The sequence below is a fragment of the Lissotriton vulgaris genome, chromosome 8 (genome assembly GCF_964263255.1).
Source record: "Lissotriton vulgaris chromosome 8, aLisVul1.2, whole genome shotgun sequence".
Lineage (NCBI taxonomy): Eukaryota > Metazoa > Chordata > Amphibia > Caudata > Salamandridae > Lissotriton > Lissotriton vulgaris.
In genome coordinates, this window is record NC_141696.1 from 424,931,461 (window position 1) to 425,075,639 (window position 144,179).

The window sequence follows — 144,179 nt, forward strand, 5'->3', positions numbered from 1 at the left end:
CCACCACGTGTCCCTGGCCCTTCCGAGCCTGCGAGGCTCCGCCCCCTTGTTCTCGAGCCCGTTGGCTCCACCGGTTGGCGCCCTTTTCCCCAGAGCCGGCGAAGCTCCCATGATGGCCCCATCCTTGCTCTACAGATGCCCAGCACTTCGTGGGCAGCTGCCCCGTTTAGGTTTAGTGTGGGCTACCTGCAGCCTCTCCGGACATCGAGACTTTGGGCGTCCTAGCCCCCGAAGGCCAGTTGGCCTGTTGAAAGTACTCACTAAATGTTAACTGTGCTCCTGGAGAGTTATTCTGTGTTTCCTTCCTACAGGTCCGTCTGTGGTGGTATGTACCTTGCCATTCCCTCCCTCCTGTATAACCTTGCCTCATGTATGTCGATACTGGTTAGAGTGAGTTCTGCTGCTAGTTCCATGAAGCTCCTGGTTGTTAGGTGTTCTAGTACTGGTTCTAGGAAGCTCCCAGTTGATGTGTGTTCTAATGCCAGTTCCATCATGTGCATACTCCTGGCAGTGGTCCCTTGGCCCTGCCCGGTACCTACTCCCTTGTAAACCCTGCCCGTGCCTCTGGCACCTTGTACAGTTTGTGTTCCTATGTGTCCTTTTTAATACAAAGACTATGCTCAGATATACCTTGTGTGGAGTTCCTTTTGTGGGGGGGGGCGGGAGGTTGTTGCTGGGGGTGCGTGCGCAAATGCTTCACACATGTCCTCCGAGATAGGCCTGACTGCCCACGCCGCGTTACCTAGAGGGTGAGCAGGGGTCGACTTTACATAGGAGTGGCGGTCTCTGACTGGCTGTGGCGCAAGCCCTGGCCGGCCGGGGGTCCCATTTCCTACACTGGTGGCAGCGGTGGGATCCGGACTTGTGTTTGCGCAGTACCACAACGATAACTGGCCTCCCTACAAAACTCTGCATTGTAAATGGTCGCAAAGAAAGGAGATTATTGTTTTTAAGAGGTTACTTAAATGTCCGTTCTGTGAAAAATGTATTCTGGTACACTATGAGTTAGGTGGCCCTAGCTCGGGAGGGTAGATCAACTCCCTAGTGCAATGTGTTTTTCTGGATTCACCAGAAGGGTGGGATCCAGTGGTGGCAGCGTAATTGTGTTCAATGTGTATGGTCCCTGTCCCTTCCCTGGAGTAATGATACCTGCGCCACATGGGGTCAAGTCAGGTTGCTAAAAATGTCTGTTCTGTGGAAATGTTTAATGATTAATAGAAATACTTGTTCGGTGGAAAGTTTTAAAGGTTACTTAAATGTCTGTTCTGTGGAAAAAGTGTGCGTGTACACTGTTAGTTAGGTGCCCCTAGCTTGGGAGGGTAAATCATCTCCCTAGTACAATATGGTTTTCTGGATTCACCAGAAGGGTGGGATCCAGTGGTGACTGCGTAGTTGTGTTCAAATGTGTATGGTCCTTGTCCCTTCCCTAGAGTAATGGTACCTGTGCCACAAGGCTCAGGTTGAGGAATCAGGGGCGGTAGAAAACTGTCTTACCAGTCTAGGGGACGGTGTGTGGATGAATGTTGAGGTGTGCTGAGTAATGGAGTGTAAGTTCTCTGGGATGGGGAGCTTGCTGAATCAACGATAATCCTGTCCTTCCTTACCCCGCTGAATGTGTTTTATGTGTCAGGTGTCCCCCCTTTCCCTGCTAAATGTGTTTTGACGCATCCTGTGTTCCGTACACCACTGAATGTGTTTTAGGCGTCAGGTGTCGCCCTGGCTGAATTTATGTTGAGTTGTATCCCGGACAAGGAAGACCTGCTGGCGCTGCCGCGGCTTGCCTTGGGGAGAGCTGAACACTGAGACCTGCTGGCGCTGCCGCGGCTCATCTTGTTGAATTTATGTTAAGTTGTATCCCGGACAAGGAAGACCTGCTGGCGCTGCCGCGGCTTGCCTTGGGGAGAGCTGAACACTGAGACCTGCTGGCGCTGCCGCGGCTCATCTTGTTAAATTTATGTTAAGTTGTATCCCGGTCAAGGAAGACCTGCTGGCGCTGCCGCGGCTTGCCTTGGGGAGAGCTAAACACTGAGACCTGCTGGCGCTGCCGCGGCTCATCTTGTTGAATTTATGTTAAGTTGTATCCCGGACAAGGAAGACCTGCTGGCGCTGCCGCGGCTTGCCTTGGGGAGAGCTGAACACTGAGACCTGCTGGCGCTGCCGCGGCTCATCTTGTTGTATTTATGTTAAGTTGTATCCCGGTCAAGGAAGACCTGCTGGCTCGGCCGCTGCTTGCCTTAGGGGAGAGCTGAACACTTAGTTCCCAGGTGGAAGACCAGTGGAGGGAGGAAGTTCCAAGACTGGTAGGAGAGTGTGTTCTGAGGGTGTTCTCCTGGGAGAGCGCGGAACCTCAGAAGTAGAGGTAGGGTGGGGCATTCTTGCCCGTGACCTCTGGCAAGCCTGAGGGTGCGGACCCTAGGTGGAAGGAACAGTGGTAGTCGTGGCTACCCTGAGAAAGGGAGTGGCGAATGGCTATTGTGGGCCAGGGGTTACCACCCCCCACTTCGGATTAGCAGGGACCACTGGTATCTGGGTGGTTTAGGGCCTGGTCCTAGTCATGGACAACTAAGGAGTACCAGGTGGGTAGCCTGGTTGGGCCTATGTCTTCATTATTTTCTTTATTTATTTATTTATTTTTTATTACTTTTAGTCTGTGTATGTCTATTGGTCCATGTGGCGTAGAACTGGAGGGTGTTCCGGCAGTGCGGGCCCGCGTCCAGGTTTTTATCGCCCTACAGCAGGGAAGTCCATCACGGTAGTGATTGGTCTACCCTGCGTTTGGGCTGGGAGGGGCATGTGTTGGACTTGGCCCTTCTGGCCGGTCCACCCCTGAAGTTTTGTACTTGTTATATGTGACCTGGGAATGGAGATCCCCCCCTTCTGAGTGTGTGTGTGGTGAGAGAGACCTGCCTCCCATAGGAATGCATGGGGAATGTATGTGGCTCTGGTAGTTCCTGATGGGTGGGGCGTGCCGGGTCGAGTCTGATATGTGTGCACTTGTGAGGTTGAATGCTACAAGATGATGTATGCGGCATGTGTGTGACTAGAAGGGAAGTGCCACTTCTAGACCTTGGTGCGTGTGTGCAGTAGGTGTGTTGGCGCATGATTGGCTGAAGCCGGCTGGGCCTCCCCCCACCAGGCTTGCTCCACCCCCCTGGGGTGCGTCCAGTGTCCCTAGCCTGGCCAGTCACAAGAAATTCCTTATAACCAGTTCTAGCTGGTTCTCTCCCTGCCTGCCCCTTTGGAGACAAAGGAAGCTCATGTATAAAAGGAGGGTGGGCCCTCTTCTCTCCCTCTTCTTCTTCCTGCTTGGAACCCTGCCAGGGGCGTGCTGCTGCTTGGGCTCAGGGAAGGGCTTGCCTCCCTGAGCCCTGCACTGCTCCTGAACTACTGACTTCCTGGACTCCCTATGGACTCTGCTTTCTATGCTTCTAGCGCTCGGGAGCACTTTCCTGCTGTCCTAGCGCCTGGGGACGCTTCATTCATGCTTCTAGCGCTTGGGAGCGCTTTCCTGCTGCCCTGGCGCCTTGGGGCGCTGCATCCCGGCTTCTAGCATGTTCTAGCGCTGGGAGAGCTATCTTCCACCCGCCGGTGCTCACCCGGCCTTTGCCCCGTTCGTGTGAGGGGCCCGAGCCCCCAGCGAGTGCCTACCTCGCTTGCCCCCGCCCTCGCTGTATTTATCGAGGGAGCCCACTCCTCGTTAATCCCCCCGGTGTTTACCGCCGCAGCCCGGGACCCCTCGTGAGGCCCGCCCCCGGGCCGCGCTCTGATTGGCTGTCGGCCCGGGCTGGGCTGATGACGTTTCCCCGGGCCGCGCTCTGATTGGCCGGCGGCCCGGGGAGCTGTGGAGGCGGAGGAGAGAGAGCCGAGCAATGCAGGGGGCAGCGGGAGCCGACTCCGCGCCCCTGCGTCCACCCAGCAGAAGTGCCGCTCCCCCCCCCCGGGGCCCCCAGGAGCGAGAGGGAGCCCCTGACCGGTGAGTGCTGCAGGAGGGGAGGCGGGGCGTCGGAGCACAAGGTCGGTGCTCGCCCCTCCCCTCCAGCGCGAGCACACATGTGCCTAGAGGCCCGCGGGCCCCCCAGTGATGCCGGGTCCCCCGAGGGGGACCCCACCTGCCCGCAACTTCGCCCCTGAGCCCCGCGACGCTCCGAAACGGCCCCTAGGGCCCCCATTGATGCCGGGTCCCCCGAGGGGGATCCCGCCTGGCCATTCCATAGCCCCTGAGCCCCGAGAGGCTCCATCTATATTTTAGCCCCTGAGCCCCGAGAGGCTCCATCTGTACCCTAGCCGGCTCCACCGTGTCCTCGCCCCATGAGCCCCGAGAGGCTCCACCACGTGTCCCTGGCCCTTCCGAGCCTGCGAGGCTCCGCCCCCTTGTTCTCGAGCCCGAGTGGCTCCACCGGTTGGCGCCCTTTTCCCCAGAGCCGACGAAGCTCCCATGATGGCCCCATCCTTGCTCTACAGATGCCCAGCACTTCGTGGGCAGCTGCCCCGTTTAGGTTTAGTGTGGGCTACCTGCAGCCTCTCCGGACATCGAGACTTTGGGCGTCCTAGCCCCCGAAGGCCAGTTGGCCTGTTGAAAGTACTCACTAAATGTTAACTGTGCTCCTGGAGAGTTATTCTGTGTTTCCTTCCTACAGGTGCGTCTGTGGTGTTATGTACCTTGCCATTCCCTCCCTCCTGTATAACCTTGCCTCATGTATGTCGATACTGGTTAGAGTGAGTTCTGCTGCTAGTTCCATGAAGCTCCTGGTTGTTAGGTGTTCTAGTACTGGTTCTAGGAAGCTCCCAGTTGATGTGTGTTCTAATGCCAGTTCCATCATGTGCATACTCCTGGCAGTGGTCCCTTGGCCCTGCCCGGTACCTACTCCCTTGTAAACCCTGCCCGTGCCTCTAGCACCTTGTACAGTGTGTGTTCCTATGTGTCCTTTTTAATACAAAGACTATGCTCAGATATACCTTGTGTGGAGTTCCTTTTGTGGGGGGGCCCGGGAGGTTGTTGCTGGGGGTGCGTGCGCAAATGCTTCACACATGTCCTCCGAGATAGGCCTGACTGCCCACGCCGCGTTACCTAGAGGGTGAGCAGGGGTCGACTTTACATAGGAGTGGCGGTCTCTGACTGGCTGTGGCGCAAGCCCTGGCCGGCCGGGGGTCCCATTTCCTACAATTTCTAAGATACATTGATGACATTTTCATATTATGGTCTGGATCATGCATTGCACTACTGGAATTCTTACAATTGTTAAACACCATCAACGATCGCATTCAATTCACTTGGACATTCGATCAAAAAACCATCAAATTTTTGGACGTCAAAGTTCTACTGATCGATAACAAGTTTCAAACTTCTCTGTACCGAAAAACTACGGATCGCAACAGCACCCTACACTATTCTAGTTTTCACCGACCCAGCCTAAAACACAATTTACCTCTGTCTCAACTCATGAGAGTAAAAAGAATTATATCGGATCCTTCAGACAGCACCTTACAAATTGAATCTATGTGTCAGAGATTCCAAGACCGGAGTTTTCCTGAGAACATTCTAAACATTGCCAAGATGAAATGTAACAACATGAACAGAGAGGAATTGCTCTCTACCAAAACTAAAACTGACAACAAACGCATGATCGTGGTTTCTAAATATTCCACATTAAGCACTAAATATCGCAAAATCATCTTAAAACACTGGCAACTCCTCAGCAGAGAATCAGACTTTCAAGGTCTGTTTGAACAACCTCCTATTTTCTCTTATACTCGTGGACCTAACCTCAAAGAAATACTAAGTCACCCCAAACACCTCAAACCTCATAACACATATAAAGGATTACAACCGTGCTACAACTGTAGCAATTGTAACAATATAAACAAGGGTAACACATTAAACCATCCAATGAAAGGGAATCCTATCAAATTGAAGGTGAACGCCACGTGCAATACCAACAATGTGATTTATTTGCTTAAATGCCCTTGTGGCCTCTGCGACGTAGGACACACTGAACGCAAAATTCAGACAAGAATTCTGGAACATAAAAGCAACATCAGAACCAGCAACATGAAATCCACCGTTGCACCACATTTCACTGAAAATAGACACACTGTTGCACAACTTAAGTTTACTGTACTTGAAAACGTACAACCTACAACCACCATGAACATGAAGGATAAAGTGCTCCAAAGAGAGAACTTTTGAATTAGATACCTGTGCACGATGCAGCCCACTGGGCTCAATGATAGAATGGAATTTCTTTGCTACCTATGAACCGTACCATCAACATTACAATCGTTCTTTTTATTTTTTGATTTGGTATGGCTTACTGAATTATCCTATATGTACTTCATATCTCTTTCACCCGCTCTGCATATTTACCACACATTTTCTATCTCTGTTCTATATCTTCCACTGTTGACTTTTTCACCCCTTCAAGATGTCCGCCACACTTTCACATCCGCAGTCCGCTTTCTATATTTATTAACCTGCTATGTTACTCGCACACTTGCTTTTCATATTACCCAGAACGCTAGCCGCATGGCACCCGAATGGCAGTTTGACTGTCCCACTTGAATGCTTGAAGTAGGCACTAACTCTGCAATATCGCTCCTATTCACCCTTAGTGGACCATGTTTCTACTCGTTACCTTACTGACACTACTTCGTATACTCTTTGGGCTTTTCGACTTAGACTATTCTTAGGCTTAATGTCAGTACCGCGTTTTCCACGCACATGCACTTACAATTTTCACTTATACTCGTTTTTTAACACATTCCGTTTTGTAATTTAATGCAATTTGTATCATTCCGTTTGACTCAACTTTGAAGCACATGGCACATAATGATGATGATTATCCACTGTGTTTTTTGAAATTATGATTGATTCAGTATTAAGTTCATGATATACTAAATGGGGATATATTTTCGATTTATCAGACCATTCATTTGTTTTTGATTTTAGATTTTCCCTGACGAAGGGCTCACTGGACAGCCCGAAATGCATAGGGATTTACAATTCAAGCATTTTGGACATTGTTTGTTACATTTAATCTACTATCCATGAATGAACTTTTGAAACCATTAATGAGATTAAATCAATAATGGACTAACCTTTTGATTTGGATTAAATTTATTATACCCTTGGTGGGGTATTTTGAACGCTGTGCGTAGGGGGACAATTCCAACTCTGGATTTGCAATTTTGATACTTCTCCCACACGCTCCAAGGTTCAGAGAGCGAAGCCCCAGCAACACGCGACAACTTTGCCATATCTTCAACTTTTGTTGGTGCGTGTCTAACCCTTCATTCTAGTATTTTAATGTATCTACCTGCACCAGTAGATGACTACCAGGTCGGTTTTTACTAACATGAGCAGTATTCTAATGGACTCAGTGTTAGAAGTGGGCGGGGACGGAAGGGCACGGCGTGCCCCTACTTCTAAAAATTATGCTAGTCCGTTCCCCTACTTCTGGGTTTTGAAAGGGCGTACCGGGACTGTAGGAATAGCCACTTTAAAATGACACCTTTTGTTTGTTTGAGTGGTTCAACGTGAATATTGACGAAGGTCGGGCGCGTGCTGCAACGTGAATATTGACAAGGGCCTCTGCACTGCACCCGACCTCCTCCCCTTCCCTGTTGTGTCTCGGGGCCTACAAAGTGAGACTGAAAGGGCCATCAGTGTAGCATAGCGCTAAAGCGGCTACCTCTGATGGCCCTGCTGCTGCCGTGAGACCGTGATTCACACCTCATTTGTGAGGACACTGCCTGCCTGCCCGCCCCCCTGTGACCTGTGACAAAGGATTCTTTGGTGTCAAGCAGACTGACGGACGCCACCTGGGGGACTTTGTGACTTGCTGTAAATCTGCTCTTTCAATGTGTAGTGCCCTACTCGGAAGCCAGTGCAGTTGGCGGCACCACCCATGCCAGGCTCACTGCGGGCATTTAAAATTCCTGGAGAGCACTATATGTAAAACAGTGCACTGGTGCCATTATATATAGAAGCGTGTACTGAAATCAATATTATGTATAGCGGTGCACGGGAGAGAACTGCATATAAACAAGGCACAGGAGTGAGTGTTCATAAATCCGTTCACTGGAGAGCACTATATGTAAAACAGTGCACTGGTGTCATTATATATAGAACCGTGTACTGAAGACACTATTATGTATAGCGGTGCACGGGAGAGAACTGCATATAAACAAGGCACAGAAGTGAGTGTTTTTACATCAGTTCAACGGAGATCGTTATATGTAAAGCAGTGCACCGGTATTATTATATATAGAACTGTGATTGGTGCAATGGAGAGCACTGTATATAAACAGGGCTCAGGAGCGAGTACCTACAAATCTGCTCACCAGAGGACGTCATATGTTCAGCAGTGTACTGGGATGATTATATATAAAAGCAGTGTAGGAGAGGTACTGTATGTAAAGTGGTGTGCTGCCTGATTATATGTACATTACTATTTTAGGGCCCGTCCTTCTGTTTATCTTTGACGTTTTGCACTAGCATCGCACTGCCTTTTCTTGATCCAGATGTATCTATTACTTATTTCGTGGTTCATTATATCGTAATATATACTGTATATATTTCTACTTGTCATGTAAAGCGCTCTGATACTCGCAAGAGTCTTGTTCGTGCTATATAAAACCTTCAAAATAAATCAAATAAATACATGTCAATAGGCCCAATTTGAACGGGAGACGCCCAACCTTTAAAGCCAAAACCAGCTTTATTTCTGCAGCCTGCGGCTTCTGCAGAAGTCAATGGGGGAAATTAATTATTCCGTTTATTTTAAACAAATATCCCTCTTTACTCTTCTAAAAGGTTGGCATTTTGCTTCACCGAAGGGCATCTATCCCGATCTGCCACTGCTCTCTGTGCTGCTGGTAGGGGCCAGACACTGCTGTCCCTGCCTATCTCAATCCAGACATGCAGTTTAACCTATAATTACAGTACAGAGGCTCTTCTGATGCCCTTCAAGTCTTTTTCATGCCCTCGCCCTATGTGCCCCATGGGCAGTTTGCAGTCTATGGATGAAATGCCAGGAAGTGAGGGTGGTGAGGGATGGCTGGATCTGGGTATACTAGAAGCAGGGTAGTAAGAAATACCAGGGAGTGAGGGGGAGCTAGGGGAGGGCAGGATGTGGGTATGCTAGAAGCAGTGTAATGAGTGATGCCAGGAAGTGAGGGGGGTCCAGGGGAGGGCAGGATGTGGGTATGCTAGAAGCAGGGTAATGAGTGATGTCAGGAAGTGAGGGGGAGCGAGGGGAGTCCAGGATGTGGGTATGCTAGAAACAGGGTAATGAGCGTTGCCAAGAAGTGAGGGTGGCGAGGGAGGGCTTGGTCTGGGTATGCTAGAAGCAGGGTAATGATATGCTAGGAAGTGAGGGGTGGCGAGGGGAGTGCTGGGTGTAGGTATGCTAGAAGCAGGGTAATTCCAGAGAGCATGGGAGGCGTGGAAGGGTTCAATGTGGGGACGCTAGAAGCAGGGTAAGGAGCGATGTGAGGGTGAACAATTGGGTATACTAGAAGCAAGGTAATGGGTGATACCAGGAAGTTTGGGTGGGGAGGGTGGGCTGGAGTTGGGTACTCTAAATGTAGGGTAATGAGCGATGCCGGGAGGTAAGGTTGAGGGGGATTGCATGATCTGGGTATGCTAGAAGTTGGGTAATGAGGGATGCCAGGATACAGAGGGATGAAGAAAGGGCTGAATCTGGGTATGAAGAAGCTGTGAAATGAGTGGTGCTAGGAAGTAAGGGTGGAAAGAGGAGAAATGAACCATGTAAGCTAGAAGCTGGGGGAAATGGATGATTCTAGGAAGTGGGGGTTCAGAAGGGAGGTCGAGATCCAACTATGGCTAGACCTAGGGTAATGAACGATCCCGGGCAGTAAGGGTGGCGAGAGGAGGGCCGGACGTGGGTGTTCTAGAGTAGGGCAATAATAAGCAGTGCAAGGAGGTAGAGGGCGAGGGAAGGGCTGAACCTGTCTATGCTAGAAGCAGGGTAATGATGTCTAAAAAGTAAGGGTAGTGAGGGGATGGTTGGATCTGGGTATGCTAGAAGTAAGGTAAGTTGGAATACCTTTAAGTAAGGTTAGCAAATAGGGTTTAACTCTAGTAATGCTATAAGCAAGGTAACTAGCAATGCCAGGAAGTAGCGATGGCACCGGAAGGGCTGAATCACTCCTAGAACTAAGGTAAAGAGCAATGCCAGGAAGTAAGGGTGGTCAGAGGAAGGCTGAACCTGGGTATCCTCCAAGTTTTGTAGTGAGTGATTTCAGAAACTAATCAGGACGAGATGAAGGCTAGATCTAAGTTTGGTAGAAGCATGGCAAAAAACTAGAACATGAAGTAAAGGCGGTAAGGGTAGAGCTGAAGCTGGGTATGCTAGAAGCAAGGTAATGAGTACCAGGAAGTAAGGGTGGTGATGGGAGGGCTGTATTTGGGTATGCTAGATGAGCAGTGCTAGAAAGTGAGGAGGGTGAGGGGGGAGCTGGCTCCTGACATCCAAAAAGTAAAGTAATTACCGTTGCCTTAAATAGGGGTGGCAACAGAATGGTTTGATCCTGGGGTGCTAGAAGTAGGGTAAAGGACAATGCCAGGAAGTAAGGTGACAGGAGGGATATACCCTGTATGCAAGGAGTTGGGTAGTTAGTGAAGCCAGAACCTAGGGGTGACGAGATGAGGGTTGGATCTAAGTATGGTAGAAGCATACTAACGACTATGCCAGGGGCTAAGGGTGCAAGGGTAGGGGTGAACCTGGCTATGCCAGAAGCAGGATTTTGTTCAATGCCAGGAAGTGAGAGTGGGAGAAAGCAAAGCTGGATCTGGGTATGTTAGAAGCGGAGTAATGTGCGATGGCAGGAATTAAAATTGGGGAGGGCTAGATCTGGGTTTGCTGGAATCGGGGTTAAGAGTGAGGCCAAGATGTAGGTTGGCAAGAGGAGGGCTCAACCCTGCTGTGCCAGAAGTACGGTAATGAGCGATGCCAGGAAGTAATGGTGGCAAAGAGAGGACAGAACATGGGTATGTAAAAAGCACGGTATTGATCGATGCCAGAATGACGGTGGGAAGGGGAGGCTCGATCTGGGGATGATACACAGGACCCTTGAGGCCAGTCCACCTCACCCATTGGTGCCTCCATTTTGCATTGCAAACTCACCAGGGATTTGCAATGCAGGAAGTGCCAATGAAAGAAACTGCATGGCTCGGAGACAAATGGCTTATGATTCCACTTATAAGCGTATATGGAATATTCTGTGATTGGAAACATGTCCCACATTGTAAATGAATTAAATATAAACAACTTATATATTAAACCTCAAATGAACAGGTTTATCGATTGTTTGAATTAAATAACGTTATAAGCTGTAACTGGTCAGTGAAATGCCAAATGCACTAAAAATTGGTATGTTTTGCTATTTTTAGCCACACCTCCGACTCCGCCCACTAATCCAATCCTCTGCTTATTCCCGCCCCCTGAGTCTCCGCCCACAGTTCCCCTACTTTTTTGTCCCCACTTCGACCACTGAATGGACTGGCCGATAAACAGTAGGAAAGTCACCTAAAGCAGGTATTTCTCCCTCTTATCAGACAGCACCTATTCAAAACAAGCATTTACAGTGCAATAGGTCTCGTAGTATTAAAGTTTGAGTTATTGGCATTGTGTATGACAATGCCGTTGCATAAAATTTTTAGCAAACTTTGATTTGGTGAGCAGTGACAGTGTGTGCAAGAGTATGCTGTTCTTGAAAGCAGTGTGGTAGAGAGTGCAGGAATTTGGGTGATGTGAGCAATGTGGATGAGGTGAGATTACAGGAGTGAGTGTAACTCGACAAAACACACACATACATCTACTTGTACGGGATCCCTCACATACGCGTCCAGGCACCCCCTCCGGCACCCAAACGTAAACTGCCCAACACTTATGCAGACCACACGTTAGGTAAAGCGTAGGTGTACACCCAACCCCCATCTCAAAACGGGTCACCCCAATACAGTCACCATACTTTTTACATTTACGCGAGTTTGAGCTATTGGCATTGTAAATGACAATGCCTTTTAGTTATGAATTAGTTTTTTAACCAAAAATAAAAAGCATTGTCATTTAAGTCAAGTCAAGTCAAGTCAAAGATTTATATAGCGCGCTACATACCCGGAGGGTCTCAAGGCGCTTGAAGAAGGGTGGGGAATTACTTGTCGAATATCCAAGTTTTAAGTTGCTTTCTGAATGCTAGGTGGTTCTGAGTGAGACGAAGGTGAGTGGGGAGTGAGTTCCAGGTTTTAGCTGCGAGGTAGGAGAAGGATCTACCTCCCATGGTGGTTTTATTGATGCGAGGTACGGTAGCAAGCGCTAGGTTGGAGGAACGTAGTTGGCGGGAGGGGGTGTAGAAGGAAAGTCGTGTGTTGAGGCATTCGGGTCCAAGTTAGTAAAGTGCTTTGTGTGCGTGGGTTAGGAGGCGGAAAGTAATCCTCTTATTGACGGGGAGCCAGTGGAGGTTTTTCAGGTGATTAGAGATGTGGTCTTTACGTGGGATGTCTAGTATGAGTCTGGCTGATGCGTTCTGGATGCGTTGGAGTTTTTTCTGGAGTTTTGCAGTGATACCTGCGAATAGGGTGTTTCCGTAGTCCAAGCGGCTGGTGACCAGTGCATGGGTGACCGTTTTTCTAGTTTCAGTGGGGATCCAGCGAAATGTTTTTTTGAGCATGCGAAGAATGTTGAAGCAAGATGATGAAACGGCGTTGACTTGTCTGTTCATAGAGAGTGAGGAGTCCAGGAGAACGCCCAGGTTCCGTGCGTGGTCCGTCGGGATGGGTGCTTTTCCAAGGGCCTCTGGCCACCAAGAGTCATCCCAGGAGGAGGGGGAGGTACCTAAGATAAGGACTTCTGTTTTGTCTGAGTTAAGTTTCAGACGGCTGAGCTTCATCCACTCGGCTACATCTTTCATTCCTTCATGAAGGTTGGTTTTGGCGGTGTTAGGGTCTTTGGTGAGTGATAGGATCAGTTGAGAGTCATCAGCGTAGGAGATGATGTTGAGGTTGTGTTGGCGTGCGATGGCCGCGAGGGGGCTCATGTATACGTTGAAGAGGGTGGGACTGAGTGAGGACCCTTGTGGTACGCCGCAGATGACTTCAGTGGCCTCTGAGTGGAATGGTGGAAGGCGGACTCTCTGGGTTCTTCCGGTGAGGAACGAGGTGATCCATTCCAGTGCTATTCCTTGGATTCCGATGTTTCTGAGGTGCTGTAGAAGGGTGCTATGGCAGACTGTGTTGAAGGCTGCGGAGAGGTCGAGGAGGATGAGGGCGACTGTGTCTCCATTGTCCAGTAGAGTTCGAATGTCGTCTGTTGCTGCGATGAGTGCGGTCTCAGTGCTGTGTTTGGCTCGGAAGCCGGACTGTGAGGAGTCGAGGGATTTGTTGGTTTCGAGGAAGGCGGCGAGCTGGTTGTTGACAGCTTTCTCGATGACTTTGGCCGGGAATGGGAGGAGCGAGATGGGGCGGTAGTTTTTGAGTTCGGTGGGGTCAGCTGTGGGTTTTTTCAGAAGGGCGCTGAGTTCGGCGTGTTTCCAGCTTTCTGGGAAGGTGCCGGATTTGAGGGAGCAGTTGATGACGTCTCGAAGGTGTGGTGCTATGATGGAGTCTGCTTTGTTGAAGATGTGGTGAGGGCAAGGGTCTGAGGGGGATCCTGAATGGATGGAGTTCATCAGGCGAATGGTGTCCTCAGTGGAGATTGGGTTCCAGTCGTTAAGGAGGTTCAAGGGGGGTGAAGGTCCTGCAGAAGGTTGGGTGGGTTGGTCTCCGGGTCGGTTGTCGAAGCTGTTGTGGATGTCTGCGATTTTGTTGTGGAAGAACGAAGCTAGGGAGTCGCAGAGGGCTTGAGAGGGGGTGATGTTGTTGGAGTTGGCTGAGGGGTTGGTAAATTCTTTGACGATGTTGAATAATTCCTTGCTGTTGTGGGCGTGTTGTCTAGTCGGTCTTTGAATGCGGCTTTCTTGGCAGATCGGATAAGTTGGTGGTGTATGCGGGTGGCGTTTTTGAAGGCGTCTCTGGTGTTGGGGTTTGGGTCTTTTTTCCAGGCCTTCTCAAGGGAGAGACACAGTTTCTTTGATTTCTTAAGATCATCGTTGAACCAGGAGGCGTTTTTGCTGCCTAGTTTGATTTGACGTTTTTTCATCGGTGCTAGGATGTCGGCGCTGTTGGATAGCCATTGGGTGAGGTTAATTGCTGCTTGGTCGGGGTTTGAGGAGTGGGCAGGGGGGTTTTGAAGAAGCGATGAGGAGATCTGGTCGATGGTGATTTTGTTCCAGTTTCTTCGCAGAGTGGGTTGAGGATGGTTGTGAGTTGTGGTCTTATTGTAGGTGAAGTGTACGCAGCTGTGGTCCGTCCAATGGAGAATAGTGGTGTGACTGAAGGAGACATGTTTGCTGGAGGTGAAGATAGGGTCGAGTGTGTGACCTGCGATGTGGGTGGGCGTAGTGACAAGTTGTTTGAGTCCTAGGTTGGTGAGATTGTCCAGAAGGGAGGTGGCGTTGGTGTCATTGCTCTTTTCCAGGTGAAAGTTGAGGTCTCCCAGTAGAATGTATTCCTCGGAGGGGAGGGTGTGTGGGGTGATAAAGTCAGTGATAGCGTCGCTGAATTGTCCGCGGGGACCTGGAGGTCGGTAGAGGAGTGTGCCTCTGAGTGTGGTCTTGGGGTCGGTGTGGATCTGGAAGTGAAGGTGTTCGGCGCTGGCAAGGTTGACGTCTGAGCTGGTTGAGATGCGGATGGAGTTCTTATGGACGATGGCGATGCGTCCTCCTGTTTGGTCGGTGCAGTCTTTACGTATGATCTTGTAGCCTTCCGGGATGGCAATGGTGATGTCTGGGGCTGATGAGGCGTTCATCCATGTTTCTGTTAGGAAGGCGACGTCCGGAGAGATGGTGTCTAGTAGATTCCAAAGGTCGATGGCGTGTCTGTGGACCGAGCGGGTGTTGAGCAGGATGCATTTTAGGTGGTTGGTGTCAGATCTCTGTTGTGCGCTCGTGGATGAGGAGTTTATCTTGATGCCGTCGAACTTGCAGGAGTAGCATGTGAAGGGTCCATGGGTGTGTCCAGGAGCGGCTTGGGCGCAGTTTGGGAGTCGGCCGGGGTTAAGGGCTAGGAGGGTGGAAGCATCGAATGTAATGCGGGAGGGCTGGGCATTGCATGGACCAGGGGGTCTGGCGCTGGGCGCGGTCCAGGCGCGGACGGGCGTAGACGGGCTTACCTTTGGCGCACCTTTGGCGCGGCCGCAGCGCGTGGACGCTGCACGTTGGGATATCTGGCATTTAAATGATAGTGGAGGGGGGGGAGCGTGGGAGGGTCAGCAGCTGGGAGGCGGTAGCGGGGAGGAGGGGCGTGCCTGGGAACAACACAGAACAAAATGGAGGTCAAAGGGGAGGCGAGGCAGGGGCAGCAAATCGCCTGTGGCACCGAGAGTGCAATCTAACTTCTTGCAGGCTAGTAAAAATAAACACAAAGTCGCGTACACAAAGCACAGTGCACAATGCAGGGCGGCCGGCGCTCCAATTCAATGCGCTATGATTACAGATCAATTACAATGCAGAGCCTTCGTAATGTAGCCAGAAAAACTGCACGGTTCCCCATTTTGTAGATTAGGCGGATTGAGATTATTTTATTTCTCTTTTTACACCTCCCTCCTCATCTTTTACTGTTCTTCTGAGCCTGCTAAACAGAGGATAAATCGTCCTGTGCCAAACTCCACCTGCCTCGCCACTCCCACTTTCAGAGACGGCAGCCGTGGGGCTTTGGAAGACTTGGTCGCGAATTATGGTTATTTATAATTGAGCTGTGCTGAAGGCCAAATATCATCATGGGCACGAGTACTTTGTGCAGCAACTGTTGGGAGGGTGGACATTTTATTTCTATTTCTTCAACTGTCTCTCCTTGTTCCAGACCCCTTTGTGAGATGCAAACATGTTTGCAATCGTATTTTTCTGGTGGATTACAAATCTGTGCTGCATACTTGATTTTATTTTCCTATTGTATGCATTGATTTAACTGGACTTGAACTGCGGAGGAATGCAGTTAACAACTTTGCTGTATGCGCCCTGGGAAAATATCAGCCATTTATGGTTCGTGCTCGGCGATGCTCTCTTGTGTTTATTATTTCATACGATCAATTGCGTTGCGTTGACAGGTTTGTTGGCTTTGAACTCTGGTGTCGCTGTACTGAAATGCATTTTCTGATTTTGGCATTGGTTTCTTCTCGCTGCTTCCTGTGTAATTTTATGGATCAAAGGCGTTCATGCTGAGCTTGTGTTACAGGGTTTGAAGACTGAGAAAAACACTCCCTTTTCCAAGACAATGTTGAATAGGGTTTAAGGCTGTATCTCTCTGGCATCAGCAGGTGATGCAAGGAGGTGCACCCAGGATTGCATGGGAACTAGAAATGTGTGCTGAAAGCGGCATTTACTTGACGACTTGTACTTTTTAAATATCTAATACATTCAAGAGATACGAGAAGGCTGAAAATGCAAGTGCGTTCTCAGCAAGAACTATTTAGAACGTATTTATTTCTGTGCACTGTCTTCGGGGAGTTGGGGGACGGCGGGGGCAGTGTGCAGTTCTTGGAGGAAGGGTGTGTGTTATTTGCGCTGCAGCGGCCACGAGGTTAATGTGTAGCCCTAATCAACATAAGCACCAGCAAAGCGGCTTCTACCATCAGTGATGGCAAACTAGTGCACTTCAGGCTTGCTTGCGGGATCAAATAAACACGATCTCAGGCAAAATGCGTTGCTCAAAACCTGTCCGCAGGCTGAATAAACAAACATCAGAGTAGACAAAGTTCTGTGCGCCATGATTCCCCAGTAATAAGCACAGGCTCGGCACCACGCTCCAGGCCGGACCTCCCGCGAGCCCAGCTCCGTGCCAGGAAATTAAACCACACATACGTCCCTCGAAATGTTCCATAACCTGGTTCTTTATCAAAAGCGGGCACATGCACCGGCTTCCTGTAAGAAAAATGACCTATAGAACGCTTGTGGGAATATACTGCCTGTAACTGATAGTAATAAATGTAAAAGAACAGCATTTTACAAACATGTATATAAAAATCACTTCCTCTGTTCGTGTATAATTGCTACGATACTACAAGGCTGCTATTAAAATGCCCCCGGAATCCCGCCGCGGCCGCCCCGGAAGTCAGGCACGGTCGCCTGTGACGGGGGCGGGGCCACGTCCATACCGGAAGAGGAGGCAGGCGGAGTCAATGCGTCTCGCGGCCCGGGTCTCCTGTGAGCGGTGTAGAGCCCCGGGGCCGCGCCAGCAGGAGGTTGGGCACCGCGTGCCGAGAGCAGAGTCCCCGAAATTGGCCAGGTAAGTTTCAAAAGGCTGGGGGGGCTTGGTGCACTTGTGTGTGTATGCTCGTGTGTGTATGTATGCTCGTGTGTGTATGTATGTGTAAGACAGTGACGGCGGGGGAGGGGGGGCCTCGTGCACTTGTGTGTGTGTGCGCGCGTGTGTATGTGTGAGGGGGGGGTGTCTCTGTATGTATGTATGTGCGTGCGTGCATGGGCGCTTGTGTGTGTGTGTCTGTGTGTATGCGCATGCGTGTGTGGTGCATGAGCTTCCCAGGAGATAGCGCCTGGCCACAGCGCGCGTTCCAGTTTCAAATCGCCTCAAAGGCGATGCGCGCGGCCGGCACTGTCTCCTGGGAAGCACAGTCGGCAACAAAAGATCTCTGGCGAGACACAGCGCTGACACGCTGTGTTCGCTACGAGACCTAACAACGAATATAAGCAGACTACACTTCAAAATGTGTCCTAGAGCTGCCACTGACGATCCAAGACTGTTGAAGTAAACAAATGCAGCAACGCCCAGATTAAAATAAATACGGACGACTTTATATAATGTTCGGCCCCTCCCAGTGTGACCTTTGAATAAACCCGGTGTAATTGCCTGTCAGAGAGGGCGGCTCCCTGCAGCAGTAGGGGCGCGGCGATGAGTCACTGCTCAGAGGGAGGAGCCAAGGTGAGCTGTTCTGTTGGCCCCGCCGCTGGGGGCGGAGCATGAGGGCGCGGCGCTCTCACCATTCTCATCTGTCGCCCCTCTCGCTAACGGACACAAGTCTCATTGATAATGGAGGAGGCCGGTACGCCGCCGCTGTCCGTGCTGGGCGTGAGCTTGGCCGTGGCCTCCAGCCTGGTGAATGGGACCCCCTTCGTCTTGCAGAAGCGGGGGATGTTGCGGGCTCGCCTGCGAGGTAGACTGCCCCACTTCCGCCTGTCCCTCAGCTCAGCGTCCCTCTCACACATCAGCACCGAGGCTGGCACGGAATCTCCTTATTGGTGTGACGCGAAACCGCTTCTCGTGCCTGCCCCTGCTAGGGCTCGCGGAAAAAGTGCCACCTTCACCAAACCTGGGCCTTCATTACTTTGACGCCTATCAAGGCAGAGCACTTCTATCGGAAGGGCACTGCTAGCAGAGTTTGAGAAACTTGTGAGTACCGACCGTATTCGCAAGTTTCCCAAACTGCTAGCAGGGCACTTCCAATAGAAGTGAATGTAATAATGGGTTTCTAGTTCTTCTGTTCGTGTACTCTCCATTTGGCAGTAAATAACGCACACATCATTATAAGTTCAATATCTATTCCACCCCCCCAAACAATATTTGTTCTGGCATGATCTATATTAAATATTTTTTTCTCGCACACAACAATGGGGAGAGGCACAAAACACATCACTACTCTAGCCTCCCCAGATACAACTGTAAACACACCAAGGGGAGAAGTGTGTGTGGATCTCTAGATTAGAGGTAACAGGTGCTCAGTGGAAAAATACTGCCCTCACTCACAAAATTGTGACATGCTTCATCATCGGGCTTGCTTCAGTACACCCCTATATTAAATAATCACATGGTAGTACTTACTAGTAAATGTTTTTCTTAGCTATTTTAACAGGCTGGTAAATAAAGTTCTTTGTACAAATAACTTATTTTAGTAAAAACAATCATGCATTGCTTTTAAGGAATCGCAAATTTGCGATTCTTTAAAAGCAATCGCATTTTTGGAAATCGCTAAAAATAGCGAATTTCGCAAAAATGCATGATGCATCCCAAATACTTATTTAGGAATCGCAAACGGACGAATTTACCGATTCGCACCGTTTGCCCTTCCTAAATAGGTTGATGCATGTGGCCGAAGGAGTCTTAGAAAACTATGAAGTTTACCTGTTTTAGAGGTGGGCGAAATTAACAAAGATAGGGTTTGGTTCTAAGAACAGGTGCACGAGCCGTGCCGTTAAAATAATTGGCATCTAAATCACGCATCATGGGATATGGTAGTCTCTTAAAAGTAAATAAGAAAATATTTCTTTAATGTGCAGAAATATTTAACCTTAATGCACCAGATTATTTTTGAACAACGCACTCTGAACTCATGTATTGGAAGGCACACTCGTACGTAATAACAAAGTAAATGGACTCTAAAAGAAAATATTTGCCTAGGATCACACAATCTATTCATAGCCGGCCATGATTAGTCCTAGGTTTTCTGGTTTCGTTATGCAAATCCCCCACTACATAGCTACCTCTTTTTCTCTTTTTTTTTTATTCTAAAGATGTATGCTTTATACCAAACGTTTATGCTTTGTTTTTAATTGTTGGTGCATTATGGTAGAGCGTGGGTGACAGGCAGAAGCCACGTTAAAACTCAGCTCGTTTTGGGTTCGAGGGTCCAAGAGGACCTCGAATTGAGCCAGACCATGGCCTATGGCTCGAGGTTTGAATGGCTCGTCGACCTCTACCAGTTTTTAAGTTTAAAGCTTTATTGAGAAGAATAAATATAAAACGAACAGGTTTACATTAACGTTCTGGTTATCTGTTAATGAAGACCATCTAAAACAAAGGCTTTTGTGAGAAATATTCGAATCCAAATGTCTGTAAACCAAAGAACCATATATAAATGAAATAACAATCTACGGAAGTTTAAATAAGGAATGAAATATTCAGCCAAGGTATGAGGAGGAGATGAGAAAAAAGAAGGGAATAATGAACTCGTTTACTTGAATAATGTAATTAGTGCATATTGGAAATGTCATCTTATTGATGTAAACATATTGTATGGGCATATTTGATTTAACACATTTATTGGGAGAACATACTATCAAAAGGAATCAACTTAATGTTACCCACTTTCATCTTTGAATATTGTTTTTCGGATTCACTGCTTGTTGAAAACAATAAAAATGATTACCGAACCAGACCCTGAAGACACTCGCCACGTCATCATGCATGCAACCTTTTTTATCAAAAAGTCCCAATGCTGGCCAGCGAATTGACCGCACTATTTCTTTTTATGTTTCTTTTCACAGGTGCTTCCTATTTAACTGACATTGTTTGGTGGGCAGGCACGGTTGCAAGTGAGTATCTTTACTGAATGTGTGTGCTTGTTGCTCTGTTAAGATTTTAAAATGCCGCATTACAGGGTGGGAAAGCATCACTGTGTAAGTAAATAAATCTTTTTGGTTGAAATGCTTTATTGGGGACAAGAAGTTTAGTCTGTGTAATATGCAATTATAAGGTGAAAAGGCGCCTGGACACCATTAGCAGCAATATCACGCACATTGAATGTGGATCTTAGTTGTGCTGCCTCAAAAGAACCTTAAATTGCTTTACTACTCTACCTCAGGAACATGCCCATGCTATGCTTGTACTGGGTGCTATGCATTTCTATTGTACCCTGTGTGTGTTGTTACAGGAATATTCCCTGCATGTTAAACAGATAGGTACTTAGCACTGCACGCTGAACTGCTTGTGAAAGTGGTGTCCTTAGTTATTGTTTTGCCCCGTTATCCCACTAATTTAGCATGACGTGCAGAGGCCTAGGCCTGCACCTGGTAAAGCGAGGTCCTGAATCAGTTTTGTGACTTTGAAAAGAACAGAGAGAATCTCCTCATGGACGATAAAGAACCAAAGTCCTCACCCGAGATGAGATACATCAAGCGGTGGTGGCAGCATATCTAGATTTGGGAATCAGTATTGTGACTAAGAGTGTGAGTAAGACTGTTTGGTGAGAGTCTGGATACTGGAACTAGTGAGATCCATTTCGGATGCTCTGTGTTTCTCATGGCACGAGATGGAGGGTGAAATCAGCTTCCCCTGGCAGTGGAAGTGTATGTACTGCAGTCCTGTGCCTGGAGCTTGGCGACCCAGAACCAAAAGTGAAGAAAGATGGCTCCCATTAGAAATTCAGTGAGGACCTTGTTAGCAAAGGGCTTCTGATTAGTTCTTACTGAACAATGCCTTTTGGTAGATGATAGGGATGAGGAGCGGGACTGTAGTTTCTGTTGTTCAAGGTGAGGGAGCTTCTAGACATTGCCTGTTCTTCTGTCTGTCACTGATTACCACCTTGAGAAGCTGGTGACAGCCAGGTGTAGAGATCTAACACTTGATTATGCCCTTGTTTAGGATACTTCAGCTTGGAGCCAGTATCCATACTAACTGCTGTAAGAGCAATCACTTTGCACAAAGGCTGTGTTTAAGCAACAGCCAGAAAATAACATTGGAAAGAGAACCACCTCATGCTAGTACTGAAACCCTAGACAGTGGATCCACATCTCCGGTCTGGAAAATGTCTATACAATTTGAAACCAAACCACCCCACTTTGGTCCAATTCTATGTTTGTCTTGACCAAGGAGGAGAGAAGTACTATACAGAGAACTGGAACAGCTGTGTGACCAGGCTGGTGTTTGTATAACAACCAGTCACCCAGAGGTGAGGGGGCATCATACCAAATCTGCACCTTCTGCTGGAGGAGCTTAGGGTCTTCCTAGAAGTTTGCCTGATGAGAAAGAGGGGAGTGTGCCTAGACCTGCTGGAGAAGAGACTGTCCAGGAGGTGAATCCCACTGTGAGTAATAGTCAGAAAGACGGAGACACTGTATGGGACACTGTATGGGAGTGAAGCTAGGAGAGACCAGTGTGTGGAAGGGGTTCCCTATCTCTGAAATCCATTTGGGTGTCATCCGCATCAAGCCTTCTGCAAAAAAATGAAGTATCAAATGAAATCTGGAACCCTCAATGGCTGAGAGACTGGTGATGTAGGAATTGGAGCTGAACCTTGATGCACAAGTATCTCGCCTGCAACTGGCCTAGGGAAGCCGCAACTGCTGAAGATGAGAGCTGCAGCTCTGAAGCGCTGCACTAATACTGTAGACGTCTTCAAGTTACCACCGACTTGTTGGCCCCAGATGCACGGTAGGAGCTGTACCCCTTCATGCATCTTTCCCATACTCATTAGTATTGCAACTCCAAGATACTGTAGCCACAAGCCTTGAGTACTGTTAGAGAATGAGAAACTGAATGGCAGGCTGAGATCTGCGGTAAGGGTGGGTCTGTTGACACCACTAATCACGCACTGTTCACTAGATGCTTCCGCACTTCACTTTGATTAATTAATTTATTCACAGTATTCCATGTTTTTAAACTTCTTATATTTAGTTTTGTTCAATGTTCAATCTATTATCAAATGTTGAAATTATATCTTTCATCACATGTATTCTTATAGATGCAAACGTAATTTACATAGAATCAATTATGGTTTGATGCAAAAGATTGACATTTCTCGTGATTACAAAGACTTTATGAAGCCCAATGCATTTCGGCACCTGATTAGTGCCTTCATCAGGGTAAAACCTAAAAAAATCACAAATAAAATAATATAAATATCCAAATCTGTTCAACCACATGGGAGCTGGTGTGTGTGCTATTATTCATGTTTTCATACCTGAATAGACTGGCATATATATCAGTGATAATCTCTTGTGTACCTCAAATGCAGTTGTATATCTGTGAACACAAAATATAAAAAAACGACATCACAACTGTCTAGTTGCATAATGAATCACATGTTCTCTATGTCTTTAGTAAAAACGTAATCTCAGCCTACCTTATTCTGGCTCAAACGAAAAGACGCTGTAAGTGCAAAATATGTGTTTGTTAAACAAACATATTTACGAGAATATGTTTAAATCGTAACAAGTCTTTAGAAGAAGGTCATACCTTGTTGCGTTTGTTATCTCGGTGTCCTGTAACGATACCAAAATAAATATATCACCTTGCTGCTATCTGCCAGCTTTGGTCAAATGATTGCTTGCCTAGTGCGAGTTGTGCATACCTTATGTTTTCGTTCGTCTTTCAATGTATAATCCCCGTTGCGCTCCAGGCAACGCCGGTTTTAGCTGCACTTACGCTAGCAAACAATCTTTAAACACTCGTGTTGGTGTTTAACGATAATATTAAACAATGGACAGAGTCGAGCGAGTGCACTGTTGTGCAGACGCCATGTTAGAATGGTAAAAGATGTAAACACTGACTCCTTGGTGTTAGCCCTTGCTGTGAGTGATGTACATTGTTTTAGTGGTAATCGGTTTTATGATACGAAGGTGGTCACGCTCGGTTAAATATAAACGCTGAAATAATGTTCGCAATGAAATTGTAATCACTCGTGCTGGTGTTGACCGCTAAACTGATATAAACAACGGACTTAGTCCCTCTGGTGGACTGATATACCGGCACCATATTTGAACGGTAAAAAAAGGGGACATAGACTAATAATTGGTGATACAGCTTATAAGTCATATGTATTACTGGCGATTGATGTCATAGTATGATAATAGTCGCTCACGAAACAACTATGGTAGATGCTGCGCGATGTGAATCATGAGTGTTATTATAATTTTGGTCAGTTGCGTGATCCAATAGTTGTCACGCACGTTTTATCTAAAGCTGACTAACTGTATGGATAGTTAAGGAAATGAGGTTAATAGCTCAATTCACTATTGGGTGTTAAAGTATTATAAAGCACCACCATTGTTGAATGCCAATGGTTATATTTTGTCATCGTAATTTATGAATCCCGAACGTTCCTGTGCTCCACAATCATTAGCACTGAATGTTCCTGAAAAACTATGTTCGAGCTGTATGATTCTAACTAAAGAGATAGATCTAATGGTAATGTGACCTGCTGTTATGAAACATAAAAATATAAGAAGCATAGTATCATAATTACATAACCATATACTGTGTCCGATTGACATTAGATTCAATGTACTAATATATAAGATCACGTGCTAAGGTGATAGTCAATGCCAAATCTCTACAAAAAACACGATAAATCATATTTATCATTAAGTCCCGTTGGAGATATCGTGTTTAGGTACTTAATCCAAAAGAGTTCCCGTTGTAACAGTCTCTGGTGATTGTCAATGCCTGGTTTGATCGGTACTAGTTCAATAACAAAGTAACGTAGTTGAGAAATGGTATGTTTTGCTTCAGATGTTTTGCGCACAGCTAAATGGGTGTGGATTTCAAAGAAAATATCTACTTCTCCAAGGGATGTGATACTTCAGAAATCTACTTGTCCTGTAAAAAAATCATGTGTCCCTTTTTGGTGCCTTCCAGGTAAGGTGAGAAAGATGGCAGTTTTCTCATTATATTAAGTCTCTGGGTATATGTACTATGATTATGTTATGGCTCCTCTTACATTAGAGTTTGGATTCTAGCAAGGCCCTGATTTTGCTGCCTTTTTGCAAATGTTCATACAGTGATAGAAGTGGGTGGTAAGAGGTAGTTTTAAGGTTTGCATGCCATGTGATTGTAGTCACATCCACAAACCTATATGTTCAAGGGTATTCACCACCTCTTGTCCAATCTTTTTCCACACTAGAAAAGGTTGGACAAGTACCTTTTCCAGTGTGGGGGAAAGGAGTGTAGGAAACAATAATTTCTAGTCACTTAGCAGATTTTCACATGAGCAAATACTGGTGTGTATGTTTGGTTGTGCGAAAATGGAGTTCACAAAAGGTTACTAGTAGAACTGTTTCCAGGCCTACTTCTTTAAACTCATGTGCTTTCCTGAAAGTTATAAATCTGTACCTGTGCGGGGACATCTACCTGCAGTGTACTTTTGCGACTCTCTTTTAAGAATCAGATCCGCATTTTATGTTAGTGTTGCCCATAATGGTTGTACACTGATTCTCCATTGTTAATCTTTGTTTTAAAAATTGGCATGCGTCAAACATGTTTTACTAAATAATGCCTCGGAGAAATGATACAAGATTTGCACAATAGCTTTGCCAAACTTTTTTTTTTCAAGTTGCACATTTTGTTTGTAAATCAAAGGTTCGCTTAACTCCCTTTCATGCTTCTGCATGTATTTGCAAATAACCAGGGAGCTTTACAAATAGCCTCAAATTGTTACATGTTGTAAAAGTATACTTAGTGGAACCATTATCATAATGCTAACTGAGCTCAAAGCATTTTGTTAGAGCACTCCCCCTAACAAAGGGTTTGCATTAATCAACCATATGTACAAGTTTGCACATTTTATTCATATGGACATAAACCTTACCTTAGTGGCAAGTAATCCTGTTTCATGTATCCGCATTGTCATAATTTGAACGTGCATCCAAAGGGTTTGTGCTGCAGAGAGTTTGGCATACTTGTCTACTGGATAAAATATACATGTAAACTTTTTGTTTGTTATTCTTGACCCCAAATAATATGACTTGGTCATCTATGGGTCTCTGACCATCACCATGGGGCTCTGGTGATGGGCAGTTGATATACAGTATGGTATGAGGCAACTGATTTTACATTTTAAACGCTATTCTAGCCCTGAAGAAGTTGAGGCATATTGGCCTGTACAAAACTTGTTGACTAGAAGCGAGTTTGTGCATTTGAGAAAATTAAGAACAAACTATGTACGTTTAAAGAAAGAGAATCTATGTGTGTTTCTCAATAGTGCTCATAGTTAATGTAATTGATTTGAGATTGCAATTGAATTGCAAATTGATTAAATTTCTTAACTCCTTTGAACAGGCCCTGAAAACTGACTCCAAAATATCTAGCTAGAATCTGGTAATCATGTCTCCTCATAAGTTAAGCAAGTGATTTTTAACAGACCAGGTCCGCTGAAATGGTTGGGATTCCACTGATGTAAATAGACTGGGATTCAGCAACAATTAGAGAATGATTAATCAACAGTGTTTTAATATATTATCAGCAACATACTGATGTTATGTTTTAAAAATTGGCAAACTTTATTGAATGGTTTATATGTGCTTTTATGGTGTAATATTGTTAAGGTTTTAACTAACTAAACAATCTACTTACTTTTGACTTTGATTTGAGATTGTGTTTTTCCTTTGCGTGCTAGGTGCTCAGTATTTTTGAAAGCCATTGGACTCTTGCTGCGTGTCAACCGTAAGCATGTTGGTGCATGCGTTCACACATTTAAAAAAAAAATACTACAGGCTTTGAATGTTGCTTTGTGTTATAAGGTCTTTCCTCCTATTCCTTCTGTCCACCCTGTCTTCCTTTCTTGTTCAGCCTGGCTATACTTAGAATGTTCACAATGTCATAGAATGTGCTGTGGCTGCTGTGTGACAGTTAACTCTAGGTTGAGCTAAATGAAACAGCTCCTGGTGGGGTGTACTTAAAGAGATACTTACAGGCCTACTTACCATCCTGGCTACAACATCATACTTCTGTAACTTCAATAAAGCTAGTCGCGGCTGGTGACATTTGAAATAGGCGGGGCGTAAAATTGGCGGTGGCTGGACAATAATAACAGACAGCCTCATAATAATAAAATAATAAAATAAATGTAAACAAAAACTTACCTTGGCTTGGCTTCCCGCTCTGGCTCTCGACTCGAGTCCTGTCTCGAGGGCCGAGACTGCAGACTCCCGCACGCCATCCTGGATTTTTTTGAATGCCTCGTCGTCACTGAAGGCTGCAGGCAGCCTCCCTCCCCTCCATGGCAGCCGGCGCTGATTGGTTCGGCCGGCTGCCCTAAACACGTCATTCCTCTTGGCCTGCATGCTGCAGAACGGAGAGTGGGCGGAGGCTTGGGGGAGCGGCTTGCCCACTGTTGCTAATACTGTCTGTTTGGACAGCCTCTCAGGCTGTCCAAACAGTCCGTATTCACAACAGTGGGCAAGCCACTCCCCCAAGCCACTCCCCCCTGCCCTGAGGCTCGAGCTCGAGGAAGTTTGCTGACTGATTTCTCGCCGTGCGAGAAGGGCAGGCAGAAACAAATGGTAGTTATAAATAAATAACTACCATTTGTTTCTGCCTTCTTCTCGCACGGCGAGAAAACAGGGGGGGCGGCGCCCAAACGCCCCCACGGTAAAACCGCCACTGAATAAAGCTTCTTGGAACTTACCACCTTCTGGACTTCCTTATCTTTGTAACATTGGCGACGATTTGGACTACAAACCCTGCGTGGATTCATATTCAAAGGACTTACTTCTCAAGAAATTCTTCTACAGCAATTTATATACTTTCTGCAACTACATCAAAGAACCCAAGCTTGAACCATCTTTGTGTAACCTTCTGGCAGCCCCAGCCCCACCTGTGACAAATGACACCGTCAGCCTCAACTCGGGCATGCCAGTCCTTTTTTCAAGCTTGGTGAGTCTTCTTTTATGTTACTTCTCTGCCTTAGATTCACTTCACTATTCACCAAATGATTGCTGACTGTAGTGTATCTCCTTTTCATCAAGTGCCCCTGCCATACAGTATCCGGTCTCTTCAGATGTACTCATTACAGAGTTTGTCGGCCTGATCACCCTTCTGCATTTTTCTGTGTAGTTTATACTAAGAGTCACTGACTTTCAAATACTTACAGAAACTTTCTTCCACATTCTGTCTAAGTTATGTGGCACTTTGATGAACATTTTTACCAAGGGCAGTGTTTCTACTCTTTTATTCAAGAACAGTCTTCACCTAAGAGATATTTATTGTGAACTGTGGCTGCATTTCGTTTTGGGCTAATTTAATTGGTTGCCCACATCCATATTAACAATGTTTCCTCATTCAAAAGGAGCAGCTTTATGCGGTGTATTCCTTCGTGTGTTTGGGCAAGTAATGACTGTACTTTATTTTCACAATTTATCACATTTTTTAATTTTTTTATTTTATTTTATTTATTATGAAAAAGCACGTCACAAAGTACAAATAATCGCTCGCCTACAACCCATCTCGGGCAGGCAGTAGGTCTCCGTGCAACAACAATGACATATACAATGACACATTAATATCATAGAGTCCAATTCAAAAGCTCGCCGGAGGTCAGCTGAGGCAGGCCCTCCTCTGTAGGCTTGTACCATCTGCAAAGTAGCGTGCATTGTGAATAAATGGACAAAGCAGTACATTTTGTAACTTTTCTCCCAACCAATCCCCTACCCTGAAAACACCCCCCTCCCCTTAACTGGTCCCCCATTTGTGCTCTCCGAGTAAGCTCTCAGGCGTCACGATCGCCTGTTGTAGCTAGTGCGGCATACCGCTCTCCATCAATCCGGAGTGCCTCCCCCCTGTTCTCACACCTTTAGGGATGGGGTATCTCCTACCGCCTATAGAGCGTTAGTTGTGCGGGGGAACACCCCGGTCAGGTGAATCAGGTGGCACTTGCATGGCACTCCCTCGTTCCTCCCCCTCTCCCTCCTCCGAGACATCCCCGTCCGGCTAGTAGGACAAGTAGGTCCGGTACAACCCCCAGAAGTTCTTGGGGCGACTTCTGGGCGGAAGGAGCTCACTGTATGTTTCCGCCTGCGTGTTACACTACATCATGTCGCTAGCCTAACGCTTGAGTGTAGGTAATGGCCCCCTCATCCGACTACCCGCTTCGCAAGGAGCATTCCCATGCTCACCAGTTTCCTAACTGAGACGGGAATCAATTTCGTGTATCCCATTAGAGCAAGGGCTGGGTCCATTGCCAGGTCCAACTCCACTATAGTGCTCATTTCAGCAAATACGCCGGTCCAATACCTCTGGACCCCCGGGCAGCTCCAGGCTAAGTGCAGGAAGTCCGCAACCTGGGCCTGGCACCTCTCGCAGTATGGGGTGTCGCGAAGACCGTACCTGTGGAGCCGTTCCGGTGTATGGTATACCCTTTGCAAAGATTTAAAGTGGACCAAACGGTGCCTCCCGTTCAGGGAAATGCGCCTGGAGGCCGCACAGCAGTAGGCCCACATGCCGTCATCGACGTGGGTGCCCAGGTCAGTCTGCCAGGCTAAGCGCGCCCTCGTGTAGAGCAGGGCCGTGTGCTCGTGTCCTATCCTGTATAGCCTAGTAATCAGCTTCTTCAGGGATTCGGTGTCAATGACAAACACCAGTTCCGGGACTGCGGGGGGTTCCTCCATGTCCGGGCCCAGCAGTTCTAATAGGGCGCTACGAACCCGATGGTACTGAAAGCGTTGAAGCAATGTGGAGCTCTCCCTCCGATGCGAGATCTGTGCCCACGTCTTCACCTTTCCATGCACAAATAGGTCCCCCAAAGTGCGTGCACCCAGTTCGTGGAGGGCCCTATGGACACCCGGTTCCGCCAAGGTTGGTAGCCAAAGCGCCCATTGTATAGGCATGTTGGGAGCGTACATCAGCTCTTTGTTTTGCCTCTGCAAGATAGAATGCCATGCGTGATTGGTGGACAGTAGGGAGTCCAGCACGCCAACCCTGCGGTCTTTGGGGCCACAAATGGTAGCAGGAAGCGGAGTAGGGTCTGCGAACAGCCGTTCCAGGATCACGTGCGGAATGTCTTGGTTGCCATGAATCCAAGTGTGAAGGTGGGAGGCTTGCGCTGACCTGTAATAGCGTTCCGGGGCAGCTAATCCCCCCTGCTCATATGGTAATTGCAGTACCTTCCATTGCACCCTAGGTTGTTTCCCGGCCCACGCCAATCTCACCAGGAGTTTGTTTAGGGTTGCGAAGAAGGCTTTCGAGAGGACAATCGGAAGATTATTGAATAGGAATAGAAACCTCGGGAGAATAACCATTTTCATCAAGGCCACCCTTCCCATCAGAGACAGCGGGAGCTTAATCCAGAGCTCAACGTCATCCACGAGTTTGCTGTATGCAACCCCGTAGTTTTCCCTCAGCATGACGTCTGGGTCCGTGTGAAGCATAATGCCCAGATATCTTATCGGCTCGGTGGACCATTGGAGCGGGTAGTCCATCTCGAAGGGGTCAGTGATTGGGGTCAGTGGGAAGGCAACTGATTTCGCCCAGTTAACCTTCAGTCCGGAGAGTGCGCCGAACCTCACAACTTCCCTCAGTACCGACGCAAGATTATTGGCCGGGTCCCTGACATACAGCAGGGTGTCGTCCGCATATGTGGAAATACCAATCTTGTAGGTAGTGTAGTTGATGGCTTCATACGAGTGGTATTCCCAAATCGCACACGCCAGTGGCTCCGCCACCAGGGCGTAGAGTAGCGGGGAAAGGGGGCACCCCTGTCTCGTGCCTCTGCTGATGGAGATCGGCTCCGAGACTGCATCACCCAATCTGACTCTAGCCGTGGGCTGGTGATAAAGGGCGCCCAGCAGTTGGAGGAAGAGCTCTCCCAGCCCCAGCTTCTGCAGTACCTTGCGCATGAAGGGCCACTCCACGGAGTCAAAGGCCTTCTCCATGTCAAGAAAGACCGCAATGGCTTTGGTGTCATGCCTAGTGTGCTGCATGGCTCCCATGACCGTGCGAATATTGTAAGTGAGGTTCCTAGCCGGGATGAACCCAGCCTGCTCCGGGGCTACCAACTCAGGAGCCACCAGTGCCAGCCTGGTCGCCAGCACTTTTGCGTAGAGTTTAGCGTCCACATTAAGAAGGGACAATGGGCGGTATGAACCTGGTAGGTCGCTGGGCTTACCAGGTTTAAGTATAGTGACAATGAGTGCCTCCCGCATAGAGAGTGGCATAGCGCCGTACTCACAAATTTCGTCAAAGAGGGTGGAGAGGTGGGGGAGCAACTTATCTTTGTACGCCTTGTAAAAGGCCACCGTCAGACCATCTATCCCGGGGGCACTGTCCGCTCTCATGGTGTCTAACGCATCGGATATCTCCTCGCAGTGAATAGGGGACATCAGGAATTCCCTCTGCCAATTCTCAAGGAATGGCATCCTGATATAGCTGAGGTAGTTGTCAATTTGATCCTCCACCCCCGAGATTTTAGTGGTGTATAGCTCCTCATAGAATCTCCTGAATTCCGCCAGAATGTCTGCCTCCTCCGTAAGTGTCTCCCCTCCTGAGTTTCGCATTTCCGCGATTGTCTGTTTGCGCCTGGTGCCTTTCATAAACCTGGCAAGCAGTGCATCCGGGCGGTCACCCTCCCCATATGTGCGTGCTGTCGCATATTTTCCTAAATGTCGTACCTCCCTGTCCGCCTCCTCGTGAAACTCTTTCAAAAGTTCTTGCAGGGTCTCGTCCCCAGGCAGGTTCGGGTCAAGTAACTGGCAGCGTTCATAGTCTGCTATCTGCCCCTCCAGAAATTTCAGCCTGTTCCTAATTGCCTTCAGGACCCCGGAGTGCTTCGCCATGACCACCCCCCGCACGTACACCTTAAATGTCTCCCAAATCGTCCCGAAGCTGTCCACTGAGCCCAGATTGGTGATAAAGAAATTGTCTATGTCCTCTCCCAGATCAGCCCTGAATGCCTCATCCAGCAACGAGTAAGGTGGGAAACGCCACGTGAACGGCGGGATTCTCTGCTGGGGAGTATGCAGCTCCAACAGCACCGGGGAGTGGTCCGACAGTGTGCGGGGAAGCACACTGCAGCCCCTGACCATGGAGAACAGGGTATGTGAGGCCAGCCAGTAGTCAATCCTGGTGTGGATGTTGTGGTACGCTGAGTAGTGCGTGTACCCCCCCTTGGCGCTATGTCTTTCTCTCCATACATCTACCAGACCCAGCCTCAACATTTCTGCCTGCATGTGCTGCGCCGCCGCCGCCGCCGGACGCCTGGCGGGGCCCGCAGACCTATCTAGATCAGGGCTAAAAGTGAAATTGAAGTCCCCACCCCAAATCATATTACCAGCGGACCATTCAGTACAATGTTCCGCAACTGTTGCATAGAAGTCAGGGGAGTCATAGTTCGGGCCATAGACATTCATGACCAGTAGGTTGTGGCCCTTGCCTGTGCACTTGCTCAACACAAATCTCCCCTCCGGGTCCGCCTTCACCAGGGCAAGGGATAGCTTAGTTTTCGGGTTGACCCAGGTGAGGACCCTTCTAGCGTGTGTGGTGAAGCCTGCGTAAGTGGAGTGTCCCTGGAGCCCCCTGTGCGTTAGCATCTTGCTGGTGTTGGGCAGGTGAGTTTCCTGCAGCAGCGCCAAGTCTATGTGGTGTCTTTGTAGGTAGTGCAGCACCTTGCGGAGTTTCCGGTAATCATTTAATCCCCTCACATTCCAGGTAATAGCCCTGAGGGACTCCGAGTCACATAGTAAGTCTGCCTGTGTCGTGTTAGCCATTAACAGTGAAAGAGGACATCAATTGTAATGTAGTGACGAGGGCCACCCCCCTCCGGGAGCGGCAGCCGCCCACCCACCCTGCAGAACATAACATTTTAGAGCACATGTCGGACCTTCCCCCAAACATCCCCGAACTCAGAACCCCCGTTACCCCCCTCCGCCCACAATCAACCAACCCCAACCTGGTGTGACCGAGATCCCTGCATTCACCCCCCCCACCCGTCTTCAAACTTCCCCAAGCAGTCTCAAGAAGAGCCGCAAGCACTATAAGCGCCAGGGCAGAGGTAGCACACTCAATGTCCTTATCGACCACAGTCCGGTCGTTCCTTCTGCGCAATATCAATAGGCCGCCCCTACGCCAGCGCCCCCAATTGCTAGTGCGGCTTTAAGTGATAAGAGCAGTATCGTACCCGCCTTAACGGGCTTCCCCCCCCCCCCCCCCCCCCCCCCCGGATCGAACTGTCCCTTCCATGTGGCAGGGCCCCAGCAAAACCACCCCGGATCAGACTAACAGTGTCATGGAGAGCGCCGCCCTCCACCATAACCCGTGTGGCTTGTGCAGATCTCACCCGCAATCTCATGTCCAGAAGTCCGCTCACTGCAGTGGTGCGCCCCGAGTGGGCTCCCCCCGGTCCAACAGACGAGGATTGTCGCAGGGGCTAGATTATCTGAGCCTCCAGAAGGTACCACTGCGCCCCCTCTCCTCACTAGTCCTGCTCATCCAGGTCTTCATTGCCAGTATGCTCCTCCGCAGGCGCCGTCCGGTCCCCTCGGTGCTCCTTGATCCATTGCTTCAGGGATTTTTGCAGTTCCTTGGGGTCAGTAAAAAAGTGCGAGTGGCCCTGCCTGTTGATGCGCAGCCGCGCCGGGTACAACATGGCGTAGTCCAAGCCCAGGTCTCTGAGTTGCTGCTTGTAGGGGACGAATCGCCGTCTCTCCTCCTGTACCTTGGAGGTGAAATCAGGGTATAACAAAATGTTCATTCCCTCGTACTGCAAATTCCCCTTCTCTCTAGCGGCACGGAGGGCAGCGTCTCTGTCCCTGTAGTTGAGGAGTTTCGCTATTATCGGCCTAGGATTCGCACCCGGAGGAGGCCTTGGTCCCAGGGTGCGGTGGGCTTGTTCCACTATAAACATGGGGGAGAAGGTGTCGTCCCCCAATAAAGTTTTAAGTAGTTTCTCAACAAATAGTTCCATTTTCCCCGTTTGGGTCGACCCCGCCACACCCGTGACGCGTATGTTAGACCGCCTGGAGCGAGCTTCTAAATCTTCCGATTTGTATCACCTGGAGCAGCCTCCCAAACTGCTTGCGATCAGCGTCTCATGTTGTCTGTGCCTCCTCCGCCTCAGTCAACCTGCGCTCTGCCATGTCCAGCCTCTCCGCATGCTTATCCACCCTCTCCGTCATTCGGTCCATCCGGTACGCCAGGGCGTCAATCTTGGTGCCAATGGCCGACATGCCCTCCTGTAGGCCTTTCTCCATCGTGTTGAGCATACCTTTAATTTCTGCGCACAGTGCGGTGCTCGGGTCTGCAGCCGCTCCCGGGGACTGGGCCGCCGGAGGCTCTGGCGCCTTCTGTCTCCTCTGATCAAACGAGAGTTTCGTTTGCGTCCTGTCGCCCTTGCCCATCGCTGCAGTGGATGGAGAGGCCAGTGTCCACAGGCCTTATAATGCCGATGGTCCCCCCAATGGGACGATGTGGGATCCCTCCCCGTGCGCAGCCCGATACCGGGGGCCGTCCGCCTAGTTCCCTGTCGCATTCAGGCCTGCGTGCCCATCGCTGCCACAGGCCAAGGTAGGCGCCCGCCTCTTTCTCTCCCCCACAGAGTGCCTCGGTACCAGGACGCCCCCAGTCAGATTAAGGGTGCAGGGCTCGTGTTGGGGGTCCTCTGTCCCAAAGCCGCCCGCCACTCCTCAAGGCTCCCTCCGAGCGGTCGGGCTGCCGGGCAGTTCTCTCCGGCAGAGTGTAATGGCGCCCGTGACAACGCAGGGCTCCGCCGGCGCCACGTGTGCACTCCCGGTGGGTCCTCTATGCCGCCGTCACTCGCTTGAGTCCTCCGAGCTCTTCAGGGTGTGCAGCTGTCACAGCAGGGGTCCGCAGTGTGGTCGCGGTGTGCTGAAGGGGTCGCGGCTACTGCCGGTCACGGTGCACGCTCCTTAGCGGGGCGTCCTCACCCAGGGGCCGCACGTCGGGTGACGCAACTCGGCCTCGCGTCCCAGGACAGAGCGGGGATCCCGGCCTGGTCTGCAACTCTCCGGTCGGTGGTGTCGCCGGGGGGACCCGTACACGCAACTCTTCCAAAGTCGCGTCGGAGGTCTGCGGGGGGTAGGGGAGGCAGCCCCCGCCGGAATTCCACGATGTTCGCCGCTTTTAGAGGATAATTAACGAATAATCGGCAGCGCTAGCGCAGAGCTCCGCACTTAAGCGTCCACCATGAACGCCAGCTAGCTCCGCCCCCCCCCACATTTTTCTCTGTATTACCCTCTGAGGAAACTAACGGCAGCGCTTCACTCAAATTTCAAATTCAAGCATGCGCACCTCACCTGCTTCGGTGTCTCGTGCAAGCACCGTGCCTCTGTTTCGTCCTCCTCTCTTCATGAAGCCGATTTCTTTTCAGCTGCTTATTCATGCCTCTGTGCGCCGGGAGCCACCCGGTACTACGACGCATGTAACGTTCCTCCATTTTGCGTTTACCTGACATCTGTTAACCACGTTTGCATTACATTCTCAACCACGTCCTACATCGGTGTTGCTGCTGCATCGTGTGTAAATCATTTTTTGGGAACTTCACCCTGGGATTTTGAAGGTGCTTTTGTCATCTTCCATTGCAGTCAGTCAGAATATCTTTATTCGACTTATTAAAGTCATACAAAGAGAAAAAAAGAAACATTAGAACAACACGTTAAAAAGTATACATTATATCAATACACGTTTAAAATACTATTTACACTTGGATAAAAAGGTATATATATATATAAAAACCATGCCTATACTGTAATTTCATACAATTAATAAACTTTTAGGGCGAAGATTGACCAGCGACTTTCGCCCTAGCTGCCGCGACCAAAAAATTTGCAAGACCAAATGCAATACATGGATTAGCCATAAGCTGTAGATAGAGCAACGCGGGTCTCACCTGTGTGAACCCAGCGTTTTTTAGCAATGGAAGTAAGTGCTTCTTTCTCTGCTCGTGATATAAACTACAGAACATAATGAAATGCATGGTGTCCTGCACAGAGAAGTTGTCGCAGCTGCAAGGGGCGGCTAGTTCTGGCTTCTGCCATCCCTTAAAAGAACCTAGGTGAAAATGAATGAGATTAAACCTTAGCTTGGTTAATAAAAACCTGTGATAGGGAATAGTTACAAAACGTAGGTATGGGGCCAATTGAAAATCGCTCAGCAGTAGGTAGTGAGCCCTAACTGCAGGCTTCTGAAGCTCAACTGCCTCACGACTTGCTTCCTTCTTTTCTAAAAAGGCTTTTTTAGTTTGAGCTATATCGCTGGTCGTGATTTTCTCCGGGGAACAATAAAGTTCTGGGCGACCCAGATCTGAAAATGATTTACGTAGATAGGCCAGCCAGGGAATTTTACTCTGGTTGTCCAAGGATAGGACATCCCTCAGAATTTTGTGGTTCAGAGGTAAATCGGCGTTTAGCCATATTTTCAGCCACAAAATCAAGGGTGCGGCGCTCAATAGGTCCGATACATATGGCAAACCAACCTCCTTATGGATAGAATAGGTAGGGGTTGATTGGGGGACAGAGAGAAGGGATCTTATGAATCTGTTTTCTGCTCTCTGAATGGGGTCAAGATTTACATAACCCCACAGAGGGGATCCATAAGATGCGATGGCAACAGGCTTACTTTTATATAGCTTCAACAGCGCTTCCATGGGTCTGGCACCCAATTTCCCGGCAAAACCCACTATAGCGGAGGAAGATCTAGTTACTGCCAACCTCTTTGCTTTGATCTGTGGACCCCAAGTGCATTTTTGATCGAACAGCACTCCCAGATATGGAAATGTGGTTACCTCGGACACGGCGGTCCCCCTGCAAAAAAAAGATTTGTGTCTTCTCTTTGCGCCCTCTGTTCCCATAACCATGGTATGGGATTTAGAGGCGTTAACCTTTAGGTCCAGATTTTCCATAAAGGAGCCAAAGGCGTCAAGGAGAATCTGCAGGCCAACACCCGTGCGGGCTATCAGCACGGCATCATCCGCGTACAGGAGTGCCGGAATATGGGTGTCTCCTGCGCGTGGAACATCTGTGCCCCTACCTCTCAAATGTGCCCCAAGGCCGTTAATGTAAATGGTGAAAAGCGTAGGGGCCAGAATACAGCCTTGGCGTACTCCTTTGAGGGATTTAAATGAGGAAGTACACCTACCGTTGTTGGACACTCTAACAGCGGCGAACAGCTCCTGGTGTAGCGAGGCCATGTACATGACTAGGGCTTCGTCAATTCCCATATCCAACAGGATTGGCCATAGTTTGGACCTGTTGACGAGGTCGAAGGCCGACGAAAGATCCATAAAGGCCAGAAAAACTGAGCCCTCCTTAGCCATTGTATACTTAGAGATGAGCAAATACAAATTAATGCATTGCTCAATCGTGCCTTTGCACTCTCTAAAGCCATATTGTAAGTCACACAGCCCGCCACAACCCTCAACGTTCTCCCTCAATCTCACTAGAAGAACTTTCCCCAGAATCTTTACAGTAGAGTCCAACAAAGATATGGGCCTATAAAAAGCTGGATCGTCCCTCTGGCCTTTGTTTTTATAAATGGGGACAATAATAGAGCTGGCCCATGAGGCGGGTGCTGTGCTGGAGTTAACTGCATTAAACACGTTAGATAACACTCTTGACCACATTTTGGGAGAGAACATAAAGAAGTCGGCCGGGACTCCGTCCGGGCCCGGGGCCTTATGTTTGGTTGTATCCATAAGTGCATTTTCTACTTCTTGGGGATTAAAAACAATAGGGTTAACCATCCCATAAGAAGGTAAATGTCTATTATTGTCCTCAACGGCTGCATTGTCCCCATACACGTTTTTAAAGAAGGATAGCCATTTTTCTTCAGTGATCACGCAGTCCATCGGTAAGTTATCATCTTCCATAAAGAGAGGATGCTTGATGATTGCCCAGAATCTTCTGCTGTCCTTAAGCACCGAGGCTGCGAGGAGTTCCTCCCATGTTTCGCGCTTAATGGCGTCTTTACGGCTCTTTACTGCTGACTTGTAGATTTTTCTCAGCCTCACAATCTCCTCTTTTGGTCTTGGCGCAATTTTAAGAGCCGCCAGCAGGTCTCTATGTGCCTTCGAACATGCAGCGTCGAACCAACGCTTATGAACTTGGGTTACTGGAAGAGGTTTAGCTTTAAGCTCTCTCGAGACCTGTGCACAGATTTCCTCAAAAGCAGAGACCAATAAATTCCCTTGGGTGTCGGAGTTCTGACATAGCTCGGTCTGCTTTTTGATTTTGGGGAAACATTTTTTATAGAAGTCTTCCGGGATTACCTTTGCCCATTTTATTCTTCTATCTTGGTCTGTAGGCCTCAAAAAGGAGGCTTGGTTTACGGAGGATGGAGCAATGCCCATTTTACAGCCCCACGCCACTTCGAGGAGCACTGGATTGTGGTCGCTGAAATGAGTTTCCACCGTCCTATATGCTATGATGAGGGGTAGAATACCAAGGGAAACAAAAATGTAGTCTATAACGGAACCATTCTGACTGCCGTTGAAAGTGGGCGTTCTGGCGCCGAAATTAGGCTCGTAAAGGTTATAATTAGCCAGTAGGTCTTCAAGCTCCTGACCCTCTATGGTGTGTTCGAAGTGGGGGGCATCCAAGGCAGCATCCTCGTCATCACATATTGCTATTCCCTTACAAGTTAAATTACATAAATGAATGTTAAAATCACCTAGTAAAACTAAATCAAATACAAAGGAGATATTCTGTGAGACTGAATTTAAAATGCTATCTAAGTTAGCAATGTTTCGACCGTTATATGCACTATTACTTGAATTATAGAAGTTGACATATAAGGTCCTACTAGATTTATTGATATACCTTTCAACAATCAGTATGTTGTCAGATTCGGCCCTGATCTGTCTATAACTTCCTTTTAGATCCACGGAGAATAAGAGCACCAGGCCGCCTTTGGCTCTACCCATGTTACTAGGCACTGCTGGAGTTGCAAAGCTAGTGTATCCATCCCACCAGAAGTTGCTGGCAGTATCCCAAGTTTCTTGCAGTGCAACGATATGGTGCTTGGAGATGAAACTGCGCCATACTGGGTCCTTGCGTTTGGTACTCAGGCCCGCTACGTTCCAACTTACAATCCTACATGACTCCCTGATAGTCCTGGGTTCACTGTCACTCTCAGCGTTGCCTTCCTCAAAGACTTGAGCTAAAGTGGCACCATTAGAGTTCGCTTGGCGAAGAACCTGTCTTGACTCGCTGATAGTACCCGTATCTGGGGCAGCGTCTGACCCGAGGGCGAGTATTTGCTGACCACGGGTGGTAGGTATATACGAATCTGTGACTGCATTAGGCCTATAAGAGCTTTGTGGGACATTGATGTTTTGACCCTCTTTGTGTGAGTTTAAATTGGATGGTCCAAGATTAAGTGAATTGAATCTTGATGTAAGTCAATCACAGGTGTTAAGATCAGATAAAGGGCCAAACCTATTTCCTGTAGTAAAGCCCCATGCAGAAGGAGTGGCTGGGTGAATCTGAGCGGCGTGAGCTTGATTCCACTGATGGTGTGGGGTGAATGGGTGGCCCATGGCCGGCTCCATTCTCTGCCATCGTGATGGCCTAATGCCTCGAGCACTAAATTCGTAACCTGGTTCGCTGTTCAACCACCCGTTAGGTCCAAACCCGTGTGGGTAAGCCGGGGGGATAAACCTCTCATAGGGATAGATGATTCTTCCTGGCAATTGCTGCGGTGCTGGGGGAAACCGGTCGCTAGTGAGTCCATGGCCCTTTGCCCCTCCCCAGCTGCTGTTGCTCCTGTGCTTAGCTGGCCTGTTAACATTGGCTAAGGTAGAGGATTGGATCTCGTTGTTGAAAAATCTGAGTGTTAACGGGACTATGGATCCATTGCGCCGTTGAGGCGGGAAAAGATTAATCAGGATTTCAGGAAGAACATCTGCGTTAGAAAAATTTATGATAACGCAGTCTCCCTGAAACTTTTTTGGCTTATTGCCAATCCAAGGTACCCTCCTGGTCGAAACTATGACGCCTGCCAGTTTATCCAACCCTTCCTGCGCCATGTAGATGTTATTTGAGAGCCAATGTAGGGCTTTATCCTTGAGATCCTGATCGGACTCTGTTTTGTCTTGTGATAAAGCTGGAACATTGGCCAGTACCAGGACTAGCGGTAGCGCTTCCGCTAAAAACTGGACCGGTCTAACCTCTTGATTAGGTACCGCCGTTGCGTCATTGATGGTGACATGAGGACCCCCGGTTGCCACACTCTGGTTTGAAACTATAGATGTTAAGGATAGAGGTGGGTGTGGCAGGTCTGGTTGAGTAGGCTGCGTGCTTCTATCCATGGCGGGAACATCCTCGTCCGTGGATATTAGGTCTGCGACGAGGGTTGAAAGGTTCTCTAGTTCCTTAGCCAAAGTACCGTGAACCCCTCCCAGTTTCTTAACTTCGGCAGTTAGTTTGTCCACCTTCCCGATCAAGGGCTTTATGATAGTTTTGATCTTGATATCTATCATTTCCTCGATCCTATTGAATAGGTCATCATCAGATATGCGCCTGGACTCGAGGTCTACTTCATAGTCTATAGGGTTACCCCTCCTTCTAGGGGGTGGGGTGGCTGGCTTATTCCTCCCCTGATGTTTCCCCCCTCTCTTAGCTGCTGCTTTCCTGCATGCTCTGACGGCACGATTGGGGGGGGACTGGGGCTGAGGGGCCTCATCTATGACATCTGTTTGAATGCTTGTCTCAGTAGAGGCATCGTCAGCTAGGTCTATCAAGTCAGCACCAGCCTTGGCAGGAGTCAAGTTTTCGATGGCTTCGATTTGATTTATCATAAAGTTAGGTCCAGAGTCTGCGGTAGTTGACTGGTTGTTACCTATCAAAGAATCGGACATGTTTGTACTGGTGGGCGGGCTATCTGTGGGCAGCACTGGTGATTGGCTTAGGCCCAGAGATTGTCTTCTCTTGCTGTTTATACTGGTTACCACTTGGACTAAATATGAGTCGAGAGTATTCACGGCCTCTCCCGGTTGTGGAACCTGTCTTTTGACCATGTTTAAGATTTATGAATATAATAGTCAAGATGTGGTCTAGAGGCTTGCTGGTCTTGGGAAGCAATGGAGTAGAGGATGGCTAACTGGGGATAGCTGACTTACCCCTGCATTGGTGACCGTTTTCGCTCCCAAGTGAAGGAATCAAGCAGCCGTGCCTCAAATCCGCGTGGTCGTCTTCAGGGGGGTGGCCTAGCCTGGCCTTGTCGCGCCTCGGAGGGCCTTAGAGGGCCCGCCCTTTGCCCGGGCTTCGCCCCGGGCGTCCCGCTCGCGTCCCGCGACGCTGAGGGCTTGCAGCTTTGTAAGCCCCTCCCGTCGCTTCTCCCGCGTCGGGGAACGCGCCGCCGCTGAGCCTGATGGGAAATGTAGTTCCCGGCGGCGGCGCGACTGGTGGCGGGTTTCTGATGTTGGTGGCCGGTCCTGGTCTAACTCCCCTTCAGGGTGCTCCCTCACACAGGCACTGGCAGGTAAGGCTCTCGTCGTATTTCGGCGATAACAGCGCGTTTGCAGCGCGTTTACAGGCTCCCCCCTGCTCCACCGAGGGCTTGCAGCTTTGTAAGCCCCTCCCGTCGCTTCTCCCGCGTCGGGGAACGCGCCGCCGCTGAGCCTGATGGGAAATGTAGTTCCCGGCGGCGGCGCGACTGGTGGCGGGTTTCTGATGTTGGTGGCCGGTCCTGGTCTAACTCCCCTTCAGGGTGCTCCCTCACACAGGCACTGGCAGGTAAGGCTCTCGTCGTATTTCGGCGATAACAGCGCGTTTGCAGCGCGTTTACAGGCTCCCCATTCCATTGCAGTCTTTGTGAGTACAGTGCATTATCGGTGGATTTGTCAAGACAACGTGGGATTTCTTCTTTTGGACATGTTATTTTTTTTCTCTTGTATGGCGTTAACATACAGCTCACACTGTCTCATGGTCCGGGACAATTTTTCTTTTCAGCATTTTTCAATTCATTTTTTTTTTTCACTTTTCAGAAACACCGAATACTATTTATTGTTCTTTTTCACATCCTTGTAGCTGTACTCAGTGCGCCATCTACTGGTTTATTTTGATATTGCTTACTGCTTTATTTTTTCTCATGTGAATCCACACTCTGGTACTAAGTCGGGTACCGGTGTTATTTCTTTTGTGGCTTAATTTCCATGTTTGTGATATATTATTGCCTGCATTTTCATATTTCACTATGCTTTCATTTGATTTTAGCTTGCCATACTTTTTGTCTTATTTTTTTCTGCAGGTTTATTGGATTTTATTCTGATATTCAGCCATATTCAATTATTAGAGGGAGGTTACTTACATTTTCTGGTTCTGTGTTTCAATACTTGTACCTCCTGTTCTTATATGCTTACCCCAATATTATTCTATTTATTTGCGTTTTCTGGGGGTCTGAATTCATATGTACGGTCTTTCTTCTTGATATTCTGTACTAGGCCTGGTTTCTAATCCATTGATATTCTTATTGCCTTGTTGCTAATATATTTTGATATTCTTTTTGCCTAGTTTATAATATTTTGATATGCTCATTGTCTAGTTTCTCACTGTTTTTTTTTTTCTTGGCTTACCTGAGACGTCAGGTGTTTACTCCTTATTTGTTGCATTTGTCCTTTTCGTACTTTGGGAAGAAACGCAAGGTCAGTGGTGGGTGGACATACAACAATACAACCCTAGCAATAGGAAGCACATAGAAATACTTAGGGGTCCATTTCGACTCTAGGGGCAATTTCGCCAAACAGCGTAATGAGATTTCAGTAAAAGCTATGACATTACAGGTGACCCTCGCTAAGCTTTCGAAAAACCTGTCTGGTTCAACATTATCATTTTAATTAGAAGTTTTGAGAGCCAAAATTGGGCCAACCCTGTCGTATGGCATCGAGATATTCAGGGGTAAACTAAACACTGTTCTAAATCAACACATGACTAAAATCTATAAAAAAGTTCTCTATTTGCCTAAAACTGCCTCTGCTGCCCAGATCAGACTAGAACTGGACGTACTAAATTATGAGGCCTCCAACATTGGCACATATTTAATTCTTTGTCACAAACTCAGACAAGCAGACAGACATAGGCACATTAGAGTCTTTAGTCTGGTTAGACATCACCCAGAAAAATCCAGGGGGCTCGTTTGGTCGCCTTTTTAAGGACTCCATTCGTGAAATGTCGGCGGGTGACCTTTGGGCCCTTAACCCCAGCACGACAGTATTTAAAAACAGTATTAAAAAATGCTTCAGAATGAGCTCCCTTATTATCGACAAGGCTCATTTTGCTAAACGCAGTCATGCATGGGCAATCATGAATTTTTATGGGCAGATATCCCCCGCTACCTATCGCTCTTCAACTTACTCACTGTATTGAAAACATAGCTTCATGGCTATCGGAATGGGTGATTGGCGATTCCTAAAAGATCTGCCCCCTGGAGGCGCACCACGGACGACCCAACGTGCAGAGGGTGCGGGAAGACAGCTGAAACATTGGAGCACGTGGTCTGCCTATGCCCTGCCCTTAGGTTTCAACGCAGACGTAAACTAAAAGCGGATTGGACCAGGTTGGGTGTTCGGACCTGCAGACAGGCAATTATTGCAGCTTTGAGCCCTGAAAACACAGATTTAAATATAGGCCTCACAACCTACATACGGTATGCATACCGTAACTTTACGCATAAGCCGGAGGGACCAGCTAACGCCCCCCTCCCTTATCTAACTGTTCAAACCTAAACGCACTTTACTTCTAATTTTTTTTTTAAAACTGTCATAATCGATTGTATTTTATCATAACTGTTGTTATTGACTATTTCATTCTTTTAATCCAACTTCATTTTATTGTAATTTTATTGTAATTGTCATTCAATAATGTGTATAGTTGTGTCATTGAGACGTGCTTTTAAGGATATCTTTTTTTTATCCAAATAAAGATCATTATTATTATTATTGTCCTTTTTGTTTTCATTATATTCTTGTTCTGTAGGCGTACACTTCAGCCATGGCGCTTTGTTTTTTTTCAATTTTCCTACGCTCTTCAGTACACACTCTCACGTTTCTTTACTTTACAGCCCTGGCTCGCTGTTTTCACAGTTTCATTGTACTTTGTATTTGCCTTGACGTCAGGTGCATTAGTTGTGGTGTGTGTGTTCTGTCCTTTCTACTTTCGACTCCAGTTTCCTTGGGTTTACTATTCCCTTGGGAAAAGAGGGATGGTGTTGTGCCTTGTTGTTTGGTGTTTGTGTCTTGTTGTTTCTACATTTTCTTGATTGTAGAAGTTCTTTATTCTGACTTGGTGTTCGTGCCTTGTCTTATTTCTATGTTTCTTATGGTAGTAGTTCTTTTTCTTGTCTGCAGTAGTTCTTTTATTCTATTTTCTTCTTATTCTTATATTCTATTGTGTTTGCATTTCTGCTTTCTATATTATACTGTTTATTTCGCTTTGCATATCGTTAGCTCATATTTGGTCTTGTTCCTTCTTTTTTCCTTTCTATTTGTAAGGAAAGAGGATGTTATAAGGTCTTTCCTCCTATTCCTTCTGTCCACCCTGTCTTCCTTTCTTGTTCAGCCTGGCTATACTTAGAATGTTCACTATGTCATAGAATGTGCTGTGGCTGCTGTGTGACAGTTAACTCGAGGCTGAGCTAAGGGAAACAGCTCCTGGTGGGGTGTACTTACAGAGATACTTACAGGCCTACTTACCATCCTGGCTACAACATCATACTTCTGTAACTTGTACTTCAATAAAGCTTCTTGTAATTTACCACCTTCTGGACTTCCTTATCTTTGTAACACTTTGCTATCTTGGAGATACCATCCAAGCAAGGAGGTTTATGTAAATCCTCTCTCAAAAGCTGAGAGCACAGCCATAATTTTAGGTCCCAGGGTTCCGCACTATGTCTTCGGTCTGACTGAGACTCCAATCAAAGCTTTGGGGTAGAAAGTTTGTAAAAACCTTTCCTATTTGCTTTCTGGGGGCTTATTCAGACTTTTCCTGCCACCTTTCATTCTGATTCCTGATGGCAGTGATGCAGGTGTCATAAAACATGGCAGAGGAGGTACAGGCGAGAGCAAACATATGTTTCCCTGCCCACACTAGTGCAGGGATACCTCTGCAAGCGGACCTTACTGGGTGACTGGAGACGTGCTTCCTGGTCCTTTGGGCAGCAGGGCAGACACCAACGAGAACTAGCGCCACGACTTGCCGGACCCGCTTCGCGGGTCCCGCTGCGCAGATCTCCGCGGAAGGTGTGTGTAAGGAGGGGCGAGTGAGAGGAAACCGGCAGGGCTGCGAGCTGGGAGCAGGGACTCCGTGGACCAGGAGTCCCTGCGAGGGCCTGATCAACACCAGCTGGCCGGCTCTCCCTGACGGCCCCGCCCCCACCCGCCCACGGAGCTGAAATAGAGGCATTGAAAGCAGCCTCAGCGGGATACCTCTGCAAGCGGACCTTACCGGGTGACTGGAGACGTGCTTCCTGGTCCTTTGGGCAGCAGGGCAGACACCAACCAGAACTCGCGCCACGACTTGCCGGACCCGCTTCGCGGGTCCCGCTACGCGGATCTCCGCGGAAGGTGTGTGTAAGGAGGGGCGAGTGAGAGGAAACCGGCAGGGCTGCGAGCTGGGAGCAGGGACTCCGTGGACTAGGAGTCCCTGCGAGGGCCTGATCAACACCAGCTGGCCGGCTCTCCCTGACGGCCCCGCCCCCACCCGCCCATCTTATTAACAGGGATTTAACACCGGTTGTACATCCGCTGCGCGGGAGCGCGCGGGGGAGCGCCCGGGGCAAAGCCCGGGCAAAGGGTGGGCCCTCTTAGGCCCTCAGAGGCCCGAGGAGCCTGGCCTGTGCCAGACACTCTGCTCGACTGCGAGTAGCCAAAGGACACCGAGACTTCATAACTGTAAGTTGGCTAAATCCTTGCCGTAACACACCGTTGTGATCCCGTAAGACCTTGATGTACTGAGATTGGTACCGGTAACTGTCCGTAACCTCCTCCTGCTTTACAGTGGGATATTTATTGGCCTTGCCATGAACCACCCAGAGACCAGAAGCATGACAGCTGCTGGGGTAAAGAAATTGACTGGTACCTTAGACGATTTTATTGTGCGTACACATGCCCTCATTGATGAAGGGATCATACTGATGGACAGAAGGGTGTCCCAAGATTTAGCCATGGCAAAGCGTTCCTCTTTGGGCTATATTGCACAAGCTTGCACTCCTAATGGTCCATCTGCCCCAAACACACTTGTAATGGTACACAAGGACGGGGGGTGTGACATACCAGCCTCCCAGGAAGGCCTGGAGGCAACCCCTAATCTCTCCCTATTGGTGGTAAATGGCACGGCTGTAAACGAGAATGAAACTACAGTTAGTACCTTAATTGAAAGGGGCAGGAAAGAGGGGGCTATCCCTAAACAAAAGAGTAATAAACAAAAGCCCACTAAAACAACTACTCGAAAAGGGAAAAAAGCCCAGACTGGTAAAAACCACGACCCAACTCTGTTGGATCCAGTTCCTCTGAACATGAGCACCAACTTAGATGCCCAGACTCATATCGAGGACATCACGGGTGGGCCCCAGGCAAGTGTGGCCATAACACTAAGTCTGCCAGATGAAACTGTCTTGGATAGTAGTTTGGAGGGGATTTTGGAACTAAGTGGGGTAGTTGATAATCAAGCCAGAGGGAGTGAGGACAGTAATAGCCTAGTCATGGTTAATAATAACATCTTTGAAATGTTAAAAATCCTCTTAGAACCGATTGAGGTTAGGCTACGATGTCTGGAAACAATACTGAATAATATCCACAAAGATATTAGTGCCCCTAGCTTTAATTTGAACAATAAAGTTCCACAAAAAAAACCGATTACGAATAGACCATCCATAGCTGCTAAAAGCATCGCTACCACTAATCCACCTCCAAACCCCACCACTAATCCACCTCCAAACCCCACCACTAATCTACCTCCAAAACCCACCACTAATCTACCTCCAAAACCCATACCAACATCTAAAAACCCAACCACAACCGACAAAGTAGCGCCACTCATACAAACTCCCAAATTACAACAGGATAAAGATAACGCAGAAAAGAGGGAGACGCGCAGAAACATACATCTACCTCCAGAAGCCTCACCATACGTTGTGGTCCTTACCGGAGTCCCTCAACCAGATACCAAATCAAATGAAAATAACGGGGGACTTGTAAATAAAACAATACATTGGCTTAATGATAACTGCCCTCTCCCCCCAGCCTTCAAAAGTAACATTCTGATGGTTGAAAGGGCTCCTTGGGTGGGGTATAATAAAAAAAGGACACACGGTGATTGCGTGGTGATAACATTTGAGAACCCACGCACTGCTGATTTCATCACAACGAGGCCTCCAAGAAATTATGGTCTGTCCATTGTGGCTAGGGCATTATCCTATTTCTACCCTGAGGGTGAACACCCGGATAATAGGTGGAGCTGGACCAGGGATAATCGACACCATGGTGGTAATAATGGTCAGGCTTTTGATAATAACTACCATAATACACAGTGGAATGGGAGGCATGATGATGGCTGGAACATTGTGAAATACAAAGGGAGGCCTCCTTACTTTCGCCCACAAGGTTATGACCCAGGATGGGCAGGCAATCTGCAATTTACACCGATTTTTCCATGTTACAACCGGTTTGATTGTTTGGAAGCGGTGGATTGACTCCCCAAGATCAAGGAAGATGCCCGGATGTCTAATAAACCTGTGGACTTGGGTCTTACAAGTTGTTTGGGGTCTGAGGAAACCCCAGAAACTCAAGTGGGGGATGAGATCATACAAGGGAGCGAGGTCGGACAACTAGATGACATTATAGACATTCTACCCGCAGCAAAAGATTATTGCAAGGTGGTCTTTTGGAACGTGGCAGGGTTAAAACAGAAGATTACCAATCCAACCTGGGACGAGGCCATTACCGACGTGGGAATTTTAGCCCTTCAAGAAACTTGGGCCACCACGCCGATACATCTTAATGGCTATAAAACTTACTTTACCCCCGCGGTGGGTGGAGTACATGGAAGACCTAAGGGAGGGTTGACTGTATACATATCCAATCTTCTAGTTTATGATACAATTTCCTTTTCCCCTGGATCCAGTTACTATCAAAAAATAGTGATAGACACAAGGAAAGGTCCAAAGATGGTTCTCTTTAATTTTTATAATAACTGTTCAGGTAGCATGATTAAGGACGTACTTGCTACACTAACTTTAGATATGCAATACGAACTTGATACGAGTAAAAGGGGCGAAGTTATGTTATTATGGGGGGGTGATTTTAATTGCACTCTCTGCAAAAAGGGCCAAAAGGGTATCTGCGGTTTAATGCTGGAACAAGATGTCAACCTGACGCATTTTGAACATACCCTAGTAGGTGACTCATTAAACGAGATGATTTTTAATTTTAATTTTGGGTTTTCAAATGAATTAGCACATCATCCAACGACATTTGCTCCAACCTTTGTTGGGCGGGGGGCCTCATCTATTATTGATTTTAGTTTTTGTACACAAAGCTCTGCGAGTAGAATGATTAGTGCGAAAATCATGGACTTACCACTGAGTGACCACCTGCCACAGGTATTAAAAATGGAGAATTTATTTGTTGTAACCGATACTAGAGAATATCCCAACCAAATGGTTGAGGACGTGAAGTTGGGCACCCAAAATGGTTATAACCTTAAATGGAGTAGAGTGGTTCCGGATGATTTTTTGCTTAAAATAATGAGTAAATGCATGAGTAGTTTTTCGATCTGTTTAGATGAATATGCAGAGAGCAGCGAAATAATAACCCATTTTAATATCATCTCTAGTACAATTAAGGAAGCACTGTGGGTTGCCAGGAAAAATCCCCAAAAGTCCAATAGGAAATGGTTTGATAGAGAGTGCACTAAAGCCTTAACAAAGCTTAGACACGCAATTCATAAAAGACCACGGGATGTAATCCTAATTAGAATTGCAAGGAGGGATTATAATGCAGCATTGAAGGATAGGAAGGCCTCGATAAAAAGGGAAGCTTGGGACAATTTATGTGCGGCATCACAATCAAAGGATCCGGCTGCTTTTTGGAGGGTTATTAACACCCCCCTCCTACACGAACAAAAAGCACGCATGGAAATCGCCGTTTCAGAAGATGAGTGGGTGGCTCACTTTTCCTCCCTTTATAAGGTTGTGGAACTAACCCCTGAAATAGGCCAGGACACAGGGTCGCTAAATTTAGATACATCTAGAACCCTGGTTGTAACCCTTCCTGAGGTTATTGCGAACCTGAAGGCGACTAAGGGGGGCAAGGCGGCTGGACCAGACGGCATACCAGCTGACCTCTATAAGGCTAACATCGAACTATGGGGGCCACTGCTAGTTCAGCTCTTCAATGCCGCTTTGGCAAATAGTCCAATTCCTACTTGGTTCACATCGGTAATAGTCCCAATTTTTAAAAAAGGGGATAGGCTAAGTTGTACTTGCTATAGGCCAATTTCCTTATTGGACTCCTCCATAAAAATTTTGGGGAGAGTGATTTTAGCTAAATTGCAAAGCTGGGCTGAGGATGATGGGGTGTTAAGCGATTTTCAATTTGGGTTCCAGAAGGGTTTAGGGACCATAGAGCAAGGTTTGAATCTTTTCACCTTGCAACAGAAGTATATAAAGGTCAAAAAACAACGTCTATACCTCACATTTGTTGATTTATCATCAGCTTTTGACTGTGTGTCACACACTAAATTATGGTCAATTATGGCCGAATTGGGGGTAGACAATGCTATTATATGCTTTTTGAGAGACTTATATTCCATGGCCACCGCAAGTGTCAGATATGGGAATAATGGTGAATGCAGTAGACAATTCGAGATTGGTCGGGGTGTGCGCCAAGGGTGCGTCCTAGCCCCATTTTTATTTTTGTTATATATAAATGGAATGGAGAAGCACCTCGTGCATGAGGGCAGGGACATGCCTATGGTGGGAGGTAGGCCTGTCCCTGCTCTGATGTACGCTGATGATGCTGTCTTGATGGCACGCACCCCAATGGCGTTACAAACTTTGGTCACATCCTTTAATAGTTTTATGCTTGGTTTAGATCTGAAAATCAATTGTTCTAAAACTTTGTCTATGTATTGTGGGTCAAGAACAAGCAAGCATCTGAAGCCAATTTTTATAAACTCCAATCCCTTAGAAAGGACCCCCACCTTCCCATATCTGGGGATATTGTTTCATGAAAGCGGCTCATGGACTTCTGCAATCCATGCTAGATCTTTGTTATTTTCTAAGACTATTATGGCCCTAAAATGCTTTATGAAAAAACTAGGGAAAAAACCCATAAAGGAGATTTTAACTGTTTATAATGCGACTTGTATATCTGTAGTCACCTATGGTGCAGGATTATGGGGTTACTCAAATATTAGCTCAATTCAAACCATGGAAAATAAGTTTTTATGTCACATTCTGTCCGTGCCCGAAAGTACTGCAACAATGATATGCCATGCTGAATTGGGAACACCTTATGTTACTGACATTATTAAAATTCAGCCAATCCTACTTTGGCATAGGGTTTGGACAAATGATGAATGTGTTGTTAACCGGGCTATTTTAAAGGACATTTTAGCATTGGACAACATCAATGACTTTAAATGGATATGCTACGTCAGAAACTTTCTTGAAAAATTACGTTGCCCCCAATACTTTGAGGACCCACAATCAATGGAATACATATCTAGAAGAGACCTGAAAAATCTGTGTATGGCGTACCTCAGGGAAAAGAGACATATAGAGGAGGCGAGAAAAAAGACTGTTTCTGCCCACCAGGACATTTTATGCGGAGAGAAATTGCAGCCATATTTATCATTGTATATGTCCAATCATGAACGCTTCCTTTTGACCCGATTTAGATTTAATATTGTTTTTAGGACATTATCGTTCCCCGTGATGAATTGTTGGTCGAGGGATCTATGTCTTTGTCCATGTGATGATGTATCCCAACAATCCAATATACATATATTATTTTTCTGTAAATTTTATACTCTCTTCCGAAAGAAACTTATCATCCCTATCCTCAAAGACCTAAATGTATATAGATGTCGCCTAGCGTTTTTAGAGTGTCAGAAAATGGAAACTGTTTTTATGGTAGCCTCAATTGCTGAATTTTTAAAATCAGTTTTTAAGTGTCGCAAATCAATTCAAATCGATTAATTTTCCATATTGTACACATGAACTTTATTTTGTTGTCTTCTTTTTTCTGTGATTTTTAAAACGTTTACTTGACCCCTTGTAAATTGTACCTTTCGCGCTACTTTTATGGTTATTTTGCTTTTATAACCGAATAAAGTACTTTTGAATCTTGAATCTAGTGCGGCCAGGGAAACTACTGTGTTCCGGGGGTGGCTCCCTTGGACACATGTACTGAGCCGGCCCTTGGGAATGGGATCCAGATGCCTTTAAAAGGCTCAGGGAGGGAGGGGCCGCATAGCCCTCTCCCTTTTAACAAATGTGACGGTCCCAGGTGATGGGGTCCCTGGGGCCTTTTTAAGTTTTAGGAGGGCGGCACGTGGCCTGGGCTGGGGGGGGGGGGGGCTGCACGCCCACATTCTCTATATTATAACGTGTTTTCCCTATGCAGTTTCTCATAGGGATTTTAGACACAGCTACACCCCGAACTGCTGAACGGAGTTACTCCAAATTTGGTAGAAAGCTAGATCTTGGTCCAAAAAGAGTGCTTTTTGTAATTTAGTGTAAATCTGTTGAATAGTTTTGGAGTTAATAAAGAAAAAAGATGTATGTATATCTAGAGACACAGATCCACGTGCCAACAGCAATGCTGTGATTGCCTGACACACCCACTACACAGGCACAAGCCCACTTACACACCCTCATCCACACAATCACTCACACACCCAGGTTACAGAGACGCTATAGTTAGGAAATAGCATTAAAAAGAAAACATTGAAATTCACTGAAAAAACAGCCAAAGGCTACAGGGACATTATAGTTAGGAAATAGCATAAAAAATACAAATATACTGAACAAAAACAAAGGTTGCAGGGACATTATGGTTAGAAATCAAAATTTTAAAAAATCCTCAGAAATTCATAAAAAAAATGGTTACAGAGACGGTATAGTTGGGTTCAAATTTTACAGACACAAAACCATATAAATTCAGCAGTTAGTTATCTCAAGTAACTATAACTCGTGCTGTAAGATAACTATAACTCGTGCTCTCGCTATGCACTGCTAATTTCCCCACATATTACATCACTCATGACATCTTCTATGAAATCATTGATAATATCACTGCAACTTGTTGCAGGGAAATTATTGATGAGAAAACTGTGCATGGCAGGAGTGCCAGAAGAAGAAATTCAACACAAGTTTAGAAAAATAATACAGATTTTTATATAATTCCAGACAACAAGATTATTGGATTCAGGTAGGTACTTTTAGAGATATAGATTTTACAGTAAAATGCTCAAATAACGTTTTTGAGGTATGAGTCTAGAATGCAGTAATGTAACCCTATGGCAGGAACATACACTGCATACTTATACTTGCAAGCAGTTCTTGAAGGTGCCTTATAGGACTTGAGAATCCAAGGGGGCCAAGGTCCAAAGAGCCACCAGTAGTTCGGTTTAACCTGCCCAGGTGTGTCTGGGGAAAGAGGTGTTGGTCTCATCGATAGCCTTGAGCGCTACACGTTAAAGTCAGGGGAAGGGTACCTGTAACAAAGAGCTGCAAGTGGGGTGGACTTGGAAACAAGCCAGCAGATCCCAAAGGGATGTTTGGCAGGGTCTCTGGAGCAAGGGGACGCAGTCGGTTTCCGTGGCCCTGGGCTAGGGGGTTCTGGTGCAGAAGTGATGTATCTGGCGGGTTGCTTGAGTCTCTCACGGTTCTTGGGTGACCTGGAGAGGGTAAGAAAAACAGGGCAGCAGAGACACTCGGTTTGGGCCTCTTTGGCCCTGAAGTCCCTCATCGTCAGGTCGGCTTTTATGATGATCGTGTCCGGGCTGGACACTTAACAAGCCTTGGTTGCGGCAAATGCTCCAGTACCCCAGGGTATAAGGTGCTGGGAGGCTCCTGGAGGGTCTAGCATCTCGAAGTGTGATGGAAAGGCGGGCCTGACCTCCTGGAACCACAGTGACTTCCTCCTGGTGAGAAGTTCCCTCGCTGGGCCCAATGGCCAGCAAAACGATGTACCGGACATGTGCAGCCAGTGCCTGTAGATGCAGTGGGACGGTACCTTCAACCCAAAGGAGATGCTGCAAGGTTGTTAAAGGGCTGGATAGTCCTCCAAGGGTTTGGGAAGGATGTGCAGGTTCTGGACGAGTCGGTCTTGCAGTTGTCGAGGTTACCAGCAGCCAGGCAGGGTTTGGCGCCAGTTTCGGGGCAGGTCCTTTGTTCTTGCGGTGTCAGCTCTTCTTTGTCCTTCCTCTGTTCCCAGGTAGACAAATCTGTTGGTCTGATGTCGTAAGCCCACCTAAGTACTGAATTAATGGGCGTTAAGGGAAGTGTAAGGTAGTAGCCAATGGCCTACTTTCCCCTGGAGTGACTACACCCCATATGACTACTTGTTGCATGGAGTGGGCATAATCCTGACCGAGAGTTCCTAGTTTCACCAAAACCAAGATTGTGAAACCATTCTTCACTGCCACTTCAGGTGGCTCACCTTAGGGATGTGCCTTGCCTGTAAGTGCGGCAATCCTTCTGACCAGCTAATTTCCATCGTGCTCTGATGCCAGTGGTGGAATTCCCCAGGACTGGGGGAAGGCAGGGTCATATATCAAAGGCGGCAGAGGCTTTGAAGCCTCTGTCCCTGATAGGCTAAATTACTAGCCATCCTCCAGGAGGAGGTGTGGACACCTTCCTCCGGATCAGGCATGGTTTCTGGCCGATGGGAGCATGGGCTCTTGCCTACAGGACGTCCGTAACTTGTCTGTGGTGGCAGGCTGGGCAATACCAGTCAGCCAACACACTAGAGGACTAGTAGGTTTTCAAGGGGGCCCCTCAAGGGTGCCCGCTCGGTGCATATCACAATACATCTGATACTGGCATCAGTTTAGGTTTATTGAGATGAGGTGTTTCATACCAAACACCATTATTTTCAGTGTAGCCATTATGTAGCTGGGTAACTCGTAATGATTAGTGCCCAGTACATACCTTTAAAAATTGTTTACTGATCACTTGCAGTGTCGTAGCAATTGAACTAGACATAACGGGCATATCTACTCATGCAGATGTGCCCTCACATGTAAAGGCCTGCTGTAGGTGGTGACTTGCAAATAAGACATGCAGTGTACTTCGGCATTGCAAACAGTGAGGTTGCAATGTCATGTTTTCAGAATGCGTGCGCCATTTCACACAGTTTTTGTGTGGGTCCCTTTGGGTGCCATAACACATGCTACAATCCATAGGGGCCCTCTTTAGTACCCATGCCATAGGTACCATTTACCAGGGACTTACAGAGGTGCTAAAGTCCTTGCCAATTGAATTACAATTGAACATGTTGCAGTGTTAGGGATAGAGCACTGGCACTGGGCCCTGGCTAGCAGGCACTCCGTGCACATCCAGTCAAGAACATCAGTACCAGTGGGCACAAATGAGGGCAACCATGTCAAAAAGGGGCATTTTCCTACAACGTTATCACCAAAATTGTTACTTAACTAGAACGTTACCCACCCAGAGCTAAATTTCTTTAAAAAGGGGAGGGGCAGTGCACCCTACTCCCTGTGCCACTATTGGGTCTGGGGACCCCTTCTCCCATGCCGCAATACATTTCAGTGTCCCGGGAATCCCACCAATGGTGCACTATGGTTCCATGCCTGGAAGAATGCGGGCATGTCCTGCCCGCACTCTCCCGGGCAGGGAACTCAACTTTGCACTTGCCCTGTGGGAGAGAATACAAAAGGCTACAAGAAAGCCCCAGCTTCCGCCCGTACCCAATATGGTGCTGGCTTGAAAGCAGGCTGGGGCCGCGGGAGCCTTGGGGCTACCTCCTCAGCCACCAACCACCCCTACAATATGGGTGTCCCAGGTGGGCACCAGAGCACCCATTTAAAAAATATGCCAGTTCCCTCCGGCACACACAATGTATGCCAGCTGGGGAGCAAGCTGGGACTGTAGGTTTTCTGGTGCTCCCAGGCGTCACTCAACTAATATTAAACAAGTAGGTGTCCTGGGTGGGCACCGGGACACCCACAAAAAAATTATACGAAAATGAAACAAGTGAATAATAAATGAGTTACAAGAGCTGTTCATTTTTTATTCACTCCTCCTTGAAGTTATGCCTCATAATGCCTTGCAGTGGCTATTTACAATTGTATTTGTTGCTTGATGATGTCCCTAGAAGGATCAGGGGTATCACCAAGCATTTTCTTAATGTTGTGTGGGGCTGCAGGGAGGTTAGCAACTCCCCAGCAACATTACAAAAACAGTAAGTCTCCTGGGTCAAATCCATTAACCCAGAAACCTTACCATATTTTTATATCACTCCTAGCTGTAGCTCTGTGTTTTTCAGCTGGAGTGCAAGGTGCTCTTATGGTTGTCTTAATGATTGTATTTTGTGGGCTGAAAAATGTTTAAAGAAAGACTGAGAATTTGTTGGTTTTATTGAAAAAAAATGTCTGAGTCTTTCCTTAAGCATTTTACCGCCCACATAATGCAATCATAAAAAATATGTTAAAAGAAAGACCCACAGACATGTTGATTTTTTTTAATTTTATTAAAACGGTATTAAACATTTTTATAATAATCACTTTCTATTAAACATTGCATTGTGTGAATTACTAAAATATACATTTGATAAAAAATATTAGTGATTTTTTGACAAAGATGATAGATTTTCTTTATATATATATATATATATATTGAAATGCTTACTCCTTGATAAAACCGATAGCCCCATGTTTTATATTTTGGTGTTGTGACTCTTTGACAAAGGCGTTAAGTTAAGTAAGCCTTAGTGCGGTCAGCTGAATGACTGGTGCAGCTACACACGTCTTTTGGCTGAGCGTGGCGTCGGGGTTGGACGCAGGCTCTGCAGCGATCTCTATATTGCGCATTGCCAAGGGCCATGCGTGGCGTTGGCATTACATATGGTAATAAAATATTACTTTACGTTACAATAAAAATAGAAATTCATTGAAAAAGCAAAGGTTAAAGTGAGTGACGTTATAGATAGGCATATCTTATTTTACATTTCGAAAAATAAAACTTTGAAATTCACTGAAAAATGCCAAAGGGTAAAGTAACGTTACAGTTAGGTGAAAATTTCAGTGACCGCTTTTAAGCTGGAAAAAAATACACTGAAATTCACCATTTATATGTATCGCAAGTAACTGTAACTCGTGTCCTAGAGTGACTATAACTCGTGCCCTGCCATGCACCGCTAATTATCCCATATAATACATCACACTTGAAATCATCTATGAAATTACTGCAACACCTGAAATTACTTCATTGATGACAAGACTGTGCATGTCGGGGGAGCACTGACTAAATATCGAGAGCAAAAATATAGACATCCACAAATATCGAAGTCAAAATATCGAACACCAAAATATCGAATTCCTATCTACAAACAGTCTATAAACAGGTAAGTACTAAAATATTGAATCCAAAATATCGTTAAAAAAAAATATACTTTGTCCAAATATCGATTTTTTTTTTTAAATGTGTTCAAAATAATTAAATAACATTACAATTATTAATTAATTTAAATTATTTTAAAAACAAATTATTTTTCAAAACATATATATATATATATAATCTATGGACTACCACATCCAGAAGGCCGTGCTGCTGGCCACGCCCTGGTCGACAGATGGCTTAAATTGAATTGTTATCACAGCGCTCAGATGTAGTCACGACACAACGCCACTGAGGAAGAGAGTATGTGACTCTTGAAACGCGTCTGGCGTGGAACATTTGATGTGACTTTCCGCTCTGTTACTGTTTGCAGATTGCCATTAAAACGTGAAAAGATTAACTTCGAGTTGCCTTCTTCGAATTTGGGTTCTTGCAAAGTTGGATGTGTAACCGGCTGTTCCCGGTCGGTGAAGAAAGCCCACCGCTGAAAGGCGGGTCCCTACATGCTCCCTACCGGGTGCCTGCAAAGTGGAGCGAGGTTGAGCAGGCGCTTGTGCAAGGTAGCGCTTGGCTCAGCTCACTATGGCAACGATGAAATAAGACAGTTAACAGACGGTCTCAAGCATCTACCCACTTGGGACTGAAATGTGTTTTAATTTTCTATTTCTAGAGCGCTCCCACTGGGGATTAATCTATGGACTACCACATCCAGAAGGCCGTGCTGCTGGCCACGCCCTGGTCGACAGATGGCTTAAATTGAATTGTTATCACAGCGCTCAGATGTAGTCACGACACAACGCCACTGAGGAAGAGAGTATGTGACTCTTGAAACGCGTCTGGCGTGGAACATTTGATGTGACTTTCCGCTCTGTTACTGTTTGCAGATTGCCATTAAAACGTGAAAAGATTAACTTCGAGTTGCCTTCTTCGAATTTGGGTTCTTGCAAAGTTGGATGTGTAACCGGCTGTTCCCGGTCGGTGAAGAAAGCCCACCGCTGAAAGGCGGGTCCCTACATGCTCCCTACCGGGTGCCTGCAAAGTGGAGCGAGGTTGAGCAGGCGCTTGTGCAAGGTAGCGCTTGGCTCAGCTCACTATGGCAACGATGAAATAAGACAGTTAACAGACGGTCTCAAGCATCTACCCACTTGGGACTGAAATGTGTTTTAATTTTCTATTTCTAGAGCGCTCCCACTGGGGATTAATCTATGGACTACCACATCCAGAAGGCCGTGCTGCTGGCCACGCCCTGGTCGACAGATGGCTTAAATTGAATTGTTATCACAGCGCTCAGATGTAGTCACGACACAACGCCACTGAGGAAGAGAGTATGTGACTCTTGAAACGCGTCTGGCGTGGAACATTTGATGTGACTTTCCGCTCTGTTACTGTTTGCAGATTGCCATTAAAACGTGAAAAGATTAACTTCGAGTTGCCTTCTTCGAATTTGGGTTCTTGCAAAGTTGGATGTGTAACCGGCTGTTCCCGGTCGGTGAAGAAAGCCCACCGCTGAAAGGCGGGTCCCTACATGCTCCCTACCGGGTGCCTGCAAAGTGGAGCGAGGTTGAGCAGGCGCTTGTGCAAGGTAGCGCTTGGCTCAGCTCACTATGGCAACGATGAAATAAGACAGTTAACAGACGGTCTCAAGCATCTACCCACTTGGGACTGAAATGTGTTTTAATTTTCTATTTCTAGAGCGCTCCCACTGGGGATTAATCTATGGACTACCACATCCAGAAGGCCGTGCTGCTGGCCACGCCCTGGTCGACAGATGGCTTAAATTGAATTGTTATCACAGCGCTCAGATGTAGTCACGACACAACGCCACTGAGGAAGAGAGTATGTGACTCTTGAAACGCGTCTGGCGTGGAACATTTGATGTGACTTTCCGCTCTGTTACTGTTTGCAGATTGCCATTAAAACGTGAAAAGATTAACTTCGAGTTGCCTTCTTCGAATTTGGGTTCTTGCAAAGTTGGATGTGTAACCGGCTGTTCCCGGTCGGTGAAGAAAGCCCACCGCTGAAAGGCGGGTCCCTACATGCTCCCTACCGGGTGCCTGCAAAGTGGAGCGAGGTTGAGCAGGCGCTTGTGCAAGGTAGCGCTTGGCTCAGCTCACTATGGCAACGATGAAATAAGACAGTTAACAGACGGTCTCAAGCATCTACCCACTTGGGACTGAAATGTGTTTTAATTTTCTATTTCTAGAGCGCTCCCACTGGGGATTAATCTATGGACTACCACATCCAGAAGGCCGTGCTGCTGGCCACGCCCTGGTCGACAGATGGCTTAAATTGAATTGTTATCACAGCGCTCAGATGTAGTCACGACACAACGCCACTGAGGAAGAGAGTATGTGACTCTTGAAACGCGTCTGGCGTGGAACATTTGATGTGACTTTCCGCTCTGTTACTGTTTGCAGATTGCCATTAAAACGTGAAAAGATTAACTTCGAGTTGCCTTCTTCGAATTTGGGTTCTTGCAAAGTTGGATGTGTAACCGGCTGTTCCCGGTCGGTGAAGAAAGCCCACCGCTGAAAGGCGGGTCCCTACATGCTCCCTACCGGGTGCCTGCAAAGTGGAGCGAGGTTGAGCAGGCGCTTGTGCAAGGTAGCGCTTGGCTCAGCTCACTATGGCAACGATGAAATAAGACAGTTAACAGACGGTCTCAAGCATCTACCCACTTGGGACTGAAATGTGTTTTAATTTTCTATTTCTAGAGCGCTCCCACTGGGGATTAATCTATGGACTACCACATCCAGAAGGCCGTGCTGCTGGCCACGCCCTGGTCGACAGATGGCTTAAATTGAATTGTTATCACAGCGCTCAGATGTAGTCACGACACAACGCCACTGAGGAAGAGAGTATGTGACTCTTGAAACGCGTCTGGCGTGGAACATTTGATGTGACTTTCCGCTCTGTTACTGTTTGCAGATTGCCATTAAAACGTGAAAAGATTAACTTCGAGTTGCCTTCTTCGAATTTGGGTTCTTGCAAAGTTGGATGTGTAACCGGCTGTTCCCGGTCGGTGAAGAAAGCCCACCGCTGAAAGGCGGGTCCCTACATGCTCCCTACCGGGTGCCTGCAAAGTGGAGCGAGGTTGAGCAGGCGCTTGTGCAAGGTAGCGCTTGGCTCAGCTCACTATGGCAACGATGAAATAAGACAGTTAACAGACGGTCTCAAGCATCTACCCACTTGGGACTGAAATGTGTTTTAATTTTCTATTTCTAGAGCGCTCCCACTGGGGATTAATCTATGGACTACCACATCCAGAAGGCCGTGCTGCTGGCCACGCCCTGGTCGACAGATGGCTTAAATTGAATTGTTATCACAGCGCTCAGATGTAGTCACGACACAACGCCACTGAGGAAGAGAGTATGTGACTCTTGAAACGCGTCTGGCGTGGAACATTTGATGTGACTTTCCGCTCTGTTACTGTTTGCAGATTGCCATTAAAACGTGAAAAGATTAACTTCGAGTTGCCTTCTTCGAATTTGGGTTCTTGCAAAGTTGGATGTGTAACCGGCTGTTCCCGGTCGGTGAAGAAAGCCCACCGCTGAAAGGCGGGTCCCTACATGCTCCCTACCGGGTGCCTGCAAAGTGGAGCGAGGTTGAGCAGGCGCTTGTGCAAGGTAGCGCTTGGCTCAGCTCACTATGGCAACGATGAAATAAGACAGTTAACAGACGGTCTCAAGCATCTACCCACTTGGGACTGAAATGTGTTTTAATTTTCTATTTCTAGAGCGCTCCCACTGGGGATTAATCTATGGACTACCACATCCAGAAGGCCGTGCTGCTGGCCACGCCCTGGTCGACAGATGGCTTAAATTGAATTGTTATCACAGCGCTCAGATGTAGTCACGACACAACGCCACTGAGGAAGAGAGTATGTGACTCTTGAAACGCGTCTGGCGTGGAACATTTGATGTGACTTTCCGCTCTGTTACTGTTTGCAGATTGCCATTAAAACGTGAAAAGATTAACTTCGAGTTGCCTTCTTCGAATTTGGGTTCTTGCAAAGTTGGATGTGTAACCGGCTGTTCCCGGTCGGTGAAGAAAGCCCACCGCTGAAAGGCGGGTCCCTACATGCTCCCTACCGGGTGCCTGCAAAGTGGAGCGAGGTTGAGCAGGCGCTTGTGCAAGGTAGCGCTTGGCTCAGCTCACTATGGCAACGATGAAATAAGACAGTTAACAGACGGTCTCAAGCATCTACCCACTTGGGACTGAAATGTGTTTTAATTTTCTATTTCTAGAGCGCTCCCACTGGGGATTAATCTATGGACTACCACATCCAGAAGGCCGTGCTGCTGGCCACGCCCTGGTCGACAGATGGCTTAAATTGAATTGTTATCACAGCGCTCAGATGTAGTCACGACACAACGCCACTGAGGAAGAGAGTATGTGACTCTTGAAACGCGTCTGGCGTGGAACATTTGATGTGACTTTCCGCTCTGTTACTGTTTGCAGATTGCCATTAAAACGTGAAAAGATTAACTTCGAGTTGCCTTCTTCGAATTTGGGTTCTTGCAAAGTTGGATGTGTAACCGGCTGTTCCCGGTCGGTGAAGAAAGCCCACCGCTGAAAGGCGGGTCCCTACATGCTCCCTACCGGGTGCCTGCAAAGTGGAGCGAGGTTGAGCAGGCGCTTGTGCAAGGTAGCGCTTGGCTCAGCTCACTATGGCAACGATGAAATAAGACAGTTAACAGACGGTCTCAAGCATCTACCCACTTGGGACTGAAATGTGTTTTAATTTTCTATTTCTAGAGCGCTCCCACTGGGGATTAATCTATGGACTACCACATCCAGAAGGCCGTGCTGCTGGCCACGCCCTGGTCGACAGATGGCTTAAATTGAATTGTTATCACAGCGCTCAGATGTAGTCACGACACAACGCCACTGAGGAAGAGAGTATGTGACTCTTGAAACGCGTCTGGCGTGGAACATTTGATGTGACTTTCCGCTCTGTTACTGTTTGCAGATTGCCATTAAAACGTGAAAAGATTAACTTCGAGTTGCCTTCTTCGAATTTGGGTTCTTGCAAAGTTGGATGTGTAACCGGCTGTTCCCGGTCGGTGAAGAAAGCCCACCGCTGAAAGGCGGGTCCCTACATGCTCCCTACCGGGTGCCTGCAAAGTGGAGCGAGGTTGAGCAGGCGCTTGTGCAAGGTAGCGCTTGGCTCAGCTCACTATGGCAACGATGAAATAAGACAGTTAACAGACGGTCTCAAGCATCTACCCACTTGGGACTGAAATGTGTTTTAATTTTCTATTTCTAGAGCGCTCCCACTGGGGATTAATCTATGGACTACCACATCCAGAAGGCCGTGCTGCTGGCCACGCCCTGGTCGACAGATGGCTTAAATTGAATTGTTATCACAGCGCTCAGATGTAGTCACGACACAACGCCACTGAGGAAGAGAGTATGTGACTCTTGAAACGCGTCTGGCGTGGAACATTTGATGTGACTTTCCGCTCTGTTACTGTTTGCAGATTGCCATTAAAACGTGAAAAGATTAACTTCGAGTTGCCTTCTTCGAATTTGGGTTCTTGCAAAGTTGGATATATATATATATATTAACATAATATTAATAAAATACAATATCTTCACCGTAGGATAGCGTAGGGGTAAAAAGTACTATTCCCACTCCAGAGAGTACAACAGTAGGGAAAGCGTTGGATAGCATAAGGGTAAAAATTACTATTCCCACTCCAGTGAGTGCAACAGTAGGGAAAACGTTGGATAGTGTAGGGGTAAAAATTACTATTCCCACTCCAGTGAGTGCAACAGTAGGGAAAGCGTTGGATAGCGTAGGGGTAAAAATTACTATTCCCACTCCAGTGAGTGCAACAGTAGGGAAAGCATTGGATAGCGTAGGGGTAAAAATTACTATTCCCACTCCAGAGAGTGCAACAGTAGGGAAAGCGTTGGATAGCGTAGGGTTAAAATTACTATTCCCACTCCTGAGAGTGCAACAGTAGGGAAAGCGTTGGATAGCGTAGGGGTAAAAATTACTATTCCTACTCCAGAGAGTGCAACATTAGGGAAAGCGTTGGATATCGTAGGGGTAAAAATTACTATTCCCACTCCAGAGAGTGCAACAGTAGGGAAAGCGTTGGATAGCGTAGGGGTAAAAATTACTATTCCCACTCCAGTGAGCGCAACAGTAGGGAAAGTAAAAACTTCATATATTAATCAAAATAAATTAAATTTCAGTTTCAGTTTCATAATCTTTTATTCTGTTACCACTTGCTTTCAACCATAAAAAGTACAATTTATATAACAGTAAAGAATAAAAATTATTATAAATGCGAACAAATTAAATGTTTTTACAAAAACATGATCACATATTATCAGACAAGAGTTTGTCGTATCTTGATGACAGCTTTTAAAAAAGTAACTATGCATTTTGCGGAATGAGTTGAGTCCAAGAATTGTAGAGAGAAATATGCTTGATGACATGACCTAAGACCAAGGGAACAAAGAAGTGGTAGTATCCAAGTTTTTCGTGGTGATTTATAATATGTACAGAAAAAAGTAATATGTAATGTGGACTGAGTTGATAGTTCATCACATGGGCAGTTCGTAATGTTGCTCGACCAATTCTGTATCCGTGGAAATGAGACCAAACGAAAAAAGGTGTTAAAACGAAATCTTGTCAGAAGATATTTTTCATGGTTGGACAAATAATACGATAAATAAGGTTGGATGTTTCTGACAGGTTGGATTGCTTGGATTTGAGTATTGAGCGGTTTTACAATCTCAGTTGAGCTGCGAAGTTCTCTCAGATGGGCCAAGCTTATTTTCTTTAACTCTTTTCTCGAAATATCCTCCACACTAGGAGGGTCATCAAAGTATGAGCTACGGCCAAGGTCTCTGAAAAAGTTCTCCACATAAGCTAACCAGGGAATCTTTCTCCAGTTCGTTAAAGCCATACAGTCCGTGATCAGTGACCAAGTTAGATGACACTCTGGTTTTGACCATATACGTTGCTATAAAAGGATTGGTTGGGAACGTATATAATCGGTAATGTAGTCCATACCTAACTCGTTATGGGAGGAATAAATTGGAGCGCTTTGTGGGAGGGCCAGCAAATATTTGACAAACCTGTTCTCTACTGTTTGAATTGGGTCTATTGGGCCGTATCCCCAGATGCCCGCGCCATAAGTGGCCACACTGTGGCATTTTGCATAGTAAATTTTAGGAGTTCTGGGGGAGTGGGTTTGCCAAGTTTTCTAGAAAAGGAAGTCAGAGGGGTTGTTGCTCGTTGAAAATGAAGTTTTCTACTATCCGTGGCCTGCCGCCAGCTCAGGGACTCATCCACCAAGATTCCTAGATATGGGTAAGCAGAGGTTTCTTCCAGTCTTGACTTTTCCACATATATTAGTTTAGGGTTCTTGACTTTTGGGCCAATGTGCATGGTGAACGTCTTTTTGATGTTGATTTTTAGGCCAAGAGAGCCCATAAAGGAGCAATACTTGTTAAGTTGCTTTTGTAGTTGAATAAGTGTTCTGGCAATAATGACCGAGTCATCTGCGTACAGCAGCGTTGGTATGGGGCGGTGATTGATCTGGGGTAGGTCCTGGCTCCCTTCTAGCATAGCTAGCTCAAGTCCATTGGTGTAAAGATTGAACAGGAAGGGAGCCAGTACACATCCCTGTCTTACCCCTTTTTGGATGGAAAAAGATGAGGATAACTCGCCGTTGGCTCCAAATCTAACACAAGCTGTTTCATCCGAGTAAAGTTCTCGCAAGAAGGTAATGAGTGGTGGATCCACCTTGAGGTCGCTAAGGATTGCCCAGAGTTTGGAGTGCAGGACGCAGTCAAAGGCTGCACTTAAATAAACATACACAAGGAAGATATTACCTCCTTTGGCTGAATTTTGGAAAAGGTGATGGACAGAGTTTCTGAATGATGCAGAATACTCCTACCCAGTCAAGAGATCAGGGCTTGATCCATCACCGTTTTTTTTAGCTCACTGCACCATCCCAGCTTCAGAACCTGGCTATATGCAAATTAGTCTGTTCCTGTCCCAGTGCATGATGGGAACAGGGCAAACCAAACTACCAAGCCAATTCTTATACTGGGAAGGAGACACGCTACCGGGGACCGGTTTCTGGCATTTCAGCCGTCGTCGGCCCGGCTTGCTTGAATCCTGATGGTGCAATGAGCTAGGGACTCACGTCTGAGTATACCCTCCCACACTTAGTGTGGATAAAATCAATTTTGGAAAAGGTGATGGACAGAGTTTCTGAATGATGCAGAATACTCCTACCCAGTCAAGAGATCAGGGCTTGATCCATCACCGTTTTTTAGCTCACTGCACCATCCCAGCTTCAGAACCTGGCTATATGCAAATTAGTCTGTTCCTGTCCCAGTGCATGATGGGAACAGGGCAAACCAAACTACCAAGCCAATTCTTATACTGGGAAGGAGACAAGCTACCGGGGACCGGTTTCTGGCATTTCAGCCGTCATCGGCCCGGCTTGCTTTAATCCTGATGGTGCAATGAGCTAGGGACTCACGTCTGAGTATACCCTCCCACACTTAGTGTGGATAAAATCAATTTTGGAAAAGGTGATGGACAGAGTTTCTGAATGATGCAGAATACTCCTACCCAGTCAAGAGATCAGGGCTTGATCCATCACCGTTTTTTAGCTCACTGCACCATCCCAGCTTCAGAACCTGGCTATATGCAAATTAGTCTGTTCCTGTCCCAGTGCATGATGGGAACAGGGCAAACCAAACTACCAAGCCAATTCTTATACTGGGAAGGAGACAAGCTACCGGGGACCGGTTTCTGGCATTTCAGCCGTCGCCGCCCGGCTTGCTTGAATCCTGATGGTGCAATGAGCTAGGGACTCACGTCTGAGTATACCCTCCCACACTTAGTGTGGATAAAATCAATTTTGGAAAAGGTGATGGACAGAGTTTCTGAATGATGCAGAATACTCCTACCCAGTCAAGAGATCAGGGCTTGATCCATCACCGTTTTTTAGCTCACTGCACCATCCCAGCTTCAGAACCTGGCTATATGCAAATTAGTCTGTTCCTGTCCCAGTGCATGATGGGAACAGGGCAAACCAAACTACCAAGCCAATTCTTATACTGGGAAGGAGACAAGCTACCGGGGACCGGTTTCTGGCATTTCAGCTGTCGTCGGCCCGGCTTGCTTGAATCCTGATGGTGCAATGAGCTAGGGACTCACGTCAGAGTATACCCTCCCACACTTAGTGTGGATAAAATCAATTTTGGAAAAGGTGATGGACAGAGTTTCTGAATGATGCAGAATATTCCTACCCAGTCAAGAGATCAGGGCTTGATCCATCACCGTTCTTTAGCTCACTGCACCATCCCAGCTTCAGAACCTGGCTATATGCAAATTAGTCTGTTCCTGTCCCAGTGCATGATGGGAACAGGGCAAACCAAACTACCAAACCAATTCTTATACTGGGAAGGAGACAAGCTACCGGGGACCGGTTTCTGGCATTTCAGCCGTCGTCGGCCCGGCTTGCTTGAATCCTGATGGTGCAATGAGCTAGGGACTCACGTCTGAGTATACCCTCCCACACTTAGTGTGGATAAAATCATTTTTGGAAAAGGTGATGGACAGAGTTTCTAAATGATGCAGAATACTTCTACCCAGTCAAGAGATCAGGGCTTGATCCATCACCTTTTTTTTAGCTCACTGCCCCATCCCAGCTTCAGAACCTGGCTATATGCAAATTAGTCTGTTCCTGTCCCAGTGCATGATGGGAACAGGGCAAACCAAACTACCAAGCCAATTCTTATACTGGGAAGGAGACAAGCTACCGGGGACCGGTTTCTGGCATTTCAGCCGTCGTCTGCCCGGCTTGCTTGAATCCTGATGGTGCAATGAGCTAGGGACTCACGTCTGAGTATACCCTCCCACACTTAGTGTGGATAAAATCAATTTTGGAAAAGGTGATGGACAGAGTTTCTGAATGATGCAGAATACTCCTACCCAGTCAAGAGATCAGGGCTTGATCCATCACCGTTTTTTAGCTCACTGCACCATCCCAGCTTCAGAACCTGGCTATATGCAAATTAGTCTGTTCCTGTCCCAGTGCATGATGGGAACAGGGCAAACCAAACTACCAAGCCAATACTTATACTGGGAAGGAGACAAGCTACCGGGGACCTGTTTCTGGCATTTCAGCCGTCGTCGGCCCGGCTTGCTTGAATCCTGATGGTGCAATGAGCTAGGGACTCACGTCTGAGTATACCCTCCCACACTTAGTGTGGATAAAATCAATTTTGGAAAAGGTGATGGACAGAGTTTCTGAATGATGCAGAATACTCCTACCCAGTCAAGAGATCAGGGCTTGATCCATCACCGTTTTTTAGCTCACTGCACCATCCCAGCTTCAGAACCTGGCTATATGCAAATTAGTCTGTTCCTGTCCCAGTGCATGATGGGAACAGGGCAAACCAAACTACCAAGCCAATTCTTATACTGGGAAGGAGACAAGCTACCGGGGACCGGTTTCTGGCATTTCAGCCGTCGTCGGCCCGGCTTGCTTGAATCCTGATGGTGCAATGAGCTAGGGACTCACGTCTGAGGATACCCTCCCACACTTAGTGTGGATAAAATCAATTTTGGAAAAGGTGATGGACAGAGTTTCTGAATGATGCAGAATACTCCTACCCAGTCAAGAGATCAGGGCTTGATCCATCACCGTTTTTGAGCTCACTGCACCATCCCAGCTTCAGAACCTGGCTATATGCAAATTAGTCTGTTCCTGTCCCAGTGCATGATGGGAACAGGGCAAACCAAACTACCAAGCCAATACTTATACTGGGAAGGAGACAAGCTACCGGGGACCTGTTTCTGGCATTTCAGCCGTCGCCGGCCCGGCTTGCTTGAATCCTGATGGTGCAATGAGCTAGGGACTCACGTCTGAGTATACCCTCCCACACTTAGTGTGGATAAAATCAATTTTGGAAAAGGTGATGGACAGAGTTTCTGAATGATGCAGAATACTTCTACCCAGTCAAGAGATCAGGGTTTGATCCATCACCGTTTTTTAGCTCGCTGCACCATCCCAGCTTCAGAACCTGGCTATATGCAAATTAGTCTGTTCCTGTCCCAGTGCATGATGGGAACAGGGCAAACCAAACTACCAAGCCAATTCTTATGCTGGGAAGGAGACAAGCTACCGGGGACCGGTTTCTGGCATTTCAGCCGTCGTCGGCCCGGCTTGCTCGAATCCTGATGGTGCAATGAGCTAGGGACTCACGTCTGAGTATACCCTCCCACACTTAGTGTGGATAAAATCAATTTTGGAAAAGGTGATGGACAGAGTTTCTGAATGATGCAGAATACTCCTACCCAGTCAAGAGATCAGGGCTTGATCCATCACCGTTTTTTAGCTCACTGCACCATCCCAGCTTCAGAACCTGGCTATATGCAAATTAGTCTGTTCCTGTCCCAGTACATGATGGGAACAGGGCAAACCAAACTACCAAGCCAATTCTTATACTGGGAAGGAGACAAGCTACCGGGGACCGGTTTCTGGCATTTCAGCTGTCGTCGGCCCGGCTTGCTTGAATCCTGATGGTGCAATGAGCTAGGGACTCACGTCAGAGTATACCCTCCCACACTTAGTGTGGATAAAATCAATTTTGGAAAAGGTGATGGACAGAGTTTCTGAATGATGCAGAATATTCCTACCCAGTCAAGAGATCAGGGCTTGATCCATCACCGTTCTTTAGCTCACTGCACCATCCCAGCTTCAGAACCTGGCTATATGCAAATTAGTCTGTTCCTGTCCCAGTGCATGATGGGAACAGGGCAAACCAAACTACCAAACCAATTCTTATACTGGGAAGGAGACAAGCTACCGGGGACCGGTTTCTGGCATTTCAGCCGTCGTCGGCCCGGCTTGCTTGAATCCTGATGGTGCAATGAGCTAGGGACTCACGTCTGAGTATACCCTCCCACACTTAGTGTGGATAAAATCATTTTTGGAAAAGGTGATGGACAGAGTTTCTAAATGATGCAGAATACTTCTACCCAGTCAAGAGATCAGGGCTTGATCCATCACCTTTTTTTTAGCTCACTGCACCATCCCAGCTTCAGAACCTGGCTATATGCAAATTAGTCTGTTCCTGTCCCAGTGCATGATGGGAACAGGGCAAACCAAACTACCAAGCCAATTCTTATACTGGGAAGGAGACAAGCTACCGGGGACCGGTTTCTGGCATTTCAGCCGTCGTCTGCCCGGCTTGCTTGAATCCTGATGGTGCAATGAGCTAGGGACTCACGTCTGAGTATACCCTCCCACACTTAGTGTGGATAAAATCAATTTTGGAAAAGGTGATGGACAGAGTTTCTGAATGATGCAGAATACTCCTACCCAGTCAAGAGATCAGGGCTTGATCCATCACCGTTTTTTAGCTCACTGCACCATCCCAGCTTCAGAACCTGGCTATATGCAAATTAGTCTGTTCCTGTCCCAGTGCATGATGGGAACAGGGCAAACCAAACTACCAAGCCAATACTTATACTGGGAAGGAGACAAGCTACCGGGGACCTGTTTCTGGCATTTCAGCCGTCGTCGGCCCGGCTTGCTTGAATCCTGATGGTGCAATGAGCTAGGGACTCACGTCTGAGTATACCCTCCCACACTTAGTGTGGATAAAATCAATTTTGGAAAAGGTGATGGACAGAGTTTCTGAATGATGCAGAATACTCCTACCCAGTCAAGAGATCAGGGCTTGATCCATCACCGTTTTTTAGCTCACTGCACCATCCCAGCTTCAGAACCTGGCTATATGCAAATTAGTCTGTTCCTGTCCCAGTGCATGATGGGAACAGGGCAAACCAAACTACCAAGCCAATTCTTATACTGGGAAGGAGACAAGCTACCGGGGACCGGTTTCTGGCATTTCAGCCGTCGTCGGCCCGGCTTGCTTGAATCCTGATGGTGCAATGAGCTAGGGACTCACGTCTGAGGATACCCTCCCACACTTAGTGTGGATAAAATCAATTTTGGAAAAGGTGATGGACAGAGTTTCTGAATGATGCAGAATACTCCTACCCAGTCAAGAGATCAGGGCTTGATCCATCACCGTTTTTGAGCTCACTGCACCATCCCAGCTTCAGAACCTGGCTATATGCAAATTAGTCTGTTCCTGTCCCAGTGCATGATGGGAACAGGGCAAACCAAACTACCAAGCCAATACTTATACTGGGAAGGAGACAAGCTACCGGGGACCTGTTTCTGGCATTTCAGCCGTCGCCGGCCCGGCTTGCTTGAATCCTGATGGTGCAATGAGCTAGGGACTCACGTCTGAGTATACCCTCCCACACTTAGTGTGGATAAAATCAATTTTGGAAAAGGTGATGGACAGAGTTTCTGAATGATGCAGAATACTCCTACCCAGTCAAGAGATCAGGGCTTGATCCATCACCGTTTTTTAGCTCACTGCACCATCCCAGCTTCAGAACCTGGCTATATGCAAATTAGTCTGTTCCTGTCCCAGTACATGATGGGAACAGGGCAAACCAAACTACCAAGCCAATTCTTATACTGGGAAGGAGACAAGCTACCGGGGACCGGTTTCTGGCATTTCAGCTGTCGTCGGCCCGGCTTGCTTGAATCCTGATGGTGCAATGAGCTAGGGACTCACGTCAGAGTATACCCTCCCACACTTAGTGTGGATAAAATCAATTTTGGAAAAGGTGATGGACAGAGTTTCTGAATGATGCAGAATATTCCTACCCAGTCAAGAGATCAGGGCTTGATCCATCACCGTTCTTTAGCTCACTGCACCATCCCAGCTTCAGAACCTGGCTATATGCAAATTAGTCTGTTCCTGTCCCAGTGCATGATGGGAACAGGGCAAACCAAACTACCAAACCAATTCTTATACTGGGAAGGAGACAAGCTACCGGGGACCGGTTTCTGGCATTTCAGCCGTCGTCGGCCCGGCTTGCTTGAATCCTGATGGTGCAATGAGCTAGGGACTCACGTCTGAGTATACCCTCCCACACTTAGTGTGGATAAAATCATTTTTGGAAAAGGTGATGGACAGAGTTTCTAAATGATGCAGAATACTTCTACCCAGTCAAGAGATCAGGGCTTGATCCATCACCTTTTTTTTAGCTCACTGCACCATCCCAGCTTCAGAACCTGGCTATATGCAAATTAGTCTGTTCCTGTCCCAGTGCATGATGGGAACAGGGCAAACCAAACTACCAAGCCAATTCTTATACTGGGAAGGAGACAAGCTACCGGGGACCGGTTTCTGGCATTTCAGCCGTCGTCTGCCCGGCTTGCTTGAATCCTGATGGTGCAATGAGCTAGGGACTCACGTCTGAGTATACCCTCCCACACTTAGTGTGGATAAAATCAATTTTGGAAAAGGTGATGGACAGAGTTTCTGAATGATGCAGAATACTCCTACCCAGTCAAGAGATCAGGGCTTGATCCATCACCGTTTTTTAGCTCACTGCACCATCCCAGCTTCAGAACCTGGCTATATGCAAATTAGTCTGTTCCTGTCCCAGTGCATGATGGGAACAGGGCAAACCAAACTACCAAGCCAATACTTATACTGGGAAGGAGACAAGCTACCGGGGACCTGTTTCTGGCATTTCAGCCGTCGTCGGCCCGGCTTGCTTGAATCCTGATGGTGCAATGAGCTAGGGACTCACGTCTGAGTATACCCTCCCACACTTAGTGTGGATAAAATCAATTTTGGAAAAGGTGATGGACAGAGTTTCTGAATGATGCAGAATACTCCTACCCAGTCAAGAGATCAGGGCTTGATCCATCACCGTTTTTTAGCTCACTGCACCATCCCAGCTTCAGAACCTGGCTATATGCAAATTAGTCTGTTCCTGTCCCAGTGCATGATGGGAACAGGGCAAACCAAACTACCAAGCCAATTCTTATACTGGGAAGGAGACAAGCTACCGGGGACCGGTTTCTGGCATTTCAGCCGTCGTCGGCCCGGCTTGCTTGAATCCTGATGGTGCAATGAGCTAGGGACTCACGTCTGAGGATACCCTCCCACACTTAGTGTGGATAAAATCAATTTTGGAAAAGGTGATGGACAGAGTTTCTGAATGATGCAGAATACTCCTACCCAGTCAAGAGATCAGGGCTTGATCCATCACCGTTTTTGAGCTCACTGCACCATCCCAGCTTCAGAACCTGGCTATATGCAAATTAGTCTGTTCCTGTCCCAGTGCATGATGGGAACAGGGCAAACCAAACTACCAAGCCAATACTTATACTGGGAAGGAGACAAGCTACCGGGGACCTGTTTCTGGCATTTCAGCCGTCGCCGGCCCGGCTTGCTTGAATCCTGATGGTGCAATGAGCTAGGGACTCACGTCTGAGTATACCCTCCCACACTTAGTGTGGATAAAATCAATTTTGGAAAAGGTGATGGACAGAGTTTCTGAATGATGCAGAATACTTCTACCCAGTCAAGAGATCAGGGTTTGATCCATCACCGTTTTTTAGCTCGCTGCACCATCCCAGCTTCAGAACCTGGCTATATGCAAATTAGTCTGTTCCTGTCCCAGTGCATGATGGGAACAGGGCAAACCAAACTACCAAGCCAATTCTTATGCTGGGAAGGAGACAAGCTACCGGGGACCGGTTTCTGGCATTTCAGCCGTCGTCGGCCCGGCTTGCTCGAATCCTGATGGTGCAATGAGCTAGGGACTCACGTCTGAGTATACCCTCCCACACTTAGTGTGGATAAAATCAATTTTGGAAAAGGTGATGGACAGAGTTTCTGAATGATGCAGAATACTCCTACCCAGTCAAGAGATCAGGGCTTGATCCATCACCGTTTTTTAGCTCACTGCACCATCCCAGCTTCAGAACCTGGCTATATGCAAATTAGTCTGTTCCTGTCCCAGTACATGATGGGAACAGGGCAAACCAAACTACCAAGCCAATTCTTATACTGGGAAGGAGACAAGCTACCGGGGACCGGTTTCTGGCATTTCAGCTGTCGTCGGCCCAGCTTGCTTGAATCCTGATGGTGCAATGAGCTAGGGACTCACGTCTGAGTATACCCTCCCACACTTAGTGTGGATAAAATCAATTTTGGAAAAGGTGATGGACAGAGTTTCTGAATGATGCAGAATATTCCTACCCAGTCAAGAGATCAGGGCTTGATCCATCACCGTTCTTTAGCTCACTGCACCATCCCAGCTTCAGAACCTGGCTATATGCAAATTAGTCTGTTCCTGTCCCAGTGCATGATGGGAACAGGGCAAACCAAACTACCAAACCAATTCTTATACTGGGAAGGAGACAAGCTACCGGGGACCGGTTTCTGGCATTTCAGCCGTCGTCGGCTCGGCTTGCTTGAATCCTGATGGTGCAATGAGCTAGGGACTCACGTCTGAGGATACCCTCCCACACATAGTGTGGACAAACCGATTTTGGAAAAGGGGGTGGTGATGGACAGAGTTTCTGAATGATGCAGAATACTCTTACCCAGTCAAGAGATCAGGGCTTTATCCATCACCGTTTTTTAGCTCACTGCACCATCCCAGCTCAGAACTTGGCTATATGCAAATTAGTCCGTTCCTGTCCCAGTGCATGATGGGAACAGGGCAAACCAAATTACCAAGCCAATTCTTATACTGGGAAGGAAACAAGCTTCCGGGGACCGGTTTCTGGCATTTCAGCCGTCGTCGGCCCGGCTTGCTTGAATCCTGATGGTGCAATGAGCAAGGGACTCACGTCTGAGTATACCCTCCCACACATAGTGTGGACAAACCGATTTTGGAAAAGGGGGTGGTGATGGACAGAGTTTCTGAATGATGCAGAATACTCTTACCCAGTCAAGAGATCAGGGCTTTATCCATCACCGTTTTTTAGCTCACTGCACCATCCCAGCTCAGAACCTGGCTATATGCAAATTAGTCTGTTCCTGTCCCAGTGCATGATGGGAACAGGGCAAACCTAAGTGTGGGAGGGTATACTCAGACGTGAGTCCCTAGCTCATTGCACCATCAGTATTCAAGCAAGCCGGGCCGACGACGGCTGAAATGCCAGAAACCGGTCCCCGGTAGCTTGTCTCCTTCCCAGTATAAGAATTGGCCTGTGTAAAAATTGGTCACTTGGCCCTTCAAGCTCTGCGAGGTCAATATATAATCAATGGTGGTTGAAGATCCCCTGCCATGGAATGTTGGAGAAAAGTCTATTGGGGTTTCTAATAGGTCATTTGCAAACTCAAGCTCTAGTGCGAATAGGGACTCGTTTAGTTTATTGCCGCAAGTAGAGTGTGCAAAAAGTGACAGCGGGTTGCCGTGTTCGTCCAGCAAACCACAGTTCCCGTTTTTACGATTGTGGCATAGTGAAAGATTAAAATCGCCACCCCAAATCACATATACTGTGATTGGGAGTAGGTCGTGTTTCAAGGAATCTAAAAAAGTGGTAATATCGCTAAGCAGCTTTATAGAGTCCGTTATTGCGGAGTTATTATAAAAGTTTACCAGGATAAAAGTACTATTTTTGTTAAAGTTTATTCGCAGTATTTGATAGCTTGGATCTTCTTTAAGGTTATGTATTGTTAGGTGAGGCAAGGTATTGGCGATGTATACCGCCATACCCCCCTTTGGTCTACCCATGGCTCCCTGAGTAGCTGGGATGTGAAATGTTTTATATCCAAGTAGATGATGGGGATTGATTGACCAGGTTTCCTGAAAACAGAGTACCTGATGTTTGGCAATTGTATCCAGCCATGGTTGCAGCGATGTTTTAGTTCGCAGACCTGCAACGTTCCAATACAAGATAGAAATGGTCAGGTCTGCGCTTTGTGGTTGGTCATGTGGCTGTGTTGTTAAACTATTAGGAGGTAAAGGAATTACAAGTCGATTTGACAGACACACGGGTGAGGTCGTATGATTATTCTTCTTACTGGCGATGTTTCTAATCTGGGATAGATTTATAACATTAGGTTCAAGGAAAGCCACCGGATTTTGGCCTGTCATTGTTTTTGTGAAGACATGGGAAGATTCTACCAAAGGACCATTTTTATCTATTATTTGGAAGGATAATGGTTGTTGTGTAGAGGTTTATATACAGACTGGTTTACTATTAGTCCGGGACTATTGGGAGCTTCAGAGGTTGATGAGACCTGGGGCGTACTTGATATGTTTTCCGATGGTCAATCTACCATTTCAAGGCAATCATAACGATTTCTGGTTGGAAAGCCCTGCCATCCCTCCATAGGAAGAAAGGGCCTTCCAGGGGGCCTGAACTGCGCCTGCCAGTCCTGTGAGTGCCAGTCTCTGTTCCTGTTTCTGTGGCTATACGCCACCTGATTCCAATACCCTTCAATGGGTTGTTGCCAATTGTCAATAGGGAAGTATTGATGGGTGTTCGTCGGGGGATAGAAGAAAGAGAGGTGGTGGGCATCTATGCCTCCCTTTTTTTCCAAAGACGGCCAAGAGCAAATATAGTTAACTGTAGTTGGATCTACGCAGTTCACTATAATGCAGTCGCCCTGTATAGATTTTCGTTCGTCCGCAATCCAAGTTACTCTGCGAACTGTGGTTATTCCGCTAGAATGACGGGACAGTAATGGTCTATTTAAGCTTAACCACTGTATGACTTTAATTTTGAGAGACCAGGAGGACTCGTTAGTGCCTTCTGAAAGTTCGGGAACGCCAGTGAGAATGACTGTATAAGGGGAAGCCTCAGGTGGAAGATATACTGGGCGCCTTGGGCGCGCTCCCCTTTTTGCTGACTCTGAGAATTTAATTGCCTGCGTTTTGGGAGGTACAGGTGTCTGTATTGTATTATCGGCTTGTTTGGTACTTATCATTGGGCCTTGGGGCGCCTGGGACGGACCGGCACTCGCTCCAGTCGAGGGCACTCCAGTGTCGGAAGTAGTCTGGGGAGGTGCTGTTAGAGTTGAGTGAATAGGTTGTGTGGCAGATGAGTTTGGTAGTAATGTTGGTTTGCTGCCGGGAACCGGTTGGGTCACTTGCGGAGCTTTTGGAAGTGGGTTAGTTTTACCCTTTGCCTGTATTGTGTGCACGACTTTAGGCTGGGTGGGAGGTTTGATTGATAGTGATGCTATCTGTTTACCTAAATGCCTCAAACTAGATTCCAAGGGTTTTAGGTGCTCAATGAGGAGTTCCCTAATGGTTGATAGTAGGAATGGAGTGGTATTGCAAACTGTACAGAGGCTTTCGGGTTGCAAATTTCTAGGAGAAGTAATAGTTTGAGTCACCATATTGGTGTTATTCATTGAGGGTTTACTTGCAGTTGACATGCTAGTGTTAATGGTGGAGGTAGGTTGGGCCATCTGGAGTAAATGGGCCCCCTCTAACTCCAATGGAGCCTCGAGACTCGCTGAGTTACTATGTTGCTGTTTCCCATTTCCCCGTTTTGGGACAGCACCCTCCCTCATCCCACGAAGTCGCTTGTCTAATGATGTTTCCAATGTTTGGCAAATGTCTAGGTTAGGAGTAGTCTCTAGATCCTCCAACGAGATTGAATCAGATGTAGACTGAGTTGCTGAGAGGTCCACAAAGCAGGGAACTGTGTGGATATCAGCAGCAGTCGTGGGTGGGAGGGTCAATATTGATGTAATAGGGCCTTGCTGGATAGGAGATGCCGCAGTGGCCAAAAGGCCATAGAAGATCGTTTGGCATTTGCAAGGTCTAAAGATACTCTCCGCTCCAGCAGGGAAATGCTCTGGTCAATAACCTCGTTTGTTCGCTAGATAAATTGGTCTATCGGACCTGTGAGTTGTGTTACACTTTGGACAGGTTTTGAATTTTTCCTGGTTCCTCGAGTAATTTTTGGCGGCTTATAGGACTGGGAACTTGTCCAAAGAAATGGTTTATACAGAAAATTTAAAGCGGGTGGCCCGGTCCGGTCTTTACCGGTCACTAACGGGCAACAACGGGCCCGCCCTTGGCCCGGGCTGCGCCCGCGCGTTCCCGCGACGCGGGTGATGACAGTGTTTTATTGCGCCTCCTGGCGCGTGGCTGACGTCACTGCCGCACTGCCTGCTGGGAAAGGTAGTCCCCCACTCGGCGGCTGCTTGATTGTAGTAGCGGCGGCGGGGGGACTACGGAGCAGGGCCAGCGGCAACTGGGCAGAGATTGGTATTCTCCTGGTATTCGGCAGCAAGGAAGAAATACAGCGGAGCACCCGCTCCAACACTGTGAGTGAGAAGGAAGCACAAAGCGGGAAGCACAAAGCGGAACACCCGCTGCACCGGCGATGACAGTGTTTTATTGCGCCTCCTGGCGCGTGGCCGACGTCACTGCCGCACTGCCTGCTGGGAAAGGTAGTCCCCCACTCGGCGGCCGCTTGATTGTAGTAGCGGCGGCGGGGGGACTACGGAGCAGGGCCAGCGGCAACTGGGCAGAGATTGGTATTCTCCTGGTCTTCGGCAGCAAGGAAGAAATACTGCGGAGCTCCCGCTCCAACGCTGTGAGTGAGCAGGAAGCACAAAGCGGGAAGCACAAAGCGGAACACCCGCTCCACCGGCGATGACAGTGTTTTATTGCGCCTCCTGGCGCGTGGCCGACGTCACTGCCGCACTGCCTGCTGGGAAAGGTAGTCCCCCACTCGGCGGCCGCTTGATTGTAGTAGTGGCGGCGGGGGGACTACGGAGCAGGGCCAGCGGCAACTGGGCAGAGATTGGTATTCTCCTGGTCTTCGGCAGCAAGGAAGAAATACAGCGGAGCACCCGCTCCAACGCTGTGAGTGAGCAGGAAGCACAAAGCGGGAAGCACAAAGTAAAATTAATTAAAAGTAATTACCAATTTAATATAATATAATAATTAAAAATACAATTAAAAATTAATTATTAAAATTCATTACCTATTAATACAAACTAATTAGCAATTAAAAATTAATTAATTAGCTATTAAAAAATAATTAACAATTAATTCAAGATAAATACTAATAAATTAAAATGTTAAATTAATTATAAGTAAAATACTTCCCACCCTATTCCCCTATAAACCCACAACACGCTACAGAAAACAAATTAATAAAATTAATATAATTATCAATTAATCAATTAAAAATAATTAATTGCCAACTAAAATGTAATTAATTACCAATTAAAAATTAATTAACAATTAATTCAAATTAACATAATTATCAATTAAGCAATTAAGTAAAATTAATTAATAACAAAAATGTAATTAATTACCAATTAAAAATTAATTAACAATTAATTCAAAATAAATACCAATAAATAAATTAAAATATTTGATTAATTATAATCAAATTACTTCCCACCCTATTCCCCTATAAACCCACAACCCGCTACAGAATTAAATTACGCAAAAATTAAATACCATAAAATTCATTACTTACAATAAATTATAAAATAAATATACACTTTTCACACATATACTAACATACAAAACACTTTAAAAAAATCGATATTATTAAAAAATCGGTATATTTACTAACTATATTATATACTTCGATATTTTGACTATCTATATTTATGTAAATCGATATTACATTACTTACCTTATATTCGATATTTTTGTTGCCTATATTCTGTCCATTTGATATTTTGTCCATTCTATATTTTAACTTCGATATTAGTGGTAGAATATATTGTTGACTCGATATTTTGGGTGTTTACCCATGTCGGGGTGCAAGTTATAGTCACTTTAGGGCATTAGGGATTGTACACCAGCAAACTCTCCTCGATTCTCCCAGGTGTGATTTTGTTCCCCATCCGGGGGTGTGGCGTAAAAAAATGAACATACCAGGGAAAGGTGTACCCTTTCCCATTGATGAATATATGCGCCATAATGGTGACCTATGTACACCTTTCATGACCTAAATATGTCAATGGGACTGTGAAAGGATTATGTGTAGAAGAGGTGTGATCTTTCCACTCACACATTTCAAGATAAAGGTCTGGTTTTGCGACTGAGCTCCTGTCACTGTCCCTTCTGTTCGCACTTTTATCTTTGTCTATATTTATGAACAAAAATGTAATCGTGAAAAACATAAGAAATACCTCGGTCATATCTGATGAAAAACAGAAAATGATGTGTCCTGCAAGTTCTGTTTTTTAACACCAGCAGTATTTATCACAGTTGTTGACAACAAACTTTTTTTGCTTCTGCAATATTGCAACACCACTAGTGGAAATAAGTAATGCCCTCAGCAGAGACATTGGTACTAGAACAGACAAAAAATTTAGAACAGACCACCCGCTGAGGATAGGACAAATGCAGACTCTGAAGAATATGGCTTGTCATAAAAATGAAAATAACATAATGTGACATACATGTAACTGTTAGTGTCCATTTCTTTAGTGGGCCTTGGGCAGATTCTGAATTTCCTGGCTTATACAGCTGCCCCTGCGGTGCTTGTGGCTCCCCTTGGTGCACTTGGCATTCCATTTGGGTAAGTATATGAGTAAATACTCGTTGTGAAAATTGATCTTTCTTTATTTCTCAGAATGTATATATGAAACCGGTTGGTTTCTACAAATAAGTATTAAATAGGGGTTATTTTTATCAGCAAAATAAAATATTTATTATTAAATACATGAAGTGTGATTGTCTGATATTGTTAAGTAACTTTCTAATAGGTGACATGTATTTATGCTAAGGAAGATTTTATTATGAACTGATATCTTTCGTCTGATACTCATGTTTTGGGCCTGGCATCTCCTGGGCGCACTTAATCAGCCATGGCTGTAAATGTGGACTATATATATAGGATTGTGCGTATATGTTCAAGGTATTTAGGATGTTTCCTCTTACTTAAAACAATACATTATGGCACTATCAGATCTTCCTTTGTAAGTGTTCCTACTGTTTTCATCTAACCGTGCATCAGTGTTCGCTATCTGTAGACTGCTGATCGATGGAACTTTATCCAATCCATTTGTATATATCGGAGATGCTGTACAGTTCTAAACTAACTGCCAGCTGTAGCCAGTGTATATAAGTTTACACCTCATACTGCTAATATTGGCTGGAAACATGAAGGGTGGCAGACAGGCCGATAAGCAAGGGATCCCTCACTCGCTGGAACAACACTCTTTCATCATCTGGTTTCCATTTTAGGGAGCACTTAGTTTTGAATAAACTTAATTTTAGTTTTGAGGTAAATTGAGCACCATAAACAAGTTCACTGTACTTAGCATCCACAAGCGCACACCAAGGTATGTATACTGTGAAAAAAGTAATCTTGAATATGGCAACAGTTGCATCTATTTTCGAACTCTGATTATATGTCTCTCTGCTGCTATTATAGCATTAACAACCCCTGCTCGGAAAATCAGTAGGTCCCAACTCTACTCCATTTGGTCTTCTTTAGTGATGTCTCAAAGTCTTTTCTCTCTCCTAGTGGTCCCCCAAAGTTGTATCACCTCGCACCCGCACATTTTGTATCTTTCATCATGATTCAGCAGAAACACACTTTCTCTTGCATGTTTTCCTGGTCTGGATACATAAATACACAAGCATTTACTTTGATACCAATTACCTTCTGTTGTCCTCATGGAAATCTTTTATCAGGAGGGTCTAAAAGATCTTGGAACAACCACTCCCACAACTAGTTAGAGAAAGTTTCTGTCAACTTGTTGTCTGTTCTTGTAAACCTCACCTGGGATTTTTCCACGCTAGCCAATTCCTGCATATCCTTCAACATTGGGTCATCTGTGTTCCAGGAGACTGCATCCAGTGGCTGGATATTGTCCTTTTAGATACTATTTCTCCTAGTGCCTCCTAGTATTTCATTTTCCCTTTGTTAGGCTTTCAAGTATTGCTGAGTAGGCACTGCTTAACATCTAATTAATGTGGGAAGCCTTATCGTCACTATAGGCTGTCTAGCTAATACCGCTCTCCAGTATCTCACAGTCGTGAGGCAAACCCAAGTAACATGGAGAAATCCAGCTTTGCTTCCCGGCAACGGTGACATTCTGGTTCGGATACCTTCTACTGATCTTGCCAGGCGTCTGGTATCTCCTGGTCTGGTAATTACTTCATAGCAGTATCAAAGTGACATTACTTGCTATCTCATTAACATGTGTGCATAATGTGGTCCATTCTCCATCTGTGTTGGAGCATTATGGTCAACATTCTACTGACCACTGGATTAGTCCCAGGCCAGTATTGGTGGCCCTAGATTATCTAGTTGTAGGGCACCATAAAATCCAGCAGTTAGACTTTCCCCAGTTGTGAGTGAGAGTATTTGTAACAATGTCAGTGTGGCAAACTCCTTAAGGATGATGCTCTCGCTTAGGGGAGTCTTTTCAGTACTGTAATATTCACCCATTGCCAGATATTCCTAACAGCCAAAGGGAACCTTGATTTATCATAATAGGTACTTAATAAGTTGTATGGCGTTAGATCGCCATATCAGCTTCCGCTTTTGTAACTGCAGCGTCAATGCACTGCTCCTCTTTTCAGCTGTACAAACCATCTGTTGGGTTCAGTTCTTTGCCAACTTTTTAAGAGCTAGCCTCTTATCATGTTACCTATCTCTTAATTGGCAAACAATGCCGAACATTTGCAGCACTTCATCTCTGCTTATCTGAATCATTTCAGGGCCAACATGTTTTCTAAATTCGGCCATCACATTTGACCAAATCACAGCTGGAGGTTGAATATTTAATGTAATTACCACAGGTTAAAAGTCACCCAAAGTTTACATAACTTTTGTGTTTTGTCAGACAGCCTTAGTATGAAGGATTTACCGTGACATGGGTCTCATGCTGACTGTGCCCCAAGACTCAAATCATACCTCACAGATGATGGCCAACATGGGTGAAAAATGACTTTGGTTGGAACCCAGTCACTAGGGCCATAAAGCAAGTCCTGGCCGCCCCTGTGGTGCAGCGGGGGCCCCACCCTTTACGGGACTTCAATTAAGCTCAAGTTTTGGAATATCTGTGAGATACTGTAGAATGAGGGGCCTATCACAACATTCTGCAGGAGATTGGGTGCATCATTTTGTGTTAAGCCTAAGCTAGTGGTGCTAGCTGGTTTGTCTAGTTGGGGCAGGGGCTAAGACTGATTTCCAAATTGATGGTGCCTCTCTGTAGTTGCGAGGTGAGCAAACAAATTATAGACTGGATTGTGGCAAGCAGTAATTACCAGTAACAGAGATTAATTCAGGCATGCCTTCATCCTTAAAACGTTTCTAAATTTCACATCATACACTATGGTAACTTTAAAGCTGAGACCAGTTACTGCAGCATGTGCTGACCTTTTCTTACCTGATATTTGTGGTGCCTGCATCAATTTATTGCCAGTAGAACTCCTAAATAAAAATATATGTTACCTGCGTCATGCTGGATGTGTGTTGAGCACTATGACACATTTCGCAAACACCATTAACCAGCTATTTTTGTTGCTTTTTCATTAAGCTATAAAAGCACAACAGTATTGTATTGACCCGTACATTTGTAGCCTATGAATGATTTGTCATCTGCAAAATGAAATTCAGCCGGAGGCTTTCCATTGCACAAAACATTGTTGTGAGAAGTAATACATCTGGCATAACACTCACAACCATTTTATCTAGTTAGTGTGTGGACCAGTTTTATGTAGGCAGACCATAAGCAGGTTCTTCATTTGTAGCACTGTTAATATGACCCAGGCATCAATTTATTTCTGTAGCCATTTTTGATTTTCTTAATCGGATTAATTGCCAAGACGATAAAGGTTCTAGGTAAGGTTATTCATCCCTTTTGGATCCCCTTATGTTATGTTGATTTTAATAGTGCCTTGTCACCGAAAGCTTTACTGGAAGATTCAGGTCTTCAGCTTATTGCGAAATTCAAGAAGTCATAAGGAGCCTCTGATGTGGCCTGGGAGGTTGTTCCATGCTTTACGAGCGATGTATGAGAAGGCATGACCTCCTGATCTTCTTTTGCATTGTGAGGATCCGGCTGAGCAGAGGTGGTAGAGGGTAGATTGGACTTCATGTGGTCAATCAGAGAGGCTGGACTTGTGTTGTGTAGTACTTTGTATCTGATGGCGAGGAGCTTCAATTGTGCATGCTGATGTATTGGTAGCCAATGTATTTCTCTTAGGTGTGGTGTAATATGAGACCAGCGTGGGAGGTTAAGGACAAGTCTAGCTTTTGCGTTTTGGACAGTCTGAAAGCTTTTTGTGAGGTTGTTGGTGATTCCAGCGTAGAGGGTGTTCCCATAGTCTATTCTGCTAGTAATAAGGGTTTGGGTGACGTATTTCCTGTTGTTGTATAGCTCCTTGAATATTGTTTCCTCCATCCTCAAAGTAGACAGCCGGGCATGGAGACAGTGTTAACTTGCATGTACTTGCTGTCGATAATGATCCTGAGGTTTCTGCGTTGTGTGTTGGGATTAGAGGTGGTTCCAGGTCCGTGGAGCACAAGGTTAGTCCCACAGCGAGGCACCTTTCTGAATATCACCACCTCAGTCTTTTTCTTGGTAAGATTGAGGCAGTTGGACTTCATACAGGTGGCCACTTTCAGTCAATCACCCATTTAAAGAGTGCAGCATATTAACCCTGATGACCTCGAGGCACTGGAGATGTTGCCTGGTGCATGGTGGTTTGATTCAAACAGCCAGGTCTTGAGTTATTTCCTGAATTGCTGGAGCAACGTTGCAGTTCTGATGTGCAGTGGGAGGTTGGTCCATACCTTGGCTGCCTGGTGAGGAGAAGTAGCTTTCTTCCCTGTCGGATTGGCAGATCCATGGGGTGTCTGGGAGGGAGAGGGAGGAGGATCAAAGTTATCTGGTTGGTTGGTTGGTGGAAGGTCAGGCGCCTGTTGGTGTATGCTGGTCCTTCATTGTGCAGGCCATGGCCTTCGTTGTGCATGTTTGGTATTGCTTGAGTAGAAGTTATTCTTGGTGTTGGGTCCTTTGACAGAGAGAGAGAGAAAATAATTTGTGTGTCATTAGCGTAGATAAATATGTTGATGTTGTGTGCGCGGATGACGTCTGCCAGTGGAATCATGAAGATGTTGAAGAAACCTGTGAGACTCCGCAAATGAGTTTGAAGGGCGTTTGAAGAGAGCACTGTGTTTTCCAGTCAGAAGGTTGCCTATCCATTGCAGAGCTGGTCCTTGGATGCCAATTTTGTGAAGTTGTCTGATCCTGATGGGATAGGAGACTGCTGAATGCTGCAGAGTAAGATGAGGGCTGCATTTTTCCTCTATTGAGGATCTTCTGGATGTTGTCTATTGCTACTATGAAGATTGTCTCTGTACTGTGGTTAGGTCTGAATCCTGATCCCTTGCATTAAAGAGCTGTGGTAAATGACATGGTCGATGAGGTGTCTGTTGATCACTTTTTCTAGGACCTTGGCCAGGTATGGAAGGAGAAAGTTTGGTCAGTAGTATGCGAGTTTGGCTGGGTGTGCTGAGCGCTTCTCCAGGAAGGCATTGATGGCTGCTTGCTTTCAGGCTTCTGGCAAAGTGGATCTGTCAATGGAGATGTTGAGGAGAGGGGTGAGAAATGTGCTGATAGGAGTTGAGCCTTTGTTGAAGGCGTGGTGGGGGCAAGAGTCAGACAGTGCTCCAAATTGGATGGCCTCCATTATTTCTGTGGTTTCCTCAGTGGTGATGGGATTCTGGAAGAGTTATTGCTAGGTTGATGGGGTCTGGTTGAAGTTGGTATAGATGTGTAATTACGGGTGTGTTATGAGAGATGTAAGTATTTTTTCTAAACCATGTCTAAGTATCTGATATTCTGTTGGTTGTCTCTGCCTTTTCCCCAAGATGATGACCTAATAATTCAGCAAAAGGTTTTCTAGGATGACGCAGCATCCCGTATGTGTAATGAAGTTTGCTCTTGACTACACGCCAGCCTGCACTGCTGCACAAGATTTCACCTACATATACCATGACCCCCTTCTATATTACATCATAAGGGCGTCCCTCTTCTGAGGTTTGTAGCATACACCTCCATCTTCAGTGATAGTGGTGTGAGGAGGGGCCTGTGATGAAGCATGCAACCCTAGGGTTAGTGAGGACACACACCGTTTGAAGTATAGGACCAGCTAGTAGTACATACACAATAGCAGCCCCCTAGTTCCCTCCCCCTCTTTTTCTTCACCAGTTCATAAGGGGTCCCTCATCATTAGCACCTTTTGTGACTTCATTGAAAAAGGAGGCTTTGCTTCTTGTTCGCTCCTCCCTTTTTCCCTATCACGTAGATGCAGTTTATAAGTCCTCACCTCAGAACGGACTCGAACTTCTGAGTTGGAGTACCTGGTCTAAACACAGTAGCGCCGCTTTATCTTGAGATCTTTAACTGGATCCCCACATTGTTGCTTATTGAAATGACGCAAGGGCCCATGAGACAGCCTAGTTTCTGTAGGCCAGCTTTCCTGAATGTTTATAAGTATTGTTGCTGTGTCTAACGTGAGTTCTCCGATGTTTCAAGTACTCACAGGGGTTTGAATCAACACAAGACTCCTGCAAACAACCAAACATTCCAGGCATTACATTTTTCCCCCAGTCGCACACTTTTAGTACAAAGCTTGGCTCTGTCCTAGAATTGAGTGGTCTTTTCATTGTCCTGCTGGCACTGCCTGCTCCCTTCTCCCTACGGTTTTATCTCACAAACCATTTAATACTCCCAGATCCTACCTTTCTATCCCAATTCCTCTTTACTCTACTTTGTTCCAATATCTCCACTCTTGTAGTTAACCTACCCTACTGCTGCATCCCTTGTCTGGTATCGCTCCCTGCCCCCTCTCTATGTCCGGCTATAACTTCCCTTGCTTCCTTTAAGGGCTCAGGAGTGCATCACAGTACATTTCAGTAATTGTTATGCTGTTTCTTTATTTATAAAGTTGTATATAGCGCGAACGTGACCTTTACGGGTATCGGAGCGCTTCACAATTTTGGGTAAGGGGGATACAGTATCGGGAAACAAAACATTTGTTACATAATTATGCAAGACTCCTGTATGGATCGGAATTCTTCACAATAGTATCTTGTATGCCAACAACTGCCTAGGTGCAATCCATGTAAGTTATTGCATAGCCATAAAGAGCCAAATCACAGAATCATTTACACCACTAAAGCACTGAATGGTAACACATGGTGTCAAATTCCTCAATTCCATCACAAATGCCAAGGCACTACCACTATGTGCCCATACACAATCAGAGTGTAATATTGTATAGCGTTTAAGCCCTTATGGATACTCGTCTTGATGGACATAAACCTTGGTCCCTCCTCCAAAAATGTGCACCACTGTATACAAGACAAATAGCTGAAACATTACCATGGCCTAGTTCCTGCAAGGTACTGACGAGGCTTGAATATATCCATGCTCTCCATCCTACAATCCAGAAAACTCCTAACAATGAGATCAGTCATCCACAGTCTAAACAACTACAGATCTCTCTTGCCTGGTCACCTAGAGACACAGTCTCTTCCCATCACAGATAACCCTACCTGACACTCATACTTGCACACAGACTAAACAATTTAACCTAGAGGTATAAGTAACACTAATAAATATACCCAGAGATCACCAGAACTGAAAGACAGATACCACAATGGATCCTGAACAAAATGAATATATATATAGAACAACTATATTGCTTGTCGGTATTCTGAGTCTGTGGTGGTAATTGTACATTTTTCCTCTTAAAAAATGCTAACCATCGCTTTTGTTTCTGTAAAGGGCCATTTTAGCCTCATGCCTTCTAAAAGAAAAACTCAACATCCTTGGAAAATTAGGATGTCTACTGAGCTGCGCCGGCTCCATTGTGCTCACGATACACTCTCCAAAGTCCAATAATGTCACATCTCAGGTGGAACTAGAAGAAAAGCTTGCTGATCCAGGTATTCTGCTTAATTGTTTCGATGTTATATTAATTGTTTCTAGGTGAAGTTGCATGTTAAGTTTCATTGTAGGACAGTTTTCTTTCCCATCAACACTATTTGAAGGCTAAAAAATAACTTTTTTGTTATGCTATTGTACGTACTCTACTTTAAAGAGAGGCGGTGGAATGCTTTCCCGCTCTATAATCTCGAAAAACATTCACAACAAAGCAGTAGCATTATAGAGGTGGTCTACTTTGCTGGATGTGAAAGAGGTGGAATATTGGTGGGACATTGGTGTATACTCGATCCAGGACGCTATAGGGTCCAGACATACAATTGATCATAACAGTATACATACGGCTCTCACTGACCCTTTAACCTTCCACAAGCAGAATTTACTCCTCATGTTGATAAGATTTCATTACTGTTATGTGCTTTTTTGATATTTACAAATATCAGCAAATAGATGAACCCATTGATGCTTATCACACAAACATTCAGGCATATTATTTTTGTGTATCTTTTTGGCTCATAAAAAACATAACTAATACATATAAATTAACATTAAGATAGTTAGACAAACACAAATTGCATCCATGTAATTAAACATACGTTGTTTTCGGAGTCCCTATCGTTCCAAATAATGTCCAAATTGATTGGGTCTGCTAGTCCTGAATAATTTATTCGCACCTGCAGTCCATTGTACCTTGCTTCACTTAATTAGGTCCCAAATGAGGATGACTTATCGATGCCTGAATGCCATTTAGAAGTAATTTGCTGAGCTTTAAATGGGTCATCCTCGTGCGTTCAGATGGCACTAATACTAAGACATTTCCTACGTGTTTAGATTTTCAAAATTGTGAGACCACTATTCATGGAGATCTTCCTCTGTGCCCATATCTTGTGGTGAGGTAGGAACTTGTGCATTAGGAAATTAATGTTTCTTTTTGTGCTGAATACAAGACAGAAAAACTCCCTGTGGGATGGGCTGCCGTGCTTTTTGTATGGAGACTGCACTTTGATCCTCATCTGCGCCATTTTTTATTGTACTGGCATTATGGAAGCCATCCCTGTTAAATGGTTTTTGAAGACTACCGCACTGTTGGTGATCGGTTTGGAAAAGTGGGGCCTAACTTTACTTAACGTCCCAAGACCTCCACTCATTGCTTAACTGGTACCTAGGCTTGCCTTGTGTCCATGCAACAATGGCGCGCGTTTGGTGTTTCATTCGCACTCATCCATTGTTGTGCTCATATATACATTTGAGGCATCAAGGGAAAAGAAGAGGCAATGCTCAGGGAGCACTGCTACACACAGTGGGAAGGGCATAGTTTAGTTTGCTTAGGCTTTTATGCCTGCAGTTGACAGTGCATGTGTAGGTGTGGTGGTGAGCCTCAGCAAGGCCTACCAGTGCTATCTCTGCACAGAGTCCTCAGACCAATAGGAACAAGTTGGCACAGAAACTGGAATAGAAAAGACAGAGTTTATTAAACCTCATGAGGTCGAACTACATTCACACAGCACCCTTCGGTAATGCATGAAGTAGCACACTGAATGGAAGGAGCATGGTCATTTTATACCCACACAGGGGCTCAAAAGAAGGTGGTACAAGTACAAATGCTGGTTTTAGGTACATATAAGATCATACAGAAAATGCAGGGGCAACAAGTAGGAGGAGCTAACAGTGGCTAGTTTCTAGTAAACACATCCTGACAGATATGGATTGACAACAGCTGCAAGCTCAACTGAGCATGTGCAGAGCAGAGGAGGCTAAATATATCTTGTCTCTAGGCACATTTCAAGAGCAGAGAACAGCAAGGTAGGACAGGGCACATGGTGAGCACATGGCAAACAAAATGGCTGACAGAAATACAAAATGGATTCCACTAAACGGTCAAGATAATCTCTAAATACAGGATAGCTTCTGCTAACGCTGACCCTGTCACTACTAAATTACAACATAGGGGGGTGTATGCGGGCATGGTCGAGGAGGCTGTGCGTTACAGGAACATGCCAGACTGGTGGCTGCAAAAATAACAACTGTCCCAAACTTTATACAACCTCAGCATCAGCAAGAGTTCCAACAAGGAAGGGGCAAGGGACCCATGCATTACACAGAGTGCTTCATTCTGGCAAACAAGAATGTCCTGGAACCTGGGTCAGGGCCGGCTCTAGGCATGTGCAAGCTGTGCACCTGCACAGGGCCACCAAACCCCAGGGGCCACCACGCCAATACATATCCTTAATATATTAATCCTCTGAGGATGGATACAGATTTGCGTGGTGGCCCCTGGCAGGGATTTGGCGGCCTCCGGCTGTGTTCCACTTCTAAACTCCCAGACCCCCTCCCCTCTTTACTGGCCTGCGCGCTCCGCCCCGCCCGGACCCCCTCTTCCGGGCCCCCTACCTACGCTCCCTGCCCAGGGCCACCATGAGCCTAGAGCCGGCCCTGCCTGGGTAGTCCTTTTGGATGGTTTTTCCTCAGGCTAGAGTAGCTCCTGGGTTAAGGGCTGGCCTTCAGATGGTTCAACAGGGACGGAGTCTTCACAGTGAATATGAAGAGACCCTGCTCATCCTTTTTTTCCATTGGAAAACCTCCCACAAAGGTCCAGGCTCGTAGCATCCTGAGGCTGTGTCTTTCAGGGATTAGGTCTCGATCAGAAGCCAGTCAACTTACCAGGACCCCTGGCTCTTTCTTCTATGGGCAGTGGTCATGGTTTCTTTGATGTCTTTTTCCCTCAGTGGGGTTGTGTCAAGTGGCATGCAAAACTTGTAGTTGAAGTGGCCATCTCAGGATAGATCTTAATCTGCTGCTCATATGGGGCAGGGTTTGGCCCATTGTTGTGGTGGGACTTTGCTTTGTTGATCATGACGGTTGAGCAGCTATGAGGTATAGCATGGTCATTTAGACCCACCACTACACATACTTCAGTCACTGAAGAGGGTTTAGACTGGCAATTTCTCATAACCACATATATTGCCCTTTCGGTGTCTTGATGCTTGGTCTTCAGCAGGAAGTACCAGTTTCCCAATTGCCCTTGATACCTATTGCTCAGTCTGTTGGTTCTTTGTACATTTGCAAGCGCTATTTCCATATGTTCCACGTTTGGCTTTGACATTTCTGTACACCTTACTTGCACCACCATTTTCTGCAGCAAGTAGCATGATACTGCAATATGCAAAGTGCCTCTCCTTAGTTTGGGTGAAAGACAGCCTTTAATTACTTGGGTACAGATCTCTTTGTCATGATGTGTTACGTTGCATGTGTTCATTATGGCCCTTATTTATGTACTCATTTCCCGGTAGTGACAATGGGTAGAAACCTAGGATAAGTTAGGCCTTGGATCCTTTAGTTTAGCATGGGTTGTCCTAAGGGGTTGACCAGGATCTTGGCAAGCTTGGTAAAGTATAACAGTTGGATCATTGGTGTTCGCTTGTGATGCAAAGTGTAACTCTAGTGCTGGAAGTGCAGCTCCTTAACTATTATCCTTCCCCTTTTTGTGGCCGAGTTAGCTAAATCTTCTGCATGTTTTCACTTGCTTAAGGGAGTATGTGGTGGTCTTCAGGCTGTTTCATCCAATCCTTTTATGGCTGATGGTAGTTTATGAAATGGGGAAGCACTGTACTTGAGCAAAGGTGGGAGTGTGTTCTTTGCCAGACTGTTTTACTGTGCAGTCAAACCTCTCCTCTTGTCCTCTGTCATGCAGGGGTTTCATGCTGATGCATCCCATCTCTAGTAATGGTGGGCGAGCCACTGAAAGCTCGAGCCAGATTCCGGGCTTTGGCTCAACTTGTGGTCCTCTTGGAACCACGAGCCCCAAACAAGACAAGCTTTCATTGGAGGCAATATGGCCCAATGGCTACAGCATCTAACTATGTAACATGGGGAACCAAGTTTGAATCTTGCCTTGGGTTTGGCTTCATGTGAATCTTGCCAAATCTCCCTGCGCCGTACGGTGTCTGTTGTGAAATGCTCTTATGTCCTTGGGCAAGGTTTGCACTGTGAAAAACTGCCAAAACTAAAATGTGGATTCTGCCTATAACTTACGGTCTTGTTTCATCCTACAAGAGTTAAGGACATGTCAAAAAGAGATCATCATCTGGTGGCTAAAGGTACAGTGTGAAACTGGAAAGTCTGGGACAAATCCCGGCTTGCTGCTTGGCAAAATGTGTGAACCTAGCCAAATACTATATATCACCAAGCCCCCCCCTATTTGTTCATTATCACATGAGAGCACCTTCAAATGTGTGTGTTCAGAGCATGCACTGTACAAAAACATCTTGTGTTTGATTTAATAGTCTATAGTTGCTCCATCTACAATAAGAATCTAGGCTTCATATAGGGTATACATCACCCCGCTGCAACTCTTAGTTAACAGCATTGTCATCAGGGCTGGGCAGGAAAGCTTTCCAGTTCCTGCCCAACAAATAAAAGTCCTTCTCAAATAATCTGATGTAGGAACGTGAAATGCTAACGCATGAAATATGTTTTTATTTATTTTTACGACACCGTATCATATTCTAAAATGATCTTTGTATTTTTAAGTACCGGCTCTTCCACAGGTTCTTAGAATAAGAGACTGTAGGCACAGCTTTCCCTGTTAATTTTTTTAAATAAACAAATGTTATTGATTTGTATTCCGAGACGACAACAAAAGTAACAAAAAAATGGCTTCCCAATAAAAACCCACCTCCCCCTATCATAGACAATTACGAGAAATCCGCGGCTCCTGCTAGCAAATGCTCCAGCATAGAAGACAAACCGTAATACTCACACCATTTACCCCAAATGTTATGAAATTTCCAAGGTCAGCCCCTAGCGAGGTAGATTGATTCTTCCTGAGACCTCCAAAGTTGGCTGCCCCCAAGCCGCTCGTGTACACACTGCTGGTTCGGTGGGCTTTAATTATTCCCCTAGTGTCCACGCATTAAGCAGTCAGTGCGTGCTGGTGCGCGTGTCCCCCGCCTACGGCTGCGCCTTAAGGTTGTCGTCCTGTCTAGGCTGTTGCAGATTTAAGACACTATTACAGTGGGAGTATTCTGTCGAGAGAGATAAATAGAACGCATTGCAAGGAGGTTGGTTGGTGGACTTTCTGTTTTGTCTGTGTATATTTTTTTTCCTCAAGCCTTTTGCGTGGAGACTTTTTTTTGCGCCATGGCTTATGCAGTAAATTGAAACGCATCTACGCAAATCAGCTACGAGTGGAATGGTTGCTGGTGTATTTCGGAATGCGCCAAAACTTGAGGAGCCAGAAGAGGGCAGCAAAAATCTATTTTTTTGCCTTGCTTGTTATTGACCCACTTATGCCACTAACCATCTGGTAACTTCTTTCGTGTCCCCTCATTAACCTGTAAACAGATCTGTCTGTTTCGTCCATCTTTACCTTGCCGTCTGGACCTCCGTTCCCACGCCCTCCTTTAGTTCGACATACATTATTGAGGCGGATGATGGGGTCTGTCTGCAGACCCTTCTGTTTTTTACTACGCCAATGGTCTTGTGCTGCCCTGAAAGCGGGGTTGGTGGCAGGGGTAGATGCGTTGGGGGCGAGGCGGGGGTTACTAGCCTGTACAACTTTTGGACGACGCTGTCTGTCATAGTCATTCGATAGGAAGAGAGCAGAGGAAACTGTGATTTGGCACTGGGGAAGGACACGAGTGGAAAGTGATTACTGAAGCTGAAATACGAGGAAGGAGTTTTGAGATTCTCGAGTGACTAATTTATAACCATTTGGCAGCGACCTGCAAGTGGTGACATTTTTCAAACATCCATCACTGCAAAGGAACAGGGTGACGATTGCAAATGATAAATGACAGAGGCATATTTCCAGGAAAGCACATCGAAGTAGGTTACTGTTTTTACAATGGCTGTAGTTATATGATAAAGGATCATTTCGATTATTGTCATTATTTATTATTTTTTTAGACCAGTTTTGAATTTTGCAAAAATAAACAGCCAAACATTTCCTTGATTGAGTTTGCTGTCATCCCATAGAATGCAACAGAATGTATCTTTCAGGAATTGGTACATACATGTCGTAATACACTCCGCCATATTCACATCCACATATCTCTCGCCACACAGGTGTCCTCTCAAGTCCTGGCTTGATTGGTATCGTAAGCTACATACCCTCCTGTGTGAATGAATCCGCTGTGTTCCCGCCAGTTCACCCAAATCTTGGTGTGTTTTTGAGGGCAACTCCGAGATTCCTATACTGGTAATTCTAGCGCCATTTTTTGAACCAACCCTTTAGCCCACTGCTTTTAGGATGGGAGAGACAAGTTACCCCATTTCCTCGCGATATCCATCTTAGCCACCACTAGACCCTTGTGAAGAGGGGCCAACTAGTATCTTCTGAGCTCCAGCTAATCAGTCATATGTAGTAGTTTGAGCTTAGGATCATGTTGTGTTGAGTGGCCTACACCTTCTCTGTGGTCCTCATCACTCCGTTCCAGAACTGTTGGATTGTAAATGTAAATGTACATGTATTTATATAGCGCAAATCGCCCACATCGCAGGCATCTATGCGCTTGCTTAGGGAACCCGTCCTGGTATTCCCCTGTGAGATACCCCGGCAGGGTATCCACAAGGTGAAAGCCAGGCATCCCGCCACGAGGGGCCGTTGTGGAGATTAAGCAAGCTATTGCCCAGAGTCGCAGAGTGTGAACCCGTGAGTCGAGTAGGCACCGGAGCGAGAATTATCGAGTCCGTGGAATTATTGAGCCCAACCCCCGTCGAGGCGGGGAATTGAACCCTGGTCCAGGGCCGATCTCAGCTTGCGGGTCTGCCGCCTCTAACCCCTGAGCCACACTTCTCCACTTGAATTGGATTGAAGGGCAGGACAAGATAATGTGGAGGAAATCGCCTTCCGCCGATCTAGATCTGATACAGACAGGGGTAGGGACCCTCCCAAAGTGCCACAGTTGGGCTCAAGTGATATAAATTCTATGAAGGACCCTTTTTTGGATCATTCAAAACTGCACGGCTAAGGCTATCATCCTTGGAGCCATTCTAATACAGTGCCACGCCTCCTCGGAAAGGTTGTCCAGGTCCCTTTTCCAAGCTGTCCACGAGAGAACCGAAGTTTCGGGGGAAATGTTAATGATGGTTTGATAAATCAAAGAGATTTGTTTGCATCATATTTCCCCTTTGAGTAGATGGGCCTCTAGGAGGTTTTGTTCGGGAATGTCAGTCAGGTGCCGGATGTAAGGGTGTAGGGCGTGATGAGCAAAAGAATTGGTGCTAATGCATGCTGAAGGAGGATTGCTAGTGGTCAAAGGAAACCATATCTGTCCTATCCAGCACATCTCCCAGGATAGAAACACCTACCAGATCCCATCTTCGGAATCCTTCAATCGAGGCAACCTCATGCAGCATCATCCCTGTCCATAGCGGTGTCGCCCGAGTGAGACAACCATGCCTGAGAGTCTCAGGCCAGAGTTCCAGAACGTGTCTCATTGCCGGTGGTAGCGACCGTGGGAACCAGGCACCACATAGGCAGTGAAATAAAGTGTGCGTCACCCAACACCCAATGTGGAAGCGAAATAAAATAAACACAGACAATTTGTCACATTTCATAGATAACCTTCTATACGTGATCAAGGAGGTGCAGGCTAAAATAGCAAGATGCTAAAATTACAGAATGTTACCAGGTCTTTCATGCCCGAAAACCACAAAGGCAGGCAGGTTAAACACACCCAAACAGAATACAGTCACAAGGTGATTTCTTTATTGTCATGAACAAATACATTGTGCGTTGTTGGCTGGAAGGTGCAGTAATTACACGAGCATTAAGCGTCTAGCCAATCAAAGTGAAATAACATCTCGTGGTACATACGTTGAGACAGGTAATGTTGTCTACATATCCTGGTGGCTGGGATAATCAAATGTGTCCAGACAGGAGTAACACCATCCCTGTGCAGTCAACTTTCAAAATTTGCTCTTTGCTGTATATGGACATAGATTGACACATTCCTTGCTCGGAAAGTATGACAGCAGCTCCTTACAGGAATTGTACATCTTGTGGTATTTCATTATGTGAGCTAAAAAAATGTAAGTTCAACCTTGGGGCATGTTAAGTCTTCTGTAAGTTCCTCAGGCTAGGCCTTATCATCATAAAGTATCACAGGACAAGACTACAAGAAAAGAACAGACTCAATACAAAATAAACCAGGCTTCGACACCTTCAGTGGCAAAGGCCGGGTTTGACTGGGGAGAATGTAGCCAACAGACTATTATAGATAAATGCGCCGCTCTGTTATAGGAATGCTCATCTGCTGTGCCTGTTACCCATTGTATGGTGATTTTGGCATTTGCTCATAGCAGTTTGAGATGTCCCTCCAGCGCAGAGAAATGAGCGTACAGTAGCTGTAAGTCAGGTGAAGAAGGTTTTCGGTAGGTTGCATGGATAGTGTTGTAATTGGCATAGGAGTCATGGCAGAGAAACCATTTTAAAAATGGCAGCCCTACCCGTTAAAAGACAGTGGGAGTGGTAACCAAAATGCAGTCTGCCTGTAGTCTAGACACTTAGTGTTATATATATATGTTTCTTTCCCAGACCCTCTTCTCATTTTCAGTGTTGCGTAATCTTGAATATTTAAAGCCATGTCTCGATATCCCAAACGATAAGGCTCATTCCATATTAGGTCACCCGAGTCCGCCCTGACAGGGTAGACTGTTAATTTAGGTGTGCTATTGTTTCTTATTTTTTTAACACCTGAAGCTACTTTGAAAGAAAATCATTTCAGTTATCAAAGAGTGATTGCAGATTTAGACTTTAAATGATGGCTATTAAAGTAAGCAAACAAATTCAAGTACAGAGCTTATCAAAAGGAATGCCTGATTGCTAATTTGAAGTTTTTCCTCTCAGGTGAGTGAGGCTAGCAGCGATCAGTGCCCTCTAATGATGGTGACCCTGCTGGTAATTGTAAACCCTGCAGTTATGGATCATAGCCAAAGGTGATAGCCATAATAAGTGAAAGGGTACACCTTGACAATGGAATTACAGCTGTGATCAGGTTTCCAAAATCACACTGTTACCCCTAAAAGGTGCAAGACTAGGATCCGTGAAGAAAAATATCAATCACATCACCCCTGTCCTGAAGCCCAAATTGGCATGCATCATCTCGAAAGCGATCAATTGTAAAATTCATCGTGCCTTGCCTCTGGAGATCCGTGGTGGGAAGAAAACACTAAAAAGTAGAAATAACCGAGGCTAGAAACCTGGAAAAATTGTTTTCAACAAGCTTCATCTCTGCTTCATTCTCTGCTTGTAGAACACGTCTCAAAAATTTGCTTCTGTTGAAATGTAAACTGAAAACAGCTGATCACAAGTCTTCTCACGTCTGGTTTAAGTGCAGTTTTCTATCTGTGATCCTGAAGCAGTGACTTCCAAGGGCCTAGCTTGAATAACCTTAGATTTGCAAGTTAGCTGCCAAGACTTTGAGGATCTTGCGGTAGTTGCAAGAGCACCTCAGCCACCAAGAACCTGAAAAAGAAAAGAAGCACAGCTGACGCCACTAAGGGCCACTCCAAAGGCACAGCTCCAACCTCTGAAGACCCATCCCCATACATTTATAGGGCAACATTTTGAGGCATATCCAATAAGAATTATTTTAAGGTAAGTATTGTGTTAAACTGCAGGTACTCGACGCTCCATATTCCTGGGGAATATTTATGCCATAGGCCTACCCAGGAGGAGCAAGGAGTAGATTTATTGGAGCTCCTAAAGATACTCCTTACTAAACTCTTCTTAGTATAAACTCCTCTCCCCATATTTTACCTTCCTGAAATATTTCCCCTTTAGTGTCATCCCTTTAAGAGGGGGGCGCTGCAGCCTGAGAAAAGTATGGAAGATGAATTCTAACTGTTTAAGTGCAAGACATTGCATTGCTAAAAGAAATTAGGTTATTGGCTGAGGGAGGTGGAAGTCACACTCCGGCAACAACCATTATCCTTGCGGGGGTGAACCACTAAAGTCACTAAATTAACTTGTGCTTAACCTTTTAGTACATGGGTACTCACACATATTTTCCCAGGGGCCGCAACGTTTTGTCTGTGGTGTGAATAAGGACCCATTAATGCCAGCGGGGTGTAAAATTGGTGTAGGAGAAGCAAAGCAGCTCTATCTAGTGGCTGTCTTTACAAATTAAGGTGTTCCTAAAGTTAAGTTGTTTGTTATATACAAGGGAACCCCATACAGTAGAACCTGGGGTAGAATGATAATTTTACAGAACAGTGGTTCGAAGTAGGCCTTATGCGGTCCTTAAAGGAAACGGAGGGTATTAGCGATTATTTAAGAAGTCGCTAGGGAGCAGTGGTAGTAGGAAAAGTTTAGAGTTTTTTATTTTTACTCTTTTCTCGTAGCAATATACATAAATATATATATACACTGTATTGCAGGTGCTCAGGTGAATAGTACGGTGCAGGACGTGACATAAGTGATCAAAGTGAACGAACTGTCACACAACAACAAGGATAAAAACACACAACAATTATATACAATGGTACAAGTGAAATTCCTTGGGTAGGTCGACGGCGTTTCGATCTATATTGTTTTAGATCTTCATCAGGACAGTTGAGCCTCCTGAAACTACAGAAAATTCAATTATACTCTCTTTCTTATATGTACTTTACTGGTGTTCCTACATGTTTGGATCTGACACTGTTTTGGTGCTCCCGGGAAAAATTTAAAAAGAAGAAATGAATTCCCAAGCATGCACATGTTCAATTTACTATGCATGCATTTTTTGTGAGAAGGAATAGTTCGGGGGCAGATGATTTAATCTCACCCAGGTGCGCGGCGTTTTTGCAGGCTTAAGTTATGCGCGCATGAATCCAAAAGAATGGATTGTCACAATTTAAAAAATATATATACCTTGCCAGTGGAGAGGGCAAGGATGGTCATTCGTGCAATACAGCTGGGCGGATGTCGCAGCTTTTCAAGGAATCTGTGGGTAATTTAATTTAATAAGCATGGGTTGGGCTCAGTTGCTGTAATCATTTAATAGATCTTAGCGAATATGGCAGAATTGAGGGGCTAAAGAATAACCATAATCGCTTATTAATCCAGAGACTTACATAAAATTTGTTAGATTCCAGGCTTTAAATGGGGATTCAAGTGGCGATTGTTCACTTCTATGTAGGCAAAAGTCCTACTTGAGCTTATAGAATAAGAGAAAGAAATAACAGTTATTAGGACTTTAGGAGTATTACTAGCCGTAGTTAGAGGGAAGTGGGGGTACTTACTTACAGAAAAATAATCAGGTTAAAACATAATCAGTGTCGGTGCCAAAAGCGCATTCGTCGCTATGGTAGGGAAAGCGCCTGAAACTGAAGAACATTATCGGTCAGTGCATGGCTTAGTTTAGTTAAAAAACGTGGTGATTGTGACCACGTTGTTGGAGATACACTTACGCAAGCAATGTGGGTTCCAAAAGCGCATTCGTCGCTATGGTTGAAGGGGGCGCCTGAAACTGAAAGAACATTACCGGTCAGTGCGTAGCGAGTATAAGTCAATTAGAACCAGCATGGCGAAAAGTGGCCGCGGGGTAGGCGATACACTTACTTAATTGTTGCAGGTCGGTGCGGCAGGAAGGGGGTCCGAGTACCTCTTTTCAGCAGCTCACAACTGAGTGAGCGTCCCTGACTCCATTGTTGGGGGTAGTGCGCGCGCAGGCAGGGAAGCGTGTCTGGGGTGAGCATGCGCGTTAGGGCTTACTCGGATAACTTAAACTCGCATAACTTAAGCCTGCAAAAACGCCGCGCACCTGGGTGAGATTAAATCATCTGCCCCCGAACTATTCCTTCTCACAAAAAATGCATGCATAGTAAATTGAACATGTGCATGCTTGGGAATTCATTTCTTCTTTTTAAATTTTTCCCGGGAGCACCAAAACAGTGTCAGATCCAAACATGTAGGAACACCAGTAAAGTACATATAAGAAAGAGAGTATAATTGAATTTTCTGTAGTTTCAGGAGGCTCAACTGTCCTGATGAAGATCTAAAACAATATAGATCGAAACGCCGTCGACCTACCCAAGGAATTTCACTTGTACCATTGTATATAATTGTTGTGTGTTTTTATCCTTGTTGTTGTGTGACAGTTCGTTCACTTTGATCACTTATGTCACGTCCTGCACCGTACTATTCACCTGAGCACCTGCAATACAGTGTATATATATATTTATGTATATTGTTACGAGAAAAGAGTAAAAATAAAAAACTCTAAACTTTTCCTACTACCACTGCTCCCTAGCGACTTATTAAATACTCGCTAATACCCTCCGTTTCCTTTAAGGGCCGCATAAGGCCTACTTCGAACCACTGTTCTGTAAAATTATTTTCCTAAAGTTAAGGGCCTAGTTTCTTCCTTTCCCTAACTGTAATTAACCTTTAAATACGTGCTTGCTGTATATTTAACTTTTTTCCATGTTAGTGCTGAGTCTAGTAAACAGCAGCTCAGTGCTGGTGCTGCCTACGTGACCACATGTAAAGGCCAGGAGGGCCGTATGCGGGCCCCAGGCCATCCTTTGAGTATCACTGCTCTAGTAACTCAGCACAAACGCAGTAAGGCTTAACATTGAGGCAATGTGTGAAGTTTTTATGCAGCACACAAACGGTGATAGAGTGAAAACACAGCACAAGAAAAACCCCAAACCAATTTAGAAAAGTAGAGTAAATTTTAATAAATAAAATGACACCAAAACAAATTCAATCCAACCAGTAGAACCGGAGTTATGGATATGAAAGCTTTTTACTGAAATCTAGCGCCTGAAAGAGCAAACCTCCAACCGCTGGTATCCGGTCGCACGAGACCAGGGAAAGTCAAAAGCTAAGACTGACTGCTATGCAGTGCAGGTCAGATACATGGAATAACTTGGCCCCAGTCTTGGCATATCTTCAAACTTGAAATAATTTCTGAAGAAAAGTCTAGGAGAAGGTAAAGTTCAGCAGAGCAAGGCAGCAGGTTGTGTCCAAGAAGGAGGCATCGACAAGAAACGACGGGGCGACGTCTCCTTGACGCCGTTGACGACGATGGGTAAAAGTCTAAGTGGGAGAAGCAGGATATCCAGACTGAGGAGGTCACAGTCGTTGATAGGGACAGTCGTTAATGGGGAGCTGGATGCTGTCATTCCTGGTGAAGAGTTTTACCTTTGGACTTAGACAATAGGTCGGATACCATTGCTGAGAGGTCCTGCTGAAAGGGATTCTCTGCTGCAGAGAAAAATATAGTGGGAGCTGTGGCAAGCTCAGGCTGATTGGCGATGCACCTTTGGTGGATCGTCTGGCACGTAGATCCCAGTCTTCTCTCTGTGCGCCATGAAGTTTTTGGTGAAAAATATTCCTACGTTTTAGGGTTAGGCAGGAGCAGTGCCATCAACACCACTTCCAAGGATTCAGAACCTTGAGGCATCGTTTTGGGGATTAAGACTCAATCCAGCAGAGGCCAGGTGCAGGGTTCAAGGCCTCACAATTTTGTTATGCCCCTGTAGCTCACACAGGACCTCACTCGTGGTGGTCCTGGATTGAAGGGGATGGTAATTTCTCCTTTAGGCAGCAAGACAGTCATTCAAGCAGCTGGGCAGTCCTCCGGTGGTGTGGCATTCCTTCATATGTCTTACACAGGTCCAGGTGTGTGCTCAAGGGATTTTCTTAGGGTCCAGTATTTTTACCTGGCTCTGGAAAGGGTCCAAGAAGTTTAGGGTGACAAAATATTGGTGTCAGGGTCCTTTATGTGTGCTGGAGGCAAGCCATTTGAAGTGTAAGTGGGACAGGTTTCAGTTCCCCCCCAGCCATCTTGGCAGGATGACCCATCCTGCTCAAAACCTAATCGATTTTGTGTCACTGTCTGGGAGGAATGTACAAAGTCCAACAGCAGAGCTATTCATAATCATGTGCCCCAGGACACTGGCAGTAGGCACAAATGGTTAGGAAAAAAAAATACCAGCTTTCTAAAAATGGCATTTTCAGAATTGTGATTTAAAATCAAAATGTACCGTTAAAGATTTTAAATTACACTTTTTTTTAAAATCCAAACAGGATATCTCGGTCTATTTCTAATCCAAAGTTAGCTCTTATTAAATGTAATAAGGTAACCCCAGTGTTATTATATGAAAGTGATACAGTAGTGAAAAACCAATGTAGGAGTTTTTCACTACCAGGACATGTAAAACTTGAACACACATGTCCTGCTTTTTAAATACAATGCACCCTGCCCTGTGAACCTTTAGGGCCTACGGCCTACCTTAGGGGTGACTTATCCGTTTTAAAAAGGAAGTTTTAGGCCTAGCAAAATATTTATTTTAACTATATCCCAAGTATCACTGATCACTTGTGACCTGGTTGCACAACAAATGAATTGATCACCGATTTTTCAACACAGTTTAAACAATGAGAAAATCACAATTTTTATTGTTCCTTTCTAGCAGTATTTTTACTTACTCATCGATTTTTGCAATAGTTCAATAATATCAAATTACATAAAAACGTGTTTTGACAGTAAATCTTATACAGAAAAATCACAAGCAAGGCCTATTTCACAAGGCCTAGCTTGAATAACCTTAGATTTGCAGGTTAGCTGACAAGAGTTTGAGGATCTTGCGGTTGTTGCAAGAGCCCTTCAGCCACTAAAAACCTGAAAAAGAAAAGAAGCACAGCTGACACCACTAAGGGCCACTCCAAAGGCACAGCTCCAACCTCTGAAGACCCATCCCCATACATTTATAGGGCAACATTTTGAGGCATATCCGATGAATTATTTTAAGGTAAGTATTGTGTTAAAATAAAGGTACTCTAAGCTCCATATTCCTGGGGAATATTTATGCCATAGCGCTACCCAGGAGGATCAAGGAGTAGATTTATTGGAGATCCTAAAGAGACTCTATACTTTAATCTTCTCAGTGTAAACTCTTCTCCCCATATTTTACCTTCCCGAAATATTTCCCCTTTAGTGTCATCCCTTTAAGAGGTGAGCCGGGCAGCCCTAGAGGGCTCAACTGATGGAAATCTCTTACTGTCCACCTGTGTTTTTGACTAGCCATAATCTGTGCCTTCATGGATGGAGATTGAGCAGAACCATGTGAGTGGTTTTGATCTGCCTGATATAATATGGGATGCCACTCTGGCTGCTAACTGTTCATCCACAAACTTTGTCTGTTCTGGAGGTTGGGCTAAGTTTGAGGCCTGGTGTGTGGAGCATCAAGTCGATCCGCTGCATACTAAACTTTCTCATCTTTTATTTTTCCTGTCTTTGGCTCGGGAAGACCTTGCTGCTGTGACAGTTTAAAGTTATTTGTCAGTCCTTTTGGCCTTTCTACATTTGCCTCATCATCCCTCTTTATTTACTTGACCAGTTATGATTCTTTTTCTGACAAGGCTCACATATCTTTCTTCCTGCACCGTTTTAATGCTGCAGTCGGACCCTAATTTGTTTCTTATCTTCTTCATGTGCACATCTTTTAAGTCTGTTTGCAGCTGATCTTTCAGGCTATTGTCCCTTAGAACTTTCCTTCTCATTGCGATTACTTTGGCATGTTGTGGCTTTCAACTGCAGGTGCCATTAATGCAACTACCATATACCTCCTTTTCTGACAAGTTGATGCTGCAGACTTGGTCACTGTCTCTACCAAAAGTGAGGTCTCCTTTCCATTTGGGGCTGTCCATCATGCACCTTGCTTTCTTCTCTCCACCACATCACTTTTAAGGAGTAGGAGAGGCTTAATCGGTTGGACCTCAAGAGAGACTTTTTTTTATCGATGAGACTCAGGAGCAACAAGTTGCTAACCACATTTTTGTGAGATTCTTTGGTGCTGAAGGAAGGTCAGTCCTGAAACAGACCATATCCAGATGGATATTTATTTCAATACAAATGTGCATTGCATGTTCAAGAAGGAGCCCTCTAAGGGTCTTTGTGGCTCATTCAACTTGAGCTAAGGCTGCCAGGACAGCCTTGGTCAGGTGTATTCCTGTGCAAGACATCTCCTTGGTAGGTACATGGGCGTCCATCCACATCTTTACCGGGTATTACCCCCTTGACTCTCAGGTCAACAGCGAGTGCCATTTTGCCGGCTTGATCGAAGCAGCTCTGTCCTTGCCTTAATCCAACTACAGCACCCACCTGAATATGCCTGTCACTTACAGTTTTCAGTCAGCACCAACCCCAACATTCCATCCATATTATGCTTTATCTTTCAGTATCATGTGGTTATGGGTTTCAATGTGCATTTAAAAAAAAAGTGTATATTCTTTACAGGATAATAAGTGAACTGACAGTCATTTTCTAGATGGCTTCTTTCTCACTTGGAGAGGACAGTTTTGTGGACAAGAAGTCCTTCTATACATGCTTTTGGACTATTTTACAATATTTTCATAGTATCTGTTGAACAAGCCCCAGGAAGGGCCACATGGATATATCCTTAAGGTCTGAGTTTTTTTCTTCTATCTCTGTATGTAGTAACTTTGCTGGAGGTTATATCTGACTTTAGTGTGGCCAGGTATACTGATTTCCAATGGACACCTTCCCATTTTGCTTAAGGGTAGATGATTAGTAAAGTCATCATACCTGATGTATGTGAATTAAAAGAAAAACGAAAACTGAGAAACCACATTGGAAGAAACCAAATCATGGTAAAAAAAAATGTTAAGGAGGGAAAAATCCTATACTACATTAAAATTGGGTGGAGCTAAGGGAGGGCCTTTTTCCATTGTTGGCAAATAAGAGGGGACATGGGGCTTCCCTCTCTGGTACCACTGCTGATGGGGAATGGGTAGTAGACCAAACGAGCTACACACACAGAAGCCGCTAGTTCTATGTACAGCAGATGTATGTAAGAAAAAAAAACGAGGGTCCAAGTTAAGGCATCACAGAAGTGCGAATAGCTAGGTCCAACTAACAGAATCAAATGCCTTATCAATATCTGCTAGCGCAGCTGGACGTCTCAGGTGATCCACGCCCGTTATTGCATTATGAGCACGACAGATGTTGTGGTGCGTAGCACGATGAGGCAAGAAGCCGGCCTGATCCGGCTGCACCGGGTCGGTCATATGGGCATCAATCTATTGGCTAGGGCCTTGCCAGAAGCTTGGCCTCTATATTTAAAAGGAAGATCGGGTGGTATAAGGAGTGGAGGTCCGGGGGATGGTGACCAGGCTTTAGGAACACTACTATCTCAGCATGTTGCCAGCACAAGGGCATGTGCGTGTCTTCCAGCGTGGCCAGGATCGTTTCCAGGTAATGTGTGCCCAGCTGCGGCATATATGCTCTAAAATATTTGCTGGGAAACCCATTTGGGTCCGGAGCTTTTCCCAGAGCCAACTACAATAGAGCTGTTGCCAATTCCTCGACTGTGAGAGAGCATCTAGTGAAGCTCTTGCTGCAGGTCAAAAGCCTTTGGGGTAAATAGTCTATGAACTTCACAACCTTTGCGTTAGACAAGGGACCTCTATTTGCGTATAGGGCACGATGAAAGCCAGTAATACTCTTGACCACTGCAGTTGGATTAATGAGCACCTCACTGTCATCAACGCGAATCGTGGGGATCTGGACTGACACCAGGGCATGCTGACACAGCTGTTGTAATGATTTCCTGGACTTATCTCCCTATTGATAGATCCTGCTCTGAGAGGCCAGCCATGCACACCTAGCCTCTTCCAGCAGCACTCCCTGGTACTGCTGTTGTGCAAGGCCCAATTGTCGGCTCGCCCATCCCCCCTCCTCCTCTCTCCTTAATTTCTCCAACTCCAAAATTCTAGCCTCAATCTGCAAGAGTTTATTTCTGCACTGTTTGCGCTCTGCAGCGCAGAAACTGATATCAACTCTACGTATAGTGGACTTCATTGCCTCCCATAGGATACCCTTGGAGGAAGCAGTCGCCTTGTTGAGGTAGAACTATTCACTCATAGCACGGTGTATAAGTGTTCTATTTGTCAAATGCCAGGGGGAGAGTCGCCAACAAAATGGAGGGCTATGGGGGCCTACCAGGCGCCACAGCGCCATCGAAGAGTGAGCTGAGAGCCCCCTGTGTAGTATTGCAACCTCAGACACTCTGAGTGTGGCCCATTGGCACGAAAATATAGTCCAGCTGGGAGAATGACTGATGTACTGAAAATTAGAAAGTATAGCCTATCTCAGTGGGGTGATAATCCCTCCATGTATCTACCCATCCCACCATGTCCGCTAGCGGTCTCAGGCAGGATTCCAGCATTACTTCCGTCACCCCAGAAACTCTTCACCTATCGCCGTCCGGATTCTTAACATCATTCCACTCTCCACCAATGACCGCCATTCCTACAGCGTGGATTCCCATGTGTCTACAAGGCGATATACAAAAGTTTTACTAAGTGGTGGAGAGGCATATATACTGCCAATAGCTATGGGTTCCCCAAATATGTTCCCCTATGTTTCTACCCAAGGCTTTAGAAGCTGAAAGGGAATTCTTCTGTGACTAGGAATAGCCACTCCCCAGGAGCCCCTCATAAATCCTGTGTTAAAGGTGTGGGCATAACCATAGCGGGTCAGACAGCGAGTTTTAGACCCCTCTTGCCTCGACCTTTAGGTCCTTGGCCTGGTGAAGCACCGAACCCTGCTTCATCTTATCCAGGACCCCAGAACATTCCAACTGACAATATGAAGCCTCCCCAGTGGAACATTAGCATTCACATTGGTCATCTGGCCACAAAATTAACACGTGTTGGACTATCCGTACACAGGGCCACCGCACAAAGAACATCAAAATTCCTCATAAAATAGAAGAAACTGACCATAACTGTGCAACCTCCCCACCACAATACCGCACAAACCATTGAAGCATCTGTCGCACCAACCTCAACAGAGGCTGTATGCAAGCCCTGTTCAATGGATCCCCAAACACCTCATCACCAAATAGTCTTTCTGGAAGGTTCAGGTTGCAACTCTCCAGATGTGCAGCCAATATGGAATGCCATCATACAGAGTATTCAAGCTTGGGCAATTCGACCTCAAGCCCTTCAAAGGAGACCATCCAGGCGCAGCATGCTGTGGACCCCATCCCTACTCCCGGGAATGTCCATTTGTTCCTCATTTCAGGGCCTGGAATGCCATGATGATCGAGATCTATGTTGACGCTTCTCTTTAAGCTTAGTCTGTTGTTGGAGTTGGTCGCTGGAGGATGAATATGAGTCAAGACGTGGTGGTATATGAGGTTTTCCAGGTATCACTTCATCAGTCCAAATGAAAATCTACTCTGGGGTGTCAAAGAATAGAGCGTGTGAGTAATAGTCCTTGTTTTTTCCTTATAGAGACCCCAGAGAAGGGTCCCTGACCCGAAATGCATTGGGTAAATGTGAAGTGAATTTGATTTAACCATGATGATGATATCAAACATGAATAAATAAATGACTAAGAGAAGACAATTATGGGATGACTTGGATGAATTCATTGAGAAACGTTTTGAAATGAATAAATGAGAAATTATGAAATGACCTTTTTAGGCCAAAGTTGAAGAGTGCGCACGACCTCCAAAGGTGGGGAACCTCCACCTTTTCCAGTAATCAGTAATAGATCACCCACAGACATGCTGGGAATAAGAGCATGTAGGAAATTTTAAGATCCAGAAGGCAGGCTTTTGCCTCCATAAAGGACTGGTGCTGCTGCTTGACCATGTTGGGGTTATCCAGGAAGATCATAATGCGATTGGATTCAAAGTAGAGAGTTTTCTGAGATCTTACCAGTTTAAGAATAGTGTCTCAGTCAAGGAAATTGAGAATCTTGGCAATGATAGGTCATAGTCGGGCGCTGGTGGGGGGGGCCTTTTTTTACCAGAGCTATGTGAGCATGTTCAATTATAAAACCGGGGTAGAGAACATCTGGTGGAATCCACCTGGTAATCCAATGGGCTAGGAATTTGCCTATGTCCTCTGCATCGCAGCCCTCTGGAAAGCCACAAAGCGGAGGTTATTTCTGCAGGCCCGTTCCTCAGCATCCTCCACACGCGTTACCAGACCCTTAGTCAATGATTCAAGGATATCCACTTTCTTTCAGAGCATAGTGAAGATATCTTCAATGCTATAGACCTGGGTTTCAGTCACAGTGAGAAGCTCTACTGCATTTGCAGAGATCTAGGCGCAGCTACTTATATCTGATCCCACTGCCCCAATCATGGCATCCAGTAATTGCAGCCAGCAAAGTTGCATTATCTGGTAAAGCACATGGGGCTCCATCAGTATCAGTTGTTTTTCCAGTCCCTGTATATCGGTCCATCGCGCTCTGTTTAGAGGTGGACCCCAAGGGTTTGTCTTTTGTCATTGAGGATGGTCTATTAACTGAGGATCGTCAATGTATACTATTGTGACCCTGGCTCCTTTGCCCCCTCAGGCTGCATATGGCGACTATTCCTGGTAGGTATGTACACACCTGATGATGAATTTGCTCCACAAAACTGTGAGCTTCCCTGCTATCCCACATTTCTTACATTACTTCGTTTATTATGCTGTCTGATTGATACCCAATCATCACCTTCATCCAGCCCACCCCCCCCTACATGGTCTAGGTGAATATATTTCTTTATATAAAGCAGTATAGTATTTCTGTCTTGAACTAAACATATATTGATTTCTGGTCTGTAAGCTTCATATTTCAATCCAAGTACCATAAAAATACCTGGTCTGTACAGAAATTACGATTTGCTTATTCGCTCACACTTCAGAATATTAAAAAACAAATGTATTAACTCTCTTTGATTATCATCTATGGAACTGACTTCATGTTTCCTTTTTTCAGTGTTCCTGGGATACCTCTGTATCATTCTGCTTCTGCTCCTGCTGCTCATCTGCTGGATCGCTCCAGAACACGGATCCTCGAATATCTTAGTTTACATTAGCATCTGCTCCTTGTTGGGCAGCTTCACCGTGCCCAGCTCCAAGGGCATTGGACTGGCAGCTCAAGAGGCTTTCTCAGGGAGCCCATCGAGTGCCCGGGCAATGTATCTCTTCCTCATACTACTCGCCGTGTTGGCTTGCAGCATCCTCATCCAGTTCATTTACATCAACAAGGCCCTTGAGCGCTTTGACACTTGCGTCTTTGGTGTCATCTACTTTGTGATGTTCACGCTGCTGGTTTTGCTGGCCACAGCCATCCTCTTCCGGGAGTGGAGCAAGGTGGGAGTGGTGGATTTCTTGGGCATGGCCTGTGGATTCACTACGGTTATCATTGGAGTGTTTCTGATTCAGATGTTTAAGGACTTCAAGTTCAGCCTTGCAGATTTCAAAAAGTCTGCTCTAAAGACTGATTGAAATGGTGACTCACAACCTCAGTATTACTTATTCAAGTGGAGTATTGGATTTTTGTAATGTGTAATCTTTCCAGGCGAGGAATGGTGTCACTACTACTGTATGCTCTGACATATAAACCTCAAGTGTATTGCTGCCTACAGATTGCTACAATATTAAGATGAGGGAAATTAATTGAAGCTTGGGGGCTGATTAACAAGTAATTGGAAAGTCCTCTGATTTGCAAACCTTGCAGGTCTCAAACTCGCCATGTGTACTTAATGCAAAACCATGCCCTATGTCTGAACAATGTCTGCTGAGTGGATAATCCGAAGGCACAGGGCTACGCAAAATGAGGAAATTGAAATTGTCTTCAAATTTTTGTTATTAATAATAGCGTTTTGTACACATTGTCCTTTCATGCATTCTTAAGCTACCCTCAGGATGTGTGGGACTGTCAGTGATAATCAGGTTAGGGGGTCCAAGACATTGCTCCTCTGATTATGAAGAATGATATCTACAGGCCTTGAAAAAAATGAAGTTGTGTCACTTACTCCTGTGCGAAGGAGAGGTGTACGTTTAAAAGTGCAATCAGCATGGGGAGAGGCATTCCACATGTTTGAGAATACACACATAGAACTTTGTGGGTGTCCAATACTTTTGCAATGACCACTCCTCTGACATTCCCACGGAAACATTAATTTCCTAACCTCTACCTTGCATTTAAGACTACAGAAAATCCAGCCATGCTGCATATATTTATACATCAGGTTGTGCGATTGCTTGTTGCACATGCAGCATATTTTGGCAAGAGAGCTTAGCTTGGGTGTGCGACGAGTCCTCTGAATCGACTCAAGAACGTTATGAAAATGACATGCAGTCGATCTTTCTCATACCTGTGTTCCTTTCAGTGGAACAGGCTCCCGTTTCATATTCGTGCCTGTTCTGATATTGCCTGTTTCGAAAAGCTACTCAAAACCTGTCTCTTTTAACTGTATTTTTTCTTTTCTCTCTGGGTCTGCCCTTTAGCGCCGAGATACCCATGCGGGAGTGATTTGCTGCACTATATTAGGTTTTGATAAAATAACATGCAAGATACTGAACACAAAAGTACAGGGAGCTATTCTTATTAGGGTCTGTGTGAAAAAAAAGGTACAATAGCTAACCAGAACTTGCATTTGTGAAATTCGTTACTACTGATTTAATTTTTTTCAACAGTCCGAAACAGATAGTTATATTAATGTGACATTTCCTGTTTACAGCTGCTTGCCTTTTGACTTGGGGCCTCTGTGTTTCGTAAAGTATATTAGGGATTGGGAAATGCACATTGTGATCAGTAATATGGCATGTTTTCTATAATAGTCAACCTGTATTTTTGTATAGATTCAGCATCAGTAGCTGATTTTACAGTTTGGCTAGAAACATTCACACAAATGCATCACCGCCTTGTCAGTCTTCCTCATCGTAGTCCTTACTGATTGAGGTGAAATCTCGTCTCGGAGAGACACATTTGCCTGTGACCCTACAAACGTCAGTTCTCTCTGCAGAAACTGCATACATGAATTTTCCTTATTTTACATTATTTTTATGAATTTTTTAAGTGTAACATATTGTCAGAGCCATAAGGTGCATTTTATGCATTTATATAAAATATAGAACATCGCAAAACACCTAAAATTCTGTATTTAATGTACAACGCAGCCTTAACTATCAGTCATGATGCTTGCAATATTGTCACTGGATGTGAAGAACAGGCAAATATGGGTGAAAGGCTTGACTGGCGAATGACTATGTGGTTTAAATCAAAGATTGAGTGAGTTCATTGCCAGCGATATTTTGAAAAGGCAAAATCAATCTTTTTTTAAAAAAGTTCACTGGTGGAGCAAAATCAAGGTCTAGAATTGTTCCACAGGTAGATTCCAGGGAACGGGTGGATTTGGCATTACTTTTCTTGTACTGGAAGTGACTCGTGATGCAAGAAACATCATGGCCTGTCTGAAAGATGATCCTGTAGTGCTCCTGAAAGAAACTTCCCTGGTGGCTTCTGATGAGCATATTTAGCAGCAAAAACCTTTATCAACTGCTGGGGAAGCGATTTGCTATAGACTCCCAATGGAAGCAAAAGTTCATTAAGGTGCTGTAGACTAGAGGGATGAACATCAACAAGTGCATTTCTGATGAATGCGATGAGAGAGAAGATGGCACCAAAGTGCCATACCGAGCTCATACAGGAACTATGGAAATTGCTTTGTGTATGTCAAGACTGAGATATAGTAGAAGGTTGTCTTTGCTCCAGCCAAGCTGACTCCACTTGCCTAGGAAGACATTCCTAGAGGGTCTTGTTGGTCAGTAGAGAAATCTGGACACCCTAGAACAATGATTCACCTGGCCCAGTGAAGCTGAACTTTTATCTTTAGCCCTAAAGAAGTAGATATAGAGAAGCAAAGTAGGGTGTAATGGGTCAGATATGCTGGCCTCCTGTGGTCAACAAAGAAATCTGTACATCTTGGAAGAAAGAATCTCCTGGACCAATGGAGCTGAACTTTTCCTGTAGCCCTTTAAAGAAGTTCGGGTAATGAAGTCAAGTAGAGGGCCCTCAGTCGTTCTCAGCCAATATTCAGAAGAAGGGACATCCTAAAGTTTAGGGGAATAAACCTAATGAAACATCTCTATGAGGTAAGAAAGATATTTCCATTTTTAGCGACCTTAACTTGATTAATCTCTCATTTCTCTCCACTCACCATTGGAGCATCAAGTCTTTTTTTTTTAGGTTCTGATAAAAAAAAGGGTTACTGTGGCATTCCCTTCCATTGTCCCCTTACTATTATTGGCATAGGACAAGCCATGCACATCTTTCCTATTACAATAAACCTTTGTGCCACAACTCTGTGAAATCACCACATGCTTTTGCTGTGTGCGGTGTTGCTCACCCGTTTAGGCAGAACATGTTTTTATGGGTTCCACGAGCATTCTCTGTATGACATCAATGTTTTGGAGATACAAATATTTGTAACTATGGTACACTAACCTTAATATATCTATTATACTGTAATTTGTTAGTAAACGGAACGGTTAGTACTACTGTGAATATTAAAAAAAAATTCTAGCAATTTTGTTTTGCTTGCGTGTGTTAACGCCTCCAAACATCAGTTAGGGAAAGACACGAGTAGAGTACGTGTGAGTGACTTTAGAGGTCGTTGATCTGGATGAAAGCCTCAGACACTACATGGGGCACACAGTGAATGGCTGAAACATGTTGACCTGAGGATGAGTGGGAATATTGACACCCAAGACTTACCAGTAAACTCTTCTTAGACTTATTGTAGGGATAGCCTACAGGTAATTTTAACAGTTCTGCATGGAGGATACCCCACGTAAAACAGAATCTTTCATAAAAAATCTCTGACATTGGGGGCCACCCAGTCATAACTGGACACTTGGTGGGGCGAGGAGAAGACCTATGATGGGGCCTGCCACCTCACTGGTTGAAGATCTGAAACCCTAACATTAGGGAGACCAATAATGCACAATATAACTTATCTTATTCTAAACATTGATTGAACGTTTTTCTTTGTCATTTTCCTTAATCCAGGGTCTTGAATCATACATTATTGGGGATAGAGACGTCTATGTGACTCTGAATCTGACTTGGACTTCTCAGGAGAGCTCCTTAAAGTTTGGGAGAGTTGTGAGTATCGAGGAAGAACTTGTGCAACTTCTGACAAAGTTGAGACTCAAAAGGTTTTGAACTAAGACAAGGTGTCGAGGCTACCTAAGAAAGGCCGTAAACTAGACAGTCAAAATATCATGATTTATCCCAATAGTGGGAAAAAGTGGCCCCACCAGAGAGAGGATTTAGGAATTTACCGTTTTCCAGTTTGTTTCGCTCTGAGCTTTTCACAGCAAAGCTCAAGTTTTTAGCGGGGTTTCAAACTTCATATTCCTAACCTTGTGTGAAGACGTTAAATCATATGTGAGGTTAGGAGAAGTGCATGGCCAGGTTTGTAACATTGCGCAATTATCCTTCTTTTCGAGTTAATAGCTGTGTCAGTACCTTAGTTGGCCAATTTCAAAGGTTTAGGGTTTTATAATGTAGGTGCTCCCTCCATAACCTTAACTAAAGGTTAACTAAGTTTTTTCAGTCAATTTCAAGTGTTTTGCAATGGTAAACCAAGCCATAAGCCGTTTTTCTTTATATGCACATATTTGTTGGCCACAAATCGAAACAAATTGTTTGGAATCATTTTTTTAGTCCCACAAGTGTTTGCCATCGTTATTTGAAAATGTTAACTGTACAGTTATTTATATAACATACATTTAAAAAAGGTGACCAGAGGCATCCATATTCTGGTTGATCAATACCCCCTGTTCATAAATGCCAAAAATGTTAACCAATCCGAAATCAGATTTTCCTGGTTTGATATTTTCTGATGATCACAATCATTTAAAGCATGAATGCACACTGGACAGTGCTATTTTCCTACTATTATTGTTATTTTTGCCAAATAAGCATTATACCAACAAAAGGCACTACGCTCCTGCCACATCTGTTGTACATTTTCTTAGCTGTTATTTGAGGTTTTCACAGAGAACTTTCCCAATGAGAGTTTTCGTGGAAAACAAAAACTGTGCTTTTGGGATCCTGCAAACTGATAGTTTGCATCTCAGAGGGGCCACTGGAATAAGGATCGTGATGGACTGGCCTGAGCCCGAACCCTTCTTGTCCCGGCGGGGGAGTGAAGCCACTGGCAGGGGTAACCGGTGAAGGTCGGCTGTAGGAGATCATGGGCCGCCCCAGGGGGAAAGTACAGGAGACAACTTCCCCTGCCTCAAATGACATGGATGATCAGGACTCTAATGCCGCCACTCAATCGTCCGATTACGTGCCACCCATGCATGCAACTGGGACCCAAGATAAGCTGGATCTGATACTCAGCGAAGTGAGAGAGTCCAGAAAAGTTATTGTGCAACAAATAGACACCCTCACCACTAATTTCACTCTACTTAAGGCAGATCACAGTAAATTAGCCACCACAGTGCAGGACCACTCCCTAACCCTCGATGAGCTGCTACCTCAACAGAAAGGCCATGCGAAACAACTACGATCTCTTTAACAGCAAGTAGCGGAACTCATGGATAGGGTGGAGGATGCAGAGGATAGAATCCGGCGCAATAATATACGCGTCATTGGGATGCCGGAATGCAGTGAGGGATCAGATGCGACGACCTACATGGAAAAATGGTTCCGAACTCATGTGGCCCTAGAGGGCCTCTCTAACTTTTTCTGTATCGAGAGGGCACGTCGTATCCCTATGGGGAGGCCAAGAGCGGGGGCACCACCAAGACCATTGATTGTCAGGATCCTCAACTATAGAGACCGTGATACCCTGCTGCAAAAGGCACGAGTAAACCCACAGATCCTATTTGAGAACTGTCAGGTGTCGCTGTATCCCGACTACACGCTACTGGTCCAAAGGCGACGCTCTTCATATCAGGCGGTTAAGAAAAAGCTGCGAACGTTAAACCTCAAATATGCCTTACTGTTCCCTGCATGCTTGAAAATAATACATGATCAGAAAACGTACTGTTTTGAGTCCCCGGAAGACGTGGAAGAGTCGTTTGAAGTTATGGACCCAACACAATTATCTGGTCAGTCTCCTCAGAAGTCCCCACATAGCCACGGGGGCGCCCTGGGACGATGTTCACAGCTTACTGCGGGGACTACAGACAAATTGATGTTCTCAGGCCCCACACAGGAACAAGCGCAGCAGAGCAAGGAGTTTGCACTGGTAGCGGCACCACTGTAGGGGACATAACTGCACGTCGAGACTCGGAGTCATCCTAACAAAGTACTGTCCGCTCAGACTCTGAGAATAGTCTGACACTTTTCCCTGATGTGACGTCCTAAACGGCGGATAGCCTATAGGACATGCAAGTGTCTAATCTTCCTTCCCTTCCACAAGCAGGCGCCAGGGCCCGGTGTTGCGCTGGCATGTAGACTCCTTTTGCTATACTATTTGATGTCATAAATGGCCTATCATATTTGTCCTTTTCTATGCTGAGGCTCAGAGGAGCTCTCATATGTGGGATTTTACCCTATGATGACACTGGCCCCAGAACCCCTTTTGCGAATGCTAACGTCTGCTTAGTAACACTTAAATGTGTGTTATGTTTAGTTTGGCTTTGTTTAGTTCACCGGCACGGCCTGGTATTCAATTTAATAGGGGGGTTTCTGGGCTCTGACATGATGCAATTGCTAAGTCTCCCTACTCTGATTGATATTGTTAATTGTAGCTTATATGGCGCGTTATCACCTGCAGGTCTCTTGGCGCTTGTAGAGAAAGCTCGGGTAGCCACTGAAATCCCACAAACACACAGAGCAATGTATTATACTGTAGCCAGGGCTTCCCTAAACAAATAAGTCTTAAAACATTTCCTAAAGGAGAGGGGGGCAGAATCCTTCCAAATGTTCTCTGGTAATTCATTCCAGATTCAGGTAATTAGAACAGAGAATTCTCGGCCACCTATCGATGCCAATTTGGCTCTTGGGAGGGCCAGAAGGCCTGCTGTGGATGATCGCAATGTGCTTATCGGAGCATAATTCATCTGACGCTTCTTAATGTAGCATGGCGCCTGGCCAAAAATGGCTTTATGGGCAATGCAGAGGCCCTTAAACTTGGCTCTCTGTTTAACAGGGACCCAATGTAGCCTATGATGCAAAGGGGTGGCATGAGCTCATCTAGGCAGCCTAAAAATCAACCTAGCTGCATCGTTCATGATCACCTGCATCTTGCTGATTAGTTTCTCATGGAGGCCAATATACAAAGCATTGCCATAGCCTAATCTGGACACGATCGTGGTAGATACGATCATTTTTAGAGTGGTAGGTGAGAGCAAGAGGGCCAGCTTCCGCAACTGTTGCATTAGACTCAGGCAGGTGCCAACCACCGAGGACGATTGGTCAAGGAAAGGTTGGCATCAATCTTAATGCCCGGGCTTTTAACGACAGGCGCTGGCCTAGGGGCAATGCCAAGCTCCTGCGGCCAAAAGAGGTCGTTCCAGGGGTTCCCCTTAGGGTCTTGTCCGGATTAACTTTTAATGAGTTGGCTGTCATCCAATTCACAGTGTATCTGAGGATGTTCTGGGCGCAAGACTGAGCTTGCGGAGAGTTATTATTCTGCAGAATAAGTTGGGTATCATCTGCATAATTAAATACTTGACAGTCCATAGCGGCTAATGTTGACACTAATGGTTGCAGATACACATTAAAAAGAAGAGGAGACAAAGCTGAGCCCTGGGGACTCCACAGGTGAGGTCACCCCTGTTTGATATTTGGTCGCCCAATTTAATCCTTTGGGACCTTCATGACAGAAAGGACTCAATCCACTGGTGAGCCAGCCTGCCGATACCCATATTAGCAATTCTCTGCAAGAGTTGTGCATGGTTGACCGTGTCGTACGCTGACAGATCTAACAAAATCAGGGCGCTCCTGTCTTTATTATCAGCTCTAAGTCTGAGCTGAACAAGCACGGCCACCATCAAAAGTTCAGTGCTGTGATGAGCCCTGAAGCCTGCCTGCCTCGCTTGGAGTAGATTATGTTCCTCTATAAAAGATGACCGTATTGTGAGGACATGTTGCTCCATAACCTTTGCTAGAAAGGGAAGCTGGGAGATGGGCCTATAGTTTTTAAGGTTGGCCACATCCGGCCCTGGCTTCTTCAATAGAGGGGTGACTCTGGCTTCCTTCATGCTAATGGGCAGGTAGCCAGTCACCAAGGAGTGGTTAAGTAGCGAAAGAATCTTACTTTCTAGCCCGGGAAGGGCCATGCACAAAATCCTTGGTGGGCAGGGGTCGGCGGAGAGCCTCATTTGATCCCATTCATCAGACATGATATACGGGCTAAGTTTAGGTTAGGAAAAACGGTGAGCCTTGCATCTGAATACAGGGAATTTGAGTTTGGTCTGGGTCCACCTGATTGGGCTGTTGTCTATCTCAATGAGAATGTCTCTGACTTTCTGGAGAAAGAAGTCCTGAAATTTATTGTATTCCGTTGCCTCAGCTGCCAATTTTTGTTCTGACTTCTGGCTAAGCTCCAAGAGAATTCTAAAAGTTTCCTTCTGTTTATTAGCGGCCTCCGTTATTCTGGCCTCATAGTATTCGCCCTTCCTGGCTATTATGGCTTTTTTATATAACGTTAACAGGACTTTATAGTTTACAAGTGCATCTGGATGGTAAAGTTTGCGCCATAATCTTTCAGTTTGACGAAGGATTGGTTTCCTCTTTCACAGATCTTCATTACACCAGGGGGCTCCCTTACCCTTATCTCCTATTCTTTCTGTCTGGGCCGGTGCCACCTGATCTATACCCCTGCTTAGATTCCCCATTAGCGCTTCACACGCCTGATCAAGGTTGTCAAGTGTGGCTTTATTTGGGGAGCTATTGGACAGAGCACCAATTAGATCGTCTGCCTCAATTTTATTCCAACTGGTCTTCCTCCTGAGATGTCTCAAATGCGAATCAAACCCAATGCACAATTTAGATAGCTATAACTTTGTCACATGGAATGTCTGTGGTCTGGGTTCAGTATATAAGCGACACAGGGTTTACGCACAGCTGCAGCGCCGGAAAGCGCATATTGTTTTCCTCCAGGAATTGCATCTGACAGACTCGGAAGTCACAAAGATGCGCAAAAAAAGGAGAGGACAGGTTCTATCTACTAATTACTCGGCCTTTGCCAGGGGGGGTAAAAATATGGATAAGAGGAGGGGTCCCATTTGTCATAACTGATAAGCGGGTGGACACCCAGGGAAGATATATATTTCTAAGGGGTACATTGGGTGGAAGACCTGTTGTTCTGGGGAATGTATATGCACCACATTTTGATCAAAACAAGTATTTTTTAGGTCTGAATTCAATATTGGCAGGCAACCCCATGGATAATAGGGGGTGACTGCCATGCTGTCATGGATGTCGGTCTTGACCGCTCACACCCTCCCTATATGGCACAGCGGCTAGTAGACAGGCTGAGGCTTCGCACAGCTGGGTAGATGGCTGGTTCCTTAGCGATGTGTGGAGACAGAGGAATCCATTGGGTAAGGAGTACTCCTATTCCCCAGTGCATCAGCTACATACACGAATAGATAGGCCACTATGTTCAGCTCCATTGCTGATCAGGTGACACATACCACCTTCCTGGCAAAGACCTTCTCTGATCACAATCCATTAGAGACTGCTATCACCTGGGGCAGAGTACCCACATTGGTTCCTACATGGAAACTCTGGCCCCAATTGCTTGAGGACACAGTGTTCCGTAGTACTCTTTCCACGACACTCCAAAACTATTTTTCTGAAAACACAAACACCACCTCCACTATTCTGGTTGAGTGGGACGCACTGAAGACAGTTATCAGGAGGAGGGCGATTAACTCCACAGTGGGTTCAAGGCAGAAAGTTCACAAGAACCTAAAGGCAACTGAGGATTCGGTGACAGTGCTTGAGCGGGAGGCAATGCACGATCCCGATAAACAGACTAGCTTGCAGGAGACGCGCATCACACACGCGGAACTGCTGGAAACACTCCGGCTGATTGATTATCGTTCCTACATCCAATTAAAGAACTCTGATGCGGATAAATCAGGTACCCTATTAGCCAAATTAATTAGGAATGACCCACCCCCTACCATCATTGGCTATCAACCTCCCCGGAGGGGACACAGTGCGTATACAATATAATATAAATGAGGCCTTTGTGCATATTACGAGGGGTTATATGGGGGCACCACTGCCAGTGGACAGAACACATATCTACGATTTTCTTGCAGGCCTACCATACCCACAGGTCCCGGAGGATATGCAGAACACGGTATTGGGACCCATAACTAGAAGAGAAATGAAAGCAGCTATCTCAAGGCTATCTTGTAATAAAACCCCAGGCATAGATGACCTACCAGTGGAATTCTTTGAGGCTTATTCGGATACACTAGTACCCCAGCTGGAGGCAGTGTACAATAAATCCCTTGAACTAGGACACCTACCCGGTACTACGGTTCAGGCGCTGGTAGTATCGCTGCCAATGCCGGGTAGAGACCTGGCTGACATGTCAGGCTACCGCTCCTTGTCTTTGCTATCCACGAAATACAAGATATTAAGTAAAATCCTAGCAAACAGGATTCAACCATATTTAAACAGACTAATCCACATTGATCAAAGTGGATTCATACTGGCGAGAAGCACATCACTAAACATACGGAGATTGCACCATATAATGTCGTCGATCTAGCCCCCTACCGTCAGGCTGGATGCATCACATTAGATATGAGACAGGCATTTGGCACACTGACCTGGGAATATAGGTTTACGGCCATAGCACGCTTCGGCTTACCCCCGATTATATTAAATGTGTGCGCTTATTATGCGAAGCCGCGACAGCCAGGGTCAGAACCGGAAAACATATCTCACGAGAATATCGTGTCTATAGAGGCACGCAACAGGGCTGCCCTTGTCCCCAAATCTATTTGTGTTAGTGCTGGAGCCCCTAGCACTGAGGTTGCGAGCAGAGGTCCCAGAGCGGTATACCGCTCGTTAAGTCCACACACTTGGTGTCTGCATGCGCAGACGACTTAATTCTTTATGTGACGAACCTCTTGGGAGGCTTAGACCCCATGCCGAGAATATTTGCTGACTTTGAGAGGATCTCTGGATTAGCAATTAATGAATCCAAATCCAACGGCTTCTTCTTTCATGATCAGCCCCATCCAGACACCGTTTCTTTTGGGGGAGTAACCTTACAAACATCCGCCCATACTTTCAAATACTTGGGCATTAATGTATATCGCTCCCACGAGGACATGCTAGAGGGTAATCTAGGCAAAGCTATTAGAGGGATAAAATCCCAGGTGGCGTTCTGGACTACGCTGCCTCTCTCAGTCATGGGTAGAATAGCATTATCAAAGATGGTGGTGCTTCCACGTATATTATATTACTTTGCGAACTTGCCGCTGGTGCTGCCCCCATCTCTTTTTAACACCTTGGATACCATCCTGTTGGATTTTATCTGGGGAACGGGACGTCACAGAATAAGCCTTAAGAAACTGCAGATTGACGTGCGAGGGGGTGGCCTGGGTGCATCGGACTTTAAAGCCTATTATTACTCCGGCCAACTGCAGTGGCTGTCCTACTGGACGGCAGGACGTAACTTACAGGAGATTGGCTATACCGCAAAGCACTTGAATAGGGGCTTCTACACACCCTATTATTACCGAACAGCAAAATCCCCCCGGCCCTACCGCCACTGCTGAAAATGGCACTGGACTGCTGGAAAAAGGCTTTGAAATATACGATCCCGCACTGAATTCTTGTCCTCACTAGGCAGCTTATTAGAATCAGTGGCAGGTGAAAACAACTGAACCATCTTAGGAGATTTCAACTTTCATCTAGAGGCACACAACGATCAGGACACCTTAGCTCTTCTAGACGAACTAGAGGCTGTAGTCCTCACACAAAGAGTCACCTCTCCCACCCACTCGGCTGGACACACCCTGGATGGACTATTCTCCAATCTCCAAGACATCGTCCTAGGGAACATTCTACCTCTACCTTGGTCTGACCACTATGCAGTGCTCTTTGACTTTCAATACAAAAACAATCCCACCCCTAACATAAAACCCCCCCTCCCCAGGCAGTTAAAATCCTGGAGTAACATTGACCCCCTTGAATTTCAATCCACCTTAAACACATCTCAGCCTAACCTCCCCACTAGGGACCCTGATAGAGCAGCCAATCTATTCAATCAGTGGATAAAGAGTGCGATTAATAAAACGGTACCCATTAAATGCAGATCCAGTGACAGGAGGACTGCCTCTGTACCTTGGTTCACGGAGACCCTTAGATGCACAAAACAAAAATGTTGACAACTAGAACGTCGCTGGCGCCTGCACTATGATCCATCCCATAAAGCCATATATAAACAAACCCTTGAGGATTACAAACGTCTTGTGATTAGAACCAAAAGCAACTTCTTCTGCAACCAAATTGAATCAGCCAAAAACTCTCCCAAACAGCTCTTCCAAGTGGTATCTAGACTCTCAGGACAAGGCTCAACTTCGCCAATTATCGCCACCCAAACACTCTGTGACTCACTAGCAACATACTTCCAAGACAAAGTCTGCACCATTTATAATAACTTTTCCCCTAGTAACCCTTCAGTTAACACCATCAACTCCAACACCTCCACAACCGCCCGGAATCTCCAGACCACATGAACTTCCACACACCTCACTCTCCAGACTCCACTAAAACTCTCACCTCTCCTACCTTTGATGAATTCAGCCAAGTCTCCCCAGACGTCATCACACACCTCATCACTACCATGCAATCCGGCTCCCCGGATGATCCATGCCCCCCGGCCACGCTTAAAATCAACCCAGTCACTATAGGACACAATCTAGCCACTATAGTCAACTCTATGTTCAAGACTGGCATTTACCCGTCTATCTGGAAAAAGACTGTCATTAAGCCTCTCATCAAAAAAGCCAATCTCAACCCCGCAGACACAGCCACCTATAGACCTATGGCCTCTCTACCACTACCAGCAAAAATAGCAGAGAAAGTTATGAATATCCAACTAGCTCATTTCATCGAACAACTTCAGCTATTAGATAACACCCAATTTGGCTTCAGAAAGGGACACGGCACAGAAACTGCTCTCGTCAAGGCCTCTGACGAGATAAAAAGAATTTTGGACACTAGAGGAGCCGCAGTTCCCGTCCTGCTGAACCTCTCGGCGGCATTTGACACGGTTGACCACGCTACCTTGATCGACTGTGTCACCGCACTGGGCATCAGTCATAGAGCCAAAGATTTACTCGCTTAATTTCTGGCTGATCGATCGCAATCAGTCAAGCTTGGCACTTTCTCCTCCCCCCTCATTCACTTTTCCTTGTGGGGTACCCCAGGGATCCTCGCTAAGCCAGACACTATTTAAAATCTACGTGTCGGACTTGGCGAGGGTCATAAAAACTTACAACCTGGGTGTTACCTCATACGCAGACAACACCCTATTAGTATTAGCAATACACAACAATGGCCCCAGGGTCGCTGCCAACTTTCAGATGGGAATGTGTGCCATAAGTTCTTGGATGGCAGCCAACTTCCTTAGATTGAACTCCAGTAAAACCGAAGTGATGATTTTCGGCAACCTCACACCGGCATGGTCCTCCCAATGGTGGCCAGCAGACTTAGGGACACCCCCTGTCCCGGTCTCAAAAGTCAGAAACCTCGGGGTAATCTTCGACACCAAACTCGCATTCATGCACCATGCTAATGCTGTAGTCTCCTCAGCCTTCCACACCATTAAAATCATAAAAAACTTCTCCCTTATCTCCCGCCCTCAGCCACAAAAACCTTGATTAGCACTCTCATCATGTCCAAAGTGGATTACTGCAACAGTTTATTTGTTAATGCACAAGAAAGAGTTCTTAACAAATTCCAGTTGATACAGAATGCAGCTGCTAGGCTACTGACAGGCACTCCCAAATTCAGTTCCATTTCCAAAGTAATACAACAACTTCACTGGCTACCGATCAGAAACAGAACCAAGTTTAAGGCACTATGCATTGCCTATAAAGCCATTCACTCCCCCGGACCTGACTCCCTTAAACAATCTCTTCGCCCCTACAATCCCCCCAGACAACTACGATCCTCCACTGCCAATCTCCTGATTGTTCCACGCACGAAGAAAGTCTCTTGGGGCGACAGATCTTTTCTCTGTGCCACTTCCAAACTCTGGAACAAACTCCCCTTCCACATCAAGACTAGACCTACATTGCTCACCTTTAGGAAACAGATAAAGACATGGCTCTTTAATCAATGAATCCAGTACTTTTACCTATCCTGCTTCAGTCCTTAGCGCCGAGACACCCTCGGGTAGTTGTGCGCTTTATAAATTGCATAAACATAAACATAAACGTCTAACTGCAGTCCATACGCAGGTAACATCCCGCTGGTGGGGATTTCCCCTAGCGAGCGGCAGGTTGACGAAACAGGTGCTTGGTCCTTGGTTGGAAGCGGGGGTGGACATGATTGGATCGCTCTTCGGAGGCGAGACACTTATGGACCATGACAATTTTATACAAGAAACCGGGGCTCCTAGTCCCCTATACATCACACATGCTGCGATAATACACTATGTCAAGAAGCAGTGGTCCCTCGACCGGGTGGAACCTCAAATACATGAACTAGTTAAAGCACTCTATCTTATGGGCCGGGGCAGCCACCTTATTAAATTGTTATATTTGAGTATTCGTGCACATGTGAGGCTTTCCCTCGAAGCTCTCCGAGCGCAATGGGTGACAGACGTGGGAAGAAAGTTCACGGATAAAGAATGGGCAGAAATCCTAGATGACACCTGGAAGATCCCACAGAATGCAAAATTTAAGGTTATACAATCCATGATTACACACCGAGCTTATCTGACACCACACAGACTGCAGAAGATGTATCCGTCCACTAACCACCACTGCCCTAGATGTCACCTGTTTGAGGCCGATCTCCCCCATATGTTGTGGGCATGCTTGGGATTGAGAGCTTATTTGTGGAGGGTGGTACAAATACTTCAGACGGTTACCCACAGCGATGTGGGGGACTCGGCGCTAGGATGCGTAGACGCAGACCATTGCAAAAAGTACAGCTGCGCTTTCTGGACCTGGCGGTGTTGTTAGCAAAAACATCCATCACCATGTGTTTGAAATCGGCTAAGGCTCCCTCACTACATACATGGCATAACTAAATGGTTAGATGGGCGTGGAGGAAAGTGCATCCCTGCGTAGGGAGGAAGCCAGAGGACTCCAGAAAAACCCAATATCGCTAGAGCGGGATGTACTACTGGAGGCCTTCAAAGGAAGTAACCCAGATGGTGCATTGGACGTTCCACAATCGCAATGAGCGGATACAATCAGGACTATAGCATGTTGATTGAGAGAAACCTCTCCATGCGGAACGTGGTAACCCCACTTAGTTTGAAGGAAGAGAAGCAAATTAGGCCTAGGAGTTATTATAAACAGAGCCCAGGGGAGGAAGGGGTGTGCATAAGGGGTGGGGGGGGGGGGGGGAGTTCAATGGATTGCAATTGACATATTATCAATGATGTCATTGCTCTACTCGAACGCAATAATGTGTATTATGTGGGAGACTTTGTACTAGACTGCATAAATGGAGTGACACAGAGGTACGTTAAGTAGAGTTAATCAGCAAACGCTCCTTGTATAATAATTGCATAATGATGAAGAAGCTTTGTGAACTAGAAAAACCCAATAAAGTTTGTTTAAAAAAAATAAGGGTCATTGAACTCCCAGTAGTGCAACAAGGGGACACTGGGTGAGGTTCACCCAAAGCTTTTTTATGATTATTCGGTCCTTACGCCCTTAGGTCAGGTGGGCGTTACCCCCCTGCACCAAAGTTGATTATTTGGATATAAGAGATAAATTAACTTTTTTGAAAGAAAAATAGTGTACCTCACCACTTCTGTATTTGAACATTTTGAATATGGCAGATCTGCCAAACAGGGACAGAGGTAAGTGCGACCACAAAAGCAACTGGTCCCCCGTCTGTGTCCACAGTGGTGCCAAATTTCTGTCCCATGAGATGGACTGAGAAGCAGAGAGGAACACCCCTAAATATTTGAAACCATTGGGGACCACCGTTTCCACCCCCGTGAACATCCGCCCAACTGGTCTCCTCCACTCAAGGGCCACAGAAAGGATTTACCCTGATTCATGTAGAGGCCAGAGGTTTCGCCAAAAATGTGCATAATTCTGAGCAGGCGTGGGCCAGTTCTATTGGGCTGCCTGAGAAAGAACAGCACATCATGGTGTACAGTTTTCAGATGTAAAATATCACCCCCTGCATTTCACTGGAAGCCTGGAAGATGGTGTGGCACCACATACCCAATAGCATAAGCAGAGAGTAATACTCCTCTGTGTGGAGCAAAAGCACGCTGTTTGTATGTTATAAAGAACTGGTAACAATGCATATTGCAGAAAGCTGCGCTGTTTATCCAGACCTAAAAATGGAGCAAGTCAGACATTTAGCAACCCAAAGTTTGGAAAAGGCACTCCTGAGATAGTCTAACGTTTTTATGGTGTGCCAAGCAATATTGACTAATCCCAGGATGTCACTCGCTCCAAGAATGTTTTACGAAAATGGTAAATGATTTCAGTATAAGGTTTGTAAACAAAATGTCTAAAATCCATAAGTCATACAGGCAGGTCCGAAAACGCAATTTCACATGGCCTATCATTTTTCATAAGCTCTAACCTTTCTTTGTCATTTCATTTCTGTTAATTTTTTCCATTCTGTTCCAGTCAAGAAGTGTTTGCTATTCTATAATATATGTTATGACATAAAATCTGCTTGTGAGGGGAAGGGTGTAAAATAATTTTTTAAAAATTGGCAAATCTCAATATCTCAGGCCACATACATATGGCAGAGGAGCGTCGGCCCACTACTTTGAGCAGAGGAAAGGAAATATAAAATGATAGTAACTTTTAGTCATTATCATTTTATGTTTTCTTCCTTTGCTGGTGGGCGGGGCTGCTCTCCTCTTGGTTTGCCCACTCCTAACTGCGCAATGGGCCGCCCAAACCAGTCATTCGCACTTTCCCCGTTCTCCATGCAGGCTGCATTACAGCCTGCATGGAGAACAAGCTCAGGGCCCCATTCCCTGGTTGGGCATCGAATCAGGATGCTCAAAACCAATCACAACTCTGCATTGCAGCGTTGTGATTGGTCCAGGGAGCCTGGCTTCCAGTCCCACAAGGAGAGCAGGAGCAAGGAGCAGAGACGCGGCGGCCGGTCTGGCGGCAAGGTAAGTGTGTAATTTTTTTTGTTAGTGTTTCATTGCGCTTCTTCACGCCCTTGCCCCCCCCCCCCTCCCCCTGCACCAGCCTCACCACCAGCGAGTCATGCCAGCCGCCACTGGCCACATATGGCAGAGCTAGATATTGTACATCTATGCTCCTGATCCGGTTTTAGAGGCTTACCAGTTCACACAATGGACAGGTTTCACCAATCATGAAACTGGAGGGTCTCCTTCAACAACAGTGGTTGTAACTCAAATGTCAGCTTTATATTTTGAATGTAATATTTTTGTCCTTAAACATTGGCTTTTCATTTTGAAAATACAAACATTTTGCTATTAAATACACATTTTCAATTTGGAATAATACAATCAATTCTACATACCAAAAGATAATAATTTTCAAGGAAAAAAACTAACTAATGACAATATTCATTATTTACAAATTAATACAACTGTCTGACAGCAACATATATTTTTTTCACTTCTCTGCGGCCTGATGTGGCAGATAGCACTCTCCAGCTTCTTGATTTATAATTCCTTCTTGACTCACTATATCCTGTCATTCAAAACCCCAAACCCTAATCCCACCACGTGACAGGCCATGCGTCACATAAAGGCTATGGCATGGAAGTACAATCTCTCCGCTCCCTCCCGCAATCATCTGTTTAAGAAGTGGTGGGAAATATGAGCTATGGGGACTATGTGCACTACGTGCACGTGGTTATATGCTGTAGGTGCACCTTCTCTATTATTGTATTATTCCGAATTGAAAACGTGTAGGAGAGTTAACCTCACTTTTTGCTGATGTTTCACTGGTTTCGACTTAGACTGGATGGGATCCTGCTATCCAGGTTCCCAGCCTAGCTGCTTTCTCCTTCAAATTGATTGCATGTACTTTAGGTACACTCCAGATTCGCATAGGTACCCCAGAGGCCTTCCAGGGGCTGCAGCATGTATTATGCTACCCCTGGGAGACCATTCAAAATGACACAACAGGCTTTGTACTGCAGCCTGTGTAAGGTGGTACATGCACCCCTTACTTAAATATAGGTTCACTATATCTACCTTATATCACTACACATATAAATCTATCAGTCACCCCTATGGCAACCCTTATCAATCCTGAAGGCAGGGTGCCAGGTTTTGTTTGAGAAGGTGCCAATGCATGAGCAGAGCCCCTCTGCAGCCTTCAGAATCTATTCTCTGGGCTTGTTCTGTGATGCAGCCAACCATATACTCTTAAGTGCATTATAACCTCGCAGTAAATGCTAACTTTAAAACGGTTGCAAGGAAACATGTTGTGTTTGGTGTCAAACACCAATGGAACTGGCGGGGGGAGGTATGATTCCACCCTCCTAGAGGGAGAAATATGAGAACACCAGTACACCCGGTACCAGCTTTCTCGACCCTGGCATCACAAGATGGATGCTGCCAGCCAAAGGCATGAGTCTGCGCTCCTTCTGCTGGATGAAACTCCGTCCGGGAAGGCTTAAAAATAGGTTTGCTGTCACAGGGAGGTGTAACAACCTCTCAGACAGGCTTTAGTGTATTGGTGCTTGGTGGGTGCACTCTCAGAGTGCTTTCGTGTCTGCACTGGGGGCACATTTGGTGTCCCTGTGCATAGTCCAGCTCAAACCGGTTGCAGGAGCCATTTGCTCCTGCTCTGGCACGAAACTGGACAAAGGACATGGGTGTAGCCACCCCTCTGTCCTGACCCTCCCATAAGTGGGTCTCAAGAGTTTGTCCCACCCCTTCCTTGGGTATAACCTAGGAACCCCTGACTACAGGACTTTAGATTTTACCTGGACTAAACTCTGCTACAGAAACCAAGTACTTTGAGGATCTGCACGACACTGGATGACTGAAGAATCTCCCTTGGAGTAAAGGAGTTATCCCCCTGCTAATCAAGCACCAAGACGCATCTGACCAGTTTGCATCCACGAAGCTCCTGAGGAGTCCAAAGATTTCTGCAACACAGGAGGTGTATTCCCATGGTCTCTGAGGTTGATCTGTGCTCTCAGCTATTCTGACGCCTGTATCCCTCGTGGGGACCATGCAACCCGAACACCTGTGCACCGTGTACATTTACAGCAGCATATTCTTTCTGGTAACCCCTTAGGCTGTGCTTTGGGCTACTTGTAGTCCTGACCCAGAGCAGTGTTTCCACCGAAGATTTCCAGCCTACACTCCACGAGGTGTTGGTATTCCATCTTGACACTGACCCCCCAGCACTCGACATCCATCATGGGACAGCTCACCTCCAGAATGTGGTTGTCTTCGACATCTCCTGGTCCAAGTGGCTGCAGAGTCAAGCATCGCATCAACTCACCTGAAGCACCCAACATCAGTGGGTATTCGTCTACCGAGCCCCTGGTCACCCTGAAATGACCCTGACTCTGTCCCCTCTGCTTTCAGGTTCTTCTCATCTCCGATCCAGGCTTGGATCACACCGGACACTTTTCATCTTGACGGCAGCAGCACTTTTTAGCATCACGCCATTGAAAACGATGAAGATTCCCAACATCACTTGACAGCTATGCACCCGACTTCCCTGGGTTAGGTAAAACGGGTACTCCGGTACTCACAAGGGTGCAGGCCTTAGAACCTTCTATGTTTGAAAGGGTTTGCTCAAAGTCCTCTCTGAAGTTTCCCTAATCTTGAAAATTCCAACCGCAACTTTCCCATAGAGTTGAACGGAGCTCGCTCCTGTGTTCTCACACTGCACAATTCCTCAGTGAGTCCCCTGTGTCACTACTTTGGGTGCTTCCTTGGGGTTCCAGCGATCCTACATGCTCTAGGCACTGTGTCTAGTCAAGTCGCGGTTGTTATACCACTTTCTTAGTATATGGTTCGGTCTCCCCCTGGACCCGCTGTGTATCGTGCTATTTACTGTTGTTCTAGTGATTTAATATTGTGTGCTTTGTTCTCTAGTCTCATAAAGAGGTTAGTAGAGAGTGTTTAGTAATAAATGCATATATTTTATATATTCCTTGTGTGGTTCTCCTTTCATTTGGTCGTTCAGGAGGTTATAATCTGGTAAACCAAGCTGCTTTACATTCCTTCGAGACATAGCCTGAAGGCTGCTCTCCATAGTTACCACTAGGATAGCTTTCAATAAAGGTTGTCTTTAACCTAATCATGGTACAAGGTGCCAAAGTGGTCAGCATCTAACAGCCCAACTTCTCACAACATGTATTTAATAAGCCTGGGCAGAGTTCGCAGAGTTTTACTCCAAGGAACTCTGTGAAGTGCCAGAAAAACTCTGCCGAGCTCCACGGAGTTCCGCCAGCGGTGTAGTTTGTTAAGTTGTGCTACTCGCACTGATTTTTAGCACAGAGAGTTTGTCCCATGCTTTAAAAATAGCACGTAGGCACTACGCAACACGATAGAGGATGCTGCTGATCTCTGCCAGTTCGATTAGACATTCTACTTGGCCTGCAGTATAGTATTTGCCCATGCAGCACATGTAAATGGCATTTGTAACTGTGTTTACAGTCATTGGCACATTAATGCCAGACCTGTTGGCTTTGCCGATGCTCGTTTCAGCATGTTCTGGGCGAAGTTAGGCTTTTTCGATTCACTCAATCATTCACTCCAATTCGAGCCGGTAGTTAGACTCCACACCATGGAGAGAAGAGAGTGAAAAGGGTGGGTAAAATTAGTACATTACTTTTATAACGTATGTTCATAACTTGTCATAATATAATGTACAGAGTCTTCTCAAGGTGGATTGATGGTTGGTTATTCTGTGACATCAGTAGCCTATATTTATTCAATGGCAAAAGGATGGGCTTATTTTATAGTAATATGAATGGTGACTATTCTATGATAAAAGAGTGATGAAATCATTCTGCATTTACAGCACCTTTTTTGGGTATTAAGATTCACTGAAAAGTTTTAAAAAGTGTGCGATAAAGCAGTTCAGTTTTGGTGGCAGCATTTGGGCAGGCAGTGCTTGAAACTTGGAGCATGTCAGGGATTAAATAGACATGGACCCCACCCCTTAACAAATTCCATTTTGGGAAGAGATTATTCATATTCATCATCTTCTTAGGAGCGTTTTCAGCCTGTTATCCTTAAGAGCTTAAAACACCATTAGTGGTTGGGGATTCACCAAAGAAAATAGCTGCTAAAATGCGACCAGTTTAAAAAGCGTAGGAGGCTTTAAGCATACCCAGGTCTCTAGGGCTGCACCCTGAGTCTCAGAGATTTTGGTCCAATTTTAGAGCAGCTTTGGTGTTCTGCACTATTGTTGACCTTGATACTCATGCCTGGGGTGACAATCGGTCGAGAAAAGGCTACCTTAAGTCGCCATATTCAAGGGGTAGAAACGACAGCTGTCTCACAGCTGAGTGCTGCAAATACCCTGCGCTTGCTGAGAATGTGGAGTGATGCCATGTGCAAATATATGTACTTTTGACTCTGGGGCCAGTAACTCTTCAACTGTTAATGCTGTTCAACGTTTGTCCACCCGAGCTGCAGGGGGCCCCCTCAGCACAGTACTCGGGCCTGAGAACTTCGTATTAAATCTGGAGCGGGAGCCCCTGCGTGTACCTTGCAGGGGGGCCCTCTCAACTTTCGTTACGCCAGTGTTTGGGCATGCCTGAGTTACTAACAGCAGGGCAGAATCTGTTTACACAATTTCCTTGGGGGAATCAGGGTTGTCATGTTCTGAGGTTGCTGACACCATCATTTTAGGGGTCCAGATGACGCTTGGATAGCTATCCTAGAATTAAGTCGACATATTCTGAGTGGACTCAGTCCCACATAGTTTTGAAGCTTATGTTACCTAAACGCACAGTCTGACTGAGAAAGCAGGAAATGTACAACATGGCGCCACCAATGTTCAAGTTTAGTTATTTATTTAATGTGTCTCCCAAGTAGTATTCTTAAGTGCGCCCAAGGACTCTACTCACCAATTAAACGGAGGCATATGTAGTGTTAGGGATAAATCCTCCGCAGCTGTATAGGGAACCCCTATTTTCACTTGTAGGTTGTTCAAGCTTGAAACTTTTCAAATGATCATCTCACTATAGTTACCTTCTCTGAATTCCATAAATTAAAATGGCTAATGCAGAACCAGTGGTTATACCAGTAGACTGCAGACATGTAGTTACACAGATGCTACAACAACATGGGCTTGCCCTTACGGGTGGGAATGTTGTCTTTATGGGAGAGGCACATGATGCATACAGAACAGGGGTATTCTATTCATGAGTAATATTTCCAGCACTCAATCAAGACATTTTCACAATTATACCATACCTGTAGTTCCCACCAACTACACAGCTTAAGAACTAGAAATACCATTAACATTCCTGACCACATGCAAGAGATGAAGTTAGACTGGGTCTCCTCAGCAATTAAGGGGCATCATGGCCAGCCTAGGCAGTTTATACACCTTACCCGGCATAGCAAACCTTACAGCACCAGAGCTACATACACTATACATAAGTCTAGTTAGGTTATACAGATGCATGACGCAATACATTATGCAACAATGACAATAAACCCATCAAGGAATGCTCAAGCTGCAAAACCGCATATAGCAATGCCAGCAATTAGCCCAGTGACTATTAATCCAAGAATGGGAAAAGTTCCCGCCAGATGGGAGTAAATTTCTGTTCTGGTTTGCACACAAAACAAATCAGCTTGAAGCAGTATTTAAAGTTAAACAAAGAATTCTCACAATGTGCCTACCGTTAAGAAACCTTCCCTCGATAGATGACTGCCCCACTTGGGGCACAGTATTTCCTGCGGTCTAATCCATAACACATGGTACATCATTGATTGCTTATGCCATAGTCTCCCCAATTATTTTAATCAATATCAAAGGGAAAGCTGCAGCATTGGCGGTAGGCCAACGCTCGCACAAGTTGCATTAGTGGATCAGGAGCGAGAACTACCGAAAATGATTGCTCACACCTAGGGTGAGATAATGTGGAGCCAGACCAAATAAACCCCAACTTAAGGGTAATTCTGAAAAAGAGAACTGGAAGTAGGCACCTGAGTCTTATAAAAAACACTGGAATAATAAGAAAAGACTAAACCACGGGGTTGATTTCCTCCATAGGAGTTTCCTGAAAAGTGCTAAAATTTGCGTAAACATTAAACAATTAAACAACCTGATATGTATCAGTACACTGATACAAGTCCTTCTCGTTCCTATCAAGTGTCATCCGAAAAACTCTCGGCGAGAGGAGGATCATCAGAGCACAGAACAGAGGAGTACTTGAAACCGGAGGACTCGCAGTGCTCTTCTAACTTCATATTAAAAAAGGAGAAAAAACGTCCATAGTAAAGGCCTCAATTCAAAAAGATGAAAGGGGCATATATAAAAGCTAAACATGCCACACATATTAAGGACTCTGCTTCTGAAAGGGAGTGCGCTCTGACTCTGCTAGACAGGGCGGCAGAAGTCACAGTAGTTCACCAGAATCTTCAAGAGTGTCTGGCTGCAGTAGCAATTAGTGACTACATCGAGGTGGAAATACTGGACCAGAGTCTAAGTGTTCCAAGTCAGTTGTACGAATTACAACTCCATATGGAGGCTGATCTACCTCACACTATTAATGTTCTCTTTTGGGAAAACTTATCATTTGGTTATGACGGTCTCTTGGCTGAGAAGGATTGGCCACCTGAGTTTGTTCGACAAGTCCCACAAGGAGAAAGTGTAATATTGAAACAATGTTGCCAGCGTACACATAAACTTCTGGAATTTTCTGCTGTAGTTCATAAAGATCAGCACAATCCTATGTGCATCCACGCCAGGTGCCTAGTCCCAAGGCAACTGGTGCTAAATAGTGTACAAGACTGTGGGAGAAACACCTACCCACTGGCGGGAGCACAATATCAGTAACAAAATAAATTGGTATCCAAAAACTTCAATATACTTGTGGTATAATTAATCCATAAAAATTCAACTTATATTCATTAATCCATGGAATGTTTATTCACATTTATTCTTCAAATAATGATACGATGTTCAATTAATAATCAATTTCCAAGATATAATCCACAACCCAATGCATTTCGGGTCAATAACACGACCCTTCATCAGGGGTCATCATTGAAAAGTACTAAAAAACACAAAAGAACAGGGGTCTGAACTTACTATAGTCCAAAGCTGTCATATCACATAAATCATCAATACAAGCCATTTGAGCTAAATCAATATAATACTCCATAGCAGCAGCGTGAAAGCGTAATATTACCATCTTTCTCTGACCTTGTTCCAGAATCAATTAAAAATATACATGCCATGGGCCACAATAAATAAGCCACAGCTGTATACTGCAATCACGTGGGCTCGGATGAAGAATCCCCTTACTGTATCATACCTACAAGGTCAAGCCCACAGGTGCAACCACAATATCCCATTAAACATGAAGCTAAAAAACTGGTTAGAGAAATTCCAGCACAACTTGAATATCATAATTGAAACTTGCACCCCACCAATGAACAGTCCTTTGTTTCCAGTTATGAAACCAGATCGTTAATATCGCTTGGTCATAGACTGTAGACAATTCAACAGTCACACATGCTCATTTACAGTACAAAATGCTCATGACACAGCACTAATGAATAATACAGTGCAGAAAAAATACCAAACCACATTAGACATGTAAATGGCTTTTTCTGCCAAAACATAGCACCTGATGCAGGAATTTGACTTAATTTACGGCCCTCGAGTCACAAAAACAATTCTTTCAGTTGTCACAAGGGTATAAGAATAGCCCAGGTGTGTTCTCTGCGCGGGTACAGAACTGTTACAGTGCTTCAACAGTGAAACACTGTCCTATGTCAATTACATATATTTCACAGATGATCATTTAGGAATACATGTAGCCAGAGTAGATCGCATAATTATAGGAATTGCTCATATTGGCTACAAATTCAATTTTAAAAAGTCAAAAACTGCCTATCTCAGTGTCCTTTTCTTGAGATACAAGTTGTCAAATCAAGGTAAGAGCTTAACGATGCACTTCCTAGAGAAGTGAGCGCTCTTACAACCCCTAATACTTTATAAAGACTCCAATCGTTATTTGGTTTTCTATATTTTGGTAGAACATACATACCAGATTATGCACAATGGGAAAAAATGTTTTACAACCAAACCTGTCCAGACTTTTCAAGCACATTTTGGACATCAGAACCTTCACAGATTTTGTGTGCAGTACAAACTCACATTCTAGCTGCAAAACACTTACACATACTTTAGCACAACGAGTTTTGTAATTCGCGTAGGTGCAGGTACCACTGAACATACACGTCTCATTCAACAAAGGTGGCACTGCACCAATTGCATATAAATCGCATTTATACTCCAATGCTGAAATGTGATTTGCACCAACAGAAAAAATACAACCAGCTATACAGAACTCTGTAGTACAAAAAAAGATCGTAGGTTCTGGGGAAACGCATAATTGTTGTGACTCCTATTCCAGCCTTAGAGACTGTCACAAAGGTTAGCATTCCCAAAACAAAAGCCTGACGTTCTAGATGGATACAGTGGGCCAATTCACTGACAGCAACAGATGTAGAAAACATATTTTATACCACGCTACAAACCCAAACTTACCTTGAACAGAAACGAGAATACCCTCTGCCCAGTGAAATAATGCCTCTAGATCAGTATGACTTTATAGTTTACACTGATGGTTTTGCCCAGCCTGCAGTGGGAACAAAACACCAATACTCAGCCGCTTGCGCAGGGGTAAAGGGTAAAATAAGGGATGGAGAATTCCAACCTCTAAAAATATACATGCAGTCACTAGGTGATTCCAACGCACAGCTGGCTGAACTGAAAGCTCTAATTCTGGCACTTGAGAATACAGATCCAGAATTCCCCACACTTCTAGAGTGCGATTCATATGATTGTGTCCAGTCATATCATGAGTACTTACACTATTGGAGCCAGAATGGATTCAGAGACTCAAAAGGTTATACTATCAAGTACAAATTGGTTTGGGGAATAGTGACAAATCTTGAAGCAAGTTTGCCATGGGCTCATGTTATTCACACACTGAGCCACCAACGTGTAGTAATACACGTTGCAGGGAATTCATTGGCTGGTGAAGCTGCAAAGGCAGCAAGGCAAACTGCTGTCATAGCTGCAGTGACTGGTTCCAATACAAGGATAGATAAAGGCTGTGACATCTTCGCGCTGTGGCAGCTCCTTACCTAAATAATTTCCAGCAAACCTACTAAGTGTGCGATTTGCTTGTTTTCCCAGATTGGGGGATAGAGTAACACCGAATGTGGACCGCAGGTTAGAATTGAGCATAGCAGCAAAAGAGGGGTTAACTTCTGCACACACTAGTGTGGCAGCTACAGTTTCTCTGCTACAGCAACGATACTGGTGGCAAAGTCTATACAAACAGACCAAAGACTATGTCCTTAAATGCAGCATTTGTCAACAAATGAGTTTCTACCAAAGCACGTCCACCGCTGACATGTCTCTTAGTTTTAAACAAACAACTCACCTGCCTCTATCTGGACCATTGCAGACCATTACCCAGTGATGGCTCTTTTAAATACATCTTATTAACGGGAGATTCTTGCTTTCGATTCCTATGGGTGTGGCCTCAACAATCGGCTGATGCTCGAACTGTTGTAAAAGACTTGCAAGTCTTCATCGGGATATATGCAGTAGCTGCATTCTATACTGACCAGGGCCCAGAGTTTTCCTCTAAGGCTTAAAGGGATACCATGAGTACCTTGGGTTGGCTGTGCACTATTCCTCCCCCTATCATCCTGAAGAAAACATGATAGTGGAGGGGAAAAACCATGACTTAAAGCAGTCTTTAAAGGCTAGAGTATTAGGTTCAGGTTGTAGTTGGATTCACCACCTGTATGGGGTACAGAGAGCCTTAAAAATCTGCCAAGAAGATCCTTGGGTGGTCGGACTCCCTATGAGGTCCTTTTTGGGGTCAAGATGTACGTTCCAGACCTTGACAATCCAAGTGCTATGCCAGCGGAAACGCCTTTTGATATCAGTGACTCTTTGGCTGTCTTACAGGCACTGAAAGAATTCCGGGACGAGCAAAGCTCAAGCTACAGAAACAATCTGCAACTAACGAGGTGAAGGCACGCCCAGCATCTTCTGGTTGAATTCCAAAGATCAGGCATCTAGTTTGAGAGAATATTGTGGACAAAAAAAATGTAGCCCATCATACAGAGCACCTGTGCCTGGCTTCGCAGTTGAAGGGACTAGAACTGTACTTTTACAGCCCCTTGCTGGTTCTAAACACAGGAGATTTGTATTGATTGATCTCATAAAACCACACCATGTGGCCTGTTCTATGTAGTTGGCCACGAGGGCTCCTGGGTAGTTACCTGCCTCCTCTCACTACCATACAGGAAATCCCACTACAAGTTTTAACCTACTCTGAGGGTTCTACTCCTCGGCTCGGTATATCTGATTCTGAAGTCTTGCTACTTTCAGTTACATCTACCACCACCATACAATCCCCCTATGCAATTTCACAGGTTTCAACACAGCGTGTCAACAGAAAAGTTGTTTATTATGAACCACCTTTGGAGTTAACTGCCAGTTCTACACCACCTCATGAGGTTCCTGTTTTTGCACAGACTGCCTCTGGCTATTTAGCTGATTTTGCTGACTTTTCTTCGGATTCATCAGACCCACCACCACATTGAAAGCGTGCATTTATAATTTGGCTAAAAAAGCACACATATTTTGTTCCTCCTTGGATTTACATTTGGATTTTGATTATGTTGTGTTTCCTTTTTCTTTGGATTTGTTTTGTGACAGTATTCTTTTTGCTTCTGAATTGACACTATCTCCCAGAATGCTCTGCTGTTGAATTGGTAAAAGAGGTATTGAAGCCTCATTCTTCATCGCACAAAGTGCGAAGTGGCCTGTCCCTGGTGAACATTTCACTGGTTCCAGTACTTAATGGAATTGTTTGGGATAAGGTATATATGATATTTTTGGACTGATAGAAACTTTGTGGATACCATATGTATTTAAGATTTATTTGCATTACTTTGTTACTCCTAGCAGTATCTCTGATGATTGGGATATTCATACGGTGAGGTCAATGCTTGATGAGCTAGAACAGTACACTGTATTTGAATGTGAAGATATGTATAGTGGCACATCTAATTATGATGAAATGTTTTGTTTTCACCACTACATACACCATTACTTACAAGGAGCTAGTACTACACATGCAGTATTTAATTACACGCAATGTGAACTTTGCTGTACACCACCTGTGGGCAGCTCCAAAACATTTGCATATTTTTGGGGCAATAGCCCTGTAGACCCACAGTCTTATTATTATAAACGTTGCCCGTCACAGGCAAAGAAAAATATGATTACCAACATGAAATTAATTTATTCAAGCCCCTTTCTTTGCAAGTTGTCAATACAAGGGTATGACTTTTGGAAAGATAATATTGATTTAAAGTCTGTTTGAGGAACTAAACACTAGCAAGTTCAAGGCCATGTGGCTTTGTTTGTAGTGTGTCTCATACCAAGACAAATAATTTTCCAAAATAAAACTCTGCAACAAACATCCTGCTTCGGCCTGGCCAAGATAAAGCATATGAACACACCAAACCTTCCCATATTTGCACGATATGAGAACTGGCAGCAGTTCACAAATTACATGTAGGAAAAACTGTGCAACATGCTCAAGAATGGTCCACACAATTCTGCACATTCCAGTGCACAAGGATGGCTAGTGTGGCCTGTAGATACTAATGGCTGTCATGCATGTTTTTTGAACAACATAAAGGGGTTTTGAATAAACAGACCAAACCTACGTTTCCTGAGGACGCAACATTCAGGAGTAGTGACAACATATAGCATGAGAAAATTGTGCCTTGAATGGCTAAAACATTGCACTTTAGATAAACACTTGGTTCTCCTTTCTGATGACATGGATTTACAGGATTTTTTTAGGTCCTAGAAAACCACTTCAAAAAGGCTTTTTGTATGCAATATACAACGAATTGTGGAACGTTTCACAGCAGGAAGCTGCTGAACTGATATGTGAAATTGAGTTAATTTAGAAAAGGTTCTAGCAGTCATCAATAATGGTATGACCACGTTATCCACTAGAATTTATTCTCTAAGTAACTTTGTGTCACCAGCAATTGACATAGTACATAGTGACAAGTCCCTTTTACAGCATTGTCAGAGTAAACTTAGGTCCATCATGTAATTGAGCTGGACTTTACAGACTCTGCACAATGGTCACGTGCCCTGGAAGCATTTAAACACAATAAACATATTCTAGCTGTATAATTTAACAGACAGAAACAGAGAAGTGAAAGTTATAGTTAGTAAGGACGTGACATACACAGTGCTAAATATAGAACATCTAGAGAAATTACCAATCACTGTGACAGAAACCCCATCTGCAGATTGGATAATTCATGAGTTTATATTTCTGCCAATTTCAACATTTCACTTTATGAACTGCTTAAAACACTATCAAGTAGGCAGATATGAAGTATTAGGGTAAAGATGTGTGCACTAAACATGGGTCCTCTCTTTGAAGTTCAGGTGTATGAATGGAGGATCTGAAGTTTTTCTTAGCAGTGCAGACTGTGAGAACACTTTCGGCCATTCATTAGTTTGAAGGGAAGTTACACTTCACAGAGCATGTAATGCATCCAAGGTGAACTTAGCCTGTTATCTGAGGGGTTGCCCAGCTACTGTAATTATTCCGGCATTTAATTACTTTCAAATGGAAGTTATTTGATGTTGAATGATCAAGGTTGGTGTGTAATGATTCCAGGAGTGCCCTATGTGGTGACGGTTTTTAGGGTTGTGACCTGTTGTAAAATTAGCTTTTTCCACCTGCCTGTACTGTTAGAGAAGTGATGATTAGGCCTTCAATTTCTATCTTAAATGAGAATTCTGATAGTCTGAACAGACTGAAAGCCGTATTGTTTACAGGAGAAAGCTTCTTTAACATCTACAAGGGAGACATTTGATCTTCAGTTTGTAAAGTCTTTTTCTGAAATCCAGTCACTACTACACACTTACCTCCCACAGAACTTCGGAGAACTTGTGCACTACATTTTTAACGTCTCAAACACTGCAGGAGTTGGATATTTTGTTCAAAGCGAATGGGTCTGAATTCGTTAGCACTTACCAGAGTATCTTCATGGTAATTCCATCGTTAATACAGGGCTTGGTCTCCAGCATTTCCATAGCCATACCTCTTGTCCTGTTTCTGATTGTCGGGATCTTGGTTCTATTTTTGCTGCTTCGCAATGGATGTTCCACCAAGTGGCCAAATCAGAATAGCATTGCCACATGTGCTACTGTGTGGTGAACGCATGATGCAGTATTTTGGTGTACCCTTACTACAGGAGGTGAACAACAACTGGTCTTTGTCCTTTAAACCTAAATGGTTACATTGTGTACAGCCTACTATACTTTTGTGATCTCTGCTGGGTCAGGTCATTTCAGCCGGCGCCTGCTGCCCTGCTGCCTCCATCTCGGTTGCGAGTCCCCGGCCCCAGGGGCAGGGCTGCCGCTCCCATCGTCTTCGCCGGGAGCGACAACGCCCAGCAGCTGGCAGGCCTCAGAGAGGGAGCGCAGTTGGTGAAGTTTGCCATCCAGGCAGAAGATAAGCCGAAACGGGTGGCCCCAGGAGTATGAGATGTCACGCTGACGTATATGCGTAGTGATGGGTCAAAAGATTTGACATTTCTGTAGAGTGAGCACAGCAAAATCCTGGTACAGGATTGTTGTTTGATCCCTGAAAGAGACCGGGTGAATGGATCTGGCCTTACGGAAAATCTCCTCTTTCGTGCGAAAGACTTGTACACAGACCACATTTATCCGCAGGGGGGCTTTATCGGAGCAGGTGGGCCCACTCTGTGTGCTCTGTCTATTTTAAGGTCCTTGCCAGGTTGGCTGCCAAGAATGTCATTAAAGAGGTCTCTCATGTAGGCAAAGATGTCCCCGGCTTCCTCATTGGTTCTCACTCCTCGAATCCGGATGTTATGTCTGCGGGATCGGTTTTCTAGATTTTCGAGGTGCGACTGCAGATCCACCTTTTGGTCATAGATGCGGGTGACTTCTTGTTGTAGGGCTGTCATTTCAATGTCCCTATTGTCGCCCTTGTCATGCTCCCCTATTTTGTCCACATCTCTTCTGATGTCTTTAAATTCCAATGTGAGGTCGCGCTTAACTGTTTGCAGGTCCTCGTGAAGAGGGACTCGAGGAAGGCTTGCGTCACTGGTTCCTCCTTTGCGCTGTCTACCTGCATTTGGGTGGGCTCACTCAAGAGAGGGTGATCCATCGCAGTTCCACCCTGGGGCCGTGCAATAGCTCCTTCAGTGTCTTATCTTTCTTCCCCCGGGTAGAGGTCATAGTCTTGCTGCGGGTAGGTTGATGTGTGCTCAACAGTGGCGGGAGTTATGATGATTACCAAACACTAAGTGTTCCGCTGAGGTTCGGAGCCCGGGCCATCTCTCAAGGTGGTCGCTAATGAGATATGGAGTGCAGCAAGCTGATCGAACTTCTCTGTATGTCTGAAGTCACGCCTTCCAGTCCCCATGGAAAATGGTCTATGGCAACCTCAGCTCATGTAGGGCCGTGTTTGCGTGGGATCTGGCCTCACGGGGTTCAAAAGCGACCACTGGGCCTCCTCTGCTGCGCACTCGTTGGGGTGAAGGTTAAGGTACACCCAGCGTTGCCAGTCACTCAGGAGATGCCAAGTCGGCCTCTCGAGCAGGCCTCTCTGTTCTTTAATGCGTGGCCCGATCCTGCCACTACCTTGGGTGTTATAGTGCCGCCCAACTTTGGACCCGGAAAGTGGATTCCCCAAATGCAGGCCGAGCTCACCTCATCAAAGTTTCCTTTAAGTCAGCATTTTCTTGTGCCTTTGCGCCTTTGTGCCCAGTGATGAGGCTGGGTCCCTGATCGCGGGCGTTTGGCCGGCAGCCGAGGGGTGGAGAAGATTCCGCCGGGAGGATGAGCCAAAGCTAGGTGTTGAGCAGGTAACCACACAGCGCGCCCACAAGCAGCACGCGGGCCTAGCCTGGCCGCCTCTGCGGGTTGCCGGGCTCCACTCTCAGCAACTGCCTCTAAAGGCGGCCGCGCTCACGTCCTCCTATAGCCTGCCTCTCCCTGTTCACGACTGTGCAACTAGCTCTTGACTACCGGATACTGCCTAGGGGGGGGACAAAGTCCGATCCACAATCCTACAGAGAAGGGGTCAATTAAGCACTATCCTGTATGTTATGTCAAGAACATGACCTATTAGTCATTACAATTTCATACCCGAAATAGTCATAGCATTGAACATTTCAATAACAAAGTTCATCTCGAGACAGGATAATCAAGTCAAAGTCCTTTTATGTATGTTGTTCCATTTATTCATAAATCTCAGAAGCAACAGCCAAATAACAGAAGAGACAGCCAACACGTGTTTCGTCAGTACACAGTCTGTACCATGACTTTCTCAAGGCTAGATGGTGGAATGGAACACAATTGAAATAGATAGGTTGTCAGTGATGATGCAGGCGAAAAAGTATACAGCATTCCAGACCCGAGCAAAAAAAATGTCCGGGTGCACCAATCACAGCAGCCCTTTAAAGGGTCGTAAAATCACGGATAGAAAACGTGACCAAGGAAAATTTAAGATATGTCTGTTCTGTTTGTCCCCAGAGAAAATCATCCACAAGGTCTAGCGCGGGGATCAGAGAAATTATCGAAAGAAGTAATCGGGGCTCGGGAATCTGGGAGATATATCACTCCGGTACATTAGTAAGCAAGAAATAACTGTCAAAGATAGTATGCGTCGTAAGTCGTATTGAGTGTCAAGACCACTCTAGCTGCTGTTTACATGGACCGATATTTCAAGAAGAAAAGCCTTCTAAAACACAACCCTTCAAAACGTAGACATTGGAAGAAACGTCATGTGGTGTCAGGTTCTTTCCTGCGGCGGTGCTTACTCAGCATCAGAGCACTGGGTCGGGAAATGGCGAGTGCGTGGCGCCGTGGTAAACACTAGGGTTGCCGCTCTAGCGTTTGTGGTCACGCGACTCGCAGCTGCATGAAGCGCGCGTTCTGATTTTTATCTGCGCACTTCAACTGTACCTTGACCGGAGTAACAGCGTTTCCTGAGTTCAGCGTTCATCAGCGTTTCCAGAGTTCTACGTTCAAAGAAATTCTTCAGCAAGCCAAGTAATTGAAAACTATCGCATGCGCAACGAGGGATTCAAGTAAGGACAGCGTGTAAATTAAAAGACTGAGAACTTTAGTAAGGAATATTTCCTCACGGAACGGAAAGCCTAGGCAGCATCTGTTTTTGTCAATACCTTTGAAAACCCAGAGACAGTTATTTATTGAACAATTAGTGGTTCTTTTTCTCTTCCTCAAGAACGACTACTTTATCCTTCCCATTTATTTTCGAGTGAACAGAACTCTTTAACCCTACTTTCCCGGTTGTTTAAACAAGGAACTTCTTATACTCCTTAGTGAAGTCTAACTAGGAGAGGTCATAGAAGTCTAACAGTAGAAGATAATTATAAGAGGCGTCTGAATCTGTGACAGGTAATTGGAAGCCAACACTCTTGTTATAAACCCTAATTATAAAACGCATGAAAAGGTTCTAATGTATGATATCGTTTAATTGCAGTACTACAGATTCAGAGAGGCAAACCCATTCTGAGAGAACTGCAATAATCTATGGTTCTGGGGTAAGATTAGTTCACGAGTGATAATAGAGTATTATAAGTTGACATGCAGTATACAGTTTAGTACATATATTTCTTTCCCTGCAGGACACAACTCGAGATCCAAACCGAATCAGAAGAGGTGTCATATTCATTGTCATAGATTGTCTCTCTCTCTCAATTTTTTGTTTTATCCACTTCCCCTTTCCCTTCTACGTCAGGGGTTGCTACAATTTTTAATGTTGAGCGACAACTGAGGTGGAGGGGCGTTGGGATCAGCGTCGACTCCTGTGGACCTTGGACTTCTTGACAGATTGAAGTGCCAGTACGTCCACCTGGGTCGATATGGCTGAGGGGTTGGATTTAAAATCCTTAGCAGGAATATTAGAGGGGTTGCAAAATCAATTATCCCAGTCAGCTGAAGAGAATAGAGCCCTTAGAGATGAAATAAAACGTTCTCAACAGGAAACCCATCAGGTAAAATTACAAATGGAAAGATTCATGGCGGAAGCTACCCCTCTGCCTAGATTAAGTTCTGCCAACACTTCTGCGGCAGAAGCTACTACACAGGTTATACATTCAGTGGCTCCGGTAGTTCCCTTAGCCAATCCAGAAAGGTTCAGTGGGGATCCCAATAAGGCCCAAATCTTCCTTACTCAGTGCTCACTGCATTTCTTATGCAGGTCGGTGGTGTTTAAGGAGGATCATGTTAGGGTAGCCTTCATGTTGTCATACATGAGTGGTGATGCCGCAGCCTGGGTAATGCCCTTGATCACTCGCAACGATCCTGCCTTGTATGATTTTGAGCGATTTAAGAAGGAGTTCTTGCGGATATTCGACAGAAGAACGGCTAACCAAGCTACTGATAACGAACTATTGGATATTAAGCAAGGGAATCGTGATTTAATTGCTTACATTGCCCAGTTCAACAGATTGATCGTAGAAACTGACTGGCCTAATGAGAAGCGCTCCGCTATATTTTATCGTGGCCTCAAGGATGACTTAAAAGACGCTCTCGCGCAAATTCCCAAAAGACCACAAGAGATTTCTGAGCTAATTGATCTGGTTCTCCAAATTGATCATCGGCTGTATGAAAGACGATCTGAGAAAAGAAAAGATTTCAAGCCATTCATACCCCGATTAGATCGCATGAAACCTGAAGGTAACAAAACTGATGCAACCTCAAGTGAAGAACCTATGCAAATTGGGTCTATAAGGGGGCCCTTGTCCAAAGAGGAGAAAGAAAAGCGGAGGAATAATCAATTATGTCTTTATTGTGGAGCTTCCGGGCATTTTGTGAAGGAATGTCCTAAAAAACCAAAATTCAACCAAGGGTTAAAAGACAGATCCCATCAGTAGAGGGAGTTGCCCTGGTGGGATGTAGCAGTGAGTCAACTCAGGAACCTCAACAGTTGATCAACACTTTGCAGTCGTCAGCCCCACATCTTACAGTCTCTTTCACAGTGAAATTCGGCGTGCATGAGATTAGAGGAGTATCTGTGATGATAGATTCGGGAGCTACGGGCAATTTTTGTGATTTGAATTACTCCAAGGAAATGGGCATTAACTCTATTAAGAAGAAAAACCCTGAAGTCGTGAAAGCAGTTGATGGTACCAACCTCACCTCAGGACCTATCGTGGAAGAAACTGAGACATTGGAGTTGGTGGGATTGCAGGGCCATCGGGAATTTATAAGATTTAATCTTATTGACGCTCCCCAATTTCAATTAATTCTGGGGTTACCATGGTTGTCTGAGCATAACCCCACCATCGATTGGGAACGTCGTACTGTGAAAATGAATTCTGAACATTGTCGGTTGAACTGTTCCTCTGGAGTTAGACCGAAAGTAGTGGAATCCCCAGCTTCCACACTGGCAGAGCTCAGCGCCAGCGCATGTACTATAGGAACCCAGTCAATACCTAAAGAATATCATGATTTAATTGCTGTGTTCAACAAAAGTAATGCCGAGAAGTTACCTCCTCATAGAGAGTACGACTGCAAAATTGAACTGGAGCCGGGGGCGATCCTACCCTGCAGTCGCATCTATGCGTTAACTGAAAATGAGAACCTCTACCTCAAAGAATATTTGGATGAATATTTAAAATTAGGATTCATCAGACCATCTCAGTCACCGGTGTCTTCGCCTTTGTTTTTCCGGCCTAAAAAGGATGGGACTCTTCGAACGTGTATCGATTATAGAGCCTTGAATCAAGTCACGGTGAAGAACAGATATCCCCTGCCTCTAATTTCTCAACTATTAGATCAAGTGAAAGGAGCTAAGATCTATACCAAGTTAGACCTGAGAGGAGCTTATCATCTGGTAAGAGTTGCAGAAGGTGATGAATGGAAGACTGCGTTCAGGACGAAGTATGGATTATACGAATACCAGGTGATGCCTTATGGTTTGAGCAATGCTCCCGCAGCTTTTCAGCACTTGGTCAACGATGTCCTACGAGAATTCTTGGATCGTGTGGCAGTTGTATACATTGATGACATCTTGATTTTTTCCAACTGTATTGAGGAACATGTGATACATGTACGAGCAGTCCTGCAAAGATTGTTGGAAAATCAATTATACGTGAAGCTGGAAAAGTGCTTGTTTCATGCAGAACGTGTGGAATTTTTGGGATTTGTCCTATCGGCAGATGGCGTGGAGATGGACGATTCCAAGGTTCAAGCCATTCAAGATTGGGCTTCGCCTAAAAGTGTGAAAGAAATACAAAGCTTCATTGGGTTCGATAATTTCTATCGAAGGTTCATTCCCAACTTCTCAGATAAGGTTTCACCAATAACTCAATTGCTGAAAAAAGGGAAGAAATTTGAATGGTCCGATGAAGCGGAAGTGGCTTTTCGAACTTTAAAAAAGGCTTTTGTGACCGCCCCGGTCTTAATGCATCCAGATCCTGATCAAGAGTATTATGTAGAAACGGATGCTTCGGATTTCGCTACAGGCGGTATTTTGTCACAAAGAGATAAATGCACCGGACAACTTCATCCAGTGGCATATCGCTCCAGGAAGTTATCAGAGCCAGAAAGCAATTACTCTATTGCAGACAAAGAGTTGTTGGCAGTCAAAGAGGCGTTTCAGGATTGGCGACACTATTTACTAGGAGCCAAACATCGTGTGACAGTGTTCACTGACCACAGAAACTTACAATTCCTCAAATCTGCAAAAACTCTCACCCCTCGTCAACTAAGGTGGTCCTTGTACTTTTCAGAGTTTGATTTCGTGATCACGTACAAGCCTGGAGCTCAAAATGGTAAAGCCGATGCTCTATCTAGAATGAATGTTGCGGCGGAAACCAAACCTTCACTTCCAGAACCCATCATTCCAATGAGCAAGATTATTGGAGCGATCCATTTACAAGAATTCACTGAGGATATCTTAAAAAATCACTCTGATGAACTAAACAACTGGGCAGATTCCGATGTCAAGAAATCGGTGGATGGTGGTCTACCATTTTATGAAAATAAGTTGTACTTGCCTACTGAGGAAATGCAAGAAAAGGCCATGAAAAGCTGTCATGATGATCGTCTAGCAGGGCA

The 144,179-nt window shown here is 45.6% G+C and overlaps 1 protein-coding gene and 1 pseudogene across 1 annotated transcript; both read left to right on the forward strand.

Moving 5' to 3' along the window:
• The first annotated feature begins 17,945 nt into the window (after positions 1–17,945).
• NIPA1 (NIPA magnesium transporter 1) lies at positions 17,946–108,772 on the forward strand. Its single transcript, XM_086934189.1, has 5 exons — positions 17,946–18,227; positions 20,335–20,382; positions 78,393–78,483; positions 85,718–85,878; positions 106,615–108,772. Exons 1-5 carry the CDS (start codon positions 18,104–18,106, stop codon positions 107,124–107,126), a joined length of 936 nt encoding a protein of 311 aa, XP_086790315.1. The 5' UTR covers positions 17,946–18,103; the 3' UTR covers positions 107,127–108,772.
• Positions 108,773–120,523: 11,751 nt separating this feature from the next.
• LOC147697120 (uncharacterized) lies at positions 120,524–135,405 on the forward strand (annotated as a pseudogene).
• Positions 135,406–144,179: the final 8,774 nt, after the last annotated feature.

What these genes read in the sequence shown, in the direction of transcription:
- NIPA1 (XM_086934189.1), top strand. Translation starts at nt 18,104, where the DNA reads ATGGAGGAGGCCGGTACGCCGCCGCTGTCCGTGCTGGGCGTGAGCTTG. An exon ending in GTGGGCAGGCACGGTTGCAA is followed by an intron (nt 20,383 to 78,392) that starts GTGAGTATCTTT and finishes CCATTTCTTTAG; the next exon opens with TGGGCCTTGGGCAGATTCTG. An exon ending in GCACTTGGCATTCCATTTGG is followed by an intron (nt 78,484 to 85,717) that starts GTAAGTATATGA and finishes GTTTCTGTAAAG; the next exon opens with GGCCATTTTAGCCTCATGCC.